Raw genomic sequence first — 121,896 nt, 5'->3', positions numbered from 1 at the left:
TATGCAGGAGACACATGTCTGTGGCAGGAGACAACACACACAGTTCTTAAAAATTGCTAAAGACAGCATGAGATTCTATTTTTTTTTTTGGTAAAGAGATGGAAATTGTGATTTATGATACTCTTGTATGTATTAAGTGCTAAGAAAGCATTATCTTGTTATAAACAAAAGAATCACATTAATTTGCACTGCAACAAAGGAAAACAGTTCATATGCATTTATTTGAGATAAAGAAGTATGAATGTCATAAGCATTATTCATATTGTACACTATTACATAAATGGCTATTGTTAAACAAAAGCAGATATTAGATATGCATTATATTTTTTCCTGTGTTTGTATTTAGGAGGTACACTGGAAATTGAAAAAAGGAAAATTGGAAAAATGATGTCAGGACATCACACACATTGACTGATTCTGTAGTTGATCGCCTATAGGGACAACAGTTCATTCATACTGCATACTGTCAACTGCAGGATCTGACACTATCAGCATTAGTCCACATCTCTGAATATTTTTTTTGTCAGTAGTGAGATGAGAACGCACTAGAGACATTATGAACATTTGCCATGGGAATGCTGACCAGAATAGAATATTTTTGAAGTTTTCTAACCAGCATTTTCTTATAATGTTTGCCAAAATACTGGTAAATCAGAAGAAAATATTCTAATTAGCACTGTTCTTTTTTTTTTTTTCACTGAAATTCTCAAGATGGGATTTCTCAAACAACATGCTTTTTATTCAATTGATTTTAGATGGAGAAACACTGTACAGTAAATTAAGCAGTTCTGGACTCAACAGTTGAACAACATAGAAGCTCTACATATCCCTTTCTAGCCCCTCATTTCGTGATGCAATGTGGTATTTCAAAAGAAAAATAACCCCTGCTTTTAATTATTTCTGTGACCGCATTGAAACATAAAAAAATACTGTTTTGTTTCTACTAATTTGTCTGGGTTTGAAGCGCACCACTTAGCCAAACATTATTCCCTGTGACTGATAACGATGTTAATGGACTAATATTAGGAAACCCCTACAGAGAATATATTGTAACCTGTATCTAGCAAAGCTCCCTCTGCTACTGTTCTGCTTTCATGCAGAGATTGTTCCTACTGATTAGTTTTACATTCAAACATTCTCAAGAGTGATGTTACATCGAGCATGTCAGCATGTTAGTTTTGAGGTTAACTGTAAAAACAGTGAAGATATTTTAAAATATTATTGCTTTATTCTGATGCAAAAATAATTTAGAGGGGATAAAAATAACAAATAGAATTGTGCGCTTCATTGGTCACTACTCATTTACGGTCTTGTTCAACTAAAAATCATCTTACACAACATTGACATCTACAGATAGAAGGTTATGGAGACTTGCAGCTTCCAAAGCCTTATATAATCCTAAATTATTTGTTATCTATTTCTAAAATTGAATTTCATTACTGTCCCAAAGTATTGAGGTATTTACATTTGTTATTGTAACATTTTGCAATTGGCTGTTGCTTTGTGCTACTGCATGCACTCCTTGTTCTGTGGTTTAAAAATAATATCCGGATGGAATTTAAATTTTTTTCAGGTGCTGCATGCTAGCAAGCCAAATAGCAACATTTTCTACCCAATGCCATGCCTACTTTACATAAAAGTGCGCTGTTAATAAGAAATATATAAATTCATAATCTGAAATAAAGATATCCTTCAACCTGTAGGGACAACAGAAATAAAATCTACCCTGTTCATTATATAGCACTGTATTACCTAACAAGATAATGTTACTATTTTGCCATTTTTTTATTATAGTATACATAAGACATCACAAAATCAGTAGACTATTACATGAAATCAGTAAGACTGACAGCATTTGGCCATTATAGACCCACATAGTACCTCTCATGTAAAACTATAATTCACATTATACTGTGTCACAGATGCTATTGATAATTTTATTATTTTTAAATGACAGTTTTGTTGGCTCATAAGGACTTACACTTCTACACTCAGCATGTAATTGTTGTGCTACACAAAGCATATTTTCATCTCTGATTTAAACATAAGCTTCATTCAATACTCATTATCTGAAAGCAAATTCATATCGTAGCACAAAGAATTTCCCTCCCACTATATTTTGCTTCATTTTAAATAAAACACTTATCTTAAAATAAATATAAACATAAATATATTTAAAAATACATTATTAAAATGCACTTTTATAGGCAGATGACAGTGTAGGTCATCCCTTAAATAAAATAAACTGTGGAAAAGTGGCTGGAAATACACTTATAGCTAGGTTAGCAAATCAAGTGAAAAAGCCTATATTGGCTAATGCAGGTAAAAGATACAAGATCTACCTATGTGAAGGTGCTTTTCATTCAAGGTATATAGAGAAAGAATAGCTTTAGTTAGATGTTGCAGTTTTTCTTTCTGCTTTTTTATCTCAGCATATCTCGACTCCGAAATTGTTTCCGTAGCTCTCTGAGATGTTTGCTTGTAACAGTCATCACACAAGCATAGTAATCCTTCAAACCATATTTTGGGGGTCCCTGTTAAGAGTGAACAACCAAACGATTAGAAATGATACTGTGCACTAAATTCCTTACCACTAGATTCAATTTTACAGGCATTCATACAAACCAGGTACGCTTCTCATTACTATATAACACTGAAGAATCAACTCTTCCCACAACATAGAGAAGAGCTATGAATTTAGGTGGACAGAAATAGGGAGTTTCCAGAACTATGTCACTTCTCTTTCCTCAATCCCCACCTCCACCCAACTATATTTATTCAGACACAGCTTAGTTTACATTCATAGTTACAGAAAAAAGAATATCCTCTGTGTTCAGGAATCTCCTCTTTTTAAGATACATGTCACTATTATTTCTTCATTTTTATAATTATATCATAAATACATATTTTAACACAGTACAATAAAAACACCAATAATTATTGGTATTTATGGGATCATATTTGGTGTCAACCAATACCATTAATGTAGACAACTGACATACAGTCTTCTTTATACTGTGTTACCTCAATCCTGAACAGTCAGTGCTACAGTTCTGTAATGTTGGCTAGTACCTATGAATGGGAAGGAAGGATAACCCAGTGCTCGGTCAGCAGCCCATCCTGGAACTAAAGAGGGTAGGGTTCAGTTTCTTACTCTGTGCAACAGTGAGCTTAGGGCTCCTGTTACTTTAAAAGAGTGAAACCGCAGCAGATGGAGCCCAGGCAGCTGAGCAAGGGTCACTCTTGTGGGTGGCTGGGGAAGGGCAGGGATTGGGGAGCATACAAGCCCAGGGCCTGAGACAGGGAAGCCATTCTGGCTTTGCAAACTGAAGGGGAAAGAGCTCCAGGAAAGGAAGGCTGAAGAAGAATTCCTGGCTGATACCTGGGCTACCCTGGGGAAACAGCAAGGAGGATTCTGCTGGCTTGCAAGGGGATACGACTCAGGGTAGAGTGGAGTTTGTGGTACAGCTAAGGAACTAATGTTTTGGTGCAGACTCAGCGTGGAATTGTGTTTTGACCAGAGGACTTTTTCCTTTGTTATAGTTTAAACTGGTGGTTTGGGTGGGGAGTATCAGGGGTGTAGGAAGTCCAGCAGTGCCCAGAACAGGGTGGGACAGGGCCAGAGAGTGCCCGAGAAAGCATGGATACCAGGGCCAAGAGGCCCAGAGCCAAAGTAGATGGGATAAAGGCAGAAGCCTTGAAGCAAGGTCCAGTGCACTGGGCCTGGGCTAGAAAGCCCAAAGAAAGGAAAGGGGTGAAGGTCAGGAAGACTGATGCCCAGCAAGAAAGAGTGATTGAATGGCACCATCTGTGAGGCATGGCTGTGGCTACACGGGAGGTCAGAGGCCACAAAATTAGCCCTTAAGGTGATTAGTGCCCTGGGGACACAAACGAGCCAAGAGAGCCCACTTAATGCTTAAGGGGCAGGATTGGGACCAGTGGGGTCTGAACGGGACCTGCTGGTCAGAGACAGACAAGGGCTCAATTTGGAAACTGAGGGCAGCCTTCCCATTCACCCTTCAACTCATTATAATCAAGGTCTGGCAGGAAAGGGAAAAGGAAGGGGACCCAGGGAGCTGGATCAGAGCAGGAGTCACAAGGCTATCAGGGGGTATCACCAGTGCCCCTGGGACCTGGCACTATAGACTTCCTGTGTAATACTGACAAAACATGGACAGTATTACACAGGAATACCTATTCCTTTGTTCCTTATTTCACTAGAATAAATAATGAGGGCTAAAATTGTTTTAACACAAATTAATAGCATAAATAAATTATCAGGGCTAAAATTGTTTTAATTTACATCTGATATCCAGGAAAGGAAGGCTGCAGAAGAATTCCTGGCTGATACCTGGGCTACCCTGGGGAAAAAGCAAGGAGGATTTGTCTTGAGACAAATGATTGGAATGTCAAGGGGACAGACTACCTTACAGGTCACTTTGGTTAAAACAACTATGGAAATTTAAAAAAAATATTGTGGCATCTCAGATATAACAATCTTGGAGTTTATGCAGGTTTCACTATGCCATTTATAAAACTGAAGCATTAGATAGTAAAGCCTGAATTCCACTTGGCCTTATTTATTTTCTATTGTATACATAGAAAAGCTTGGAATATTACACAAATATACTAAAATGTTTTCTCCCTCTTAGTAGTTATCTGTTTTTTTTTAAAGAACAATTAAAATGCAAAGGACAACCACAGTAACATAACATAGCCTGTAAATGAAATAGCAGAAACAACACTTGGGTGAATGCATTATCACCTTGCGAGAGATTTATGGTTACTGTTTAAAAGTGAAAAGAATACATGCATTTCCAAGGAAGTTTGTTGTACTATTTAAAGAAAGTAGACAAATAGATTGCAAACATGCAATGAAAAACACATTAACTGATTTCCTTATTAATGTTTTAATTTTTTTTTAAATTTAACAAATAGGTCCATCATTTATTGTTGGATAAAAATACGTATTTTAAAAAATGCACTAAGCTACACCATCCATGAACTTTTAAAGTATCCATTGCTGCTATATCTATCTAGTCAGTATATTAAATTAAGAGAAAGCACATTTTCCCTTCACAAACACTTTCCAATATTTCCACCCTTTTTTAAATCAGTGTTTCATTTTAGTTCTTGCTTTTTCAGACCGTTTACTTTAAATAGACTCATATTATATAATGACATGCTCCTAGGTCAAATGCCTGATTAAAAAATGGGTCTTACAATGTGTCCTTGAGTGGCAATCCAATGAGAAGTGCCAGGATGAAAAACTACCTTGTCTTATCAGGTAGCCTGCAAATCTAGCACATGTAGATGAAGACAATTTCTTGATAGTGTCTGAAGGTTCCTGATACGGACTTCCCCAGACTGCTTCAATGAAGCCCCCTGCAACTTAGGGGATGTTTTCATAAGAAAAAAGTCAGCATAATTGTATCATCTAATGTGGAGGCATGCACTACCTTTATATTAGCTACCATACATAACTATAGTAGTGAAGATGTAGTTATACATGCTTCAGTTGGCGCCAGCAACCTCAGTACATACCCAGAACACTTGTTTGGGTTGCTAGCTCATTCTACAACGACTTCACCATTCACTATTATTTTAACTCCTGCTAGATGGATTAAAGTGACTTGTGCTATGCCTAAGTATCTCACACTTACAAGTCTTCTTGATCTAGAGACATCCTAGGAGAGGAGTTTGACAGGTGGTACACCTTTCAAAGTATTATTCCTAACCATTCACTAACATACAACTTACAACATAGAACACATTCAGCACTGATATCCACACATTCTCTGAAATCTTAGGAGTTCATTAGGGCAGTGGTTCTCAACCTTTTTTGTACCAGGATCCATTTGTAAACATCCATGGCCAGTCTCGACTCAGCGCCCCTTATTGTTGACCGACTGCCTGGAACTCTGCCAGCCTGCAAGTGGAAAGCCACAGCCTTTAATGGAGAATCCATTTTTAAAGTTTGTCTGTGACCCTTTCATATATTCTTGAGACCCACTTTTGGGCTGCAACCCACGGGTTGAGAAATGCTGCATTAGGGATTGTAGGGAATATATAATCTGCTAGGGATTCCTTATTTTTAATCAATAGGATATAACTGTCAAAAAACTTCTATACCATTTCAACCCAATATCAGAGCTATGGCACCACTGTTAAGCTAGCCATAAACTCTTGAAACAGCTTAATTAGTAGATAAAATGAACTGACAGACAGATGGAGAAGTAGAGGCTGGTTTCTCAGTTTCCATGCATTTTCATTCTCTGAAACAAACTGAATCTGCAGAAAGTATTAGAGAATGACTCCATTTCTTCTGTTACTGGTTTCAGGGACAAAAGTATACATGAAGCAGCAATTAGAGCTAAGAGAACTACAATTGGATATCATTCTGAATCTCTCTTTTCTATTTTTTCAGTATTAAACTACTCCAAATGTTAGTAGCACTTATTCTGTACCAAAAATTCTGGATCCAAGCTTCAGCTTTTGTAAGTCAGCATAGCTCCACTTAATTCAGTAGAATTATGTTCATTTTTACCTGAGGACTTGGCATATTGTAAGCTTGTTAACATCCCTACCATGGCAGGTTCTGGAACTAAGGGGCCTAAAAGCATGTCCTACCCACATATGCCTCTGATGCACTCAACACCTGGAAGTATGCCTGTAGGGCTGCTCCAAGGGGCCCTCTCCTAGGCATGCTGGAGACAGAGGGCTAAAGAACAGAACCTGGAGCAGCCTCACTAATGAACTTCTTGGTTTGGAACATGCCTGAAGGCACAGATGGCTAGGGTATGCTCAGGCCCCTCAGTGCCTGGACCTGCTGGCACAGCAGTATAGACAAACCCTTTGTTAAACCTTCAATAGTGAACCCTAATTTTAACAGGCTTTCTAATAGGAACAAGATATGCTTGTCCCTCTCTTGCCTGGCTGAGTCCATAGCCAGTAATCAAAAGATAAATATATCTGTAACCTCCTTTAATGCTTATTTTATTTCATTCCAATTTCATTTTCATTTAAAATTAGATGTTCTTCAGCTATGCAATCCACAAATATAATTTTTCACCCAAAATTCTGACAGAAAAGCAATTAAAAGAACTAAGCAATAAACTAACACACAACTGTGTGATGACTACTTTATTTAATTCCAACCCCACAATATTTGCTGTCTATCTTTTTCCCCAGTACCTGAGTTATGACAACATTAAAACAGGACCTGAAATGCCATTTTCTAGGGAGTGGTAAATGAAATTCACCTTTACTTTGCCTGTCTTAGCGAAGACTGAGCAACTGTGGCATCAGCCAGATATCTAACATTAACTATTATGAGTCAAGCATAGTTGTAAAATGTTAACTCTTTTATTGTAAGGAACACCGAGTATTAGGAAAACAGAAATGGTTAAGTGTTGAAAATATTAATTACAATATGTAAATCTCTGCAATCTTGACTGACTATGAAATATGTATAGTAAATAACAAATAAAGTAAGAAAATATAACCAGAAATTAGTAGAGTTCATGCTTATAATCTAAGCTTTCTCAAAATTAAGTGTCCTGGTCTCCTTCTTCCCCAGCCAAATTTCTATGACCCAACCTTTTAATTCTCATCATTATTTCTTGCCTACCGTGATTTGAAGTTCACTCTGTAGAAAATATTTCAGGAAATTCATGGATTGTTCATCTTAATTTCCTGATTTACAATTTGAATACATGAGTTCTGCTCTATTGATGAAATCAACAGAACTCCTTGCTGAAATTATCGGGAGTATTGGTTATAGCTGTGTTGGTCTATTTTTCTAACTATTTAGTTGGTCTAATAAAGATATCTCATTTACCTGAAGAACCTTGTCTTGCTGAAATGATAGCCTTATTATGCACTGGAAGCACACTACAGCAAGTACTATACGATGAACTATAAAGAGGACTAAATCAGTATCAGACTTGGCTTCTATTACACTTTTTTCTGAAATTATGCACTCATGGGACTTGGTTAGGGATTTGCACACTAACCCTTTCATAAAATATTCAAAGCAAAATTCTTAAGCCCATGTGTCAGATATCTACTAAAGCATTCTTTCTGTGCTCCCCACAGAAAAGAACTGCTGATGCCAATTCAAGTTCTATGCCTTGCAGGAAGGCAATGTAGAGAAACAAGCTCCGAAGGAATGCTGTCATCACTTTGGACCACACAGATTTTGAATGCTGTTCCCCAAGGACAGATTTGTATTATTTATTTTAAGGGTAGAACTCTTCAGGCTCTGAAGCAAGTGTATTAGTGCAATTTAGAGATATGTAATGTGCAGCAGAACCTGCTGCTCTTTTTTGGGTACAAAGTGTGGTATAATCAGTGATAAGCATGCCAAATATTTTAATCTCTTTCATCTTAGATCCAAGTTTACTACACAAATCATATCAAAGCACAGATCATGATCTTTAAGTTTATATTTGGAACACAGTAAAATTAAGAGTTATCATATTGCAGCTAACTGTGGGATACATTTGTGGCAGATATTTATGTTACACATACATTATGCATTTCTTTGTACATAAGGCTGAAGTTTAACTGATTGAAATAAGTTCAGTTTCACAGTTCACTTTATTCTCTTTTCAATTATTTAGTTCAGTTTTGTAGGTGAAATCACTTTCACTCTGTAATATGGGCAGAGACAACAGTGCAGATTCTGTTCTCCCCAAAAGTATCAAGCTCAGAATTACATTTCTCATTAATAATAAAAGATGCCATTTCACAGTTCACTACTCTTCATAACAATACATATTTAGTCATTTTAAATTTATATACTCTTCTAAAAATAATTTTGAATGCCTAACAGCTATATACAAGTAGATACATTTATCAGAACTGCTATGTAGCTGCCACTAGAGTGGAGGGTAGTAGCTAACTGGTATGCAACTGGGGAAGAGGGAATTTTGATGCATGTATCTTGCACTGTAGTGTAGCCCTGGCACTGGAAGCAGCCTAGCTATGGCTTCTTGGAATTCTGCATGGGCTAAGCAGAGTAAATTAATCTTAGCGCAGCTCTATGCTAACGCAAATATACCGTTTCTGGTAACAGGCTACAGATATACGTTCATTTGTAGAACTACAAAAAACAAGTGCTACAGTACTGCAGCCTCAGCATTTTATAGTGCCCCAAAAATAAAGCACTGTGGGGGCATGTGCACGTGCACAGCCCCCAGCTGGCATGCTACAAAGACACCTCAAAGACCTGCCCTCCAACTGGGGGCCCCTGCTCTTTTGCCTCTCACCCCACTCATGGGAGCCTGTAAGTAAGGCAACCACAGGAGAAAGGTTGTCTGTAGTTGATACATAACTGTGGCATCAGCCAGAGGTAACCCTCTCTGCTGCCACTGCTGCAGTGAATATAACTGCTCTTGTCACTGCCCTGGTAGTGGCAGTGGTACTGGCAGCAGCAGCTGTTCCCATGATAAGGACACCAGCTGTTGCCAGTGCTCCTGTGGGGCTCGCTGTGGCTGAACTTGTTGTCAGGGAGCTAACTGCTCTCCCCGCTTGCTTTTGCAGGTGGGGGATGGAGAGTGGAGGACTGTGGGATGCTGGGGGTCTCAGAGACCCTTTGCAGCACTACTTGTAACTGTCTGTGTTACATATGGCGCAAAAAAATGTAGTGCTACATAAAGTTTACTCCTTGAAAGCCAGATCTGTCATTTTTGTGGTGCTATAAGGAACGTGTAGAGGTAGATGCTCACTTTTTTTAGTATTACAAGGGTGTTTGTAGCTCTACAAAAGGAATGCATATCCACAGCTTTAGCTACCTTAGGCATTACTACACTGCTCCAGTATGTGACATAAAGACATAGCCTTAGTCAATATTTCCCATTTTTTTATTATGCACCAGTCAATTATTACTCTTCACTCCCACATCAGCAGGATGCTGGTGTTAGTAAAGGATCTCTCTCAGATGTAGCTGCTAGGCACTTTGTGTTCATTTTAGGTAAAAGCTGTTACATAAACATAGAGTAGTAGTATGTATTGTTAGTGAGGTTAGTAAGCAGAAACTGAAGATGGCTGAATTATTACTTTTAAAAGTAGTTGCCTGGAAACAGCGATATCAAGCAGACCATTTTAAATCTTAGTTAAAAGCCTAAAGTGAAAAGTCTACTTACATTGAAATGCTGTGTACTCTATTTATCTCAGGAAGAAAAATGATTGTACTAATTTTGCCTGAATTTAAACCTGTATTTTCATGGAATATGGCTACTTAAAGTTAATGTTCAGAACACAAAGACTCCATCTAACCAAGCGCATGGTAATATATTTAATATTAATATGCTTTGATTCTTTTTGAGTGATTACAATTTTTTAAATTACAAAATAATTCTCTTTACCTCATACAACTAACAAGTTAGTTTACTAAAACTGAAAGAATTTTAAGAGTTACTTTGTTGTTGTTTGACTCGTCACATGCATTTAACTTGACTTTGGTAGAAAGACTGGACCAGGAGTCAAACTATTTCAGTATATACCTAGTAGATGGTCCCTACACCATCATTTGAAATACTTGGGAGATACTGAAGAACAATTTAGGGCAGCCACCCTAGATATACTAGGCAGGAAATGCAGAATATTAAGCTCCTCTACATGGAGATTTAGAAAGCCCAGAGATATCAGTATTTTAACGTCAGCTTCTCTTAGGAGCTATCCAGTAGGCATCTCTGTTCATTTGTGATACACAGTGCCTACACCCATTTCTGAGTATAGCCATGTAGTAGGTTTGGAAGAGAAGCAATTCAGAATTTCTAATCTCACTTTTCTAGTGCTGCCAACCTCCTCCTGCTACTTTGCCACTTGCCCAAGAAGTGGGAAACCTTATAGGCCCAAATCTAGTACTCTCCCTGTCCCAGGAAAGTGCCCTAACCACTAGGCAACATAAGATTTGCTCTTGCTTATTTTCTTTTTGGCTGTTCTTGACTGCCCCGTTACCTAGCTTCAACAGACAAGGGTGAAAAGTGCCCTCACTCAGCCTATTCTATAGCCTGATAGTTAGGAAAATGGAAATTGTAGGTTCAAATCTTTTTAGGATGAAGGACACTGAATTTGACATATGATAAAATGGGATGTATTCAAGCCAGACTGTGAACTCTACCTTGTTTAATGAAAAAAATACTGGACACCAGGATTGCAAAAGTCTGGATCTGCCTGAAGAGATTCTTTGTGCTGCATTCTATCAGGCAGTTGGCTGCTCAGGAAAGGTTTGACACCTTGCTGAAGGACTGACACAAAAATAAGAGACTTCTAAATGATAATCTAATACCAATGACTGGTTGCTCATGGTAGCTGGGCCAATAGTTAACAGACAATGGTATTTGCATTTTTAAACTCATAAAGGTCTCTGCAAGGGAAAGGAGAGGGGATGGACGTGCATGATTGGTAAGACCTGTAGCTTATCAGTTTGAACACACCGCTCAAAGACAAGGGCCGAATGAAGAATCAGGTTCTATTCTGTGCATTGCTACATACGGGGAAATGAAAGGGGATGAAACTTAGACCAAGAGGTCCATCTCAAAGTTTTGTTGATTTTTCAAATACCAGTAAACCTCATGTACCTTAACATTTAAGTAACTGTGGTTAAGAAAATTCAGCGATTACCGTATATTCGCGCATATATCTCACAGTGTATACACGATTTTACAAAAAAAATGGATGGGTGTGGGCTATCGGGGGGACTTTTTTTCCCTGCAGGGGGCTGGGGCCAGGGTGGGTTGTGCCGCCTCCCCGCTGGACCCGGGCAGGCCGGGCTGTGACGCCGCCTCTGTGGGGGGCAGCTGCACCGCCGCAGGGGGCCGGCGCCAGGGCGGGCCGGGCTGCGCTGCCACGGGGGCGGGGGCAGGCTGCACCACCACCCTGCTGGGCCCGGCCAGGCCGGGCTGTGCCGCTGCTGCCGCAGGGGCCAGGGCCAGGGCCGGGGCCGGCTGTGCCGCCGCTGCCACAGGGGCCCGGGCAGGCTGCGCCCCCTCCCCGCTGGGCCAGGGCAGGCCGGGCTGTGCCGCTGCTGCTGCGGGGGCTGGGGCCAGGGCGGGCCGGGCTGCGTAGCCTCACTCCTGGGCCCAGGCAGGCCGGGCTGCGCCACCTCTCCATCTATATGCCGCCACGGGGAAAACGTGGGTGCACGGACTTATTTACAAAAATACGATTTTCTGTGGGTTATACGTGGGTGCGGCTTATACCCGTGAGCGAGGTATATGCTTGAAAATGCGGTAATATGATTTTCTGCCATGTTGCTCCTAAGTAGGGTGAGACAGTTTACCTGCGAAGCCCAGAGTACCGACAGAGATAGTGGAGCTCTGATAAGGCATATTTAAGGAGCTGGCAGTGGTCTGACTGTATCATGCACTGATTCTAAGGTCTAGGATGGTTGGATGCCAGCATCCTATGTCTCAATGGAGGGCATGAAACAAGAAATCTATGCCTGGGAATGTGTCCTAGAGAATTAGAGCTAAGAAAAGTGACTAGATTCTGGTCAGACCAATTAGCTTAAAAATACATGGGACCCAGTATTTGAACCAGCATGCAGACTGATACTCCCACAGGTATGGGATTGGGCCATAACATCACACATCTCTTCCTCCCTCCAACTCAGAAGCTAAAATTTGGAACCTAATCCAGATTTAAAGAATATTATGAGTAGCTACCATACGATACAAAATTATGGGCAGAAAAGGAAACATTAGTACTGAAATCAATTACAAAATGTCTACAATTACATTACTCAGAAAGACAGCTTTGGCAATAGGGCTAGAAATACACTGTGCTTTTAAAAATGTGTGCAATTATAAACTGAAGTGGGTTTAAACTACTTAACCAGTTTTTTGTGGAAAATCGACCTTCACAAGTCTTTATTTGTACCTTCATTACTATATCATACATAATTACAGGACATAGAGAAAATAGAAACAGAAACTCACAAATGTATGTTGTCAAGTAGGGAGATAGATTTCCTTGAATGTGGCATAATAAGCCAACAGGCCAACAAAATATTGACAGTCTCAGATAGTCTTTTGTAAGTCTAAAAATGGAAATCTTATGACCATTTTAGTAAAAAATACAATATGATATGTTAGATATTGTGAGGGTTACATTCTCATAATCTATCCCAGAATTCTGTAATGGAAAACAAAACACTGACACTTTAACATTCAGCCATTCCCATCAGCATGCTAGCACATTTAGACTGCGCAGCTAACACATACCGTAACTTATCTGCTATAGAGTTCCTTCTTCACGCAGGATTTGAAAGTGGTATACCTCTGTACAGTTTTGTAGCCCTGTGGAGCAGAAGATGGAGAAGTGCGCAGATGCAGACAACATGTGAAGGCAGCCATAGGTAAGCGTGAGACAACAGTTTCATGAAAATACAAAAGAATGTGATTAAATGACAAATAGATAGAAGTTATAGTGTACCTAGCCAGAGGTAAAAAAAAAATAAAAAATTATTATTTGGTGTTTATATTACAAATTATTATTTGAAAATAGAATTTTTACATAAGAGGGAAAGGGTTTCCATCATCGTTTTAAAAATAAAATAAAGAAACAGCCATCTTAAATCAAACAAAGAGCTAAGAAAATATATTTCCTGTTAGAATATTTGCATATGCTTTAATAAACCAATGGCAATGTTCTGATTGGCCACTAGGTGGCAGCTAAATACCCCAGTTCATCTAAATAAACTCTCTCTTTCTTATTTTTCAAGTTAACAATTATCCTTTAATTTCAAATACTATATTGGTGAAAGAGAAAAATTTTATGTGGTAAAATCTATTGTTAGACATTACATTCTTATATATATATATATATATATATATATATATATATATATATTTTACATGTTAGTTTCCTGGATATTCTACTTACAAAAGCAGGAACTGGAATTTTAGTTTCCTAAAGTTTTAATGGTTATAATACTATAATTTATAATATTGAAGTATAGCAATAGACAAATAGACAGTTTAAGACAATGGATGACAAAACAATGATATTACTTCATATGAAGAATAGGGTCTGGTCTTCTTTTTCATCCTTTTATTGACTTTTTTTAAATAGAAGAGCTCCAGCCCTGAAAGTACCTTAACGTACCTTGGCAAAAGTCTATGGGTTGGATTCACCTTGTGGGTCATATGTTTGACACCCGTGGCTAGAGAAAATTTTTATTTGGGCTCAGGAGGATTTCACAACACTGTTATTATTGTTATATGTAAAATAACTGCAAGCTTTTTATAAGCACGCTTACTCAGTAATATCAATTAGTAGGAAATATTGTTTTAATAGTCAATCAAAGCCAGTTTAATATTTTTGCCTTCAAAGCTGCACTCAAGGTTAAGAATATTTTTATTAACTGTAATTACTATGTTTCAACTACTACCTAACATTTAAATTCAAGAGTAAATCCCAACTGTAGAAAACTGAAGTTGTCTTAGCCAAAATGAGAAACTATATTAAAATGAGATGCTAATAATACACTATTGTCATTGCTTAGTTCATGTTTTATGAAAAAGAAATGTTAGCTACAAAAGTAAAAAACACTGCTATTATTTACTTTCTTACTAAATATTTTAGCTAATCAACAGCTGATGTGATTTTGGTGAGTGTGTATCTATTTAATATTAACACTTTGCACCTGTAGTTTGTAAACTGGTTAAAGCTAGGCCAGGTAAATATGTCCGTGCAGATATTATACTGGAAGAAGCAATTATATATTATTAGAAATATTATACTAGAAGAAGCAATTAGTCTCCTTTTGTTTATATGATGGAATCTGAACTTGCATTCAATACATATTTATGAAGAAAGAAAGAGCCTTATCAGTAATTTGTTTCAATTAAGTAAGAAATAATTGCTTCAGCACATTGTAAGTGTGATGATACTAGTGGCTAAATGGTGACATTGCTCTTGTTATGGCTATACTGACTAATTTTTTAAGGACAAATTAGATGAAAAGAAAATTATTTTGGCTACTGAAGCCATTTTTGCAACTGTCTTCATCTTGAAAGATCAGTGATATTTGCTGCCAAAATGAGCACTTAACAAAAGGCAGGAAAGACATAACATGATTTTCTCTTTTCATTCTAAATCTCGGGAATGTTTTTGAGTGCTATTAAAATGCAAAGGAAAAAAACTGTAAGAGCTCTGACTACTGCTCATGGTAGTTGCACAAACGTTTGCATCAATTCAAGAAACTTGCTGGAAATTAATATTGAGTTCCTTGACTTCTGCTCTTCCATGGAACGAGCATATATATATTTAATCAATAATACAATTAGGCAGTGAGAAGAAAATAAAATGAGTGATGTGGTCACTTTGGTAGTAGATTGAATTATGAACTCTTTGTACATACTGAGTTGCACTTAATTTCTACAGTATACCCAGTAAATTAGTGGGATCTCTTGTAGAACTATCACATCCTGGCTTAGGATCTCTATTTACTGAATTAAAAGATATTGAAATGAGCTATAGAGAAGTGTGCTGCATGCAGAAAGCAAAATAGTGCAGGATGAAAAAGACACCTAAGGGTTATACTTGATTTTTGTCTTGATTTTTGTAACATTTAAGACAAACATAAAATACTATGCATTTGCAAAAATGATTTATTAAGCAGACCATGTTCCAGTTACCTTGCTACATACTACCCATTTGCCATTAGTAAATATAGTTAAAACTTACAGCCAAACATCTTCTAATGGTTGTGAAACTATTAGCACCATATCATAAATGGTTTTTATGGTTTGAGCCCCAGCAAGGAATAAGTTCTTGTCACATATCCATTAGTTGGTTTTTTTTTTAACTCCCACTGAATTAAAATCCAAATCATGCAGTAGATTCAACATCACCTTATATATAAACCCTAACATTATTAATATTCATCAATTACAGATCTAGAAATCTAATTAAAATGACTAATACAGGGAGTAAAATCATATTATGATAAAACAGAATTAAATGTCAATTGAATGATTATAAACTCCACAGTGAAAGCTTTTTAAACTTATATCTAAACTTACACTTTAAAATTCAATTGCAAATCAAACAATGTTGACAACGGTATACATATGTAAAGAAACAATAATAGAAAAAGTGTACAACTTCACATGGTCATTATTTTCTAAAAAGATGTGAATTTTTCTCAGTGCTTTTATTAAAAACTAAGATTATTTCTAAACTTGAAAACAAATCACACAGGTGTAGGAAAGCAGCTGTAAAATTGCATAATACCACTATCTAACAAGGTTCACACTTGCTTATTTCTCAGTCCCAACTGTTATTTCAAAATTATTTGAAGTTTCTACCACAATAAAGTCTTCTTTTCTGGTGCCAGTGAACTGGGGGAAATCCATAGAGGACAAGGAGGTTTACACATGTACTCAAATGGCAGAGCTCTGAAGCCAATTTGCAGGCTCGGTTGCCTAAACTTTAGGCAACCAATTTTTCTACCCCCCTGCCATCCATAATACTGACATTAACCTCCTAGATCAGTCTGCTTCAGTAGTCCTTAAAAACATACATGATGAAAGAGCTGTTGATGTGCTACCTGTAGTTCTTTGATGATTCTAAAATTAAGTTAATTAAAATAAATATAGAATTAAAATTCTTACCCTGGATCCTCGATGCAGTCTGTCTTTCATGACGCCAATAAATTCTTTATAACTCAACTGGTCATCTCTGTCCACATCAAAAATCTTGAAGACTGTGTTCACCAAATGTGGTGAAAGCTTCAGGCCTGTAGCTACATACACAGCACGCTTGAATTCATCTACATAACCAAAACAGCAATAAAAAGTGAAACACAGACATCACTATGTCCTTTAACTTCTGAGTATACTGTATAAAAAATGTGCATGTTGTGATATACAGCACTTCAGTATAAACATTTCTAGTGGACAACGTGTAATAAAATGCAAGATATAATACTATTTTAACTTAAATTTGCCCATTTTAGTATTCAATAAATAAGAAAATGTGAAAGGGTTAAATTTCACAGATGTAAACATGGCTTTAGTTATACAATCACTAATTATTTTAGTTACACATATAAGTCAAAGGTTGTATAGGAAAAAATGTGGCCAAATTCTCTGCTGGAGAGACAGATGCAACCTCACTGAAATCAATGAACTTATCAGAAAAAATGGTTCACAGGTTACAATATACAAACTTTACTGTATGTAGTGACAGAATTAGAAATCTGTGTCATAATCAAAGTCTGAGTCCTCCACACTTACCTTGTCACACAATCTTATACTTAAGCAACATTCCCCCTCCAAATTCTTTTCTTGATCCATTACTTAAGAGAGACAGTGGGACCAAAGAGCCCCATTTCTACATATTTGTTGGCTATGTCTGAGCTAAAGGGGACACTACTGAGTGTCTGAAATTATTTTTCAGTCATTATCCAGTTTTTCAATTTTAGGAAGCAGAATTTCCTCCTCAAAGTCTTACATGTAATAATGCACACTTTGGAACACACAATGGAAAACTGCATTCCATAGCGATTTTACCATAGAACTGAAAAATCTATGGTAACACCTTGAAAATATTAAGTATTCCAAATATAATGTTCAATTATGAATCCATGTATACTTTTCCTTTTATTTAAACAAACAAACTTCAAGTTTATCATGAAGATGATTTGACAACACTGTTCATGGGAGGAGGAGGGAGCTGTGTATGAGACCTTTTCTGAATAAAGCAATAGGTAAAAATAATTAATTTTAACAGTAAAAAAATGAAATTAATAAATTCTGATACATAGCTATTTTTCTAGTTTTAAAAGAGCAGGAATATTCACATGAATTTGTATTGGCTACATCTACTTAAGAGACAATGTCTACTTCAAGAAAATTTCTTAACAGATAGTGGTATAAAAGGCAACATTCTTCTGATAAACTGCAGAAGTATCTTTATTTCCAAGTATCAAGAAAAGATCTCATTGATACTAGAATAGTAGTATAACTGTAATAGCTAGTTATGATGAAATTTTGCCTGGAAAAGTGAAGATCTGCAAATAAAAAACGAAGTTGCTTCTAACTAAAAAAAGAAATAGTTCTATGAAATTATAAATACTCACCTTGTCCTATGGAACGATTTGCAAAATTATACATTTGCATTGCAATAGCAAAATCTTCTAGATTGTTCAAAAACTGGAAAAATGATCTGAACTCATCAAATGTGATACCCTATTAAATAAAAGAAGCCAATGTGAATTAGTACTGTTAGAATACTCAGTAGAAATGACAAGTGAACATCAGTTAGATCATTTATTTGGTAACAATATTATCTCATCTCTTCCCATCCATCTGCTGTTTGTTGTCACTTTTTTTCTATAGATTGTAAGCTTTGGAAAAGGAATTATCTTTTTATTCTGTGTCTGTACAGCACTTAACTCAGTGGGGCCCTACTCCATCACTAGGTAGCCTATGTATTATTAGATATAATAATAATAATTTGAATTTGCTTGTGGGTAAGACTAGAATAGATTATGTAAGCCAGGGAACTTCTTTGCTTTGGCTTATTTCATGTCAACATACTTATCTACTACAGAATCTGTTGGGACTCAAATTTTGAAACAGCAGAAGTTCATTCTGCAGACTGCAGCAGATCTATCAAATACAAGAGATGCTTGCTAATTTAGTGATGTGAGAGAAAAACTTTTGATTCATTCTTGCACCTTTTTCCTGGTTTTCCTCTTATTTTCTCTACAGAAGATGAGGTAATCTATAATCGAAGCACATCTCATTTGCATTCCATAATGCCCCTTCCTAAGAATAAAGTCCCTGACTTTGCCTCACCATGAGAATTGATGCTAAATTATTACATTAGACATAGGTAGGACATTCACATGGTAGAGACTTGCAAATGTAGGCAGTCTCTGTAAAACTTGTCATGTAGTCAGAAACCTAAGTTCTAATTTTGGCTAAGTTTTCCTGTGTACATCTTGCACAAATCACATAAATTCTTAGTGTATTTGTTTCCAGCAAGGATGTGGTCTGGCCCAATTCTTTAAAAATATGATGCATTTCGTATTCTAATTGCTCCTTCCGCTTAGATCCTTAGCAGAATGTTGATAATAAGACAGATATCAAGTGCCTTTCCTGGCTCCCATTAAAAGTAAACTAGTGAACAAAAAAACACCTAAGGAAAAAAACACAATAAAAAGCATAAGGTTCATCCAGAGATTAAAATGGAGTGTTTACTTACTTCCTAATTTACTCCTCCACTAAGAGGAGCCAAAGCTAGCAAATATAAAAGCAAATCCCAAAACAATGGAGGCTGAGTTGCCAAGTTGAAAGCTTTTCTCCAGTCATATTAGCATGCAGTCATTATATAAACTAAATTATTATCACTTCAGTTATTTGAGCAACCATAGAATTGCTCAAAGCTGCAAAAATGTATGCCCCCTATAAATTTCAGCCTTTGTGACAAGAGGGATGCATTTTGCTTTTTTATTTTGTTCTAAAACTTTCTTATGAAAATGTTCTACTGAGTGGATCAGTCTCCTAAAGAGAGATAATCTAAGTCGTTAAGGGCACTGATACTTCAGATGGATCAAGCACCAATGGCAAAACTCAATAAAATTAGTCTGGCTATTGGGCATGTTCCCCAATGGTATATTTTTTAGGGTTTCTTTAAGTCTGTGTTTTTACTTGACAAATACAATATATTTTTCTATCATTTTAAAATCAAATTAAAATAATACATCTATGACACAATATGCTGCTGAATTACTAGTAATAAGATTTCATTACAAATGTGTACCATTATCCTTAACCTCATCATCACTATTACTACATCTGTAAGCATTTTTAGTTAACAAATACTATGAAGGTTTTGTTGATTTTTAAATCTCAGCATTTCTAATGAAGTTCTAGCTAGTTATACAGTCTGAATAACCTGTCTAAAATGGTCTCAATGTGGAGAGTGAATGAATGTCAAGGTATCCCAATTACTTTGCCTTTTATGTATTGTTAGCTGGGAGGGAGTTTCATCTAGATGGGGGCTTGCCAGGTACAGCAAAGGTTCAGACACACTGGCCTGTACATAATATATTTTGAGCTTCAGCTTTCTGAAATGCTATGAAAATTAATGGCTTCTTTGAGTTGATATTAGAGGTAAGGTGTTTTTGTTAAGTAGACAAAAGCAACTGTATGTAGAATCTAAGTATAAACTACATGTACTTTACAACCTTTGACTTAGTGACAAATAACACAAATAAAAGGCCTGATTCCTTTGCCACACAAATCTAACTGAAATCAACTGCATTCCTAGATGTTTAGTACCTCCCAAGTTCAGACCTGTAACTTTAGACAGAGAGAGAGAGAGAGAGAGATGCACAATTAAAAAAACTAGAAGGCAGAGGCACAGCAGGGCAGCTCTGCAGCCCTGGGTAGCCATGCCACACAGGGCAGTGCCAGCAGCCACAGTGCCGATGGTGGCAGCCGCTATTTTTGCAACCCCTTCCCCTCCCCACAAGTGGTGCCCAGGACTGTTAACAGGAGATGGGCATGCAGAGTTGGATGACAATTTCCCATCTCTAGAATAACTTTTGTAAAACCAAACAATTCTAACAGAATACTCAACCTTATATTGCGTATGTTTTGATACGTTAAAGGATGTAAATGCATTTCCCAGATTCCTAGTGGAAACCATATATTTTCCAGGTAAAAGTGAAGGAAAACTTCTAGTTCATTGGGCAGATTATATTTTTAGCAAAACAAAGTGAACTGTGACATGAATACAGCAGTGCTGTTGAAAAAGATGATCTTACTGTAGGAGCCGATATTTGTAGTAATTCAAGCTGCCAGTCTAAATGAATCACTACTTGGCACCTAGCAAAAGGAGGAGAACATCTTGTAAGCAGGCAGCATGCCAGCTAAACACTTCAACATGAATATAGTCAGCCAAATGATCAGCACATTTTTATGGGCCTCTGCATAAAGAAAGCCACAAAAAGAGTAACAGTGCCAACTGTGAGAATAGCAGCTTACTACTGTGCATTCTAGAGCAACATCTTTGAAAGTTATCAGTCATGTCTTTGTATTGGAGAATATAAGAATTAAATGTTTTGCAACAATAAGGATGTAGTATCATGCTAATTATATTATTAGTCAGAAGGGGTCAAATCAAGTGTGCTTAAACGAACTGGATAAGCCACTGTTTTAGGAGCATTAGTCCCCTTTTCAAAAGCTGATGAAGGTCTGAGAGTTCTGTTTCTAAGGGGTTACTTTCTCTAGGGGCCTTATTGACCATATCAGTAGTGTATGGCTGTAGAAATGGACAGCTTTAATTTAATTTAATGCCTAGAATAAAGGACGACATACCAAGGGATATGTGGGCAAGTTCCTATTTAGATGAGAGATCACCAACCAAAGAAAATGTTTAGGGGCCACATGTAGTCTGGGAAGAGAATGTCCTTGGTTGATGATTTTGTTACACCAGCAAAGTTCCCCAAACTGTGAAGCAAACACTTTTGGCAGGGCTTTTAGAAATACTTAATATAAAGTCCCTAGGAGCACAGCATCATGTGTAAACTGCGTAAATGCTACACTGAACATGGTGGCTGAAACAGAGGGGTGTGAGGATGGTCAACTTTACTGCAGCTGAGCATAAAAAACCCAGGCAAAGAAAGGAGTGAAGCTTACATGTTAAAGATTTTTCCCACTCATTACAGTAGTGTTACAGGATTAAGACACAGAACTTGAAGAAGCACTTCATGTATTTAAGATATTGAATTAAAATAAACTAACTTCACCTTAGCTAGTCAAATACATGCATCTTTACACTTCTTACTATATACCTTTTTTAACTTGTGTGCCATGTATATAGTATTGAAGTAATTAAATAAACTTTTGTTTTCCTAAGGAACCTTTTTCCAAGCATATAAGACTTGATTTCAGAAACAGCAAAACATATCTGGCTCCATACAGTAAGAAAACTAGACAATACTAAAGTAAAATCAATTTCTATGGAATTCAATATAGATTCCATATGAATATTTCTGGCTTCTATTCAAAACTGTGCCTATTGACAGCTAGTTCGTATCTTGAAAAAAGGTTAGTGAGTAGCACCACTCTCCCAGAAACAGAACAAAGAACAACCTGTCTCAGTCACAATTCCTTCTCTGTTTTCCCTGGCTCTGAGGAGCGAAAGGTTTACTTCAGTCTGTACAGGGAACCCATCAGCTTCTCTGTCCAGAAAGCACGTAAATGGATTAAGTTCAGGAATTTCCTACTTATGCAGACTAAGGGAAAGAGAGGAAGTAGGAGCATCAGGTGAGTAACCTTATTACCTATGCACCTGGGTAAGAATTGTGACCCTTCAAGTCCAGAGCAATTGCAATTTTAAATTCAATTCAATAACAGTCATTTGTTAAATGCCTTCTTAGGTCATTTGTTGTCTTTGTAACTCCAGCTTTCCATTCAGGTATTTTGTTTTAAACCAAAGTCTGCTATTTTATAGTATTGCAGTGGTTCTTATTTATGTGTAATTTTTCAGTCTAACAGTTTAAGGTAATTGCTAGGCAGAATATTTACCTGTGGAACTGTTTTCACGTCCACAAGTTAAACTGTCAACACTGTCAAAATACATGACCATTTTAAACAAGGTCAAACTGTTTGCAAGTATTTCTAGAGCAGATTAACCTGATCCTTCTATAAACACAAATAGAAAAAATATATCCAAAACATCCAATGGTTGAAGACCGACTTGTAACAACATCCCTATTGATTTGCATCCATGCATTCAATTACCACTAGAGTCTTCTGTTGCTTAGATACACTACTGACAACACATTTGTTGCTAAACAAATGGAGGATTAGCTACTTAATGTTCTTTGCCATTCTTTACTACCCAGATTCTGAAAATATCTCTTTAACCATTGATAAGAACCATTCACTCATCAAAGACTAGCTATAAATGATCCACTATTAAGGTGTCAGGCTAGTTTTTAAAGAGATATTATTTAGGTGGTAGTGAAGAGGTAAAGGTAGAAGGTGTTTTCATTAGAGTTGAAAAGCCTAGAATGATTTAATTTCTTTAGAGCATTTACATTTTTTGTTGTTTAGTATAAAAGTTTAACCTAGTATAAAGCCATAGCCATTGCAATCTGAAAAATTATTCGAGAATTCAACATGTTCCTTGTTATTTAACCCAATATACATGTTATTTAGTATGGATTTTGTAAAACAGAAAATGCAAAGTAAATGATCTAAGATACTTTGTCTGTAATCCAGATACCACTGATATCAATGGGAAACTGACTTACAGGACACCAGGGCCGTGTCCAGATGAGCGCGGATGTTTAATGCCCTGTAAACAAGTAGGAGTGGCGCACCTTGCGCAGCAGCTACTTGTCCCCAGGGAACGCCCATATCACGTGCACTTTGGTGCGTGGCAAGTTACCCTGGGGCAGTAGGGGAGGCTGGAGCCTAGCAGCCTTATCTGGGGTCCTGGGGGCTGCTGTGTGTCCCAGCTCCGCTTTTTAGTGGCACATGTTGCCCGTGCATGACCCGCAGAAAAAAAAAAGCAGTACAGCGCATTCATGGGCACTGTTCACTTGCAGCCTAGAGAATACCTGACTGTGTGGCATGTGGTGCTCCACATGTGTTTGCAGTGCCACATACCACACAGCCGTGCTCATCTAGACGCGCCCCAGCGTTTCACTTCTGGGACTTTTGGGTTTTATGCAGCTGTAGTGACCAAGTAACTACCTTTTCTTCAGGGATCCTGCAGCACACATTTTCCAAGTAGCTTGATGTATTTTCCACATTTGTATATCTCAAAAGAATACGAGCAAAGTCTTCCTCACTGATAGTGTTCATCCCATTTGAGTAGGTAAGGAATTCTATTTCTAGAACTTCAGTTTGTAGGTTATCCATAAACCTAAAGTACAAACAAATATTGAACAGGAAATAATACTTTACACTTCTACCATTCCTTTCACCCAAAGATTTACACAAAGCCAGGAAGGACCACAGTTCAATTTCCTTTAAAAAAATAGACAACTGAGTTCCCTGAATTTTCTTCTTCTGAGCTATATCATATCTTTTAGAAAAGCATCAAGTTTTGATTTAAAGAATAAAAGTGATGACAAATACATCACAACTCTTGACAAGGGATTTCAATGTTTAATCCTTTTACTGTCAAAAAACTGTCCTTTATTTTGAATGTTGTCCGGTTTGAATGTTGATTAGTTTCAACATCCAGCCTAGAACTTATCCAGCCAAATACTGTTTTTCGTTTATCTGCTAGTCCAAAGAGCAGATTATAACAGCTTTATTCCCAATGTAAGTACTTACAAACTGTGATCAGATCATCTCTTTGATAATTTAAATAGGTTGAACTGTAGTCTCTACAAGGCATGCTTCCCAATCCTTCAGTCATTCTTATGGCTCTTCTCTAAACTCTCATCAAATTGTCAACATTCTTCATGAATTGCAGACAACAGAAGTGGATACACTGGACAGACTGGGGCTAGAAGCAATTGCATCAATACCAAATACAGAAGTAACAGAAACCTCCCTAGTCCTATTTGATGGGTCCCTGATCATGCATCCAAAAATTGCAATAGCCTCTGTGGCCAGGATTTAGGCACAGACAGTAAAAAAGCCTGAGGTTGAATCGGTCCAAGTGACAGTTTTCTGTAAGCGTCATAAGTTAGATTCGTGGTGAACAGAACACGTTTGCCTTTTGGGGGGGGAGGGAGGGAGATGGAGGGGCACAAAGGCTGCCTGCTTTGGCTGAGGCCAGCAGGTTGGGGGCACTCCTACATACCTCCCAGCATGCCCCATGGGCTCCCCCAGCTGATGGAGACTGTTGAGAGCAGCCAAGCACCCAGACCACCCTTGACTCGCTGCTGAGCACAGGTGATCATGCCCCCAATCCCCTGCTGTGTCATCTCATGTCAGCCACAGGCAACCAGTGGCAGTGGGGAAGGGAGGCATCTGTTTTCCCATGCATGAGCCCTGGCACTTGGGCACCTACGTCCCTGGGCTGTGCCTTCCTGTGTGGGAAGAGGCATACTCATCCATACCTGGCAGTCTGGTTGGGTTCCATGGGGCTGCACCTGAGCACAGGGGTTCTCCTGAGCTCTGTGTCAGGTCTGTGGCTGCTCGGCTGGAGCAGTTGAGTGTACAGCGAGTGCTAGCATGCCTCCGGGCAAGGGGGGACTAGTGGGAGACTGCAAAGGAGCCTGGGATGCCAGTGGACACCGACCTAACTTGAACCACTAGAGTGTTACGCTTGGAGTTGATTTCCCCATGATCCAAAAGTCCTTTTCAGGGTCACTGTTTCCCAGGATAGAGTCTACATACTGGGAGTATGACCTACACTCTTAAGGCAGAATCCTATTTAGGTACATACACACATGGCACTCAACCAGGTGCATAACTACCATTTTTTAAATTTATGTATAATTTGCAATCTTATTCCATGTACAATGCAAATGTACAAGTATCCACATAACTACTGAGCATTCCCAGTGAGCTACACTCAGGCCAGGCAGGTATGCATGTATTTGGGCAAGCATAAGTTGTAGCAAGGCAAACACCTGTGATAAACACTGGAGGAACACACCCCTCCTATCTTTTAGCCAGCTAGCTAGTGATAGGGCACTCATACAGGAAGGCCCAGGTTCTAGGCCTCTCTCACCAGAAAAGGTTTGAATTTATCATCTGCTTCATCCCAGCACAGGTTAGGCTGGGCTCCTGGGCAGCCAAGAAAGGGAGATATGTGCAACCATAAGAGAACTAGCTAAAGGTTACGTGATCAATAAGGTGGCTGCTATCTGAAATAGAGTGGGTTCTGGGTCTAGCCTACAGTCTTGCTCCCAAAGGAACAGAAACTTCCTCACTATCTATTTCATCCAGTGAATGCAAGGTGCAGTAGCTCAGCTTCAAGAAGAGAGATGCAGAGGAGACTGCGTACTTTTGGTCACATCAAAATTCGTTAGTAGGTAAGGGATAACTAGAGAAAAAGTAAATACTGGTGGTACAAGTGAAGAAGCAGAAGACAAATTTTTAATTTTTTATTCAAGAAGAAACATGACTGTTTTTGGTTTTATGAATGGTTCACTTTCCAATGTCACAACTATATTCCTTCAACTGCCATAGTTAGAAAGTTAGCATTTGCTAATGGCTGCCACTGAGTTTTTATCTGTATTCATAATAGCCAATACTATGCGTAACATTTTTTGGCAAGGTTTTACTTTTAAATAGAAATAACTAAAAAATCTTAGCAACATAGGCATATATGAAGACACTGCCTCTCCCCAAAGTGCTCACAGTCAGAAATGGTGGTAGTATCAAGAATGCACCATCACATCCAGGAAATAGGACAACCAAAAAGAGGATGAACAAGCACAGCACCTCCTGCAGCACAGTACACCCTTTCAGTAGCATAGCATGCCATGACTTCATGGTAGGACATTAGCTTAGTTCCAATGTAAGGCAAGAATACTACCTGTTGAGTTTGTGTTTACACATTCTTCACAGGGTTCAGTTCCTAACCCCATGGTGAACGTTTAATCAGGGGCATACAGAGCAGCAGGAAGCAGTCCTATGAGTCTGCTGCAGTGCTTTGGATGTTTGCTATGGTTTCTATTTCAAAGGGTGTTGCTTCTCTGATGAGTTGCCTGGGACCACTAACAAACCCCAGCTTAGTAGGCAAGCAGCATCCTTTGAAGTAAGATCCCCAGCCAACAGTCTAGTAGCTTGTCCCTATTCAGCAAATTAAGTGGGTTGTGAACCACCCAAATACAAATGATCTGATCCTACTGTAATGAGCACTAAATTACCTTGCACATCTGATAAAATTATAGTGAAATGTCTTTTTGCCTCTGTTACAAAGAACACAAAAACACAATGCAAATTTTGAATAGTGTATATTTTAATGGAAGTTTCCTTCACCTTGTTTTCAAGTTTTTCAGCAGAAAAGAGAAAGCCCCTTTTCTCCACAAAAGAGTCTGTGATGAACTGAAAAGCAGATGCATTTAAAGAGAAAGTAAAAAAAATGTATATGCTATATGTAGTTAAAGGATCTAACTGGACCAGATAAAGAGGTTGGGAAGGCAAGCCATTGGATGAAACGTTAAGAGAAACTAGGTGCATTTAGTTTGCAGAAAAGGCAATTAAAGGAGAGAGATGATAGCAGTCTTGAAATATCTGAAAGGCTGCATAAAGAAGAAAGAATAACCTTTTTTCCTTGCTGTAGAGGGTAGGACACAGGGCCAGGTTCAGAATCTCCCAAAGCAGGTTGCGGGAGCAGCAACAAACACTGCAGGAGTGGATGGCACCCCCTGCTCCCAGCCTCTTCTGTTCCACCTGTGCAGGAAAACCACACTGTAGGAGCCTCTGGGGAGTTTAAAAAGTCCTAAAGCAGATGAAAATACCCCTTTCCTTCCCCTTCCTGCTCAGAGGCAGCCTGTTCCTGTCTTCACCCGCCCCCTTCATTCTCTGGAGCTGGGGGCAGGGAAGTTGCAGAGACAGCAGGGCTGAGTTGGGGCTGGGCTCAGCTGAAGAGGGGACAGTTGCAACACGGTGACTGGGGAGTTCCCCCCACCCTACCTAGTCAGAGCATAGGGAAGGGGAACTCTCATCCACCCCTGCTGCCCTTGTCGCCATTCCCAGCTGAGCGCAGCCCCTGAGCAACAGGCAGGAAAGGCTCTGGTACTTCTCTGCCCTCAGGACAGCAGGGAAAGGCAGATGGTGGTGGAGGAGGAGGGGTGGGCACAGGAGGCAGGGGTAGGGATTTTTTGAGCAGGAAGGGGAAGGGAGAGAGTATTTTCATCTGATGTAGGAACTTTAAAAAGTCCCTGGAGGCTCCCACGGTGTGGTCCAATCCAAAAGAGGATGTGACCAAGCCACTGCACGCCCCTTGAATCTGCCCCGGTAGGACCTGAAGTAATGGCTTTAAATAGTAGCAAAGCAGATATCAGGATATTGGATATCAGGAAAAAACTTCTTACTTTTGGAAAAATACGATGATGAAATAACTGCCCAGGAAAGTTGTATAATCTCCTTTATTGGAAGCTTTCAAGAAGAGGTTGGAAGGGGATGATTTAGGAATAGAATTCCTGCATTTATGTAGGAGGTAGAATAAGATGATCCTTGAGATCCTTTTTAACCCTATGATTCTATGTTAGGGGATAACTGTAATGACCATTTTATACAGAAATTATAAAATTGAAGCTCACCTATAAAAATCTTCAAAGTTTAGTTCAGCTTTTCCTTTCTTGCCAAAAAAGTGTACAAGCAACGTAGTATCGGACAGTAAACTTGTGATGTCATCTGCACGCTTAAATGTTAGAAAAGGAAAATTATTAATTAAGACTAACTGTATCAATTATAAACACATAATCCAAGAAAGCATTTTACAGATATCTTTCTTTTTTTCTAAATGCTATCACACAATAGATACTATGAAATGAATTTATCTATTCAATGTTTATCAAGTTATAAACGTAAGTTTAGTATTGAAACAGTACATTTTAGTTTTCATACACGTTCCATAAAACAACATTCACTTAACTACATTAAGTATAAAACATTTAACCCTTCCCCCACAAAAAAACCCCATGACATGTTAATGGAATATATAACATGGAAAAGTGTGAAAAGACATAAAGTGTGAAAGGAAAAACATATTAGAAATTAAGGTTGGATCATGAGAAAACTGCATATACATGCATACACATCCAAGAATTACATGCAGTTTTGGAATTACATGTAAATAAAACAGATATTGTACATATTTTCAAACCATTTCTAATGTTAGACTTGGCTTATTTCTATAAGTATTTGGAACAACCAAGTATATTTTCTTTTGCTGTTTTTGCTTTTAGCAAAATAGGCTTTTTGCAATAGGTGACTGAATGTTTGATCTTACTTTTTCTGAATATATTTAGAAAGTCATATGATTATAAAGAATTGCCATGAATATAACTATGTTATTTAGTCTCAAACTTCTGCTCCTAATGACCATAAATGAAGTACATTCTTACAAGTTGTCCCGTAGTCTGTGGTCTCAGTAGCAGATAGAGACCTTATAATATACGAAGGACATATTTGATAAAAGGTACCTCATGAAACAGATGTGTCACCTTGTGAATCCTATGAATGAGAAAGCAGCATACATAACTAGTTCTGGCAACTCAAGCCATGAAATGAAAAGACATGAATTAACCACAGATAATCACTATATTCTAATGACGGTTATGTATCATTGCACATTTTTACTGAATTATTATTTGTTGCAGTTTACCTATGAACATGGGTATACTCATTTTATCTTGTTTATGAAGACACTTTAGTTTTAACAAAAAGAGTTTTAAAAGCTATAAAAATGGGTAAATAAATAAGGCCACATAACTTCACGGTGTTACACATGGTTGCAGTCCTTTTAACATTAGTGGTACTTCACACAGGAGTTTATTGTGGGTACACAACTGGCTGAATAACTGCACCAAAGAATTATTGCCAGTGGCTCAATGTCGGAAGCACTAATATGTGGGATTTCCCATGGGTTTGTTCTGGGCCAAGTACTGTTCAAAATCTTCATTAAATTATGTAGAGTATGGGATTGACTCTTAGTATCTTTCTAGATGATGGGGTAGCACATATTTTAGATGACAAGTTTAGGGTTCAAAATAACCTTATGCAAAGGACCTGGGGGTTAGGTCCAAACAGTATACTGGGATGTACTAACAGAAAGGGTTGCATGCAAGCCATGCCAAGTGTTTTTTCCACTTCCTTTAGCCTTTGAGAGCCCTCACCTTGCATTATGGTGAAATTACTTCAAGAAAGATGTGGAAAATGGAAATAATCTGGAGGAGAGCAACAAAAATGATTAAAAGCCTTGAAAAAATATGGCATATAAAGGAGAAGGCTTAAAGGAGCGAGGTTATTTATTCTGGAGAAGAGAAGACTGAGTGATAATTCGAGAACAGTCTTCTAATACTATAAGGCTGTTATCGAAAAGGATGATAATCAAAACAATTGCTCTCTGCTTCCACAGGGGACAGGACAAGAGAATTGCCTTAAACTGCTACAAAGAAGATTTAGGTTAGCTATTTAGAAGAATATTCTATCTATGAGAGTAGTTAAGTATTGCAATAGTTTACATAGGCTAGGGATAGACATTCAAAAAGTGTGAGCCTGAATTGTTTACATCTTTGCAGGTTAGTCTAATCTGGCTTGGCTAAATCAGTTTGTAACCCAGACATCCAGAAATGCAGGCACATGCCTGCAGTGGCTCAGGCTAGAAGCTGGGGGGTGCTAGAACAGCCTTTTCTGCTTCCAAAGGGAAGAGCAGAGCAGGGCATGGCCAGACCCTGGCAGGACACACTGATTATTCCACCCACCCCTTCTAAGCAGCCCAGCAGGGAATGTTTATCTGTCCTAACTCAGTGTTTATCAACTCATTAAGAAACCAAAGCCTCTCTCCATTAACTAATGGAGCTCTTCTTAGACAGCTCTTCCAAGGAAGGACATTAAGCGACCTGTTGATTAGCTCCAAAAAGCCTGTCTGCCTCTGTCCTCTCCCACAGCACGGATTGTAGTCAGCGTGTGGTCTGCTAGTTAATGCGGAGGTGTCTGTGTAAGGCAGAAGGGAGGGGAGAATAATCCCTGCATAGCATGGAGCAGCCAGGCAGATGCTCTGTGCCTGCAAGTCTGTGCTGAGCTCCAGCCAGGGAGCAGAGGATAGGGGCCAGCCCTGCTGTGGAGCAGAGAGCCCCACCCAGTTCAGAGAGCATGCTGGGATGCTGGGGGTATCTGGTTTATCTTAAACCAGAAAGGGGTCAAACTATGCTCAAACTAAAGATTTATGAATCCAGATACTTTTGACTATCTACTATACTCATAGTCAATCAGATTTGTTAGAGGAAAAAAAGGAAGACAAGGTTGTGAAATTCAAGAGTAGGTTTACAAAATCTTCTGCAGCAGGGATTTAGATATCTTCCTCAGCTTGTGTAAATATATAGAGCTCTACTGAAGCTGGGGACCTGGCCTTAGAGGACTTAACCTATGAAACTATTAGTGAGGCTACCAAGGTATCTAAATCTTGGCTTATTAAGAAACAAGGTGCAACAGAAAAATAATGTTTCTTCAGCATATATTATGCTATTAGCATTCTGTACTTCTACAGTGAAGAAATAAAACCTGTAAATGTTAAGCCTCAAGCCTTCAGTGAAAACTATGCAGATGAACCACTGTACTACTGAAGACAAATCCTACTGAAGCCAGTGCAGTATGTTATTTTAATCTACCTGGCTTAGATTTAAGGTCCACACTGTCCAAAACTCTTCCTGATAGACTACAGCCATGCCTTTTCACATTTACAAGTTTGATTGTGAAAATGAATGTTTTCAGTATGTATCAAAAGTTACACATCAACAACTGAATAGAAAATACTGAAGAATAAACCAAGAAAGTAGAAGAGCCAACAACATAAGTCTTTCTTTTCATTATCTAAGAGCAAATGAAATAGAAGAGAGACTTCTCTGCAGTTTAATAAAATTCTTCCAGGACTTCAAGATTACATCTCATGTACTCTGTCCTCCTCTTTATTCTTGCATTCTTCTCCAGGAAAAAAAAAAGGTGACATGATGTATACATAGAAGGATAGCTTATTTTCTTCAACTAAAATAACTCTACCTGAAATGAACCTGAAATGACTTCAGATACAATAATCTCTGACGGTCTTTGAATTCTGTGTTGTCCTCCACAGTAAGGCATAATACACAGAAATAAAGATAACTTGATTTTCTGTATGTTTCAAACAATGAAATCTACAAAGCACATTCAAGTAATTTCTCCTCAAATACACTGTATAGCTAACAGATGTTAAGCTACAACTTTTCATCTTGTAAAAACATTTTGCAACCTTGTTAGATTTAGGTTGCATTTATATAAATCTAAAGAACTATGAGAACCAGAAGATGAGTTAAAAAAAAAACAAAAACCAATGTTTTTTCCCCATCATTTACATTTGGTCAGCCTGGCTATTTATTAAAAAAAATTTGAAATCTGCTTCTGTACAGAATTCTGAGCAACTGAAAACTATACCAATGTGCCCTATGACTTAACAGCATTATATAACTTAAATCTTACAAAGGGTGAGAGTAAAATAAAGACTTTATCCCTTTGATTCTATTGTTCATTGTTCAAAGTAAAATTATTTTTTATGAAAGAAAGCAACAAAAGAACACAATTCATGTTCATGTACTAGGATATCAAACACTATTTCAATCTAATTTATTTAAAAATCTTTTCATAAGAATGAAAGTTAGGCTCATTCATCTCTGTATTAAAAGATATTTTATACTACTGCTAAGATCTCTTATATAAATACAAGTATAAAAGCAGACAACATGTAATTGAAGCACTAGTCCTACAGAGGAAACAGAAGCTGTATTACCAGCTCTGCCTTTGTGTGCCCTTGGATAGTCTTTTCATCACTCTGCCTCAGTTTCCCCAACCTAAGGGAGGATAATTTTACCTATTCATCTTTGTAAATCGGTGTCAAGTCCTTGCACAAACAGTACTGGCTTGATGCAAAGCCATTGAAGTTAATGGGAATCTTTCTATTGACTCCAGAGAGCTTAGATCTGGCACTAAATTATCATAAAATATAAAGCATTATATTCTGAACGATAAAAGTTCTCGTCAGTGTTCTAGCAACTTCAGTAACTCCCAGCATCCATCAATATTTCATAATTTATCCTCTACCCAGACTCAAAAGCATTCAGATCCACTGACCAGAGGGCACTGTGACCAACTGGGTATGGAAGAAGAGTACTGCAAAATATTTCAAAGCTTACTCATTCTTCTGTGAAAGATACCAACTTCTTTTCTTCCTGAAAAGACCTACTATGTGGGGTCTCTGAAGGCTGAATCTCATTTACTCCCCTTTTCAACCTAAATAAGACCTTCTGAAAAGGCTGCAAGATTACACAAACTATAATGTCACCTAGCTTTATGTCCAAATGCCCTTCGCATTATTCAGATGTTCAAGTGTCTGAGAGAGATAAGGATAAGCTTAAAATTAGAAAAATGTTATTAAACCCACAAATAAGAAATACTGAGGAGCGACAAAGAAATCTGATTTGTCCTCCTAAAGCGAGTGGAAAAAATGATTTACATGTTAGCAGAGATTTATACACATTTTAATGGAAGAATTAAATGACAAAGGACCGCTTCAGTTTAGATATTAGGAAAAACTTCTTTATGGTTTGTGTGTCCAGAGTCTGGAATAGACTCCCCCCAGAGGTGGTACAGTCACCTTCCCTGGGGATCTTCAAAAGACAACTGGACACACACCTCGCTGGTCATATAACCTCAGCAGTTTTTCCTGCCTTGAGCAAGGGGGCTGGACCTGATGATCCCTGAGGTCCCTTCCAGTCCCTAACTTCTATGAAACTATGAACGTTGAACTTAGCTACTGATAAACTAATTTCTGCAGGCTATTATATATCTCCATACAATACACATCCAATAATGTATCCAGTTGCTGCTTCTTTGGAAGAGTTTATATTAAATACATCTATAGAATACTAATCTTAAATCCTTGTTGGCACATCTACATGAGATGCTACATTGCCGTAGCATCACTGGGCACAACCTGTGATGCCACAGCTACATCACCGAAGCAATTCACTCCCTCTCTATAATGTGTTACTATGGCAACATAGCGACTAAAAATAACCATGCGCCACTGGCATGGTGCAGTACAGGCGGTTACTGTGCCACCATTTAGTACTTCCAAAAGGAAGTATTTAATGACGGCACAGTAACAATGGCACCGTAGGGGCATGTGTAGACAAGCCCTGTTACATTCAGGGGCTAATGCTAAGAATTTAGCCAGGAATTTGTCAATTGGAAATAACAGAGAGAGAGAGGAATCTGGGTGTACTAGCTGAACACACAAACATTATAAACTACTCATTAGGACTAGGATGTTTCAGATGGAATATATTTTTTTAACAGAGATAGAGAAGTATTATGCTCATCTGGAGCACTGTATGAAATTGTGGTCATCTGTACTCATGAAATATAAACTCAAACAAATAGATGCTGAGAAAGGCAACTAGGATGACTTGACAGAATCAAGGTTTATGTGATGAGAGGAAACTAAGAGTATGCCTATACAGGGTCTACATTACTCCTGATGTTGCACTTGAAAATAAGACCCACACCTGCTCTGACTCTGGACACTCCGCATCTGGTGGTATGACTGTAAGGCTACTCTTCAGACACCCCTGCCCAACTTTTGACAGCATGAGAGAGACGGAGAGCAGTGGTGGTGGGCATTGCTAGAGTGTCCTTACCACCCCAATTCCTGATTTGGAGTGTGTAGAGAGGATGGAGTTGTGTTTTTCTCTGTGGTCATAGGGGACAGGACTAGAAGCAATGGCTTCAAGGTGCAACAAAGGGGTGGTTTAGTTTGGGATGATCCTACCTTGAGCAGGGGCTAGACTAGATGATCTTGTGAGGTCCCTTCTAGCCCTACTTTCCTATGACCCTATGACACAGTTGCATATATCAGGGAAACAGACTTGATGCCTCAATGAGTCCCTTCCAGTCTTACGTTTTTCTCTCATAGTCTACAGAACTACCTACATTACCGTCTTAAAAGATGATTTGTTTTAAAATGGTAAGTAGACAAGTTTAAGGGCTGGAATTGGATAAGAATTAAGTGCCCTCAGTTCTTATTATTCACTTCACAGGATCAAGCCCCAAATGACCAAAGAGTTCCTAACTGTCTGATGTACTGTGAAAGAATGTATTTATTAATAATATAAAAATATCTTAGAGGAAGGGTGTAGCACACAGGACTTGATCTTCTAATGCTGACTAAAGGAAAAGCTACCTAATTAGAAATATTACAACTTTGAATAAGCACAATGAATGGAGCAATACTAATTTAGATGACAACTTTTAATAAATGCTGGTTAAAAAAATACTACTAAAAGAAGTAAAGGAAAGAAATAAGATCCATAAAACTGGAGGAAACATAACAAAGGGAAATAAAATGGCAATTATTCATGGACCAGATAGAGGCAATAATATACCTCTGCAAGGTCCGAAAAGAGTGCTTGGCTTGTGCTACGTCTCAGTGTATCCCAATAGCTTCTGGGGGCATGTTCCTCTCCTTCTGTTTTAAGTACCTGTAGAAGTTTCAAGAAGTACAACTGTTTGAAAACCAAGAAGCAATCATAAAAAACAACAGCTTACACACTTTAAAATCTTTTCTAACTAATCTTCAAAAGCAGGAGTTTATCCTTGTGTTTTTTTCCTGTACAAAGAAGAGTATTATATCACACTGCTTATAAACCAAAGGCGTTTCAAATGCGTAATGGTATTGATAGCTATTTCCTTATGACACAATGTGGCTTTGCAAGAAGGATCACCAGACATTGTTTTGATAGAGTAATGCTGAGGAAAGTGAGGATATATTGATGAAAATACAGTTAGAATTTTTTAAGCTATTTTTGGAACTGTATTAGTACCTAAACTGTTGCTTGTGACATTAGGCTTGTTTTCTTATTTTTCAAATATAAACATCAAAGGCACTATATAATAGTTACATACAACTTAACAGATCAATTATACCTTGTGGCGTTAAAAAATATCAGTCAAGCCCATTAAGTCCTATGTTTAATTCTAGGTTATACACTTGATTATGGCTGTCCAGGGATGCAATTTATTATGTGCTCTACTTGAAAGACAGAGCTGTTAATTTTTCCCAAAGAATACATCCGTATCTTTTTGTCATTTAAGTGCTCAAAATGATTTCTGGAAGCCTGAGAAACTCTAACATTTTGTTCCCCACTTTGCCACCACCTATAAATGCCCCATACAAATACATTTTATCCTTTTTAACCAAGTACAAGTAACCTTAAAGACCTTAAAGAACCACAATGGTTCTAAGTTGGTTAGAGCTGCTATTATTTCAGGGCTCTCTGGTCTTGTCAGAATAGATATGAGAGACAAAGATTGGGAATAAATTCAGTCTTCCAAATACAAGTAGGAAAAATCCTTATTTTTGTTATTTTTGGTCATCATATATTGTCAAACATTAAATAATTTATACTGCCATAAATTACAAATACCGTGTCTCTGAAAACATATGTTTTCTCTTAATTATAAAGAATCAATAACAATGTTTGAATACCAACCCAATGTGTTGCTCTATTGAAAAAACACAGAAAAGAATATAGAAAATCTTTTGGTTGAAGCATTTCTGGGCATTATAGTGCCCAGAACTTTTGCCTGAACAAAATAATCTTCAATTATATGCTTCAAAAAATAGTAATTTTTTTCATGTAATGACATACAGGACAATCTTTAAGTTAGTTTAGATCCCAACCTTGTATAGTGTATATTATCTCTGAGAAGTACAATTTTAGAAATATACATACGACAAAAAGAACAAGAATAAATCATGTTGTTTTCTATAAAAAAAACAAAACTGTGAGTCTAAACTTATATATTTAGCAAATTATGTCTAACCTCCTATTTTTATGCAAGTTTTTAAAATATTCCACACACATTTTGTACAAGAAAACAAATTTCTGGAATCATGCTATGTGGCATAAGATTTTTAGCTAACAAAAGACCCAAAATATACAGCATTACGCATTTTGTTGATCTATGCTAGTGGGGGCCAACCTTTTTGGCGCACACACCACAAATAATCCCCACACCCTCCTCAGGTGCCATTCCGATTCCCTTCCCCAGCCCTATCTGCTATTCTGCTTTCTGCTTCCTGCCCTATCTGCCACTGTGCTGCTTATTCCTTCCCTGATCTTCCATGTGGCATGTGCAGATTCTGCTCATGCCACTTGTGACATGTGCGCAACAGGTTGGCCACCCTGACTTATGCTATCAAAATCTAAATCTATTATACACAAACCATACAATCTCTGTAATAAGCAAAGTCATTTTTACATGGGTCATCCAGCACATAACACTGAGAAAAGCATGGAAAGTACAGTATAACTTTATAAATTTGGCATGCTTGGGACTGAGCACCTGCCAGAAATGTGAAAATTCTGGATTTTTTAAACTGGAGAGGCAGTGCAGGGTGGTGGATGGTGGCGGCAGCTGCTGCATGCAAGCTCCCCACCCTGCTGCTCCGGGACTGGCCACAGCTACTTCCAGAGCTAGTGTATTTTTAAGAAGTGCAGGATTTTTGAGGATTGCGGATTTATGAGGTTATACTGTATCCAGAAAATATCCATAATAGATTCACTCACTACTAAATGGAAGCAGCAGATTAGTTCGATGGGTAGATTACTTCATTAGGTTAAAGTATTTAAGGCCTTTGGGGCTGGACACAGGATACATTTACACCAGTGTAATTTTTATATTTTTTTAATACACTGATGTGGATTACATACCTCAAGATCTGGTGGAGTCAAATGAGCAATTATTCCAGGGTAGCTCTACCCAGTAGGCTCCAATTCTTGCACCTCACCATTATGTTGCAGGAAGGAAGCATTTGCCTTTTTGCCTTAAACAGTTACCCCAGTATAAACCGATTCATACATAATGCCTATCCTGGTATTGTTTGACTCCTCAATTTTCCTCAGGTGATTCAACACTGCATTTAAACAAGTTGCACTGGTGAAGAATTCTGGTGTGTACCTGCTTCTTTCTTATACATATGTAAAAGCTGATTACACTGGCACGTTCAAACCCTTTGTTTAACTTTTACATGCATCTATCCATAAAAACCATATTCTACAATTTTGTATATATGAACAGTTTGTACATTTTCTTGCTATTACTATATGAGTCAAACACATGTACAATTTTAATGTATGTCAAAATTATTAGTTGAATTGCATCTTACTAGAAATGGCACCTGAGGGTATTTATAGATGTGCTCGGGGGGGGGCACTTTAATTAGTGCAGCTCTGAGAGCCACGCTAATTACAAGAGCTTAGAGCATCACATGTATCAGCATCCCTGTGCTGAAAAATGTCAGTGGGGAGCTTTGAACTAAAGCTCATCGAATGGGCTTTAGCTTAAAGCGCCCTGCTGCCATTTTTCAGTGCAGGAATACTGACATACGTGATGCTGATATCTGCTGGAGCACAGTAATTACCATTTTCCTGCAGATTAATCAAACCTACTGTCACGTACTGTAATTACAGTGTGTTGGAGCAGCATCGCTGCACTTGTATAGGAGCCCTTACAGAATAACTGGTACAGGCAACAGCCTACTTTGTCAGATGTTATAATGATGTTATCTACGAAAGTACCTGCCTCTCTGAACCAGTTAGGCGCCACCCTTACTACCTCCTGCCTTACTAATATGCCTAACTACCTCTCTTCCTATCAGAGGTGCATTTATTTTAGCTGACAATATTGATCAATCACTGCAAAAGTTAGTATACCTTAAAAGTGTGCATTTTATTTTTTGTGAGGCAAGGATTTTTTAGGGATAACTTTTATTGGACCAACTATGTAGTTGCAATAAAGTTAGACAAGCTTCTGAAAGTAAGACATTCTTCCTTGTCTTACATTCAAAAGCTTGTCTAACTTTATCCCAACTACATAGTTGGTCCAATAAAAGCTATACCCTAAGAAATCCTTGCCTCTTGCATAATTCTGGACCACCATGGCTACAACATCACTCTTACACTACCATTTCATTTTCTGACATCTTACTTTCATCAAACATACCAATTATAAGTTTGCATTCAACTAGTCAAAAGACATATGCAGTGCATGCTGTACTAGTTTTGTTATACCATCACAGTATGGACCATGGCTCCAAATAACAACCATGCAATAAAAAGAAAGAAATATTCAAATTACTTAAAGTCATCTATAACTGTGTTAAAGGGTCTTGAATACCATCAAATTTCCCAGATGTCATGAAAATGCTTAATACCATCTTTGAATTTGGGTTTCAGTGGTAGAAATTTAAAACCATTCACTGCTTACATTTCAGGTCCATGTTCACTAGTAGTTAAATTTATTTCATTATTTGTCCCACAAATGTTTTTTTTTTAATATTTCTAAAATCTCTACTGAAATGACTCTTTCTAAAAGCAAATATATAAATAGATTATTTACTAGAAATAGAAATGATAGAAGTTTAAAAATAATGTTCTTACAATTAAAAAGAGGAATAAATCTAGAATATGAAGATAGGGTAACAGCTCTATGGTTTTCTTCATTTGGACATAGGCCATAATCTGAAGCCTAGTAAGGTCAATGGAAATACATCACAGGACTTTAGATCATTAATAGTGTTTCAACTATTAGAGAAGTCTCAGAATATCATCTGATACAGGAGGGATCTATTTAACGTAAGTTCTGTATGTGGGAAAGACAGATATATACAGAAATTGTAAGAATAGAATGATATAAAAAGGCCATTGCACCAAAGGCTGGATAGGCATCTGGCTGGGGTCATTTGACCACTCTTTCTTGCCTAGGCAGGTGGTTGGACTTGACAATCTGTTGAGGTCCCTTTCGACCATAGCATCTACGAATCTTCTTACTCACATCCTTCTCATATCTATTCATCGTTTCCCATACTTACCCAAATCCAAAATTACCCTGACTTTAAGGTGATCCCCCATAGTTAGATTCCATGTATAGGAAATGTATAAATTTATTTTAATTTTCCATGTACAGAATCTAATTATTGGAGGATCATCTTAAATTCATACCATCTACTAATGCAGGTGTGTGTGTGTGTGTGTGTGTGTGGGGGGGGGGGGGAACATGATGAAGAGAGGCCAAAAATAGGGCAGACAGAAGGGGACAGACAGCGCACATAGAAGGGCAGATGATGGGGGAGCAATAATGGGCAGGAAGTGGGGGGATGGTGGCAGGGGAGGCAGTGGGGGACAGGCAGTAGGGGGATAGGTAGTAAGGAAGCAGACAGTGTGGATGTAGGGTAGGTAGTGAGAAAGGCAGGCAGGCAGGGGAGCAATTGGGGCAGGCATTAGCTGTGGCTCTGCCCCTGACCCATCTCATACTCAATTCCGAGATGAGGTGCTTCACCCCCATTTAAAGGGGGAAAACCCCCCTCACCTTGAAATTGAGTAAATACGGTATGTTTTCAGTTCCCTGAAAAAAGTTCTTGACATTTATTTTTGTTAATATTGCACAGCTAACAAAAGGCAATGGTAAACTAAACTAGGTGGCTAGCTTTAAATCTTTGCTTCATGTTTACAAATTCAACCTCTCCTTTTATCCAGTCCAATTAACATAGTAAACAGGCTCATTAAGAACAAAGCCCCCATATTTACCATTAAGAATTAGGGTTTGGTTCTTCCCTGGCTTTTTTAATGTCAGCCAGTGAAGGAAGATCTTTTAAACAAGTCAGACTCTTTTGTGCTCTGGGAAGGTATTCATCCAAAGTGAAAAAGATGTCCAAAGTAAGCTGAATATTTCTTGCATGACGAAGGGTGATCAAGAATAAAACAACTTGAACTCTATCTGGATCAGAGACTTCCTCCCAAAAGCCCCAGTCTTCATCCTACAATGAAGGGTTACTTGTTTGTTACTTTATAAACAAAGAATAAAGCAGTAATAACTGTGATTTTTTCTTCTCTGTTGAATGGAAAATTAACTTAATGCTGGTAATATAGATATTATTAAAGACTCATGTTTTAAGGGAAGGAAAGGACCTAGTTTAAGAACTGATGTGGAAAGTTAATTTATATGCATTTGTCTCCCTACCCAAAGCTTACTGATGCAAAACTGTTCCTTTTCTTTATTACCTATATAGAGGGAGCCACCTTACCTTTGAACAGGCTAGCCTGTTACTTGATGATTGTACCAAACCCATGAAACTTTCTATAGCCTTGAACATCACTTCTGTTTTAAGTGAGTAGGATTCTACAACTGTAAACGTCATTTACTTGCTAAAGACACAACTGTTACAGAAAATGATTCCATCTCACTTATGAAGACTATATACATAGAAAATATTTAGAGTACATACACTGCTAGTAGAAGTGTGATATCCATACAGTTGAAGACGCTGACATACAGCAAAAAGGGCATCATATTTCAGAATGAAGCCGAAAAGAGAAAGAGAGAAAGACAACAGAATAGGTTAAAACAAGTAAATCTTAATCTGTGCTGAGAAATCTTCACCTTTTTATTTTAAAGTGTGAAGAGGAAACTGTTGTCTTTTAATTCACATTTAAGATTCTCTAAATAGAAAATATATGGAGCCAAGCATAATAAACTTAAATTACAAGGAGCAGTTTACAGGAAACCATCATTATTTGCGGGTTCAGCATTCGTGGTTTTAATTATTCGCAAATGCCGAACCCTCATTTTAAATACACTTTAAACACTTACCAGAGTTCCTTGGGAGCTTTGTGCTTGCTGCTGCCAGGCTCCTGCTGATGTGCCACAAAACCACTGCTGGGAGCACTGCACTCATTAACACAGACTGTGTTCATGAACGCAGTGCCTTATTTGTGGATTTTGCCATTTGTGGGGATATGAGAACGTTTCAATTTTAAAATTTGAAAATGATGTGCATCTGGTAGGAAGGCAGAATGCATTTTTTATGCTAAGGTGAATGGTGTGCAACATTGTTGCCTTACTGGCTGGATGGGCAGAACCCAGTACATCTGTGGGCCAGATGCATCTGGTGGGCCAGATCCGGCATGCAGTGTGGGCACGGTGGGGCTTGATTCAGCCATATGAAGGGGGCCAGGGGGCAGCCTGGCCTTCATTCAGCCACACAAGGGAAGGGGTTTTGGTTCAGCTGCGACCTGGTCCCATGGGGGAGAGAGGGGACAAGGCTCAGCCTCATGTGGGTGGGGGAGAAGGCATGGCCTGCTGTGATCTGCCTGTGCAGGGAGAAGGATGTGGGGCCTGTATCCAGTCTGTCCATGTAGAGGGAAGGGTGGGTAGTCCAGCATTGACCTCAGCATGTGAGGTTTAGGAATCTGGTAGCCAGGGAGAAGTGGTAACGTTAAGTACCACTGCTCTCCCACCACCAAATTGCCCCACCTGTGGGGAGTCCTGTTGGCTATATGCCATAGCACCGTGAGCCATATTTGGCCTGTGCACCATGGCTTGAGCACCTCTGGTTTAGATCATTAAAAATATGCAACAGTTTCTAAGATTTAAGATTTCCATTGTTTTAAGGCCAAATCCCAGGAAGCAAAGTCCCAGCATGGACAGACAGACATGCCTTTAACATTAAAAATTAATAAAAAAGGTTTAAAAAACTAGAATCTATAATCCCAAATGGTCAGATTAAGAGCAGCCATAAAAAGGTACCCTCAACATTGTGGGATTTTTTACCATGGGTTTGTAAGTGATAGTTTTGCACCCATTTTCCATATTGGGATTGGTATAAGACTGCCACTTGAATTTTATCCAAGGTACACAGAGATGCAAAACCCCTGATGCTGCTGTCCTCATACTTCATAAAACCAAACCACAAATTTTACATTTCTTGTTGGCCTTCCACATACACAGAACAAATCCCAGGCTAAGGGTTGTAGTCAACAGTAGCCTGCAAAAAGATGTTATGTTTGAAGAAAACTGATTTACATGTGCTAAGGACTTGAAAACAACCTGTATTGGTGAAGCACAGTACTTAATTTTTGTAGCTTTTTACCTCAAATAGGCTACACTTTTTTAGAGCTACATATACATGCTTAACAGCAGGTCTTTCTGGAGAGCCACATACAGTTTTTGTAAGCAACCCCTGTTCATAACAACAAAAATAACATACTTGGAAATATAGGTTTCGATTTGACTATAACTTCTTAGTTGATTTCTTAAATTAAGAATTGTTTTTTGAATGCATTGAAAGCATTGGTGTTGAGACTAAGCATGAAAAAGAGGAGATGTATACAAACTTTTTAAAGAAACTTATGAGGGACTGAAAAATATAAATGTTAGAGTGAAGCTGGTCTTTCAAAACTTTTATGTTGGCAGTAAAATCATACGCTCTCACTCTCACAGAATGTTACAATGATATGTGTATTCACACTTTGTTAACTACAAGGGTTTTTTTTAAATCCAATTCTATCTTAATTATGTATTAAAGTAACAGTTACATATATTCCACATATTTTCCCTACAACAACCTCAGGAGCACCTTAAACTCCAGGATCAAAATTACACCAAAATTCCCTCTATATAAACAGTGTGTTACAAGGTACACGATCCAACATAGTATTTGGTACTGTAAAAGTAAAAGCCTAAAAAATTATCACTAACAGTAAATAAAACATTATTATAATTAAATATAACTAAATATTGGGCCTATGCTTAAAAAATCCAGCAACCACAGCAACTCTTTTACACATGCTTACCAGCATTGCACGTTTTTCTTCATCTCCTTTTCTTTCTCGCTTTTCGTTTTTCTTTCTGAATATCTCCTGTAGCTGTAAAATAGATCTATTTTATTTTCAGGTCAGGATAGAGACAGTGTGTACACAACAATCCATAACTGGATCATGTACCGTACACGATAAGTAGTTTATGAAACAGGCTAAACGTTCTAAGAATTAGAAACTTTTACTTAGAACTAGAAACAGTTCTAAATAAAAATATAATTTCTATACACTCAGGGGCAGACAGATGTTCCATAAACATATTATTTTATACTCAGATTTCCACCTTCTAAGCTCCTGCTTTCCTCATTTCCTTCTCTCCCATACAGAAGTGGCAACTAGAAGAATGTTTTCAAATAAAATAGCAGCCATATTTGAGAATGTAGATTTGAACACAGGCAGCAAGGGACCCAGAGTTTTACATCCTATTTATTTATCTCATTGCAAGTAAATCTGCTACTTGTAAATACAAATAGCAAATATACTCTCTATTACTTACTGTACAGTAGTGTACATGTAGACGCCTGACTGGAAGCACATTTGCTCCTGGTCAACCAGGCAGCAGGGAGTGGGAGATTGCTCCTTGCCCCTTGGAGCTGCCTGCTGCCAGGGCAGGTTCTGCCACGGGAGCCCAGGCAGGGACAATGTCCCTCTGCTCTGGCAGCAGGGAGCACACAGCCCCTACTCCATGTTCACAAGGCCTGGGCTGGGAAATTCTTATTTCCTATCCTGAGCTCTGCAATCACAGGGCCTGGAGCTCCCTGATGCCAAGGCAGGGGGACATTGTAAAGCCCACCCTGGCAGCAGGCAGCTCTTAGGGGCAGGGTGCAATATCCCAGCCCCCACCAGGAGACAGCTGTCTCCTGGCCCCATGCTCCCTGCCAGTTCCTGGGCTAGCACCCAGGGGCAGCCTAGAGCTCCCCTTGGCTGCTGCAGGGGACTGGTGCAGGACCCCCATGCAGCAGTCCCCCATGCAAATCTGCTCCCAAATCTCTGCACGTGTAACTGTGTGCCTGGTTCAGTTTACTCCTGAATAATTTACTCTAGAGTAAACTGATCCAGCATTACTTGCTGTTGCAGGGCACAAAGGTGTGCCTGCTCCTTCAAGAGCAGAGGCAGCTTAGCTAGGGAGCCCTGAGAGCTAGGCAGGACTGCACAGGGGCAGGTTGCCTTGGCAGTAGGCTAGTGAGGGTATTAGATGGCACCTGCACCTGGTCAGCTGACAGGAAACAGTGCACTGGGCACATATAAGGCCCAGGGCTGGGGCTGGCAGGGGGTTAGTTCTCTGTTAGCAGTTGGGGGAAAGAAATGCTACTCAAAGATGCTTGGTTACCTATTCTGCTGCTGGTAAGACTAATGGGTTGTAGGAGCTCCTGAAGTATCTGGGGCTAGGAAGCTCACACTGCTGAGAGAGAAGCTTGCCTCCTTAAAGGGGAAGAGTGTGTCTTCCAATGTTATTGTTGTTATGTTATAGCCCAGGGGCAAGTATTTATGTTGTCATTTGAACTGGTGGACTGGGATGAGGCTAACTGGGGAGAAGGAAGCCTCATTGGGGCACACTACCATGTAGAGCTCCAGCATCAGAGGGTGCCGCTACAGGGGGTGAAGAGACCCCAGCACCAGAGGGTGCAGCTACTGGGGCCTGTATGACAGGAGGCTGAGCTAGACTGCAGCCTCATCAAGAGACAACATTTAAATACAATCTGTGAGGCAAGGGGCATGGTAAAGGGGTGGCTTTGGAGCCACACATCGAGCCCATAAGGCTTAGGGTGTCTCAGGAGGCACTCACTTTGAGTGAGACCCAGCAAGGGATCCAAGATCAGCCAAGTCTAGTGGGGTTCATTAGGACCATGACTACACAAACTCGTGGGCAGCCTCCTAGCTTATTATTTCAACCAACAAGACATGGTAGGTGAGACTAGAAGGTGCCCACAGGACAGAGCAGGCACTGTCACAGAGCCCTAGGGTCATTACCCCCATCCCTGAGGACCCAATGCCGTGGCACTTGCACATGTAGACACACCCCCTTTTCCTGTAATGGAACAAGCACTTGCAACTTCCCATTAAAGATCATGGTAGTTGCGGGGGTGCATTCACTTTCACGATGACGCCTGGGAATGTTTGTCAGACCATAGGTTTCTTGGCAACAAGCCTCTTATGTCATAAAAAAACAAACAAAAATCCAACTCCTATACCTTTAAAATTGTTATAAATGTTATTAAATAAATCGTATCAAAGACTGATAGGGAGAACACATAATGAACTCTGTAATTGGAAAAAAGAAAAAAATTATATACTGTCTGCCAAATATCTCTGAATATCAGGGGTCCTGGTTTTCACTGATTTTTAAAAAATCCCCAATTTTCAGTTAAAAAAAGTAAGCCCAAATCCATATTTTTTGGTGATTTAAAATGAAACACCACTATATATATTGTGGTAAACACCATCTATTTATCTAGTGGTGTTTCATTTAAATCTTGGAAAAATATGGATTTGGGCATTGGCAATGCACCCCCTGAGACTAGCAGTGCACCCCCTCAAAGAAGAACTGCTGATGCTGCCGGCGGAAGGGACCAGACTACCATGCGTAGACCCTGAGATAGTGCAGAGTCAATTGGAGGAACTGGATGCCTTTAAGTCGGCAGGCCCGGATGAGCTCCATCCGAGGGTGCTGAAGGCACAGGCTGACGTCACTGCACAGCCACTGGCGGGAATATTTGAACGCTCGTGGCGCACGGGCCAAGTCCCGGAGGACTGGAAAAGGGCCAATGTGGTCCCCATTTTCAAGAAGGGGAGGAAGGAGGACCCGGGCAACTATAGGCCAGTCAGTCTCACCTCCATCCTTGGCAAAGTCTTTGAAAAATGATCAAGGCTCACATTTGCGAGAGCCCGGCAGGACAAATTATGCTGAGGGGAAACCAGCACGGGTCTGTAGCAGGCAGATCGTGCCTGACTAATCTAGTCTCTTTTTATGACCAGGTAACAAAACGCCTGGACGCAGTAGGGGTGGATGTCGTATACTTAGACTTCAGAAAGGCCTTCGATACGGTATCCCACCCCATACTGGTGAACAAGTTAAGAGGCTGTGACTTGGACGACTACACAGTCCGGTGGGTGGCGAATTGGCTAGAGGGTCACACCCAGAGAGTCATAGTGGATGGGTCGGTTTCAACCTGGAAGGGTGTGGGCAGTGGGGTCCCGCAGGGCTCGGTCCTTGGACCGATACTCTTCAATGTCTTCATCAGCGACTTGGACGAGGGAGTGAAGTGTACTCTGTCCAAGTTTGCGGATGACACAAAACTGTGGGGAGAAGTGGACACGCTGGAGGGCAGGGAACAGCTACAAGCAGACCTGGATAGGTTGGACAAATGGGAAGAAAACAACAGAATGCAATTCAACAAGGAGAAATCAAAGTGCTGCACCTAGGGAGGAAAAATGTCCAGCATACCTACTGCCTAGGAAATGACCTGCTGGGTGGCACAGAAGCGGAAAGGGATCTTGGAGTGCTAGTGGACTCCAAGATGAACATGAGTTGGCAGTGTGACGAAGCCATCAGAAAAGCTAATGGCACTTTATCGTGCATCAGCAGATGCATGACGAACAGATCCAAGGAGGTGATACTTCCCCTCTATCGGGTGCCGGTCAGACCGCAGTTGGAATACTGCGTGCAATTCTGGGCATCGCACTTCAAGAGGGATGCAGATAACCTGGAGAGGGTCCAGAGAAGGGCCACTCGTATGGTTAAGGGCTTGCAGGCCAAGCCCTACGAGGATAGACTAGAGAACCTGGACCTTTTTAGCCTCCGCATGAGAAGGTTGAGAGACAACCTTGTGGCTGCCTATAAGTTCATCATGGGGGCACAGAAGGGAATTGGTGAGGTTTTATTCACCAAGGCACCCCCGGGGGTTACAAGAAATAATGGCCACAAGCTAGCAGAGAGCAGATTTAGACTGGACATTAGGAAGAACTTCTTCTCAGTTCGAGTGGCCAAGGTCTGGAATGGGCTCCCAAGGGAGATGGTGCTCTCCCCTACCCTGGGGGTCTTCAAAAGGAGGTTAGATAGGCATCTAGCTGGGGTCATCTAAACCCAATACTCTTTCCTGCCTATGCAGGGGGTTGGACTCGATGATCTACTCAGGTCCTTTCTGACCCTAACATCTATGAATCTTTGGCTGGCCAGGCTCTGGTTTTGGGTGGCACGTACTGTCCCCACATGCGCTGCCCCACTTTGTGTGTGTGTGTGTGTGTGTGTGTGTGTAAGAGAGTAGGCTTTTTTGACCCTGGGATCTCCTGGACTCAGCCCCCCCTGCTATCCTGCAGTGCAGAAAACATCTGAATGTGTAGTATGTGGTGCTGCTGACATGTCTGGATGCAGCCAATGATGCCTAACATCTCCATAAAATGTAATTCAGTCTCATAAAAAAAAATGTTCTACATATATTACTTTAGCAATCACATACATTCACTTTTTAGCTTCTAAACTGAGACCGACACAAAAGATGCCAGTTATTTGGTGGTTATTTCAGAGATTAGGATTTTTGGCTATTAGAAATTAGACAGGGCCAATTTAAGCCTGATATTGCAATTTAGTGGGTGTTTCTACATGAGATGTTCACCACGCTCCGCCCTGTGGGCACCTTCTAGTATAGTAATTAGCTGCACAGTCAGCATCTTGGCATGTACAGGTGCGCCCCTATTAGCCTGTGGTAAACTAATTTACTCTGCAGCAGGATAAGTACTATCAATTACTATTATTATATTATTATATGATTATTATAAATAAGTACTATCTTGCTGCAGAGTAAAAATCTCTGCAGCAGTGTCTGTGTAGACATTGCCCTGGCTGGCTGGGACACGAAGGTGCTTCAGTGTCGTGGCTGCCTGCTGGCTAGCCCTAAACTGAAGTATCCTTGTGCACCAGCCAGCCCCTCCGCAGTATGTTGAGTTGGGGGAGAAGCCCCAGGATGGCAGACTGAACAGGCTCCCTGCCAGCTGGGGCTGCTCCACCCTCGTTCAATATGCTGCGCTCCTGGGTACACATTCAAACAGCAATAAACCCCAGAGTTTATTGTTCTGGAGTTTATTGCTCCCAGACACACGTTCAAATGGTGCAATAAGCTCCAGAGTTGCAGTGAAGCAATACACTCTAGAGTTTATAGCTTCATATTAATTGCATGTGTAGATATGTCCAGCTCATACAAATGCACTGCACAGGCACAACAGTAAGTACTGTGAACTACAGAATCAAGGGCATTGCAATTTTACTCAAAATGCTGAACTGCATTCAAAACAGCAACCTAGAAATGAACAACATTAATGTAATATAGTATAGTCCAGGCATGATTTAAATTCAATTACTAGAGTAAGTGTAGGTATTATTTATTATTTTTAATTTTATATTCCATATTTCAATATTTAATGGTGACCTGAGGAAAAGCACTTTGTGCCTGAAAGCTTGTCTAATATCTTTCCCAACCATACAGCTGGACCAAAAAAAGATCCTTGCCTCATATTTCCTGGACAGGGACAGCTCAAATAATACTCCAAATTTGCTAAAACATGAAGGATATTGAAATTCACTCTTTACCACGGAAAATAGCTATTTTCTTAATTTTGAAGAGAAGAGAAGCCAGACTATTCAGTGACATCTACTTCCTAAGCATATGCAGAGGCCTGAGGAAGGGCACTTTGTGTCCAAAAGTTTGTATAACATCTCTCCAACTATATAGTTAAAGGTATCACCAAAAAATCCTTGCTACACCTATAGAAAACAGATAAATAACAGAAAATTATTTTTAAAAATGTGTAAGTTGTACTGCTAAGATGTAGACAGAATTAGATAAATAATTATAATAGAATTTAAATAAAGAACTAATGACTTGAGGAATATTACCATAAAATTCCCGAAGCACCTCTCATGTGGTAGGTTTCAGAGATAGCTGAGACAGATGTAGACAGTAATATTTTCCATGTCCTCTCTTTATTTTTGAAGGTAGAAATTATTTCCCTATCCTGGCTTTCTACAACTTAAATGGGACAAATTACAATGTCCTCTGCATAACATCTCTTGAGACAAAATAGAAGAACCCTTGCCTAAGTTTACTGGCCTAGATTTTATACAAGGAGTGCGTTGAATTGCACCCTAAAACTGTGGAAAGGAAGATTAAGTTAAATATAGAGGCAGGGGTGGAAAGGAAATACTTTGTGAAAAGTGTAGTGACAAGCCATCAAGTAGGAGAGAAGAGTGGTGATAACTGAAAAACCAAATGAGATCTGAAAAACATGTAATGCATCCTGGGATGGATTTTCCCTACCTCACATACAGAGGGAGCAGGATCCTGTTGCATTCATCACTAAAGCTCTTGCTGAACTTCTGGAAACAGACCTTTTGTGCAGCAAATGTGCTACAGGATACCAATGAGTAGAACAGTGAATGTGAATAAATCTGGGAGTACTTTCATAGGAACATTGTCTGAAATGGAATAATGGGATTGACTGTTGAAAGGAGCAAAACAAGGTCTCCTGTATCAAGGGAACAAAATCCTTCTGTTCCCGGACCTCACCCCTATGACATAAGCAAAGAGAAAAAGCTAACACGCCTGAGGAATTAGTTTACAAAAATATTGAAGCTTTGGTGCTGTATCCAGAAAAATTAAGCAAGCTGTAATTCCTTTCTTGACATATGCTCTTTCTGCAACTGAATGTAATGAAGTGTTAATTTGTCTTGCATTACAGATTAGAAAGTCACAATTTTTTAAACTTATACTGTAACCATTTGCTATTATCTTTTGTACTTTTAAGATAATTGATATTGTTTATTGAAAACTACTTTGCAAAGGTTTAAAATGGACCAAGAAGCCGTCTATCTGATGTAGGTACAGCAACAATCAAGTTTTATTTGCTTATACTCAAGCACATTTTTGACTTTGACTTTTTTTTTTTTTGCACCATACTTTAAAAGACTAGTTTTAGTTTGGAATTCTGAAGGGGTCAAAAACAGCAGTTACAGTCAGCTTTGCCCTAAATAAATTTAATTAGTATTCTTTAACAGCAGATGACAAATATATCCACTGTCTGAAAAAGCCCCTTCCAACAGATTCAATAGGATGGGGAGATTGGAAAGGGATTTTGAGTGCATGACAAAGACCATAAACAGAGCCCACAGGTGTCAGTGAGAGAAGGACAGGACTGTGAAAGCACATGTGTGACGAATAAGGGATATGACCTCTTCATTCTTATTTCCATTGGCTTGGGGAAGGAGGTGCAGGATCACCTCTTGTGTAATGCCATCAGAGCCAGCCTTAGAGGTGGGGGACGTGGGTGACTTCTCAGGGTGTCATCATCAGGAGGTACGGGTCCATTGCAGGTAAGATCCTGGCCCACATCCTCCTGAACCACCTTCGTCCTGTTGCCGAGATCTTTCTGGAAACCCAGTGTGGCTTCCGACCATCCTGGGGCTCTGCAGACATGGTTTTCGTTGCCAGGCAGATCCAAGAAAAATGTCGGAAGCAAAATCAAGAACTGTTCGCCTTCATTGACCTGACCAAGGCATTCAGTTATTTAAATCATGAAGCTCTGTGGACCATCCTCCAATGCCTTGCCTGCCCGCTGAAGTTTGTCACCATGCTGAGACTCCTGCATGACAATATGACTGCCACCGTCCTGAGTGAAAGATCTGAAATCAACACCTTCCGCCTCCGGACCAGAGTCAAACAAGGTTGCGTTATTGCCCCCACCCTGTTCACCATCTATCTGACTGTCATCGTCCACCTTATTCAAAATGATCTACCATCTGGTGTCAGTATCCAGTATCGACCAGATGGGAAGCTTTTCAATTTTGGGTGCTTCCAGGCAAAAATGGCACTCACCACTAAGAACATCCATGACCTTCAGTTTGTGGACAATTGTTGTGTGATGGCTTACTCTGCACAGGATGTGCAAATTACCCTAGATCTCTTCAGTGCTTTGTATAAGAGACTTGGCCTGTCCTTGAACATCACCAAGATGAAGATCCTCCACCAACCCTCCCCAGGCCAACTGAACTTCACTCGTGCTATCTATGTAGATGGTGAGACTTTGGAGTACGGGAAGGACTTTCCATATCTTGGCAGCCACCTCTCTCAATGGGCTACCACTAATGAATAAGTCTAGCACTGGGTCAACTGTGCCAGCGCCGCCGCCTTCAAGCTGCGACAATGTGTTTTTGAAAACAGAGATCTTCGGAAGTCGACGACGGTCCTGGTTTATAAGGCTGTCATGCTGACAACCCTCTTCTACTGCAGCGAAGCCTGGGCCATCTACTGATGCCACATCAAGACCCTCAAGAGCTTTCATCAGTGGTGCTTGTGGTGCAGCGGTGCTTGCGTCGAATCCTGGGGATTGAGGAATCCTCCTCAAATGGGAGGACCATCAGACCAGCGCTAGCATCCTCCACGAAGCTGCATCCACCAGTATCCAAGCCTTGCTCTTGAGAAATCAACTCCAATGGACAGGCCACTGCATCCAGATGTCCAAGAACTGCCTCCCTCACCAGATTCTCTTCTCCCAGCTCTCTGTTGGCCAACGCTCAAAGGGTGGCCAAAGGAAACGGTACAAAGACATGCTCAAGGTCACCCTCAAGCACAGAGGCACCGAAACCAATGGTTGGGAGGAGCAAAATGCTAAATGTTTGGTGTGGTGCCACCTGGTTCACCAAGGCACACGCCACTTTGAGGCCCAACAACTCAATACTGAGGCGAAACGGTGGCAGAGGAAGAAGAAGGAGACCAATGCAGGGCTGCAAATCCTACTCCCCCGCACAACAATATGCCCCTATTGCCAAAGAATGTGTGCATTCAGAATTGGGCTCCTCAGTCCCCTGAAGACCCATCAAGCCTGATGGACATCCTCTACTCTGAGGGACCGCTGCTGCCACCCACACATATGCGCATGCACATACTCCATCCATACACAGGCACAGCAGGGTCCCGCCTTGACTCGGGTGGGGCTGGAGGACATGATGAGCTTGGCGGGAAATCTGGACAGGGGCACAGCATGCATGGCTCTCCAATGCAGGACCAGGCTGAGTGTTCCCCTCCTGGGGCAGCTGTGCAACCAAGCCTGGTCCCAACCTGCCCTGTGGGTAGCCACCTTCCCAGTCCTGCCATCATCCCCTGACCTCAGAGGGAGGGCCTGGGGCACAGAAGCAGGGCCAGAGTGGGGTGGGGACTCCTGCCCCCTACCTGCCTCTGCCTGCAGAGGTGGATGTCAGGGGTGGGGGGTGCAAAATGCAGGTTTGCCCAGTGTACCATTTTCCATAAGGCCAGCTCTAATTGCCATTCCCCAGTTTGACCATGTTTTCCAATTCTCTTGCTCTAGCTACCCACTCCTACCCTTCCCCCACAAGGTATATCAAGACAGATAGATATATCTATATCAAGATTGTGTCATTTTTATTGCTCTGAGTGTGACTGAATCTGTTTTTGGGTATCAGGAAGAAACCTTCCTCATAGGGCCAAACTGGTGCATGGTCTGGGGTTTTGTTTTGCTGTTCTTGCAGACTCAGGAAGGTGCACTTGGATTAGAGAGGAAAAGGACTTAAAAGGAAGGTAAAAGTGAGACCACGTTGCAACTTGCACTTGATGTTCAGGAGGATAAAGGCTGAAAAAGCCAGCTCCCAAAGGTAAATGATACATACCTGTGATTTCACTCGGGAACTCTGTTCTTAAGCAGCACAAGTGGGAAAGACAAGGAGTGAACTGAGAAGGAATAACCCTAACTTACTACTTTTGGTTTGGTTAAATACAAGTTGTATTCCACCACTTAAATTTGTCACTCACCTGCATGATCTGTTCTTTTCTCTAGAACAGCGATTCCCAATGAGGGTGATGGTGCACCCTCAGGTGTCTAGGGATCCTTTAAAGGGTACTGAAGGGTGACACACAATATTAGTACCCTTAAGTGTGCAAACATGAGTCCAGGGGTAGTACCTGTGCTGGCCCTAGCAGTATAAAAACCTGCCCTGTGCTGGCCCCAGCAGTATAAAAACCTGCCCTGGCAAGTAGCTCAGGGCTACATGCTCTCAGGAGCTTCTGGTGGTCAACTGCCATCTGGGACACCACCCCTTGTCCCAGATGGACTGCTGAAGCAGCCCTGAGAGTTCCCTGGACCTTCTACACACTGCACCAGTCTGGCAGTAGGGGCCGCTGCCTGTGACCTGCGACAGCATGTGGCCCCAAGGCTGCACGCCTGCCAGACCTAGCTGGGGACTGCATGGCCAGTAGAGGCATCTGCATCTCGGCGGGCTGCCAGTGGGCTGTGGCTACAGTTGGCCTTTTGTGCAGCACTACTGCCATGTGGGCCACCACCCAGCCATACGGGCAGCTATTGCCTGGAAGATGTTTTGTGTGGTGGCCTGCTTTGAACTGCCAAGTGGCCAGGAGGTCAGCCACCTCCAGCTGGGTCCTGGGTGCCAGCTGAGTAGGCTCATCTCTCTGGGTCCTGCCACTTGGCTCACTAGCAGGAATTCTAGTATTCCCTATTTAAAAACTGCAAAATCCCAGACAGAAAAATCCCAAAGCCCCATTGGGGCTACTTGGGGCCTCGAGGCACAGGCCCCCTGTGCAGCGTGGGGCAGCAGGGCTCGGCTCTGGCTGCCTGGGACGCACGCTGCTGCTTCTGCTGCATCACATGGGTGTGGCTCAGCTTGGCAGGGTGCCCCATGGCACCATGCACTGTCGGGCAGCTCGGGGCTGCTCGGGCTGAGTGGCACTGGCCCTGGGTGACATCCCTAGTTGCCCTGAGCTGCCCAAAAATGCCCAGCACAGCCGGCGCCCTGCTGAGCCAGGCCGTACCCATACGATGTGGCAGCAGCAGTGTGGGTGCCAGGTGGCTGGGGCTGAGCCCTGCTGCATGGGGGGCTGTGGCCGCTGCTGCTGCTGGTGAGTGCAGGCCATGTGGGGGGGCTGGGTGGAGGACCCACCCCTCCCAAGCACCCCTCCATAGTCCCTTTCCCCCCTCCTCCGGCTTCCCCCCCACCCTCTACTTACTTGGCACAGAGCCTGGGTCCAGCTCCCTGCAGCCTGCCCAACTGCTTGCCCTACACGGGCATGCAGCATGTTTCAGCACTGGGGCAAGGGCAAGCCACAGAGATGTTCTGTCTGACTACCAGAGTGTCTCTGTGGAGGACCTGAGCCTCTGGTTGCCCCACTTTTTTCCCCCAGGGTATTTTTTTTAACACCTGGATCTCCAGGTATCAAATTATGACCCCATGCTGCGAATATGCAGCACAGGGAACATTTTTTTGTTCCCAGCGTGCCTCTTGCAGCATCTCAAACTGGTTTAGGATGCCACAAGAGGCACGTGTGTGTTCATATGGACGTACCCAGAGACTTCAAATAGGATTCCATGTTATTAAGAACATTCTGACTTGTTCTGATCTTTCTGAGTTCTTCGCAAGAGAAGAATTACTGTATTATTTTCCATAGTCTAAAATGAGTGAAAACTAAGAGCTGGCCTTTTTTAAGTGTAACATGGAGCCTCTAATCCCCTTTGAGGAAGAAAAAGAGAGCTGACAGAGGGCCAGCACAGTGAGCAAAAGGCAGCTGAAAGGGAAAAGGAACAGCCCCAAAGCCACAGGCCACTTACCTGGAGTAAGATGGAAAAGAAGACAGGCTAAGAGGGCTGGGATCCAGGCCATGGATTAAAGAGCCGTGGCAGCAGAACTGAACAGACAACTGATAATTAGGTAACTGAGTAACCTCAGCCACAGACTATACAGCCAAGCAGCAGAACTAATTAGCTGCCAGACACTGTAGATGGCAGCATACAAAGAAGCTGGGGTGGCTGCAAGGCAGTATAAAGGGTGCTTGATTGTGAGAAGATGGACACCAAACTTTAAGTCTGCTCACAGGGAGGCAGGCTGAGGAGGGGCAAACCTGCAGATTGGTTAATGGGAAATCCCTGTACCTGGCCCTGGGAAACAAGGATCAGGTGACAGGAAGGGAGTGGAGTTAGTAAGTATATAGGCTTGGCTCCAGGGTCAGAGAGCTCCTCTGGTCCTTACAGTGATGGGAAAAAGGTCCTTGGAGAGAAGGATGAGCTGAGAATACACAGAGAGACCAGGTACTCCAGGAAGATCGTGGGAATCAATTGGTAGGAATAGGAAGGGTCCTCTTTGTGGAGAGGGTTCTCAGATAGGTTAGTTGTTTAATTTAAGTATTTACACTTACAGTTTTACATCTGCTAGGCTTGGGAGTGACTAAAGGGAGGCAGGAGGCCAAAGGGTACTAGGGACAGATGCAATTTGCAGGGACTGGTATTCCTGTAAAGCCACGGTGGATGCTGGTGGGACACAGAGTGTTCTAGTTAATTAGCCAGATCAATTGGACACGGGTTCGTGAGAGAGAGCCCACAAAATACTGGTGGAGACTGGCCATGGTGGATGTCAGGGAAGGCACCCTGCATCCAGAGCTGTGGACTTAGGGGTCCGGTGGCATGAGATAGGACTGGGGATCCAGTGCTGCAAGGACCAGAGGCCTGGGGGTATGTAGAAGAGACACACACATGCCATTAGCTGAGGTGAGTTTGAGGGAGAGACACCTGGCTCAGTGTAAAGAGTTTAGAAGATCAGGCCCAACCGAGGCTACCGCATGATGATCAGTGTGTAATCAGGCACCTAAGGACTCACAGTCTCTGAGGACAGCCTCCTTCATTTATATTAATATTCCAACAGGGAATGGCAGGTGTTATTCTGGTAAAACTGGGTGGTACTCTAGTGAGATTGGGCAGGACTAGTATGGCTGCCAGAGGGTACCACCCTCTAAGGTGGGTCCCGTCACACTGACGGGTAACTTGAATCTAATGAGGTATACCCTGATAATAATGAGGGGTGCCTTAAGTCTAAAAACCTTGAATTGAGAACCAATGTTTAATACAGTACTGGAGGCTTGACAGAGTCCTCCTCAAATCTGTATGGATCCCTAATTTCTAAAGTTCACACAAACCTTTATTTTTTTTACTTTTGTTTGAAAAAAATATCCAAATCATATGTATTCAGTACAGCTGGGATTCCAGTATAAAGCACTTATAAAGCAATGCACACAATGAATTGCCCTTCACAGTCATTATTTAAAACTCTACTTTGTATTATTTTAATCCATATCATTGCTTGCCTCACGATATCAAATTGCATAAAGCAAAACACAAAGGGACAGATCTAAAGACGAGCAGAAATCTTCAACTCTATTTCCCAGTTTCTAAGCACTTTGTTTCTCTTTTTAAAAGAGTTCAAGATAACTATAAGCTTGAAAGTATATTGGTGCCCATCAGTCGCAACATGTTGGGGTGTAAGTGTTACAACGCTCGTAAGTGGCAGTTGTTATATTGAATGTCTTCTATAACCATCAGCAGCCTTTTTTCTGATATGTACAACAGCTACTCAAGAAGCTGCATTGATTGAGTCTGTTATGAAAAAATTAAGTTTTATTTTTGGCTCAAAGAACAACAGAACAATATTACCAACATAATCTCAATTAACTAAAAGCACAAACAAATTAGTTAGACTCCAATCAAGCTTGCCACAACTTCAAGTTGTGTTTAGCCATGTCTTTATTTGATATCAATGTGACTTAAACAAATATGTGCACCCAGCTGAATGAAATGGACTGCAATCAAGCTACAGAAGAAATGTACTCAGGTACACTCAGATATCTTCTTTCCAGTTATATGCAAGCAAATATATATCATACCCAAGGGACTTCAGGTGACTAATTCACTCTGTTCTACATATCACACAGCCTATTCTGAAGGGCTGTGCTTGCCTCTCCCATTCTGATCAGTGTTCTATACACCAAATAGGAACAGATCAGCACCAGATTTCCAGAACTGAAAAACAGAATCCCAAACCACCCAAATACAACAGACATTTACCAAGATTCAGCCACGAAGCCTATCAGAATCACCTTCATGCCTTAAAGATGATGAAGAAAGCAAAACTCTCCCAAAATTTATGGGCTCCAACAACAAGCCTACAATCCATGGTAATGTCAGCAACCTACCCAATATCCTTCCATTAAGTCTCTTAGTGTGACTAGCACAAGTAAGTTTACTGACTGAAGTTGTGATAATATTAGCTCAAAAGGAATTCTGAGAAGTGTATTAGCAGATTAAAGAAATAATAGAAATTGAAATGCAACTTCAAAAGTATAGTGCACAGTACCCCTATGCTTCATAACAAATAGATAATATTTACGAATTTATACACTCTCATATGGATGTAATATTCTGACAATAAAGTGGACAGCAAGATTATATCAAAATACTCTGAAAGTGATGAAAGGGCATTATATAATATACATACCACTAAGAATTCCTTTTTGTCCACCATCTCATTGCCATCAGTATCAAACATGTTGAAAGCTATTCTAAAACCTGCGTGAGGCTCTGTCAGAAAAAGCATATAGTTGTCAATCTTCTGAGGAAAAAAGATAAAATTTTAAACTTTGTGAACATACACTGATAGCATAAGTCAGGCCCTCTCCTAGTGTAAAGCAGTTTATTTGTGTATATAACCAGAATGCATCATTTGTTTTACTATGAACATTTTGGAAAAAGAGCTCATGACCCAAAGTTCATGTGGCAGGAAGCAAAAGCAAAAATGGAAAATATCCTGGAACAGTGGCAGGTGTGGTATTCAGGAGAGGACTGTCAGATTCTGGTGGACAGAAATACCCATCCACATATTGAATTTGTCCTGGAAAACCTTCCCAGGACAAAAGTTGTTTTATTGTTATTTTTTCTGCCTGGATCCACAATTTTTGAGTCAGATTGACCATTTTCTTTAGCAGGACAAAAAACCTAAACATGTGGCTGCAGGCACTTTGTCCTGCTAAAGCAATGGATAAAGTGAGGCAAAAATAACATCTACTAAAGCCCAGAAAGACATGCATCTGATTCTGCATTTCTGACCTGCACATTTTGTTCTTGGCACATTATATGAACAAAGACAATTATACTGCTATCAGTATGCACCTTAATTTATAGCTGTTTAAATGATCAGAAAATACATATACCAATACACAAATAATTTGATTGGTGTATCTTTTGCTGGAAAAAGAGTGACTTTTTAAAATTAGCTAATAAACCATCACAAAGATTTTTTACATGAAAAGTATCATCCAAACGTTAATTAACAACGTTTTCTCCCAATTAATAAAAGGAAAATGGCTTCTCCTATTCTAAGGAATAAGAACTTCCTAAGCACTATAAGAGAAACAATAGACTGACCAAGGTGAAATCCCTGAACAACTTTAGGTGAGAAGTGACAATCCTAAAGACAACTTTATCTTTGTAGAACAGAGTAAATAGGGTGACATTTAAAATAGTCTAAAATTCACTCACTCCTGTCTTTAAAAGCTTTGGCAGCAGCCAAAAGAAATGATACCTTAAGTGATAACAGATAATGATCAGTAAAGGCTAAAAAGCCAGGCTTTATTAGAAGAAGCATTTGTAATAAACTCCTTAAAGTCTAACAGTATTAAAATAAGCAAGCAATTTTGTGTCTTGTGAACTACAACAAAAGGTGATATAGGTAACAAATGAAATTTGAGTTGTCACTCACAAGTCAGACCTAATAAAGAAATATTTACAAGATATGATGACAAGGGAAATAAGGACAGGGCAAGTAACAGGATCTCAAGACCAGGGAAGAACAAAAAGTAGTAAAACCCTGTTCTATTTAGTAGTGAATACCATGTCAAGAGGCAAATAAAGCATTTCCTGTCCCATCTTTCTCCGCCCCCCCAAGTTCTTGGAACTTCAAAAGCCAGGTTACTGAAATACCTGGGCACACATTCATTTTGTGTGTAACTGACTTTTATTAAAAATTAATATCATATGAGGCTAGAAAGTATCACGTGACTTGTAATGAATAATAAGATGTTCATACCCAAGTGCCAATACAACCATTAGTCTAATGAAGGTTTTGACAATTATGAATATTGTTTCCTCCAGCTTCTAAATTCAAATATGACATTAGCAGTGTGTGTGTGTTCGTGCGTGTGTGTATGTGTGTACGCATGAGTGCACACATGAGACAGATGTTGACTAAAACCTTCAGAGAATTTCCCAGTAGGGCTTTCTTTGAAAAAAAATCAAAAAATCAGGTAATATATATTTTTTAAATGGACTAGCAAAAGTTATGTAGCAAAAAGATCTTTTGATTAAAGAGATTCTAGACTTTTTGTCATTGTGCTATTTATGAAGGTCTTAGGGGTGACAACTAAAACAATCCACACTCACGCTACTTGAAATTAGCAGCAACTAACAATGTGATTTTACGATTTAAATCTTTGTCCCAGTAGTGGATCCAGGAATGGGGTACAAGAGCTGTGCTGTATATGTCCAATGAGTGCTGAGCTCACTACCCAGTCAGGGAGGGCGCCTGCTGGAGCTCCACATGAACAGTGAGCTCGCCAGTTGATCATAGTGTGGTCTGGCTGGAGCCCCTGCTTTCATATGGCTCCAGAGCCCAGAGAATACTGCCACTGTCTGCCCTTTTCCTCCCTTGTGAATTCAGCGGCACAGAAAAGGAAGAGTGTAGTGATGGCAGGTTCCAGAGCTATGGAAAAGCAGGGACTCCAGGCACTGAGAGCTCAAGTGCACCACACCCAAAAGGGGTAGGAAGTGCAACTGCATCACCACACCCTTTGTAGATCCGCCCCTGCTTGATTCTACAGCCATATTTCCACATGCATAAGAGTTATGAAGTAAAAACAAACAATAGGACCATGTATAACATTCCTGTGTTGTCTCTTTGAGCACTGGAAGATTCAAAAACTGGAAGAAAAACTTGAGTTGTCTAGAACTCCAAAGATCATTACATTATTCAGTTTAGTAACAACTTATTTTCTTTATGGGACTAAAAGCCCTCTTCTAACTCTGTCATAGTTACAGATAATGATTTTGGCCCATAGCCTTTGCTGTTTAGATTTTACTTCTATCAAGTCATTCATACAACTAAACTATCCTGAGTTCAAACAAAATGTGGATAAAACATTTTCCATTCAATTTTTTTAACCTACAGTAAAGAATATTTGTTTAGTCAAAGACATTAATATTTTCATGAAAAATGCCCATCCAACATTTTAGTGGCCATGCAACATATTCAAGATTCTGAAAAGATCTACAGAGGCAAATGGGGGATATCACGAAGAAAACGATATTCAATTAAGTTATGAAGAATAGTACAAGGAAGATAGAGTCATACAATTTAGGAGCCACCATGGTCTTTTGTCAGAATACTTTGCTTTGTTTCTACTTGAACCACCTGCAAGCTTAATTCTATATACAGGTTTCCAGACTTGCAGTTAGGAATTTTTCTTTTAAATATTCCAATAAAAAATTAGTGTTGGCTTTGATTTTCAAATTATTGCACATGTTGTCAAATGTCCTATAATACCAAAACCAAAATATTCTGCATTGTTCTAGAAATCCAAAAACTTATTATACATAATTTACTTTTGTATAGTTAAAAATTTTGCTTGTTGAAAGACAAAGCAAGATTTTTTTCTTTTAAAATAAAAGTTTATGTTAGCCTGACAGATTTTCTAAAATAGCAGCATGGCAGGCATCAAATATGTACTGGGGAGTCCAGTTATTCAATAACAGATGGAACAGTACTGTATTTATAATGTATGTACTGCTCTCCATCTTCAATATCCTTAAAAACATTAATAAATTAACTTAATGATTATGCAGTAATTTTAGAGGATACGCATGTAGTGCACTAACTGGTATTCAATCCACAGGTCATTTGACTGTATGAACATTTTAAACTCTTTTTCAGTTGAAACATTACAGCGGGATTCCATTAAGACTACAGGGTAAACCAGTTAAATTAAAAGAGATGACTAATGTACATTTATCTCCTAAATATCCTTGTGAATGTAGAATACTCTAATATATAGAAATAAATTCAAAATCTTAAAAATTCGTAAGGATTATTGTTTTCAAAGTACTTACTTGTTAAGATACATAAGAGAAAAAGATACTCCGTATAAGAAATGACACCTAAAGACAAAAAGAAATATGGTCATGTCATATCAGATCCCATTTGCTGAATTTGAAATTTATGTTTAGTATATGTATGTATGCATTTAGCTCAGTCAGCCTATCTTTATCAAACTTTTTATACTTATGTAGGGATCTGTATGCTTTAAAGAAACAATAGGCTAACTGGAATGAACATAGACAAAGGAGAGTGGCTTCTTTAAATACAGCTTAGTCACATCATTAAGAGTAATGCATATGATGCACTAGACTAAGTTTTTCCCCCTAAAAAGCTCAACTATAAAAGTATTGTGCAGTAGTATGAAAATATTTAGTATTACAACTAAAGCAGTGTTTCCTAATGTGTTCTGCTTAATTATGTTTCAGGCTTTTATCTTACTTTTAGCAGACGTTAGTATACATCATGTCTTGTTAGGAATTTTGTTTTTCACAGTTTAACAGAGCACAGATCTAGGTTTCTAGTGGACTTTTGTGTACATATATATAGCAATTCTCATGTGAAGTCTGTATCAATCTCATATTAGGCAAGCTCATACATTTTTGTTAAATGCAGATTTTTAAAGCCTTGTTAAAAATGGTGGGTACCATTTACAAAATTTAGCGATATAGATTTTCAGTATCCATAAAGTATTTAGTCTAGGCTCTTAGTACTTCTACCATAAATTACAACATAATTCCAAAAATACTGAATTAGTACCTCCTCCTCACCCCAGAAATCTATTAAGGAAGTGTAGCATTCAATATCCAGACTCATTACCCAAATAGTGCAACAAACTTCCTACCCCCAAAACCAGCGTAAATAGATAGCAACATGCCATACAGTTCAGTGATGTAGGGCAATCTGTACTCTAGTTTAGAGTGGTTTGTCAGGGAAACAATGACTTCCTTTTTAGGTCTACTGGGAAGTCTTCAGTGGATTATCTTCAAAGACTAACCATCAAAACTGGCTCCTAGTCTCCAAAAGGATAGCTAGGACACTGCCTCAGTATAAGAGATCTCAGCCTATGATGTTGGCCTAATTTCTAAAGGAAAAGATATTTATAGATATTTAAATGCCTGAAGATGCAGACAGATATCCAACAGAATTTTCAACCCTTGTTGATTTAAATAAGAGTTAAGTTCACAGGTACTTTTAAAAATTCAACTGCATTTTTGGTGCCTAAATATCTTAAAAACTTTACACATAGATACTTGACATCTGATCTCAGAATAAACAAGGATTTTGATTAGCTGTGGAAATTAAACCCATAACTCTCTAGAATTTTTTTTCCATGATCATCATAGTGCCTATAAAATCCAAAGCTGATATCAACAATGTCATTCACGTGGGTATTAAAATCACTGAACACTTTTAGTTTTGGTACCTCTGATACCGCCAAACCAAGGCACTTCAGGAGCTCATGCAAACATTTAACAGCCCAACAGTTGGTACTCCAGGACTTTTCCCAACTTAACTGCTTCCTGGAAATCTCACAGAAATAAACTTAGTGCAGTTAATTCAGTTTTGCTGAACATTTTCTGCTTTTCATAGTACAGTCCTTTGGATGATTTTGGTATCTCTCACCTGTCCTCTTTAGGCTAAATGCAATACCAAATAGCTGTTTGAATCAACTGCACTAAAACAGGTGCAACAATAACAACCATCCAGGCTTTAGTGATGTTTACAAGCCTGGGGGGGCTCAATACCAGTTAAAGTAATGGAAAAAGATAGGGCAGGGAAGCGCCATAGAGACTGACACTAAATTAAATCATGGATAATTGAAAAATTCAGCCACTGTTCTTCACCAGAACAGCATGTAACTAAGATTGGTATTTTTTCCATCAGCACCCCAGCCTCTTAAATATTAACTACAGGAAAAACGTATGCATTAGGTATCCCAAGTTATTTTCTTGCTTTGTCCTCTCCTACCTACTAGTACAGGAATTACAAGAACCAAGCCATCATCACTGATTTTCCACACACACCTAAAGCATGGCTTCCATAATCTTTACACATCAATGTTTTTAAATCCTGATGGACACCCAAAAGTATCCATTGCATAGTTATAATCCACATAAAACTATGCTTCATATTCATTAAGGGTTTTCAAGGCAGGTTCCAAAGTTAATCTTGTCAGTTTCTTCGCTATCCTAAAACACTTATGTCACAGGGCACCTCGGTGCTCTGCTCCTAGAGAGTGGAAACTGCCAGGGAGAGAGAGCCCTGGCAGAACATAACAAGCACAGCTGTGGGTTGCCGGGGCAACTAATGTGAGTCAGCTGGCCAGAAGGGGGCAGGGCCTGGCCCTCATAAAGCCCAGGGCTGAGGCCAGGCTGGCAGTTTTCTGCCAGCGGCCTGGGAGCTAGGAGCTCCTGGAGCTAGAATGCGAGCATTGCAAGAACTGCTCTAGCTGAGTGGAGGATGGCAGCTCTGAGAGGTTTGAGCACCATGGTTTAGCCAGATGGCTTTGAGTTGAGTTATAGCCAGGAGGCTCGAGTTTATGTTTGCTTCTGATATTACACCGGTGGTTTGGGTGAGGCTATAGGGGTTGGAGGAGGCCTCATAAAGGGCCCCACAGTGGTGTGGGGGCCCTAGTGCCAGTCAGGGTGCAGTATCCTCATAAAGGGGGGAACCCCAGTGGTATGGGAATCCTGGCGCCAGTGAGGGTGCAACTTGCGGGGTATGTAGACCCCAGCCCCAGAGAGGGGCAGCTTTGAGAAGCCCCAGCGCGGGCATGATGAGCCCCAGAGAGGGGGCCATATTATTAGGAAGCCCAGTAGTGGCACAGCAAGCCCCAGAGAGGGGGCCATATTATCAGGAAGCCCAGTGCGGGCGCGGTGAGCCTCTGAAACAGGGCTAGTGCTGCGGAAAACCCCGGAGCAGGGTGGAGTGCTGCGGTGGCCCCCAGTGAGAGGAGGTAGTGGTGCGGTGAGCCCTGGGAGAAGGGGGGTAGCAGCGCGGTGGGCCCGAGAGTCAGGGGACGTTGCCGAGAAGTCCCCAGAGTGGGTGCAGAGAGCCCCAGATGGGGGGGGGGGGGGCTGTATTTTAGAAGCCCAAGTTTGGGCGACATTACAGGGAAAGCCCCAGGAGGGGGCACTATGGCAAAGGCCCCAGACAGGGGGGCCACACTACAGAGAAGACCCCAGAGAGGGGCAACTTTACAGGGAGGCCCCGAGTGGGCTCGGAGAGCCCAAGAGAGGGTAGCACAGAAGAGGAGGCCCCAGAGAGCGGGGCGAGAGTACACAGAGGAGGCCCGAGAGACGGGCCGCATACATATAAAGAGACATACCAGCGTCTATCCCATCAGCGAGGCTTGGGGTGTGGTATTAGGGGTTGGTAGGAGCCACGCGTAGCCCATAAGGCTAGGGTGCCTGGGGAGCACCCATCATACCGGGAGACCCCCAGGGGGTCCGGGAACACACTGGGGCAGAGGTCCCAGCTAACCGTGCCCAGGGAGTCGTAAGGCAGCCTCCCAACTTTATCTAACCATCAAAGACGTGGCGGGCGAGAATTTGAGGGTGCCCTTGGGCCGACTTGGCATGGTGAGGGGGCCGTAAGGAGATCATGGCCCTCCTGAAAGACCCCGCCGTGACAACTTATCTAAGAACAGTCCAAACCTCAGCTTGGCTGTCCTCAGGCATCACCCCCTAAATCTTTCCCAATACAATGTCATCCAATAGTTCTCCCCAAGGGTCATTTCTACCAAAAAAGGCAGTGCTTCTATGATGGGCATGTGATCCACTGCAAACAAAAGAAGAAAAAGATGTCCAACTTATTCTGCCCCCACCACAGAGTTTGGAGCACAGAGCTGAGGTAAATAAAAGGCTTGATTGAACAATCATTTCTTTGGAGCAAGCCACACAACCAAAACCCTCAAAATCCTTAATTATAAACACCTCTCTTCTTCCAGCTTAACCCCATCCTCAATTTCCAAAATAAAAAAAAATTGTATTTTTTTTTTTTTATTCCTTAACATCCTCCAGACCAAATGTGAGACTTTGGGCCTAACCCTCCACTGTCATTGACAGTGCCATTTTGGGGTAAAATTTGAAAAACTATCTGCAAACAAAATTTAATTATTTTTCCTAGTACTTGCAATTTAACTTGCAGCTAGTTTATAATTTCATAGATGTTAGGGGCTGAAAGGGACCTTACAGATCATCCGGTCCAGCCCCAATTTAGGCATGATTTAGACAATCATGCCTCCTGCCTTATGCCATTTCTATTTCAAATATCAAATTCACTGAAATATGTGCCAAAGGAGTCTAAACATTCCAATTATTAATTTGGTTTGTGTCTACTTGAAAGATCAGCTATGGCTGGAGTGCTGCTGAAGAGAGAGATCCTTGAGTGATGAGTCAATAAATGTAAAAAAAAATATTTTAAGAGTTTGTCTGATGCCACCACAACCTCTGTTATAAAATCAAGGAAGGCAGAATAACTGTCAGGTAGTATGTCAGGAGAAATGAAAAGAGCTATCTAGGAGGCCTTGAAAGCATTCCCTCCTTTTGTTTATACTTGTATATTGTAACCCATGCACAGATAGTTCTGGTTGACTGCCCTGAGTGTTATGGGAGAAAGATTCTTAAATGGTAATTGGATAGAAAGAAGGGCTAACACTAAAATGATATAGAAGTTACAGAGGTCATTTGAGGGTAAAAGAGTTTTAAAAAGAAAGAGAGACCTGGGGGCCAGATCCTCAGCTGGTGTAGGCTTACTTGGTTTAACTGATTTTGGTGATGCCATAACAAATTAAACCAGCTGAGACTCTGTCCAGCTACACATTTAATATCACAATACTTATGCTGGAGTGATAGAAACCATTATGATGTAAGTAATGCAGGTATGTGGGATAAAGTACTGCACTGGGACTCAGGAGCCCTGTATTTTACTCCCAACTTTGCCACTGGCCTATAGCTTACTCATCTGGAAAACAGAAATAATGAAATTTACCTTCTTTTTTAAAACATTTTCAGATACATTAATTTGCTAACATGTTGCTTTGATTTTCTATCATCCTAATTCCATTAACTTTAGTTGACTATCGCTGGCAGAATACGAGATTTAGATGACAGCAAATCGAGTCCACTAATTTTAGATGAATTTGATTACATAATTCTCACAAGTCACAAATGTAACTATTGGATTTACCTTTTTGAGCACCATATTTCTTCAAATGCACATTTAAAAATAAAATTCTAAAAATTGCTTGTATCTTAAACTTCATTTGAAAAAAAAAAAAAGGAAAGTAAGATTTTATATGCACTACAGAAGTGTGTTTAGTTGATGTCTTATTTGGTTCTTAAATATAAGTGTCACAAATTTGGTTAGGTTTTAAATCAAGGACATCTTCTATTCAAATAATAAAACAGATTTTGAAATAATTACATAAAGAATTTAAATATTTAGAGAGAGATACTTTATCTGGGTAGAATTTAGGATTCAATTAGTTGCAAGAAACAGTACACAAGCAGATTGTAGATTTGCATCTTCACCTGAGTTGAGTTTACTATTATTCTATGCATGTCTCTAATAGCCTGAAATTCTTAGCTACTTTTCCAATTCTGTTAGTCAGTTCAGTCTAAAGGTCAAGATTCCTGCTGATCATAGAACCCAAGTAGCAAAAACTGTCAACGACACCAAGAGATTAATCTTCCAGAGTAATGTGAGGTATTGCTTCTTTCACCCCTTGGTACATGATCATAGTCTTTTTGAGACTAATTGCCATCCCAATGAATCAGAAACTTTGCCTAAGAGATTTTTACAGGGAAGATTCACTGTGGGCAACCAAGGCCACATCATCTGCAAACAGAAAATCTCTCAGAACCAGTTCTTTCATCTTGCTTTTTGCTCTAAACCTTGAGATGCTGAACAAGCCTCCACCTAGTCTAGTTTTAATATAAATGCCATCACTGCTGTCCTTGAATGCATGAAGAACGTTAAGAAGTTAAAAAGCATGTGGGCTAAAACAACCCCCTGTTTTAAATCATTGTTAATGTTAAAGGTGTTTCATTCTTTGTTTCCATACACTACAGTTGCCTTGATGTAATGAGTGAATGATGTTCAACGGTTTGGGGGCACAACCCAGTTTCTTCAGAGCAGTAAAAAGGTCCTGTCTGTTGACTGTATCGAAGGCCTTTGCCAAATTGATGAAAGCTATGTACAGTGGTATTTGTTTTTCTCTACACTTTCGCAGTTGCTTGACTAAAAATATCATATCAATGCTGAGTGTCCTGAGTGAAAACCTCAGACAGTAGTATAGATTCTTTCACCTGCAGACTGCAGCTTAGGGAGCATGATACAAGTGAATTTTTTTCCAACAATGTTCAACAGGGAGATACCTCTATAGTCATCACAGTTGCTTTTATCCCCTTTGTTTTTGTATAATTGTATAAACTGAGCATCTTTGACATTTTGCAGTACTTTCTTTTCAACAGTGCAGTATAACTCCATACAGCTTTCAAAGTAATTTATTGTTGTTGGCACATTTATGGATTTTAGCAAGCATGCAGCTGTTGCCGGATGCCTTGTTCCCAGGAATTGATGTAATGGCTTTCTGCAACTCTTATGTAGGCTTGTTATCCAAATCCATCATAACTTTGAACTGTTGTAATCCTTCGAGTTCATTGTGTTTGACTTCAGTCTCACTGAAGTATAGAATTCCATAGTAGCCAATCTGATGCTCGAGTTGTTTTTGTTTATCAGTAATGACACTTCTATTTAAGTCTTTCAGCAGAGCTGGGGGGGGGGGGGGTGTTTGACTGGACCAACAGCTCATTTGATGCCTTTGTACATTCCACAGCTATCACCTGCATCAGCTGCTTTCTGCATACCATAGATTTTCAGCCAAAAGTCTTGCGTACACCTCTTAGCCTGCTTTTGCATTTCTATTTGAGCCTTTCTCAGATTTTCCAAGGTAATGGTGTTGGGAAATTTCTTACAGTTTTAGCTCTGTCATTTAATTCTCAACCAGTGGTAGAAGGGTGTCAGAGTGCTTTTCACACCAGTCTTAATTTTTCTTGCATTTTTTTTGCCAAACACTGTTATAGCAGCATTGTACATGTTTGTTTTTAAGCTTTCCCAGGATGACTGGTTGTTTTGCTATGGTGGGGCTTTCTGACATTGATCATGCCTTAGTCTGCTGCAAAGTCAGAATCAATGTCACAGTCAGCACTGTGATAAGACCTCATATTTAGTATTGTAAAGGAACATGAAAAACTGCATATCTTCAAAGATATCAATGACTCCATCAGGAGTAAACTGCCATCATAAAGAAATTAATCACATTAATGCTGTAAAAATGATGCTTATTCTCTTTTAATTAAAGGTATTCAAATCTATATTTTTTTTCTGTTGACCATTTTCTGTTAAACAGACTAAGTTAAACATGAAACACTAATACAACGTGCTTCAAAAATATTGCTTTATGAGATCTGATTGTATATTGCTATATTATAGCATCTGTAATCGTTATCAAACACTGCTAAGAGTAAAGGAAACTATTTTATTCTCTAAAATGCAGAAACAACCATATCCACCCCTTCCTTATTTTTTGGATCAAATAACGTTTCAGTCTAAAAGTACCAAGGTGTATTTTAGTGAAACTTATTAAATCAGGACCCAATATACAGGTAAATCCTCATCCCCACCTTTGTCCCTGAGATTACGGAAAAGTTTTGATGATCCTTTCCAAACCGGTGGTGTCTCCATAAGTATCTGATTCAATTCCTGTAAAATAAAAAATTTAAAAATATATATATAGTTGGTGAAGTCATTATCAGATTAATAGGAAAACTAAGAAATCAAATAATCATACACAAACAACCTAGTCAATGTAACTCAAGTAAGCAGTAGTTGCAAATGGAAAATTTGTATAAGCAAATCCTGCAAATACTTAAAAGCACTTATAAACTTGCGCACAAGTAGTCCTGGAATTCTCACATTAACAAATCTGCCTATGCAATTAAGTGTTGATAAGACTTTGGGGCATTACCCTAGAAATAGCTGAACATTTCAATTTGTTACAGAATTCATTTACCAAAGCGCATAGCCTAGTGAAAGAAAAGACCTCAATTTACTTTGGTTCACACTATGATCTGTACTAATTTTACACATTCAACTTTGACAAAAGAAAAAACAAATCATATCAACTCTGAAAGAAGAATTTCTACAACTAAGTACTGGAAGAAGCAATATTTTTGCTAGACCTATCTTTGGCCAGATGCATACACAGGAATATGAATATGGCTTATGTGAACCTTCAAAGTACTTAAACACTGCAACACCTAATTCTTAGATGCCTTGATATCTAATGGGACCTTCAGCTCCGAGATGGGGACCCAAGCTCTCCTTATCATGCAGAGAGACAGCTGGTTACCCAAGGAATGAATCCACAGAAAAATGATGAACATAAGTTGGCCAAGAATGAAATGTGGAGGGAAGGCTGCCAGCTTGGGGACCTGTAACAGGTATCCGCTCTGGGCCAACCTTAATGTGGCCCACACACCTGTTCCTGGGGCAACTGCCCGCCTACTCATCTGCCATGCTTTGTTGATAATTGATTAATCGGTGTTAATTACTGGGAGGCTGCCCTTGTACTGCGCCGCTGCTGGGAGGTGCTATCTGCAGCTCCGTTTCCTCCCTTACACTGCAGTCCACACCTCGCCGATGGAATAGCCATTGTCTCAGCTCTATCACTATCTGGCCCTTCCTGTTCTCTCTGGGCCTGCCTTCCTTAGAAGAACGCTCCCTCCGGTGCTAGGGATCTCCCCGGCCCTATCTCACTGTGTGCCCTCTTCTCCGGGGCCTTATCTACAATGCTGCCCCCTCTCTGGGGCCTTCTCAGTGATGCTGTGCCCCCTCTGGGGCTCACCGTGCCCAACTTGGGCTTCCCAGTAAGGCTGCCCCCTATCTGGGGCTCTCCGTGCCCACACTGGGGTTCCTCAATAATGCTGCCCTCTCCTGGGGCTCTCTGTGCCCACACTGGGGCTTCTCAATAATGCTGCCCTCTCCTGGGGCTTTCCGTGCCCACAATGGGGCTTCTCAGTAAGGCTGCCCCCTCTCTGGGGCTCACTGTGCCCACACTGGGGCTTCTCAGTAAGGCTGCCCCCTATCTGGGACTCACCGTGCCTACACTGGGGCTACTCAGTAAGGCTGCCCCCTCTCTGGGGCTCACTGCACCCACACTGGGGCTTCTCAGTAAGGCTGCCCCCTCTCAGGGGCTCTCCAGAAACTGCCCCCTCTCTGGGGCTCCTCAACTGCCCCTCTCTGGGGCTGGGGTCTATGCACCCTGAATGCTGCGCCCTCACTGGCGCTGGGGTCCTCACACTCTGCTGTGAGTCCCCTATGAGGCCTCCTCCAACCCCTAATAGCCTCACCCAAACCACTGGTCTTGTAACAACAACAAAACACAAGCCCCTGGGCTGTAACATAAATTAAAGCCGCCCGGCTAAAACATCAGTCTGGCCTACCGGGGAACACTCAGATTCATAGATGTTAGGGTCGGAAGGGACCTCAATAGATCATCGAGTCCGACCCCCTGCATAGGCAGGAAAGAGAGCTGGGTTCAGATGAACCACAGCTAGATGCCTATCTAACCTCCTCTTGAAGACCCCCAGGGTAGGGGAGAGCACCACCTCCCTTGGGAGCCCGTTCCAGACCTTGGCCACTCGAACTGTGAAGAAGTTCTTCCTAATGTCCAGTCTAAATCTGCTCTCTGCTAGCTTGTGGCCATTATTTCTTGTAACCCCCGGGGGCGCCTTGGTAAATAAAACCTCACCAATTCCCTTCTGTGCCCCCGTGATGAACTTATAGGCAGGCACAAGGTCGCCTCTCAACCTTCTCTTGCGGAGGCTGAAAAGGTCCAGGTTCTCTAGTCTCTCCTCATAGGGCTTGGCCTGCAAGCCCTTAACCATATGAGTGGCCCTTCTCTGGACCCTCTCCAGGTTATCTGCATCCCTCTTGAAGTGCGGTGCCCAGAATTGCACGCAGTACTCCAACTGCGGTCTGACCAGTGCCCGATAGAGGGGAAGTATCACCTTCCCTCAGCTGTGTTAAAATGCTGCTCCTGTAGTCAGGCCTCACCCTTCTTCCCTGAGAGAGTTCCTTCCCCTTGGGCCACTGGCAGAGAACTGTCTCTGGCCCCAGCCCCTAGGGTTTATAAGGGAGCCAGGCCCTGCCCCCTCTGGTCAGCTGACCTTCTTTGGTTGCCCTGGCAACCCACAGCTGGGCTCCTTAGTCACTGCTAGGGCTCCCTCCCTAGCAGTTTCCCCTCTTCAGGGCACCTCAGTGCTCTGTGACAGGACCTAACCTGACACACGTGGCCAAAGTTAAGACCTATAAGAAAGGCTCCTCCTCCCACTCATTATCCTGAGCTGGGAACCCCCTCTTGCAATTAAACATAAACCCAGTTTATCCCCACATGTGTAAAAATGAAGGATAGAAAACTCTCACCCCAGAGTGGTCAGAGCTACCTTCTTCAATGTGAAAGGCCTAAGTTCAAATTCTTATGGTGTCTGATCTGGGGCACAGTTGTAAATCCCCAACTCTCATTCTAGGGGACTGTCTGAATAAAAAAAAAAAGCCTATTGGTTATTCTTGAATAATCTCTCAGTCCCTCCTACCAAAGCTATCACACACTGTATAAATATTTTGATATGCTGTAGATCAGTGATAGATGCCAACTGATTCTACAGTCTTCTGGTTAAAAAACTCAAGAGAAATATAGGTTTGAGGCCCAGCTCCAATACAAATAGATTTATGAAAAGCAGAACAAGTCCAACGAGAGGGAGAAGGACGCACCACGCAACACCCAACAGTCTGGTATTGAAGCCACTCCTCTGGGATAAAGGACATGAAAGCTCAGGTCTGCCATATCTCAGGCAAGTGCCCAAATCACTGAGACACACACATGTACACACAACTGTGCAGCCTGCAATTTTTGTCTTAGGTTTGCTCTTCTCATAGCTAAAGCATTGGACTCCTACTAATGAGACAGGTTGGGGAATACCTAAATAAGAACAATTCAGGGCCTCTGCTGCAGGTTGACATAAGGCTCTCACCAACTCAATAGATGTGGGGCAGCACCAGTAGTTACGGAGAGTTTTGCAAGATCATGGTCAGAAAAGTGGATGTTTATGGGTTAGGCCGAAGCTTAACACCATTTTAAGGACATCAGTGGTTCCTAAAATATGGTAAAGGTGGTTGAAGAGACAGATAGGCACCTAAGTATCTTTGAGGTTCTGGGCCCAATCAATTATGATATTCCAAGAATTGAAAGTACCAGCTTTTTGGAAAAAATGGGACTTACATAGTTCTTTTAAAAAAAGAAATAAAAAGGATCTAATCTTTCCTCCTTAATATTACAAGTTTATCAGAATAAAGAACAGAATTCCAATAAATTACAGAGAAATCTAAGGCTGCAAGATTCAGCAGGCCTTTTTAGTTACCTGTTTTGAAAGGGACCTCCATTTTTTACCGCCTGAAATGAGAGAGGAAAATGTTATTAATATATAGCATTTAATGACATATCTTTCTATAGGGTAGTGTCACAGACTGAGTCCAGGATTTATTATGTTTTGCAATCAAAGAATTGTAGTTAACTTGGGAGACAGATTTTTATTTTTGATTGACTCTTTCCGATTCAAAAGTATTTACTTTTTGCCATTTATTAAATTTTTCAAAAATAATTTCATTAATATATTCAGAAACTTCAGAAAAATCTATGTAAAGATTTTTCCTTACTAAATTCCACATCCTTGAAAGATGATATTTACACACAATAAATTCTACAACAGGGGTCAACCAGGAATAGAAGCCACATCTCCTGGTTCTCAGTCCAGTGTTCCCTAGATTGCACTGCCTCTTTCAGGAGAGTTATTGGTAACTGTCCCTTTCTCTCTGAAGATTTTTTTTTCCTGCAGGTCCCCAAAGTATGCAACTAGCAGACAACAATACTCTTCAAGGGGAGGGTTATGAGGAGTAGTACTGATTTATAAAACTTGGAACAATGCCTTGCCTCCCAAAGCAGGCTTTTTGAAGGAGCTCTTCACTGAGATAACAATGCTTTGTGAAACTTTAAATTCCAGTAATAGTATTGCAATTCATAGAAACAACTGCACAGTGTGTGGTCTTACTAAACATATTGGTTGGTACTGCCAAACTCTGGGACCTGTGAGACAACAGAAAACACAGGTACTCTGTACTATGCACCCTAGGGTAGACTTTTTCTATTTGGGATTTAGAAAGCTTGCCAAGTTACTACAACCTTGGGTGTTTACATACATGGAGCAAAGTTAGTACACCAGAGGGCAGGGAGCAGATTCAGGCTGACCTGGACAGGTTGGATCAATGGACAGAGAGAAATAGGATGCAATTTAATAAAGATAAATGTAGGGTACTCCACCTGGGAAGGAGGAACCCCCAGCACACCTATAGGTTGGGGAGTGTCCTTCTCAGCAGCTCAGCGGCAGAGAGGGATCTTGGAGCCATAACTGACTCCAAGATGAACATGAGCCGACAGTGTAACGAGGCCATCAACAAGGCCAATCGCACCTTGTTGTGCATTAGCAGGTGCATGACTAATAGAACAAAGGAGATGATGCTCCCCCTCTATGTCATAGATGTCATAGATTTCATAGACATTAGGGCTGGAAGGGACCTCGGAAGATCATCGAGTCCAGCCCCCCGCCCAAAGGGCAGGACGTCAGCTGGGGTCATAGGATCCCAGCAAGATAAGCATCCAGTTTCATCTTGAAGGTGTTCAATGAAGGCGCTTGAACAACCTCCGGTGGCAGGCTGTTCCAGACCTTGGGGGATCGGACAGTAAAGAAATTCTTCCTTATGTCCAGCCTGAAACGATCTTGTAGTAGTTTGTGACCATTCGTCCTCGTCATCCCTTGGGGCGCTCTGGTGAACAAACGTTCCCCTAGATACTGGTGGTCACCCCTGATAAACTTGTAGGTGGCCATCAGATCACCCCTGAGCCTGAGCTTTTCCAGGCTAAAGAGCCCCAGGGCTCTCAGCCTGTCATCGTAGGGTCTGCTTCCCTGACCTCTGATCATGCGCGTGGCTCTTCTCTGGACTCTCTCAAGCTTCTCCACATCCTTTTTGAATTGTGGAGCCCAAAACTGGACGCAGTACTCCAGCTGCGGCCTCACCAAGGCCGAGTACAGGGGGAGAATGACGTCCCGGGATTTGCTTGAGAAGCATCTATGGATGCAAGCCAGCGTTTTGGTCGCTTTACTAGCCGCAGCATCGCATTGCAGGCTCATGTTCATCTTGTGGTCAATGATGACCCCCAAGTCTCTTTCTTCCATAGTGCTAACCAACATAGCACTGCCGAGCCTATAAGGATGCTGCGGGTTTTTTTTCCCCAAGGTGGAGAACCTTGCATTTATCGGCGTTGAACACCATCAGATTCTCATCCGCCCACTTGCTGAGCCTGTCCAGGTCAGCCTGGATCATCCGCCTGTCTTCTGGTGTGGATGCTTTGCCCCAAAGTTTGGTGTCATCGGCGAACTTGGCCAGTCCGCTTCTGACTCCAGTGTCCACATCATTAATGAAGATGTTGAACAGTATGGGTCCAAGGACAGAGCCCTGGGGGACCCCACTGGTCACAGGACACCACGATGAGTGACTTCCATCAATTACTACCCTTTGGGTCCGACCCCGGAGCCAATTTTCCAGCCAGTGGATCGTGGGGGACCCAAGGCGACAAGTGGCCAGTTTCTCCAAGAGGCGATCATGGGACACCAGATCGAAGGCTTTTTTGAAGTCAAGATATATGACATCAATCTCATCTCCCTTGTCCAGGTGATAGGTCACCTGGTCGTAGAAGGAAATGAGATTGGTCAAGCAAGACCTACCCACAACAAACCTGTGCTGGCTATCCCTTAAGATGTTGGCGTCGGCCAGTCCATTAAGGATGGCCTCCTTAATAAACTTTTCTAAGATCTTCCCCGGGATAGAAGTCAGGCTGATGGGCCTATAGTTAGCCGGATCCACTTTCCTCCCTTTCTTGAAGATAGGCACCACGTTGGCCTTCTTCCAGTCTTCGGGCACTACACCAGAGCGCCAAGAGTTTTCAAAGATCCGCGCTAGAGGCTGGGCTATGATGCTCGCCAGCTCCTTGAGTACCCTGGGGTGAAGATTGTCAGGGCCGGCTGACTTGAAGGTATCCAGCTTCTCAAGATGTTCCTTCACAAAGTCAGCATTAATGGAGGGCAGGGGATCACCCTCACCCGGACTTCCCGGCCCTGTAGCGGGCACAGGCGTCCCATGGGGCTGATGAAAGACCGACGCAAAGTACCTATTTAATAGGTTGGCTTTTTCCTGGGCTTCAGTTGTCAGTTGCCCCATCTGGTTCAGCAGGGGTCCAACGTTGCCCCTGCTTTTTCTCCAGCTCCCCACATATCTGAAAAAGGACTTTTTATTGTCCTTGATGCTCAAAGCTAGCTGGAGTTCAGTTGCAGCCTTGGCTTTCCTGGTCTGCTCCCTACAGGACCGGACCAGTGCAGAATAATCCTCCTTGGAGGTGACTCCCATCCTCCATCCTTTGTAGGCCTTTCTTTTTAGCCTCAGGAGGTCTGCTAGGTCCCTGGAGAGCCAGGGGGGCTGCTGTGTCCTCTTGCTGCCTTTCCTCCGAGACGGAATAGACTTAGTTTGTGCATTGAGGATCGCTCCCTTGAGGAGCAACCACTCTTCTTGAACTCCCCTCTCCCTGCGGTCACAGTCCTGTAGGGCCTCACTGACAAGCCTCCTGAGCTTGTCAAAGTCGGCTTTCCTGAAGTCAAGGACTTGCGTGTTGCTGACTGACTTGCCAGCTTTTCGGCAGATGGTGAAGGTGATCAGCTCGTGGTCGCTGTCACCCAGCTTCCCATCGATCACTAGGTCGCTGACTAGGTCCTCCCCAGTAGCCAGCACCAGGTCGAGCAGCGCTTTGCCTCTCGTTGGCCCATAGACTTCTTGAGTCAGGTAGAGGTCATCCACGCACGAGAGGAAGCTCTGCGACCGCTCAGATTTTGCTGAGCGATCCTCCCACGAGATGTCTGGGTAATTGAAGTCACCCATGACAACCATGGTCCTGGAGCAAGCTGCCTCAGCCAGTTCCTGGGCAAACTCCTGGTCTAGCTCAGGACTTTGGGTGGGAGGTCTGTAATAGACTCCCACCATTGTGTCCCCTGTGCCGTGTTCCCCACGGATTTTAACCCAGAGGGTCTCCAGCTGTCCACCCTGGTCGCCAATATCGGCTTGCAGGGACACGTAGCTTTCCTTAACATAGAGAGTTACACCCCCGCCCCTTTTCTCTACATGATCCCTCCTGTACAGGGTATAGCCATCTATCCCCGTGGTCCAGTCATGGGTGGAGTCCCACCAGGTCTCCGTGATCCCTATGACATTGTAATTGTTTGCACTGAGCAGGAGGATGAGCTCCTCCTGCTTATTCCCCAAGCTCCTGGCATTTGTGTACAGGCAGGCAAGTGCCCCCTGGTGGGCTCCTTCCTTGCCCACAGATTTTACCAGGGCTGGGGCTGGGGTGGGCTCCCTTGAGTGCCGTGATCCGCTGGCTTTGCAAGGATTGTTCAGCGGGCCAGCAGTGGCGGTAGTCCCCCCGTCCCCCAGCGGGCTTAGTTTAAAGCCCGGTGGAGCAGGTCAGCCAGTCTGGCTGAGAAGAGCCTCCTCCCTAGGGGAGAGAGGTGGAGACCATCTCTTTCCAGCAGCTCGCTGGTTGGAGTACTGTGTCCAGTTTTGGGCACTGCACTTCAAGAGGGATGCGGGGAATCTCAAGAGGGTCCAGAGGATGGCTACTTGCATGATTAGTGGCCTCTGTGATAGGGAGGCACTTTGCTCTGGGCTCAGCTGAGAGGAGGCGGCTTGGGTTCAGCTGCAGCCCATGTGTTCCCTCCTCCCTGGTGCTGCTGGGTGCAGGGAGGTGCATCCCTACAGGAGGCTTGGGCCCTGCTGGCTAGCACTGCATCAGCTTGGGTCTTGCCTTTGCTCAGCTGCTTTGGGAAAGCTGAAGAACCAACAGAGTGGGTTCATAACAGGCTGTTAGGGGAACAAGTTGCTATACATGGAACCTGCTTGCCTGCAAACCTTCCAGGTAACTGTGACTGCCTCAGGGCACTAGAGCAAAGCCAGCTCTGGGCTTGCCCATGCCACAGCTGTTTTAATCCTTACCCCCATGTTGGGACTTACATGAGGGCACTCCTCCCCCCTCCCTACGGGGGGAGGTTGAGAGAGCTGAATCTCTTCAGCCTTTACAAGAGACGGCTGAGGGGAGACCTTGTGGCCGCCTATACATTTATTAGGGGAGGTCAACGGGGAATAGGGGAAGCGCTGTTTACTAAGGCGCCCCAGGGAGTGACTAGGAATAATGGTTGTAAACTAGTTGAAAGTGGATTTAGGTTAGATATTAGGAAGACATTTTTCACAGTAAGGATGGCCAGGATCTGGAATGGGAGGTGGTGCTATCACCTAGCTTGGAGGTCTTCAAGAGTAGGCTAGATAGTCACCTGATCTCGGTTCTCTTTCCTGCCATGGGCAGGGGGTCGGACACGATGATCCATTGTGGTCCCTTCCTATTCTATAATTTATGAATCTATGCTCTGGGAGGGATGGAAGAGTAGCGCTTTAATTAAAGTGGCTCTGAGAGCTACTCTAATTAAAGCACCTGGAGCATCTCATGCATCAGCATCCCCATGCTTCAAAATGGCCACGGGGCACTTATCTAAAGCTCGGTCAACAAGTTTTAGATAAAAGTGCAAGCGCAGGGATACTAATACACAAAACACAAGATACCATCAATTGAGTCTGCTCTGATGCGCTGTAATTCCAATGCATTTGAGCAGCTTCTCTGCTCGTGTATAGGCACCTTTATATTTCAGTGTACAGCAATTAAAACACATAAATTACAGGTTAGAGGCCTATGGATTTGGCAATTATGTGGCCTGGAGGGCCACTTAGGAAGTTCTGGTGAGCTATTGTGGGCCGGCTCAGCAACGCCCCTCTCCCCCACCCTGCAACAGGTCACCAAAACTCCGTAAGTGGCTCTTCAAGTCAAATTATTGCCCGTCCCTGATTTAGAACAATCGAATGTTTGCTCCCCCTTTCTCCTTGTACATCCTTCCCCACCCCAAATCTCTGGGGCACGGCTTGGACAGGCTGGTGCCGCACTGTGTTCCTGTGCCCCGCCTCTGGCCACGTGGGTGTGCCTGACCCAGCCATGTGCTGGGGACTTGGGGGGTGGGGGGAGGAATGCAGGGAGGAGGAGGCAAGTACAGTATGGCACCGGACCAGCCAGGCCCAGAAAACCTGTGGCTCCTGGCCCCCTTCTTCCTGCACCCCTTTCCCTACCCTGACATGCAGCCGGTTCGGGCAGGTGCCATGCCAGCTGTGCCCATGTGGTCCAAGGTGGTGTGCAGGAACATAGTGTGACACTGGTCTGGCCCAGCTGTGTGCCGGGGACTCAGGGTTTGGGAGGGGGTGAGGGGAGAAGGCGGTTCGGCACCACAGGTTGTCTGGGCATGTCCGGGCCAGTGCCACACTGTGTTCCCTGCTTCTCCCTGCATCCCCTCTACCACCCTGAGCCCCAACATGTAGCCGAGCCAGCACCACATTGTGTTCTCATGCGTTATCTTGGATCACGTGGGCACAGCTGGCACAGCTCCTACCCAGCCTGGGGATTTGTGCCAGGGACTCAGGGTTGGGCAGGAGTCATGCCAGCTGCACCCATGTGGCACAGCCTGAAGCAGCATGCAGGAACACAGCGTGGCATCAGGTTACCGGAGCCCATACCCCTAACAGGCCCCGGCCCAACAGAGCATTGATAACCCCTGGCTCCTGGCCTTCTTCACCCTGCACCCCATCCCCTGCCACTGGAGAGAACCTTACTTGAGCTTCAACTTACTGGGGGCTGGGCTGTCTGGGCTGCAAATGGCTGCAGGGTTGGAGCTGCACGTAGACAGCCTTGCTAGGCAGAAGCCTGGCTAGAACCCAGTGTTCCCTAACTTGAAGCATACACTGGGGGTTGTGGGGTGGGACAGGGGAGGCTAGACTGGGAAGGGGAGTGGCTGCTGCTACTGCAGCCAGCTATGGCTCACAGAAGGGAGAAGAGCAAGAGGTGCTGAAAGCCAGGGCAGCCGCAGACCAGATACAATTCTCCTTCAGAGGAGTGGCTGCAGGCTGGATAGAATCATTTGGAGGGCTGGATTTGGGCCGTGGGCCATATTTTGCCCACCCATGGTGTAGCCCATTTCCCGTATTGATGAGGACTAGGACAGTACCCTTCACCACACTGAGGTTTCAATTTAAGAACCTGATTATGTTTATAATTCAGAAAGTCTGTGAACCCTCATCTGCTCAGACATGATAATATCATGCCACAACATATAGCTAAAGTTTTTTTATATAACCTTGTACTTAAAATCTTAAATCTGAATTTAAGCCATGTGTCAATCATAGACTAAATAAAACAAAAGCCAAAACTCATTTTGATTTTAGTTTGATTTGTTTTTAATTCTGATAAAAAGATGTCAAAACAATAAATATACCAAATCTACTATTCTGGATAGAAAAATATTTGTCAATTATTAGATCTTAGATTACATGTATGCTTTAGATTGTACACAAAGAAAAGATGTGTGTGTACAGATGCCTCTTAAATCTCACCACTGGGTTGTCTATAACTTATGTTTAGCCAAATCATAAGTTAAAGAGAACAACAAATATTTTTCTCTTTTTTTCCCAAATGATTTTGTCAAGGAGCAATCATGTATCCAGGCAATAAAAACAGCAGAATTCTAAGTTCAGCTTCCCAGAAACAGTTACAAGTAGTACAGTAAGAGTCATTTCAAAAGCCATATCCTGCACTAGATATATAGAAAAAGTATCTTATTTTTAGTTATAGCTGCTATTATTTTGACTGTCTAAAGTTAAAAGTTAAAAAAATACTTCACATTTTAACCATACTACTATTATGCAATGTTCAGTCAGTGTTTAATCAAAAAGGAAGAGAACACACACTTAACTTTTGAAGAGTTTACAAGATTTCCCGGGTAAATCAATCACAATAGATGTATTCATACCACCAGAAATCTCATCCAGGTCTAGTATTATTTACTTCTGCTATACAAAAAAGCTAAGAGCTACTACTATTTCTCTTCAAAGGACATTTCTGCTTTCTGGCAAAACTCAAAACTTTTTTTAGTTCATCCATAAAAAGTCTAATTATGAGTGAATTCTACTCTCTTATTTTCTCTGCAAGATGCTGTATCTTTGACTGTATGTTTGAACTGCCTTTATAGACCCAAATCAATTACAATGTTAAATAAAAACAAAAAATAAGAACACGATACCATCTAACACTTAGTATTTGATTCAGGAGTTTGTTTCTCCAAGTACTGCTATGCTCAACAGAACAGGGTTAAAGTTGAGCAATCTCCTTACAACAGGGCTAATGAAAATAATAAGAGTTACAATTAAATATTTTATTACTTTACGCTCAGATACTAGAAACCTTTTAATTAGTCCTGTGAGGCTTTAGGCCAGTTCCCTAGAAGGGGAAACAGATCCAGAGACATTAAGTAATAAATACCTAAACAGAACTTAGACAGAATTAAGGCAGAATTTAGGCAGAGTTTAAGTTCCCAAAAGAGATCCAGATAAGCCCTGCTCTAAAAGCAACAAAACTCAGTCAATTCTTAAGTTCAGGAAGTACCTCCATGTGTGTTGGACTGCAAAGTTCCCCTGGCTCCTAAACTGGGGCCTACATACATACCTAGAAACAATCCAGTTTAATCACCTATGGAGTTTGAATATGTGACAAAAATGGACCATTTTTGTGCATCACACTGTACTTGAGTAGGGTTTTTTTTACGATTTAAATGAGTTTAAGTTGCAAACTAAACCACATCTGCATGTAACTTAGTTTGCAGCGTAACTATTTGAAACGCTGCAGCCTTTTGACAGCTTGCTTCCTCCTGCCACAGAAGAGAGGAGCTGAAGGCAGAAGCAGTGAGGGGCCAATCCTTTTCTTCACCCCCGGCCCTTGCGAAGCCTGCCCATGTCCCCTACAGTGCTGGGGGGGGAGGGGGGAAGCTGCCAGTGGCTGTGTGGCCCCTGAATGGCAGGGGGCTCTGGTACTTCCTTCTGCAGTGGAGGCGCCCCCCTGGGCTCACCTAGTAGTTGCCTGCCTGGGCAGCCCCAGGGGGGTGCAACTGGCCAAGGCTAGGACTAGGGCCCCTCACAGCTCCGGGCCCGCCAGCAGCTTGCCCCCCAGCCATGGGAGAGGAAGGCAAGCTCCATGGGAGTTAAAAAAAACAAACAAAAAATGGGCCCCTCACCACTTTTTTTTTCCAGCAGAGCCTACCTGTGCGAGCTGCTGCTGGGTGGGGTGCTAGCTGCACGGATGCTACCCCAGCTCACAGGCAGCACCCACTGGATCCAACTATTCTCTGAGCCTGCATAGGAAGCAACACCTGGCAAGCTTCCAGTGCATGGGCTTGGGGAAGAGCTGGACCTGGTGGGTGCTGCCTATTAGCACCCTGCCCAGGCAGCCTCACTGTGGAGGGAAGGACCAGCCCCCCCCCGCTGTTTTGCTTGCTCAATCCGGCAGCAGCTCATGTGAGCAGGCTCCGCTGGGGAAAAAAAAAAAGTGGTGAGGGGCCCAATCTCCCCCACCAGCCCCAGAGCCTGCCTGTCTCTCCCATGGCTGGGGAGCATGCTGCTGGCAGGCCCTGAGCTGCAGGAGGCCCCAGTCCTTCCCTCCTCTGTGGCAGCGCCCCCAGACCTGCCTGGGTAGGCAGCTACTGCGTGGGTGCTGCCCAAGCTGGGGCAGCAGCCACCTGCTAACAGCCCACCCTGTCAGCCCCAGGGGGGCACCACCGCTGCAGAAAGAAGGACTGGGGTCTCCTGCAGCTCAGGGCCTGCTGGCAGCTCACCCCCTCCCCCGCCACGAGAGATGCGGGCAGGCTCTGCAGGGTGGGGTGAGGGGAGAAAAGGATCAGGCCCCTTGTAACAGTGACAGAAGCCCTCAAATTGAAACAGTGGGTTTTTAATCATCACAACTGAAAACCCACCATTTCAATTTAGGGGATTAAACCACTGTCACGTGTACAAGCACCCCTATATTCTTACTTCCACAGAAGTTCAATTGCTACTGCATGCAAGGAACCCAACTACATGCATGGATTCTGCCTGTTGGTATGGTCTGAGCAGGTCTAATTCACCTCAACAACAAATTAGTTCAGAAATGGTGGTTATGGTGCAGACATTTTGCTCGATAGCCTAGTGGCTGCAACACTTGTCAAGGGAGTGGTAGACTTGGGTTACGGGTCTATTCTGAAGGCATTCAAATCTCCATTGCCACTTTCCAGGAGAGTACTCTAACCACATACCTGATGAGGTGAAGGCATTCCCCAACCGTTTTGTTGACTATAAGCCCTGACACAAGAGTCACAAGGCCAGAAGGATAATAAAGAAGAAACATGGTATGGCAACTGCTCCATACCATTTTGGTTGTCCTTCTCTATGTTGGCAACTGATCAATCCTCTTGGCATAGAGGCCAATTAATAATAACAGATGACATACTATTGCCAACAGTTCTGCAATTTTACCTTTGAGCTCCTTTAGAACTTTTGGGTGAATGCCATCTGGTCCTGGTGTCTTACTAATATTCAATTTATCAATTTGTTCTAAAACATCTTCTATCGTCACTTCAATATGGTCCAACTCTTCAGACCTATCTACTAAGAACTGCTCCAGCATGGGAATTTTCCCAGTATCTTCTGTGATAAAAACTGATGCAAAGAATTCATTCAGATTTTTTGCTATGGCTTTATCATCCCTGAGTGCATTTTGGTTATATAGTAGTCCATTTATTCTCTTGCTAGCTTCCTGCTTCTGAATTATTTTTTATGATTAAACTTTCATCTTTTGCTAGATGCTCCTAAAATTCTTTTTTTGACCTGCCTTATTTTGCTATTACATTTGACCTGCCAACGTTTCTGTTTTCCTCATCTGGGCATACCTTCCATTTTTGAAGGATGCTGTAGGCACCTCATGGGTGTTGCTACAGAGTTCTCAAAGCTCATGATATCCACCACATTGTATGTTAGTGGTCCCAGATTGTACCCAGTCTTTATACTCTACCTGCTCATCTAAGCTTTACGCTTAGGGTGTTCCCAGCCACCCCTTTCAGTGGCCTCTGCCTCCCCTTCAGCCACAACCTGAATCTTTGAGGAACAAGATGAAAGGCCCCATAATACTAATGCTGTCCCCAGGCACAGCAGTGTCCTGCAGGGGTTCAGTTCACCCCTGTGTGGCAAGCTCCAAGTAGAAAGAAAACAAAACAGAAAAGTGTACAGGGTGCTTAGCTTGTTTCCTGCTTAGGTCTGCAGCCTATCTTTGCTTGGGCTTCTTTCCAAGACCCCTTTGCCATATTCCAGGGGCAGGCAATTATTTTGGCTCAAGAGCTGCTTAATGAGTTTTGGTAAGCTGTCAAATGCCACAAGGATACCTCTGCCCCTTGACAGGTGTTCTGCCCCCTGGTCGCCATCTTAGGACCAGAAGTTCTGCCCCTATCCCCCTGACCTTTGCCACTGGAAGTCCCTCCCTTTGCCCTGAGAGCACTCCTTCAGGGGAGTGGGGGCATGGTATCTTCAAAATGGAAAAAAAGAACAAATCATATACTAAAAAAAATCAAACATCTATTATAACTTATTTTAATTTTATTAAAAATATATATTTTTATTTGATTTAGGTGCGTTTGCATAGTGCACCTAGAGGCGATTGCATAATAGCTCCAAATACAGTCTTAATCTTGTATACTGGGGTGGGGGGGGGGTGTAGACTTACCTGTATCCAGCTGCTGGGCCTGCTCCCCCTACCCTGCCTGGCTGTATTGCCAGTCACGTGTGTATGCGTGTGCAAACACACATGGTGCTCCCTGCCTGCAATCCTCATCCCCCTCCCCTGAGCCCCAAGTAGCTCCCTGTAGGCTGGAACACTTCCAGCCTGTAAGGGGAAACCTGCAGTTTCCTGCTTCAAAGGAGTAAACTTGTGTTTTTCCGCAGGAAATGGAAAACTCACAGAGTTATTGTTAAATATGAATTCATGAAATTTTCAAATTTCCTTTTGGATTTTTAGCTATTTCTTTTCACATAAAGAAAAACAATAACACGTTGAAAAATAATAGATGTTATCGACATTTGGTCTAGCAGCTTTATCAATACAAAGATCCTACTTACATTCAGGTTCATCACTTGTAACAGACTTAATAAAGTCATATGGAGTCATGTATAATTGGCCCTCAAATTCTAAGCTGGCAAATATACGAAAGCGTTGCTCTCGAGAAGTTGCGTAAAGGTCCAAATTTTCAAACTCCGATCTGTTTTCTGTAACCTTAAAAGACAGGGGAACAATAGCATGAAAAATTAGTGCCTTACAAGAAGTGCTACATTCAAGAATCATTATAAGGCAACTTATAAATGTAAAAGTGATAATATATAGCATTTAGGATAAGAGTCTAAGGCCAATCCCTCTATTCTTACCGTCTAATTTTACCAATACACTTCTGATGTGAAAACTGATCAGCTTATTCTTAGACACCAGAAGAACTATCACTACAAGGAAGTCTCACAAAAGTTTTGTTTATAGAAATTAAACCTTTGACAGTTTCTCTCTACATATAGAAATAACACAAAAAAGTAAATATTTCCTCTTGTTGCTGCACATTTGCAAAAAATCAGATTCTAGACATGGAAAACTATAACAAATTTATACATTTTCCAAGTTTAGAATCAAATTATTGGGCAGTCGTCTTACAGTCAGAGACATCTTGGATTCAAGTAAATATGGTAAGCGAGTTTTGTTTATGGCTATCAAGCTTAACTTGACAACTTTACCAAAACTCACTTAAATCTAGAACACAAGGGAGCATGAAAACAAATATGCAGAAACAAAATCTTTTTATTATTTACTTCAATAATATTTATTTATTATTTCTATATGTAGAGAGCAACTGTCATGACACCCACCCACACCCATATATACACACACACACACACACACACACACACACACACACACACACACACACACACACACGTATATATGACTGACCAACTTCAGACACTTCCTCAGTCTGATGAAGGGTGTTTGTACCTGAAAGCTTGCAAAGAAGAATTTTTTAAGAGGTGCACCAATATATCTGTCCAATATTGGATCAGCACTGCTATAAAGTAAATTGACTATATTGGAAATCGGCCCGATGTGGCTGAAAATTTGGCCGATAAATGCCCGTGCGTGCGTGCAGCTGCAGCACAGTACATGCGGGGGGGGGGGGGGGGGGGAGAGATGTGCCCCCAGATCTGCACGAGGCAGGCTGCATCTGGGGGCCTGGGCCGTGCTCCGCTCAGGGTGGGCAGCAGCAGCACTGGAAGGGGGCTACGGGGGGGCGGGGGGAGAGCTGCAGCCACCCTAAATTTGTCCATAGCCCCCAACCCTCCCCGCCAGTGACACCACTGCCCACCCTGAGAGCAGTGCAGCCCAGCCTCCCCTCCCCCATCAGGAAGAGCCTGGTGCGACCATCAGCCCACAGCTGCAGCCCATCCCACCCCACCCCGATCCAGGACACATGCCCCAGCCATGGTGCACTCAGTGGTGGGAGCCGCTCAACTGGATGAGCCATGGTTCCACCCCATGCCCCGCCCTGCCCCAGCTGGGCAGCACCTACCCCAGACCCAACTCCACACAGTGGAGTGCTGCCATGACAGCAGAGACTGAGGGGCTAGGGGTCAGCTCCCCCTGCCCCATGCCCTCAGCCCTGCTTCTTGGAGGCAGAAAGGGATGGAAGGGATAGACAGGCATAGTGGAACGCCACCATGACAGCAGGGATGCAAGGGATAGTGCAAAGGAGCAAGGCCAGCGGTGCTGGCCTTGCCACCCCACATCCCAAGCCCTGCTCATTGGAGGTGGCAGAAGTGAGGGGTGCTGGTGGCGCACCGCTGGCCTCACCCACTCTGCTCCAGCCTCATCACCATGTCCAAGGGGTGGCCTCATTCCCCTGCCCCCCGCAGCCCTGCTCCTTGGAGGCAGTGGCAGCACTGGCCAGCTTTTTTCCCACCATCATGGTGGCACTCCTTCCCCAGCCAAGGGGGACATAGGGGATGGACTGGCACAGCGGAGCACTACCATGATGGAAGGGATGGAGTTGGGGGGAGGCCAGTGCTGCACAACCAGCACCTTGTGCCACCACTACCGAGGAGTAGGGCTGGGGCAGGGGCCCAGGCCACTCCTTGGATGTAGTGGTGGTGCGGGGTGCTGATGGCAGGGCAAGCTTTCCCCTCCTCCCCCTCTCCTGAACATGCATGTATGTGTGTGGACAGTTGCTCTATCTAGAAATAGTAATAAGTAAACATTAAATATTATTAAAGTAAACAATAAAGTAAATATTTCCTTCCTTTCATTGCTGCACATTTGCTTTCATGGTCCTTTGTGTTCTATATATAGATATATGTATATATACTTATATATGTATATGTGTGAACACACACACACATAATATATATTAGGGGTGGGCAAAATGCGGCCCACAGACTGGTTGCCGCTTGCCAGGCCATTCTATCCAGCCCACGGGGCCCCTAAAAAATTCAGAAAAAGAATATTTATCTGCCCTGGGCTGCCTGTCACGCGGCCCTCGATGGCTTGCTAAAACTCAGTAAGCGGCCCTCCACCCAAAATGATTGCCCGCCCCTGATATATATGAATAAAACAAAGCTTTTGCAACACTTTTTCTCACAGTTATAGTTCCCCTTCTGTCTAAGTATAAGCTGATCAGTTTTCACACCTAAAGGTTTATTGCTAAAATTAGATGGATTGGCCTTAGACCTTTATCCTTAATGCTATACATATCCACCCTTACACTTTCACTTCAGTAGTGAAAAGTTTTTATGGACAGCATTGACTTAGTAGCTAATACCATCAATGTTGCCATGCTCTCAGGAAAAGTTCCCTTTCAAAGTTATTAAAAGCCTAAGTGGAACAACTTCATATGGCATTTTGTGAAGGTTATAAATATCTGCAGTTCTTGAACTTCTGAGTTATTGCCAAAGCACTTTCATCTCATCTTGCGGCTGCAGGTAGACATTCCTCTAACCCACACACACTCAAATGATATTATTTTATATAACACACAGTGTTAGCACCAACTCTGCTAAAATACCATCTACATTTAAAACTACTAGAATCAAATCACAAAGGATATCCATTCTAATGCTTCCCTCTTCCTTTTTCGCACTGCCATATATCATATCATAATACTCTACCATACCGTACCATATTGTACCACATCAGGTTTGAGAGGTATGTAACATATGCAACTGGCTTCTTAAATGTTCTTTGGCCCTGTAGTTAGGAAAGTGCCTCTACAGAAGCAATATCATGAGAAAAGTGTGAACTGATCATTTTTCCATCAGAATTGTACAGAAAAAGCACTACATCAAACATGAAGTTAGTTAACCTACCAAAATGTAAAATTACTAAGCAATAACTAAGTAACAAAGTTTGCTTTGCCACCTAAAGAATTTTAAAGCTATTAAGGCAAAGGCAACAATTAACAGATCTTTTAACTACAGTCTATATTTTTTTAACCAACCCAGAAACTGGTCAAATAAAGTTTGTTTTTAAAGAGGAGTCCAAACAGTTCTAACAAAGAACAAACTTAAGAGATGTTTGCAGTTAGTGTCCACCAAGAGATAATAGTCTTAAACTACAAATGGAAGTCAGTTTTTCAAAAAGCTTTGTAACAGTAAGGTTTAGATTTCAGTGATTAAAAGGAAAAGATACATTTATACTGGGTGGTCGAAAATGTAGGCTTTTCTGCTTTTTGTTTTCCAAACAGTAATTGTTTAGTTATCTGAAAAAAGTAAAACATTGTAAGACTACAGAGGTGAAGAGAGAGCAAGCTTCTTCCATCTTGTAGCCCTTACCAATGACTGAAAATTTAAACCAAGCTTGTTGGACAGATGTTGAACTCATAAATAGTTTAAAATGTCTATAACTGGTTGAATATTTCCTTTAGGAAAACAATGACAACAGTTTTCTTGGACCATAGATAAGAAATAGAGTAAAAGGCGACAAAATGAATCTCACTAGGCCAATCTAGCTATATTTGCTGTCAAGTTTTTCAGTTGCTACCAAATGCTGTGCAGCCTCCTCAGTTCTTAGTGGAAGTTAAAATAGTTAATCATGTAAAATTATTAGCTGGGAAATTTTTCAAAAACTGAAAAAATAGCCCATAACTAAGAGTTTAAATTTAGATTTTATAACATTTATGATTTTTTTCTATACATTTTAGTTATTTACACTGATAAACATACGTGGCAAGCACATAAATAAAGGCATCACTAAGCCTTTAATGGAGTATTTTTCTTCCTTGATTTGGCTCTTCGTGTGTACCAGGAAAATCTTACAATCTCAGGATGGCCAGACTTGTTTCTAGTAATCAGTTAAACATCTTTTTAAAGTACACTGCAAACACTTGCTGTTTTCTATGTAAAGAAGTCTAATGGGAAGCTTCAGACATATATTAAGGAAACAGTCAAGGAGGAAGGAGGAGGGGCTGCCTCCCATTTATTAAATACAAAAAGTACATCAAATATTAACTTCTGCTAGCATACTTTTAATGAGACACTTTCCAAGAAAATGAACGTGTTACAATTCAGTTCTTTCCTTGCCTCTTAACCAAGTCACAGATTGTGAACTAAGGAAGAGAGGCAAGGCTTTTCTAGAGACATCTTTTAATGGACCAAGGTGAAAGAGCAGACCAAGTTGGTATAGTTGGACAACTTTTGGGCATCAGGTACCCTTCTCAAGTCTGAAAACGAAGCAGATGCAGGCTGAGCTAAACATCAAAGACTCCATGCAAATTCAAACAGTCTGCTTGGAGAGATGGAGGAGTGCTGTGAACTACAAATGAAGAGGTGTAAACAGGTATAACCTCTTAATTCCTAGTTCACAGCTCTCCATCCCTCCAAGGAGACTATCTGCATTTGCATAGAGTCCTGCAAGATCTTAGACACAGATGACATTTTATTCCATTAAAGAATTTTGCTGTTGATTGCAATGAGGCCAAGATTTCATTGTGTATGTGTTTATAATGCAATTAATTTTGAGGATTAAGAGCACCAGCATTACTTTGACTCTAGCTGCTGTCATCTGTTATTCAGATCCAAATTAAGTGTTGTGCCTGCTAACGATCCACCACGAATCCAAATAAACCTGTAACACAGCCACACAGACTGTATTAGAATATCAGGTTTGTATATTATGTAGATGTCTGCTGTTCCTTTATATATGTGATTAGCAGGGATCCTGTTTTTTTCCCTGATTAAAAATAAATAAATTAAAAAATCGCAAATTCTTTGATAAAAAAGATTGCAAATTATCTAATAAAAAACCAAAATCTGTTACAGGTTTCCCTTGATTTATGCGTTCCCACAGAATGGCGCATACATTAAATTTGCATGAAGTGAGCCCACTTTATAATGTAACAAATAGGTTCCCATGGCGGTGAGGGAGGGAGGGAGTGAGGCTGGGACTAGGGAAGGGGTGGGGAGATGGGTGCTGCTCCTAGGGCTACACAAGGGAGCAAAGCATAGGAAACAGAGAGGTGCTCACCCCAGACCCTGCTACAGCGGCCCTGGGAGTGGCTGGTGCCAGCTCCCTGCAGCCACTGGGCTGCACCGTGCTCCGCCTGTCCCCCTGCGCCTGGGCTCCAACTGTCCCCACTCACCCAAGCTCCTGGGCTGCACCATGCCCTGGTGCAGGCAGCTGGTGTCAGCTGCTGCTGGGGCCACTGCAGCAGAGGCTGGGGTGAGTGGAAAAAAGCAGAGCCCCGGGCAGCAAGGGGAACAGCGCAGCTTGTCCGCACTCACCCTAGCCCTTGCTGCAGCAACCCTGGGAGCAGCCGGCACCAGCTGTGGAGGAAATTGTCAGTAGGTGCAGGGGGCGGGGTGCGCTTCTTGCTGCTCTGATCCTACTACTCGGCACAGCCCACCCCGAGTGCCAGGAAGAGGCCGGTGCTGCTGCTGGCCCCAGCCGGCAAGAGCCTGACAAAGCCCTGCAGCCCCACTGGCAGGGTGCAAAGCAGCAAGACTCCCCCTGCCCCAGTTCTTTCTACAGCTGGCGCCAGCTGCTCCTGGGGCTGGCACAGCAAGGACTAGGGGCAAATTGCAAAATTCATGGGCTTCTCTGGTAAAACGAGAGAAATCTGCTAGAAGGTAAAATCCGCGGTTTACTCTGCTTTTCCATGGGAAATGGAAAACCTGGATCCCTGGTGATTAGTGAATAGGCAGGATATGACTTGGGAAGATTTCACATACTTTTCAGTGAATGGGGCAACAAAGTATCCCTGGGAAGAATACTGTTTTACTTTACAGAGTTCTCTATTCAACGTTAGGGCTGCTTTCCAATACAAGAAAATGTTTATTACACCTATGAGCCTTCTTCTATGAAACCTTTAAATACTAAAAATGAGTGAAGCGGTTTTTTTTGTACAAAAAAAATACATGCAGGTCCTCAACAAAGGCATATGTCAGAACTTCTGTGCCCTGGGCCAGTGACAGTTGTTGCACTGTCATCAACAGCCAGGCTGACAGTACAGTAGCTGCTATTTTTGCACCCTTCTCTTCCCAACTCAGCCCCTAGGGCTGGTGCCCTGGTTCTGCCCCCAGCTATGCTACTGGTTCTCAAATACAGCCTCTACACAAACTTCTTCAAAAATTAATTTAAGGGAACCTTTTCCCAATATTCCCTATAACTCAAATATTCCTCAGCCTCTTTAGAAGATCACGACACAGTTGACCAGGAAAGATAATTACATTATAATTTACTCCTGATTTCACTCACACACATTTTGACCTTTGATATTTTAAATTCAGGAATGAATTAAGTTTTACTGAATCATCATTAGTAACAAATCAGATGGACCCATCTAACAAGATCCATAAACCTAACCAATTACTGAAGTCTGAACTGTTAGGGACACTAGTGCTGGAGTTGCAGGGAGTAAGGTTCAGAAAGATTCCAATTTCTACTTGAAGTCCTTAGAGCTTATCCAAACCAAATCTCTTAGTAATTATCACCAATCTTCAAAAACTTTCTTGAAAATACATCTCTTTGACAAACAAAAGAAAAGAGATTTTTTTAGACTTCTGTTTACTAATCCTCTTGGCAATCTTGTCTACTAATTACAATGATCTTGTATCACTCTATGGCTCTGTGCCTTTTAAAATCTGGACACAGCCATTTCCTTCAAGCACACAGTCACGAATCTCCAATTAGCAGTATTATCTTAATTTTATGAACAGCAGGTTAAGTCTGGTTTACCTGTATAAGCACATCTGCTGACCTACTTTGCTTAATATGATTTTCCAAAACAGAACCAAACAAAATCTAGCTGCTAACCACAACAATTCTCTTTCAACTTAAAAACCCCACAACTAAACACCTCTATTTACAAATAAGAAACTGTTTAAATGGGGGCTAAGGTTAAAATATGTTTCAGTGGGTACATCTACAAGTATAATTAATGCACACAAACTCTGTAGCATATTGTTCTGGAGTTTTTTGTTCCCAGGACACCATTTGAACATGTGCCCAGGAACAAAAAGCTCTGGAACATATTGCTCTGGAGTTTATTTCTGTGCAGCATGTGGAGCCTAGTTGGAGTAGCCCAGGCTGTCAGGGAACCCGGGGATTCAACCTGCCAGCCAGGGCTGCTCTGACCGGGCTCCACAAGCTGCAGAGGGGCTGGCTGAGGCATCAGGATGCTTTACTGCAGGGGATCCCTGCTTGTTAGCCCTACACAAAAGCACCTTCATGCCTCATCCAGCCCCTCCACACCATGTGTTGCCCGGCTGGAGCAGCCCTGGGTTAGCAGGCTAAAGCCCTAGGTTCCCTGTCAGCCAGAGCAGCATCTACATATGAGGTGCTACGCATGAAAAAGCTCTGCAACAGGGCAGTACTTGTATTTTACAAGTACTACCCTGCTGCGGAGTTTATTAGTTTTGTGTGCCCTAATTGGGGCACAAATGTAGATGCTGAGACGTATACTGTGCAGTAAATTAGTCAACTGTACAATAAACATCTCATATAGACACATCAGTGGAACCTCAATAATATCCCCAATTCTTTTCCCATACTTATAAAAATTCAAATCCTAAAAATCTGGTAATGAATGGTTAAAGGATCTAGCCAGTTGGGGTTTCTCCGATCTCTTCTATTTTAAAAAGTATGCAACTTTTGAGAGAGATGCATCTTTAGTACTTTTTAGAGCAGTAGATGGATAACACTGAAATACATTTTCAAACGGAACTATTTCTAAAGAAGTTTTGTATTTCTAAATTTCCATTTTTAAGACTTCTAAAGAATTAAATAGTTTTGGTGTATAAGGACAGCAAGGGAGCCCTTCTTTGACAGACTACATCAAAACAGGACTCTCTCCTTAAATCTGTAGCAAGTCCATAAGAGACTTACGCTAGTTTGGGGGTCTGAGAAAGGGAAGAGTTATACTAAGATGGAAAATAAAATAGTAGATGTGGGAGGGGAAGAATTTTAATCACATTCAAAACTTCAAAGTATCTATAGGTATTAAGCAGATTCAAAAAACTTTAAAGTATCTATAGCTTTCTATCCAGAAAATTAAGCATTTTCAATTTTCCTGTGGTCGCCTGTGCCACAAGCCATATATACCAGCAGAGTGTAAACTATTCTCTTCATACAGCCTCTATATCCTGCCAATAGTCTCTTATCTCTTTAAAAACATGCTTATTCTAAACTTCACCCCCCAGTTTTAAGACCCAAGGGCTCCATGTACCACTTGCCAAATCCTCAAGGTCCAGTTCATTACCTTTCTGGTGTTGTCACTCCAATTACCCACTCCCCACGCCCCAAACCTTCTATATCAGTCCTTCCCTGGATCAGCAGAGAAAGAATGCAGCAGCTTAACATTTTAAAATACATATTAACTTTTTATATATATGGAAACAGATTTATAAAGGTAAAATTTTGACCACAACCAAAGGTAGCAGAAAAAAAAAAAGGTAGGTGAAAAAGCATCACTTCATGATGCACTCTCCTGAGCATTTCCCCATCCTGATGCAGTATACAATTTAACATAATGTTTTATCTTGGATTTCTTCAGCCTGATTCAAAAACAAATAAGAAAAGATGGTAAATAAAACCAAAGCTTGGTTTGTTTCAGCTGAGAACACCTGGAGTCCTCCAATTACAAAATGTCTTGTAAGCAAGAACGCAAATGGGAGGTTCTCTAACTGTTCTATACAGCCTACATTGATTCTGAACTCCTGAACCTTTTTCAGACTGGGGAAGATTAGAGAGGAACAGAAAGTAATCTTAACTGTAACCCCTCTTTTTATCCCTGCTTTAGGCAAGTCATTGTCTGACTACCTAAGGCTAGAAATAGATGTTGCCAAATGAAGCAGATCAGCTGTGTGCTAGGATGTGTCCTGGCACAGCTGATCCACTTCACTGTTGAAACACATTGCCCACTGCCCTGCTTGTTGATTTGAATGAGTGATGTGTTCCCCACTTACAGAGACACAACATGGGAATCTCTGGTGCTCATGTCTGTAAGCAAGGAAACCCCAGCTGAAATGACCTGGAGATTGCAGGGCCATGTCACTTTAGGTGGGGAAACCCTAGCTTTTCCTGCTTACGAAGATATGCTCCAGAAACTGCACCTGGGGCAAACAGGGCTGCAACACAGTCTTGAGGGGCACCTGGAAAACCCTAATAGGGGAACCCAGACAGGTGCTCCTAGGGCTTGAGGGTCCAGTACTGCCTACCCCAGGAATGGGAATTCCCAGGGCAAGCAGGACTGAGCCCCTGAAGCACTGGGAGTGCCTGCCTGGGGTGGCTAGAGCACAGGCAGCTCCAGGCTGACCACACTCTCCCACCATAAATCTAACCGATGTCTGTTGCAATAAAGTAGCACAAATTGATACTACTTACATCACAAATTAATACTACTTATGCCACATACGTTAGGCATTTGTGGTGCAACAAAAGGTAGAGCTATAACTTTTATAAGTTATAGGTACTTTGCCTTTGTGCCACAAGTGCCACATTTTTATAGCAGCACAAAGGTGTCATCTGTTTCCACCTTACAAAAGTCATACAGATTCTACAAGATGATCTTGCTATTATAGAGCCTGGCAATTCTCCCAAGAGTCTCCCCAAATTCTAAACTATATTTATTCATAATGAAGGTGATAGCTCTTGAGCAACCAACAGAAGGAAAGATCAAGATTGAAGGCACAAATATTTTTCAGACAAAATGAAGCAAAGAGAAAACAGAAAACATTTCGAAAAAATCAGTAACAAAAATTTTCTGAACTTTAGAGTGTTTTCTCATATTCTTCCAAAGTTTAAAGAAATATCCCATCCTGGCATGAAATGTGATATATAAATTTTCCGAGCAATTCCTTTTGTGAAAGTTTGTTTTGGGACCCAAAAATTAGTTTTATAAAGTTTCAGCCATAGCTACAAAGGATATTGCTACTTCATAATAAAGTAAGATATTTCCAAGAAGCAAGAATATATAACATTTAAAAACTTTTAACCATATAAAATGAACATTTTTAATTTATAAATATTAATGAAAATGTGCATATTTCAAAGGATGCAAAAGAAAGAATTTTTAAAAAATGTGTATGGTACACAGGAATTTTAACAAGAACAGATATCCCTCATATTCTCATGACAACCTTGAAATGTTAAATATGATCCCTTCTGTTTTTTGCATAAAAAGATTCATTAAAATGACTTTTAAAGTGGATTATTTATTTTCAGCACCTGTAAGAAAACCAAGAGTATCAAACGATCCCCCAGAGAGAATTAATTCAAGATCGTTTCAGGCTGGACATAAGGAAGAATTTCTTTACTGTCCGAGCCCCCAAGGTCTGGAACAGCCTGCCACCGGTGGTTCAAGCGCCTTCATTGAACACCTTCAAGATGAAACTGGATGCTTATCTTGCTGGGATCCTATGACCCCAGCTGACTTCCTGCCCTTTGGGCAGGGGCTGGACTCGATGATCTTCCGAGGTCCCTTCCAGCCCTAATGTCTATGAATTCTAGTGTCTAGTTAACAATAACAGGGATTTAAAAAAACCCTCAATAGTATAGTGGCAACATCTTTTTAAAGGAACACTATCTTGCCTTAGATATGTTTGCCTCCTAATTAAGCATACCTTACAAACATATCCTGAACACCAAAAAAGACTGAAACATTAGCAGCTTTCTGGAATAAGTCTTACAAAAGTCTCAAGATCAAGTTATTTTTATGCAAACTAAAATATGTCCATAATGATTATGATGTTCCTTACTAAACAGGTATGTTAGGAGCTGAAGAACACTCCAGGTTCCTGAAAACTGTTTCCAGAAATATAGCATTTGATGTCTCTGCTTTAAAAATAGTGGTTTTAACATTATTGCTGGTCTCATCATCTACTGGCATCTTAGATCAACAGATATCTTTGTTCAGGACACCTGTCATTGTTATCTTATTTAACATCAACCAATCCTGAAAGCACCCCTTTTAGTATTATTTTTAGATAGACAATTTTATTGTGTAATATTGCTGCATTTGCTGTTAAGCAGCTAGTGTCTTTTTGACCTACAGATATCTGCATTTCAGGAGTAAGAGAACTGATTCTTGTATATAAACTATCTGCATGTTGGGATATGGACAAGGGTTTAGAACTTACCATAGAACAGCTGAAATGCAATAACTGTTCCCGTGCCTGCCATTATCCCATGGTAATGAAATGGTAACAAATGAAACAGGGGTAAGTTGCCCTGGTTTAGTTTTTACAGTAACTGTTGTGCAGCTGCAATTATCCCATAGTAAATGAAACTCATTACAGGCAACCCTCTCTTAGCGCTTTTAATTGGTTCCTGAAAAACCAAGCATTAAGCAAAATGCAAGTTAAGCAAAACTTGCAAGCATCTGATGACCCAAGATGGCGACTGCAATTGTTTTTAATGACCCAAGATAGCAACTGCAAGTGTGTGAGGAAAGAGAAGAGCCCCAGAGAAGTAAATTGGTCCCACTGAATTGCAAAGAACATCGCAGGGCTCCTTCCTCACCCGGTGTTTCAGGAAGCAGGGGGAGTCAGCCGGAATTCCAGGATAGAAGGAGACCCAGGGCAGGCAAAAAGGGAACACCAGAAACCGGAAGTGGCTGATTCAAGCAGAGTGATGGCGAGGATAGCCAAAGGCACTGAGAATGCAATGGAAATTGGGTTTAAGAGAAGCAGAAGTGGAGGGAGCTGCTAGGGGAATGAACCCTGAAGGAAATGCCCAGAGAGAAACTGAAACTGCCCGGGTGGCAGTTAGAAGGTACCGTAAAGACCCTAATGGCAGGGCTGAAGAAAAAGGGTACCATAAAGTTGGGAATATTAGGGCAGGAGAAGTGCCAGCTTGTTTTCGTTCTCCTTTTCGTTAGAGTGAGAGGGAAGTCAACCCAGATAGATACTGCGTTTGCATCTATCAGGACAACAGGCCAGTAAAAGAACTGGCTAGGATTAATGGCAGGTCTGTGCAAGGCTCCAAGCCAAGTGAAGTACAACCGAGCCTATCGGGGCTATTGATTAGCCAGACCTAGAGACCCACAGAGCATTTGTACTGCTCGGAGGCAGATTGTTGAGACTAATGAATTAACAACCAGTGGAATGGGCGAGGGCGTAGGGGTTGGTGGAGCCCTTACTACACTAAGACAGATTTCAAGAGTGAAAGTGTTAAAACCCACACGCCCCAGCATTCTATTTTCTCCCGTAACAACAAGTCATGGCAGGCGAGATCATGGACGTGTGGGAGAGTCCAGCAAGACATTGCGGTGGACTTCGGCCCGCTAGCCAAGGTGCTACAACTGTCTTGGTGCAGAAGATAGAGTAAGAAAGAAAAAAAGAGAAAACCACTCAGACAAGGCAATGAGCACCAGAGATTGACAAAAAACATAGAACGATAGAGACAAGCCTCTACCCCAGATAGGGGCGGGGTTTTGGGGTGAAAGCCCGCCATTGGACACAGCATTATAATGAAACTTGCTGTGTGCTAAGTGAAATCAGTTATCAATTTAAAATGAGCATTATAGTGAAATAGCACTAAGCAAAACACTGTTAAGTGGGGTTGCCTGTATCTCTCACTTGAATTGTATCCGGTACTCTTATCCGAAGCTGAGCAAATTTGTAAATGCTTTGGGAGTGTGATGACAGTTATTTTATGTAGACCGTTCACATCTCTTTGTTCCTAAATCCCAGTAAAAATGCCAAAATTTTAGAGGCCATATTCACATTCTGTTCTCCCCTACAAAACCCTTGTTTCATCCAAAACTCATTCCTTTCCTGGAGTTTATCGTCTTCTTTGGTGATAATCAGACTAGACATGTCTCAGAACCTTGAACAAAACTGTTCTCATGAAAAAATTTCTATATAATTTTACCCAAGCTGGTTTAACTTGAGGCTTCTCTCTTTAGGGCTCTTATCTGTCCCTCTGAGTAAAGAGGGATGCTCAGCCCTTTATATCACTGAGCTTGTTATAATGAGAACTATTTGGTTTCAGTAAACAGGTGGGTCAATAAAACAACTCTGTACCATCTTTAAAATATTGTAAACCAGGATACCATTTTATACTCTGACATTAAAAAAATAACTTCTCCTGTATTTGTAAATCTTCAATACATTTGCAAGTAGCACTTAAATAATACAGCTCAAATTGAATGGAAATAGATTGTTCAGGTAATAAATTACATCATTATCCTTCCTATATGCAACACAAAGGAAAGGTTCAATGCCAAGTGTTAGTTTCATGTTACATTAGATCAGTAATTCAAAAGTTTCACTCTGTGGCAAAAGGTCTAGTTTTCCCATGGAGACAAGGTTAAATGCCAGATAAAGGATTTGCTATTTGAAAATTAGGAAAACTGATGCCTACAAGCTGATAAAGCTCTAGAGAGGTAACCTGAAACAATCAATTATCTAAACCCAGAACAATACTTTAACTTTCAGCACCCTAAAAACATCTACAGGGATAACATGAAATGGATTACATTCTATTTATATAAGGCAAGAAAAAAAATACACTATCATATGCCATTTCCACATGGGGTATGGAACTGCTATGCTGCTCTATATCACGTCAGTATACCTTTTACTTTTTCAACTGACATAAAGAAAGAGGAGACTAGTATGTGCTTTCAGCTAAAGAGGCTACTATTTTGCTACTAAGAAGTATCCTTTGCTTGCAGTCAAATATGCATTATGTTATAATAAATTAATCTTTTAACAATATAGTTTTAAAATGTAGGTTTCTTTGAAATTCTTCTTGAAAAGTAATCTGTCTACAATCAATGAGATTTTGTGAAAATTATTAAAATGAAAAGGGTTTCAAAGCAGTGCTGTACTTAGCTTCCTTGGTTTATATTTGGCTTCAGGCTTATTTAATACGCTTCCACGTAGATAAAAGTAGTATAATTTTGTCTTCATGCTGGGTGGCCAAAAGGTTAAACATCAAATTCTTAGTTGTGGGAAAATCCCAAAGTAGACAAAACTATTTTGATGCTTGGAAAAGTTATATTTCTAGCAAAGACTACTAAGATGTTGTGCAGCCAAAAGCCATTACTTGCTCCCTCTTAACTGTGAGTGAAGGACACTGTTCTATAAAAAATATTTATAAGCATAACAAGCTGTAATGTACTTAAAATATTGTGAAAAAGGTCTTGTTCACAGCAGACTCTTATATGGGACATCCTCGTGAAATCAGTGTTTAGCTTTAACAATATCTATTCTAAAAAAATAAAAATAAAAACATTAGCATTAAATAATTTATTTAGTACTCGTATAGAAGAGCTATTTACCCTACAGTAGTACAAGAGGTAGTCTATATCCATCCTATTACGTGTGTATATGCACCTTGTGCATGAGATCAATATTTGTTTTAATAGCAATGTCCATAGGAGCCTTGAATGCTTACCCATCTTCGTCTTTCTCTTTGAAGACTCTGAGGGCAGAGTAGTCTCAATCTTCCTGGAGGCCTTTTGTACTTCAAGGCCTGTATCGTTGAGGATTCTTAAAAAGGAAACAGAAATCGAATCATGAGAGCTACACTGACAACATCTTGAAGAAGATCACTTACTGAAGAATAAATAATCACTCTTTTTTCTTCAAATACATCAGCACAGATCCCTTTTGTGCTGACTGTCAAGCAGTATCCTATTGGACAAGGAGGGAAGAGTTTCAGTGACTGCTGTACTGCTTTTCCAAATTTGACATCTGACCCAACTGTCACATCAACTGTATAATGTTTGAAAAAAAGAATTAGTGAGTTGCTCTATATAGCTGATTCCTGAAGAAGGCAGCTGAACCAGCAGCTTATTGAAGAAGGCAGATACTGCATTTGCCCTGAAAGAGTTTCCCTTGGTATTTGAAGGAAACACAGACATTTTGCACAGCGGAAATATGCCATGTGATCTACTTGGAAATTCACTGCAATGAAATAATATTGCCTCTGATGCCAGACTGAGTCATCAAGATGCAGTTTGAAAATACTTTTTTCTGTTAAGGAAATGATGGTCTTCCTAAGAAAAAGCTCCACAACATTCAAAGTATGCAGCTTCTTATTCTGGCACTGAATGACGCTTCACAAACAATATTAGTAATCAAAGTAGCTCAGGTTGAATTCCTAGACCCTGAATTCAGCCATTAGGCTGAATTCCTAGAATCTGTCCCTTGTCCTTTGAAGAACTGATAAAGTGGTACGAAGCTTGCAGTTCACTGACATTTTGTAATAAGGTAACAGCCACAAGAACGACCATTTTGATAGAAATGTGGTATGTAAAGTAAGCACTCAGATACTGATTCCAACAAAGGCTCCAAAATTTTAGGATTATGTCAGAGTCATGTCTCTGATGGAGGACAAACAGGAAAGAGGCATCTTGAAGAGTTATCCTACATGGCATTATAAGATGAAGTCAGACAGTACCTGAATGTGACATGGGGTATCACAGATACATGTACAAATGAGGTGAAAATTATGGAAGTCAAATGTTCACCAGAGTGTTTCAGGAGCAGCATGGCATCCAGAATCTTCTATGGTATAAATCTAAAGGGTCAATATTGTTCTACATTGCTTAAATAAGCAAGCTGTCCCATATCAGAGAAGTCGGTCTTTCTAGGGCAAAGTTTCTCATACGATGCAAAAAACTCATGAACTTGTAGAGAGCTGTCAATAGTAATTAATCACCCAACAGTCAAACTGTTGGGTGCAAACAACTGCAGGTCTGAACGCATTATTTCACCTTGATTCTGAAATATTGTGGGAAAAATAGGCTGGAGAAGATGGGGGGAAGGCGGGCTCAACAGATATCTGTAACAAATTCAACAGAAAAACTTTATGACTTCATATGATGACAGAAAGAGGCATTAATTTTCAAAGGACTGACACATACTCTATTGACACAGTGACACATACTCTAAGAATATTTAAGTTTGTATTGATATTAAAAAAGTAGTTGTAAGAACCTTTACTATTAATAAAGTCATAGGCAGCCAGACCCAGTGGTTAGGCCATTGGGGAAAGGAAGAATCCAGAAGTGGAGCCCCAGGTACCCAAAGAAAGAGGTAATTCCAGGAACAGCCAAAGGTACGGGCCAAGTCAGAGCTCTAGAATCAAGTTACCAAAGCCAAGAGGAAATTCCAAACAGCCACAGTCCAGAAAAACAGATAAGCAAGGTCAGAAGTCAGACCCTGACTGTTGTCTGTAAAAGCCAGCACAACATAGTCAATAGCATAAGCATAAGGTTTTGTTGCTCAGACTTGATGAAGCTCATCAAATTCTATTCCAACTATACAGTTGGTCCAATAAGATATCACACTAAGAAATCTTTGCCTCTTGCATAATTCCTGGACCATTGGAGCCATAACATTGCTAACATAGGGGTTCCCAAATTGTGGTACATAAGACATCTCTGGGAGTATGTGGGAGAAACTGTGTATGGCAGACTTAATTTTCAGTATAATAATTGGAATGCAAGGGGTTAAAATATAAAATGTATGTTTTTAGGGGTACATGGGCAACTGGTAAATCTGGAAGGTGGTATGCAATAAGAAAAAGTTTGAGCAACTCCACTCTAACGCTACCATAATTATAGAGTAATAGAAAAATGAGGTGAGGGGGGAAGTCAGGAGGTCATCTCATCTAATCACCTGCTCAAGGCAGAATGATCCCTGTCTAAACCACAGGGATATGAAGCAGTAAATTTTCCAGAAAATTTCTCCATGGGAAATTTTCCATTTCTAAAAATTCATTGTTTCATAAAATTCATTAGTAACAATGACTGGATGCCAGTACAATATTAGGCAAGCTTGGCAGTTTCAAAGTTGTAATCAATGTTTTTCAGGTGATTATGCCTAGGAAGCGTGTGAGAGAGTACATATATGTTTTATTGACTTCTAAACAGGAGGGTAAATACACTCACATAATAATCCAAACCAAAAATCAAATTATGAATTCATCTAATTGGCGAATACAACGCAGACAATATTGGCAAACTACAAAGTGATTGTGAAAGTATTCCACAATCATCATGTTGCTAATCAGATTTTGAAGAAATTACAGAAAGAGAAGCAGGGGAAGGAAAGGGCACCTTTATTGCCAGGAGAAACTAGATGGGGCTCCGCTACAAAGCGTTTATATAGTTTGTTGCACACAAAGAACTGTTTGCAGTGTGCTTCAATACAAACACAGTAGCCCAGATTATTCCCGTGAGCATTCAGAAGCAGATTCTCGACAACAACGTGTGTTCTGGATTCGAGTTCAAGGAGCACTCAATTTGCTACTACCAGTTTCAGTGCCTATCAAGGAACTTGAAGGAGATACACCAAGCCTTTCAAATATTCCAGAGATATTCAGACAACAGAATGAAAATCTAATTGATCTTTTGCCTTCTTCACCTCTATCCAAAAAAAGTCGTAGTAGTAAAATAAATGTTTACTAAGAGATCTGAGTTTTGCTTTCATCCAGTTCATCTGGCAGCAAATCTTTTGGATCCTCAACACAGAGGACAGCATTTATCAGAAGATGAATTATCTACTGCTCTCCATACAATTATGGAAGTAGCTAAGAGTGTCCCCAACATCGACAAAAGAGCCATGATGACAGACATTGCTGAGTACCGTGCAAAAGAAAACTTTGGAGCAAAGACATCATTTGGCAGGCAGCAGAGACTATGTCAACTCTCACATGGTGGGAGGGCTACTGTAACATCTGACTGTTGTCCAGGATTACTCTAAGGATCTTACGAATTCCACCAACAGCAGCTTCTTGTGAACGGAACTGGAAGGCTTTCAGCAAAATCAAGACAAAAAAGAGGAACAGACTAACAAATGAATGCACCACTAAGCTTGTTTCCATTTCTCAAAATCTCTTGCTTCTGAAGAATCAGGCAGAGGCACAATTAAAGAAGAAGATGCACTGTGATGAAAAGTTGCCCTTCCCCATAGACTCATTGGTAAAACTGTCCTTTAGCGAAAGAGAATGTGGTTCAAGTATTTCTGAATCAGATTTGCCTCAATTTGATTCTGAAATGGAACTAATAAGTAGTGCGAATGATTCTATAGATAGTGACAGTGAAAGTGGCGGTGCTGCAATGACCCCAGTAGAAGAGAGTTAAACTCTGTTGAAGTAAATGAGTGAACAACCATGGCATATAATGCACAATTCTTTGGGTGTGCTAAAATTAGCATGTCAACAATTTTCAGTGCCTTCATTTTTTTTTTTAATTTAAACAAACATTGTAAGGGTAGTACATGCTATTGTGTATTGTCTTTACATTTTTGCAAGTATTCCAACTAAAATAATTTCTTTCTACATAAAGCTTTGAATTTTTAACATTTAAACCACATTAAGTGTGCTGTATTTAATTTTTTTCCTAATCAAATATTTCAGTTCAAATACTTGTAGCTATTAGGACATAAAATTAACATGGGGGTACTCTTTGTTTTGTTTACTAAATATAAGTCAAATAAACATGCTAAATCAGATCACACTCTACTTAGGGCACTGGAAAATTTTCCAATTCAAAAATTTCTGGAAAACCCACATCTCTGCTACATCATCCTACGCAAGTGTTTGTCTAACCCAGGGATGGGAAAATACAGTCCATGGGCCATATCTGGTCCACCAGTTGATCCTATCCAACCCCTCCCTCTTATCCGGGAGCCAGAGGAGAGAGGGCTGCCCCCTGTGCTGCTCTGCTGCAGCCAGGGCCAGGCCAGGCCACACAACACACAGACTCTTTCACCCCCCTGCATCCACGCCCCCACCCCCCTGCCTGGTTTCCTATTGATGCTGCAGCTGTGAAGTCCTAGCACTGTGGCTACTGGCAGCCAGGCCTGCACAGGATGGGACGTGATGCAGTGCGCTGCGTAGCTGTCCTGCCCATCCGCCCACCATTATGAGCTGCTGCTCCCACAGCACCACTAGTCTGTGCTGGCCATGGGGTGGAGCTTGGCCTGGGGCAGCTGCCCCTGACTTTCCCAGTGGGGCATGGTGACAGCAGTGGCTCTTTGCGGCGGGTGGGTGGGATAGCTACTTGTTGGGCTGAATTGCACCCTATCCCACGTGAAGGCTGCCAGAGGCCACAGTGCCAGGATTGCACAGCAGCAGCATGAACAGGAAGCTGGGCAGGAGGGGGTGGATGCAGGTGGTGGAGGAGTGGAGAAGTCTGCATGTTGTGCAGCCCAGCTTGGCTTCAGCTGCAGCACAGTGGAGCAGCACGGGAAACAATCCTCCTTCCTCTGGCTCCCAGCCGTGGCTGGTAGGCTGGATAGGAAACAGGTTCAACAGGCATTTCCCTGCCTCTACCTGCACCCCTCCCTCCTCAGCCCTCAATGGCTCACCCAGCCCTCCAACCCAAATAATTGCCCACCCCTGGTCTAACCTTTTCCTAAAAACTTTCCAGGGGGGAAGATTCCATCACCTCAATCTTTAATCTTTAGCTCTTCCTAATATCCAACCTAAATATCTACTCCTGCTCCATGTCCCATCACCCAGACAAACAGTTCACTTTCCTAACTTGAAAAGTAACTGAAGAGCAAATTTTCCTTTAAAATAAAGTTTCTTTGGATCCTTATCTTTTGAGAGAGATTTTGCAGGTCCAGGTCCAGGCTATGTCAACTATTCAAGAAGAACAATAACAAGGAACACAGGGCAAGACAATTATAAAAATATTTTAATTATTCTGGAAGAACCTGATATCTATACATTGCTAGTTTGGTTCAGATGTTGCCAACAGGGAGGCAGGAGCAGCCCAAAGATTGTATATTTCCATGACTTTGTAATACTAGATGCAGAAATTCATCTAATTTATATGACTGTTCTTAAAGGTCTTTCCAAGGTCTCTGCCACCCTCTTAAGAAGATTTTGAAAAAACTTATAAATCAACTACTGTTATACAGACTGCTGAGAGCATTGCTTCATCTGCTAGAGTATGAAAAGCCAAAAAGAACACAAGGATATTTTGTTGTTCTAACATATTTTCATTTTTATTTGGTAGTTTCTGATCTCCTCTTCTGACATCCTGATAATCAAATTCAGGGACCTGTGATAGTTGACATGTAGAAGATACTTGTTGTTTCCCAACCTAGCATGAGAAACGTGCTAGTGTTCAAGTATTTGGACCATAAAAATTATGAGGCCATGAACTGAATGCCAAATGACCACAGCACATATAATCATAGACTTTATATATAGAATCATATGATGCAAAAGAGACAGTATGCAAGATACATTCAAAATGTAAGGTCTGTATTGAGAAAGAGGTGTACTTCTAGTCATGGTTCTTTGTAGGATCAAGAGAACTGCGAGAACCTAGGAAAGGGATTCCAACTGCAAGCAAGAGACAAAGTCTGAGATTAAGAAATTCCGTACAGGGTACTAATCCTCATAACGTAACTGAAATCCAAGAAGTATCTATTATGCGCAAGTGGTGTTCTACAGCTGGGGGGCCAGAGATTCCACTATACCTTTTGGGCCCAAGTCTCCAGAGGTTCTTCAGGGCTGCTGAGCATAAGAGAGTCCATGAGCTGTCTCCCCCCACAGATGCACACACCCTGTATTGGATGTTTGCTGCACCTGATGCCTGGTCAGTTTCACCCGGGAAAAGCTCCTCAGTTACAAGAGCAGCACTGCCACTTCAGGGTGTCTGGAAAGGATGCCTAACATCTTCTTGCCCTGCAGTCCTTGGCTGAACAGTGCCAGAAGATGCGGTTCCTCCTATGCTGATCAAGGCACAGCCATGGTCTAATCTTGGCATGCTTCTTCCAGCTCATGTACCAGCCCCACCATTCCCAACAGCATAGTGCACCATAATTGAAGCCCTAGGAAGAAACCTCCTCAAGATGTGCTACCTGCTCTGCACTCCTTTGTGGCCTTCTGTGGGACTCCCTGCAAACCATATACTAATGCTTCTGAGTCAGGAAGATGAGCAGCAACATTTAGGAGTGTGTAATCTGGGCGACACAGGACAGTAAGCAGTGGAAACAGAACTTTTGGGTAAGCTGTGCCACCTTCGTGGAGATTTGTGCCAACTGACCCTATCACTTGAGCAGCAAGCCACCAGCATAAGGGTACAGTGCACCAAGGAGAACTAAACACCCATTGCCATCTGGAAACTGGCAACCCTCAATCGCCTTTGACCACTAGCCAACCATCTCAGCAGGGGGAAGTCCACATCCAGCACAACATGGAGCACCATCCAGAAGGTCCTGGCACTATGGTGCCTCAACCTCACCAACCCATAGAAGGTTATTGCTGACTGTTTTGACATGGGCTTTCTGAACGGTCAGGACCATCATCATTGTTGGCACGTACATCACCATTCCGTGCCCTGCCTGCTGCAACTTGGATTATGTAAACTGCAAAATCTTCTTTTCCATCATGCTGCAGGATGTTGTAAACCACGAGAGATGGCTTACAGGTCACCACCAGCTGAGCAAGGTTCACAATGCCAGTCTTTAGAAACTCTGGCCTGGTACTCCAAGTGACACAGGAGGAGTTTGTCCACAGGCATACTAGCATCAAGGTATAGGAGATACCTGTGCCTCCCCTGTCTCATGAAGTTTTATATGGAGCATCTGGATGCAAGAAAGGAAATGTCAACTACCAGCTGGGCAACTATCACATGTTTGTTGAATGTGCTTCTGGGCACCTCAAGCCATAGTAGATAGCACTGGTGATGTGTCTGGAGGCCACTGAATACTACCTGCCCTAAATGGTTATCTCGCCCTACATTGTGCACAACAGCTTTAGGGAGAAGAGGGATGACTTTCTGGAGGCCTGTGCAGCAAAAATTCTGTGTTTAGGGAGCCAAGCCCCTAGGACTCAATAACCATCATGGTGCTCTTGTTAGGGATGAGCTGGCAAATTACTTTCAGTAGTACCTGGCCATAGACCACGAAGAAATCAGCAGGTCCAGATGTTCTCCACCCCAGGGTGTTGAGGGAGCTAGCAGGGGTTATTGCAGGGCCCTTGGCACGGCTTTACAAGCGCTTGTGGTGCTCAGGCCAGGTGCCAGATGATTGGAAGATAGCCAATGTGGTCCCCATCTTTAAAAAAGGGAGGAGGGAGGACCCGGGCAACTATAGGCCCGTCAGTCTTACCTCAATCCTGGGGAAACTCTTTGAGAAGATCATCAAGGAGCACATCTGTGATGGGCCGGCATCAGGGATGATGCTCAAGGGCAACCAGGACGGTTTCATTAGGGGCAGGTCATGTCAGACCTACCTGATTGCCTTTTATGATCAGGTCATTTTATGATCAGGTGTCGCCGTGGATGTAGTCTTTCTGGACTTCAGCAAGGCTTTGGACACTGTCTCTCACCCCATCCTCATTAAAAAACTAGGCGACTGTGGCATTGATGCCTACACAGTCAGATGGATTGCAAATTGGCTGAAGGGTCCTACTCAGAGGGTGGTGGTGGACGGGTCATATTCAACCTGGGGGGAAGTGGGCAGCGGAGTCCCCCAGGGCTCGGTCCTTGGGCCCGCACTGTTCAATTTCTTTATCAGCAATTTGGACGATGGGGTGAAAAGCAACCTATTTAAATTTGCTGATGATACCAAAATTTGGGGTGAGGTGGGCACGCTAGTAGGGAGGGAAAGACTGCAGCAAGACATGGATAGGTTGCAGGGGTGGGCTAACAAAAACAGGATGCGTTTCAATACGGACAAGTGCAGGGTGCTGTACTTGGGCAGTAGGAACCAGCAGCACATTTATAAGAAGGAAGGCCTTCGATACGGTATCCCACCCCATACTGGTGAACAAGTTAAGAGGCTGTGATGTGGATGACTACACAGTCCGGTGGGTGGCGAATTGGTTAGAGGGTCGCACCCAAAGAGTCGTGGTGGATGGGTCGGTCTCGACCTGGAAGGGTGTGGGCAGTGGGGTCCCGCAGGGCTTGGTCCTTGGACCGATACTCTTTAATGTCTTCATCAGTGACTTGGACGAGGGAGTCAAATGTACTCTGTCCAAGTTTGCAGATGACACAAAGCTATGGGGAGAAGTGGATACGCCGGAGGGCAGGGAACAGCTGCAGGCAGACCTGGACAGGTTGGACAAGTGGGCAGAAAACAACAGGATGCAGTTCAACAAGGAGAAATGCAAGGTGCTGCACCTAGGGAGGAAAAATGTCCAGCACACCTACAGCCTAGGGAACGACCTGCTGGGTGGCACAGAGGTGGAAAGGGATCTTGGAGTCCTAGTGGACTCCAAGATGAACATTAGCTGGCAGTGTGACGAAGCCATCAGAAAAGCCAATGGCACTTTATCGTGCATCAGCAGATGCATGACAAATAGGTCCAGGGAGGTGACACTTCCCTTCTATAGGGCGCTGGTCAGACCGCAGTTGGAGTACTGCGTGCAATTCTGGGCGCCACACTTCAAGAAGGATGCGGAAAACCTGGAGAGAGTCCAGAGAAGGGCAACTCGTATGGTCAAGGGCCTGCAGACCAAGCCCTACGAGGAGAGACTAGAGAAACTGGACCTTTTCAGCCTCCGCAAGAGAAGGTTGAGAGGCGACCTTGTGGCTGCCTTTAAGTTCATCACGGGGGCACAGAAGGGAATTGGTGAGTATTTATTCACTAAGGCACCCCCGGGGGTTATAAGAAACAATGGCCACAAGCTAGCAGAGAGCAGATTTAGATTGGACATTAGGAAGAACTTCTTCACAGTTCGAGTGGCCAAGATCTGGAATGGGCTCCCAAGGGAGGTGGTGCTCTCCCCTACCCTGGGGGTCTTCAAGAGGAGGTTAGATGAGTATCTAGCTGGGGTCATCTAGACCCAGCACTCTTTCCTGCTTATGCAGGGGGTCGAACTCGATGATCTATTGAGGTCCCTTCCGACCCTAACATCTATGAATCTATAAGATGGGAAACTCCCTTCTTGAGAGCATGGAGGCAGAAAGGGATCTTGGAGTCATTACTGACTCCAAGATGAACATGGGCCGACAATGTGAGGTCACGGTCGGCCGGGCTAACCAGACCTTATCGTGCATCCACAGGTGCATCTCAAGGAGGGCCAAGGAGGTGATCCTCCCCCTCTATGTGACAGTGGTCAGGCCACAGCTGGAGTACTGTGTCCAGTTCTGGGCACCCCACTTCAAGAGGGATGTGGACAACATTGAGAGGGTCCAGAGGAGGGCCACCCGCATGATCCGGGGACAGCAGGGCAGACCCTACCATGAGAGGCTACGGGACCTGAACCTGTTCAACCTTCACAAGAGAAGGCTGAGGGGGGACCTTGTGACCGTCTATAAACTCACTAGCGGGGACCAGAAGGGTTTGGGGGAGACCTTGTTTCCCGTAGCACCCCCCGGGATAACAAGGAATAACGGCCACAAGTTGTTGGAGAGTAGGTTTAGATTAGACATCCGTAAAAACTTCACAGTTAGGGCGGCTAGAATCTGGAACCAACTTCCAAGGGAAGTGGTGCTGGCTCCTACCCTGGGGGTCTTTAAGAAGAGGCTTGATGCCTATCTGGCTGGGGTCATTTGAGCCCAGTTTCCCTCCTGCCCAGGCAGGGGGTCGGACTTGAAGATCTACAAGGTCCCTTCCGACCCTACTTCTATGATTCTATGATAAGAAGGCATGACCAAGATTAAGCCATGCATAGGACACCTCATAACTGTAGAATGGATTTATCATAAACAGTTGTTGGGGCATACTCATCAGTAGTAGCAGGAAGGCAGTCAGCTGGAATGGAGGGAGATGGTTGTCAGGAATATGGAGTTGGCTGTGAGAATCAGGGAATGGTAGGGCATGATGCCAATGGGTTCATCTGGTATGAAGTTAAGAGGATGGTCAATCAAGATGGGCCAGGCTGCTTGATGTCAGTGGCATCAGAGTTCTGATGTCCAGATGGTGGGGCTCCTGAACAGAAGGACTCTTCCAACTTGTCTGGCTCTCAAAAATTGTATCATACAACAACTGTAACAGTCAGGCAGGAACAGAAGGTTTTTCCACAGTTTCTACTAATTTATACTCCTGTGGTAGGTGACATCGAACTACTGACACATTAAATGCTTAGTTATCTGCAAAGAAACAACGGTCACTATATGAAATCAGCTCAACCAGTTCAGATATGAAAATAAGTCAACATAATCTTGGTGAAGCTGGTAACGATGTCCCTAATGAATGTTTCCCAATATTTCTATTAAAAGACCCAGTATACAGTTACTTATAAATTTACTGATCGTGACCATTTTTGCTGAAATTTTACATTCCAGGTACACGTCCCAGATCAGGTTTTTAAGTTTCAGCAAAAAAATGGCTCAGCTACGTCCAACAAAAATACTAGTGAAAAATAATTTTAGCAGGGGCAAACATGTATCTTTAGAAGTTTTAGCAATTTCATGCTTTGGACTAGGGACTTAAACTTTGGAAGATAAGTCACCCTAACATGAGGGATTTTATTTTTTCTATTGTTGTGAATAAAATTATGAAGTCATAAAATATAGAACACAGGATCACAGGAAAGTAGGGCTAGGAGGTACCTCATGAGGTCATCTAGTCCAGCCTCGGCTCAAGGCAGGATCATCTCCAACTAACCCATCCCAGCCAAGTGTCTGTCCAACCTGCTTCTGAACATTTTCAAGGATGGAGATTCCACAGTTTCTCTAGGTAGCCAGTTCCAATGCCTGACCACCCTCATAGTCAAAAAGTTCCTCCTTATCTCCAACCTAAATGTCCTTACCTGCAATTTGTGCCATTGCTCCTAGATCTGTCCCCTACTGCCACTGAGAAAAGTCCATCTCTATCCTCTCTATAATCATCCTTGAGTATTTGAAGACTGTTATCAAATTTTCCAGTTCAAATTTTCCAAATCAGTCTTCTCTTCTCCAAACTAAATAACCCTAGCCTTTCCTTCTAAGTCTTGTTTCCCAGGCCCTTAATAATTTTTGTCATTCAGTGCTGGACTCTTTCCAATCTACCCACATTCTTCATGAAGTGTGGGGCCCAAAACTGGACACAGAACTCCAAATGAAACCTCACCAGTGTTGAATAGAGTTGACTGCTTTCGATTTACAAGTGACCCTCCTATTAATACAACAAAGCATGCTGCTGGCCTTTTTACAACAAGAGCTCATGATTGGATCTACTATAACCCCCAGATCCTTCTCTGTAGTACTGAAATCTAGCCACTCACTCCCTAATCTGTATTTGTACATGTAATTATCCCATCCCAAGTGCAAGACTTTGCATCTTTTCTCTTTGAATCTCATCTAACTGATTGCAGACCATTTTTCCAGTCTATCCAGGTCATTCTGGATCCTAGCCCTACCCTCCATAGCAGGGCGGGCAATTATTTTGGGCAGAGGGCTGCTTACCCAGTTTTGGCAGGCTGTCAAGGGCAGCATGGGTAGCCCCGCCCCTTGCCAGGTGTCCCGCCCCTTGCCAGGTGCCCTGCCTCCTGGTCACCATCTTGGGACCAATGCCCCAATGTTTTGGGACCAGTGTCCCAGGGCCAGCACTGGTGGGGCCCAAAGCGGGGCCCAGGCTGGCAGGGGTCTGTGAAGCCAAGCTGGGCTGCACCAGCAGGGAGAGGGGGGAGCTGGCCCGGCTCCACAGAGTCCCTCCTTACTGGGTCCCCACGCTCCTGCCATTCTGCTCTGGGCCCTGCTGGCACTGGGACACCGGTGTGGGCCCTGTGATCCTGCTGGCTCACGCACCTGCTCACTCCCAGTGCCCCCCAGCCCCGTGATACAGGCGGGGGACAGCACACAGCCTTGACCTCCCACTTGCCGGCAGGGAAGAAGCTGGTGCTGAGCGTGGAGAAAAGTGGCCCCTTGCCCGGACTGTGGCCAGCACTCCCTGCTGCAGGCGCTCACAGCCCATGCAGGGCTGCCTGGCACAGGCAGCCCCACGTGGACTACAAGCGGCTGCAGCGCGGGGCACTGGGCAGGCAAGGAGCTGCTTTTTCCTACACTCAGCACCAGCTTATAACCCAGCCCTGCTGCCAGCCTGGGCCTCACGCCGGCTCCAGGCTCACCTATCAGGGTTACGCATGGCAACAGCAGCTGCAGCGCCAGGCACTGTTGGCTGCTGCTGCCCACCCAGAGCTCGCGTGCTGGGCAGCCCACAGGTGGTGGTGGCAAACACTGCCCGGTGTGGCAAGTGCGGGGGCTGCAGCTGCTGCTTTGGCACAGCCCCGATGGGCAAGACCAGAGCCGGCATGGGGCCCAGGTTGGCAGTGGGGCGGATTACAAGCTGGTGCTGAGCTCAGGGAGGGAAAAGCAGCCCCTCGCCCACCCCATGTCCAACGCTCACGCTGCAGCCACTCACAGCCCACTTGGGGCTGCCTGTGCCTGCTCAGGACAGCACCACACAGGCTGCAAGTGGCTGCAGCAAGGAGTGCCAGCCACGAGGCGGGGCAGGGGCTGAGTTCCTCTGCACTGGGAAGGAGCCCAGGGAAAAGCTGAGCGGGGGAGGGGGGGAGGAATGGCCCCTCCCCCGCCCCACGCCTGACGCCCTGTGCTGCAGCCGCTCGCAGCCCACAGGGCTGTCCGGAGCAGGCACAGGCAGCTCCAGGCAGGCTGCGAGCAGCTGCACATTGGGCATGGCGTGGGGGAGGGGCTGCTTTTCCCCCCTGCGCTCAGCTTTTCCCCGGGCTCCTTCCCTGCCTGGGGTCATCCCCTGCACTTCCCTCACCTTCCCCCTTTACCTGTGGTTCTGGCACCGGGGCAGCCATGTGGTCCCAGGCCAGAAGCCCCGCTTGGGCTTCTGGCTGTGGGCACGGGGCAAGGTGGCCCCTGGTGTTGTGGGAGCCTGCCGGACTTCCCCTGGGTCCTGCTGCCCTTGGTTCCTGTCATTTTTTACAGGAACCAAGGGCAGATAAATATTAATTTTCTAAATTTTTTAGGGGCCCCATGGACCGGATAGAATGGTCTCGTGGGCCGAATCTGGCCCGCAGGCCATATTTTGTCCATCCCTGCTACAGAGTGTCTACAACTCCACACAACTTGGTGTCATCAAAAAAATTCCTAAGTGTGCACTGATCCCATCATCCAAATCATTAATGAAGATACTAAACAATACTGAACCCAGGAGAGACACCTATAGAATGCAACTTGATACCTCCTCCCCACTAAATATTGAGCCATTGATGATTACTCATTGAGTATGATGATCCAAGCACTTATGTAGCTATCTAACCTTAGTACTTCTGCCTAGTCTGTATTTCCTTAGTTTGCTAATGGGAATGTCATAGCAGACAGTGTCAGAAGCCTTGCTAAAGTCAAGATATATCATATCCACTGCTCTCCTTCCATCCACAGAGTCTGTTACCTTATCACGGAAGGAAATCACTTGCTCTTGATGAATCCCCCAACATCCACACCACCACTGGATGCTTCACAGTAGATTCCTTCAGGACCTGCTCCATGTTCTTTCCAGGTATTGAGGTTAAGCTACCTGGTCACTAATTCACCAGGTCCCCCTTGTTCCGTTTCTTAAAGATGGGCATTATATTTGCCCGTTTTCAATCATCCTGGACCTCACCTAACCTCCATAAGTTCTCAAAGAGGATAGCTTATGGCTCTAAAATTACCTCAGGCAATTCCTTCCATATCCTAGGGTGCATTCTGTATCCGGTCCTGCTGATTTAAAAGCATCTATCTTCTCTGATCCCTAATTTGTTCTTTTACTACTCTAGGCTGTTTGTCTCCTTCTGTATCTTTACTGTCAACTGCACTTGTCATCTGATAGCAGCCCCTATTTGTGAAGACTGAGGTAAGAGGCATTCAGTACCTAAGCCTTCTCTGCATCATTTGGAACTAGGTTCCCTTCTGCATTCTGTAGGGAATCCATGGTTTCTTTGGTCTTCCCCTTACTTTTGACATATTTGTAGAATCCCTTTAATTACCTTTTATGTCCCTTGCCAGTTGCATCTCAAATTGTGCCTTGGCTTTCCTTTTTACCTGCATGCCCGTGAGATACTCCTATGCTCTTTCCTAGTACTATGACCAACTTTCTACTTTTCCTAGGATTCCTTTGTGAGTTTCAACTCATTGAAAAGATTTCTGTCTAGCCAGGTTGGCCTCCTGTTACGCTCCTGTTACGCCTCTAGTTCTGTTGCATCTGGATAGCTTGTTCCTACACTCTTAAAAGGGCCTCCTTAAAGTACAGCGAGCTCTCCTGGACTCTTTCCATCTTCCCTCAGGCTTGCTTCCCAGGGGATTCTGCTCACGATTCCCCGAGTTTGTTATAGTCTGCCTTTCTGAAGTCTAGTGTCCTTATTCTGCTGCTCTTTCCTTCCTCCCATTAGGATCTTGAACTCTGTCACGTCACGGTCACTGTCACCCAAGCTACCTTCCACTTTCACATTCTCAACCAATTCTTCCCTGTTTGTGAGCAGCAAGTTGAGTAGACCTTTCTTCCTAGTTGACCATCTGTATAAAAAAATTATACCCAGCAGACTCAAAGAATTTGCTGGACTGCTTGTGCACGGCTGTGTTTCTCTCCCAGCAGATGTCCTGATAATTAAAGTCCTCCATCAGAACCAGGTGTCCTTTACCTCTACCTCCTGCTTAGAGTTTGGCAGCTAAATTCTATATAAATTCTCTCTGTTCCACCCCAGCTGAGGAGCCGAACAAGACTCAATTGCCACCCTTAATGTTCTTTTAATATAGTATCTTTGTGTATAAGAAATATTATTAGTCTGAGTTATACCTCATTAAATCTGGTGGGTACAACAACTGCCTATTAGTCAAAATAATATGAAAAAGCAAATCAATTCTTTTATAAAATACATAACTGAATAAATAGTGGGCCTTTGTGCAAAATAATCAGGCCACTTGCACCACTGATTTTCATGAGGTCTTGGTGTATAACATAGTTTGTTGCTTAATCATGTTTACTGATTAAGTTTTGTATTTTAAAATCACAGTATAATGTCTTTATACAGCATTATGTCTTTATGTCATTACTAGCCAATTGCTGGAGGGCAGAAGGGGAGCACTGCTACCTCCCACCCAGTATTGCTGCCACCTCCCAGAAGCTGGAGAGGGGGGGGGGGGGGGGGGGGGGGGGGGGGGGGGGCTTACCCCACCATCCCCCTCAGCCAGCACCCCACGCTGCTGCCGCTTCCAGGGAACAGGGCCGGAGGCAGGGGGCGAGGCCAGCTCCCCCACTTTGTCCCCTCCATTCCTGCCATCCTGGCGGCACTCTGCCACACCGCCTCTTGTCTGGAATGCTCTTGGAGCACTCTGATTGGTTGTTTCAGTAACCAATCAGAGTGCTCCAAGATCATTACAGCCAGACAGCCCTTCATTATATTAGATACAGCAAACATATTGCTGTGTAGCATTTTTTCCATATCATAGGACATTATGCTTCAGGATTCAACTATAGTGTACTCCATTTAAGTGCGTAGCCTGAGGACTGCAAATAACCTGTGCACTTACCTAGAGAATGACTTTATCTTAATTTAATATAAACAATCAAAACCCATTAAGTATGCAGGGATGTCAGCACATTATTAGCCCTGAAAATGACTAGCGTTTTCTTCACTTTCAAGGCTTCCAACGGTCAAGGACAGGTACCGGAGTCCTTGAAAATGAGGGTACTGGTACGTGGCAGGGCTGCTAATACTGCAACTCTGACTACTGTCTACTTAAGGAGCACCCTGTACAGCAAGAGATGCCGACTTCTGGCACAGGTGCCACAAATGGCATGGGAAGCCTCTGTGTGTGGCATGTGGCAGACTAGGGAAGGGACAGGCAGTGTGGTGTCAGATTGGACAGGAAACAGAAAGCAGAGCATAAGATCAGGCAGCGAGCACAAGGCAGGGAGGAGAAAACAGAGCAGCAGCTGGGCAGAGAGAACAAGGAAGGGAGCAGAAAGCCGAACAACAGATTAGATTTTGAGAAGGGATAGGAGTGGCACTCAGGAAAGGTGCAGGGCTAATTTGTGGCATGCTTGTTAAGAAAGTTGGCCCCCACTGGTTTATAGGAGTGTCAGTGCTGTGGTATTATCAGCCCCAAAACTGTCAAGCTCCTAACTCCTGGCATTTTCAGGGTTTCTAGCAGTCACTGTCTGGGCTGATATTAGAAAAACATTGAAAATGAGGGCAGACAGCAGCTGTGAGACTGACAGTCCTTTGACAGCAGCTTTCCCTTCACTGTTTCTGAAGCGGTTAAAGGGAGGACCTGAAAGTTAAGAGTTGAGAGTTAGCATACAGTTAGAAACGAGAGGGTGAGGCTGAAAGATGCTACATGCTGATGCAGTTTATGAACTTAACAGCATGAAATCCATTGCAAATGAAGCAATAACAAATACTGTGATACACAGTGTGATGCAGTTAAGAGATTTATCAGGGCAGGAAGCAGAGAGCAGAGCAGCAGATTGGGTGGGGGAAAGGGATAGGAGTGGTCTTTGGGGAGCGCACACAGCTGATTTGTGGCATACCTGCCAAAACAGTACTGCCATGGTATTATGCACACAAGTCAAGTATGCTGCACTTGACATTACCGTACACTTAGCCATTAAACGTATGGGTAGAACATCACCAAGGGCCTGCTCAATGCAGGCGCAATACACCAGTGCCTTCTTATGCACCGTATTACAATCTCCAGCACAAGAAACCTTTCAGTCAAAACAGTGCCTGGGTGGAAGAAAAGTGTGGGCACTTGCCTCAGACCTTTGAGGATCCACTTGGATCAAAACTGACCCGTCAGCCAGTGGGCCGAGTTAGGCTCTCGCAGCAGGGAAAATGAGGCTAAAAACACGCAGCCGGCTTCACATGGCCACGACTGGGCTGGGATTGGCTGAGCATGTTTGCCCACTGGGCATGAATTACCCCTGGCCGTTACCAGGCAGGGCAAGGCGCTCCCCAGGGCTCGGGGCGCTATGGTCCACGCGGTGCTAGTGAAACCGGCTGTGGCTTGAGCCCCACAGGCCTCGCCGCAGGGGCCAGGCCGAGGCTCCCCTGGCAGGTGGGTGCCTGCCAGGCGGAGGCCGGCTGCAGATGCACCTGTGCAGAAGCGGGGCAACGCAGGCCCCCGGGAGCGCGGCTCCCCCCGCCCGGGGCGGCGCATGCACCTACCGTGTGCCCGGCCGCGGCCGCCACGGGCCGGGGCAGCAGCCCCCCGGGCCGGGCCGCGCCTGCGGGACGCTGAGGGACGCGGCGGGGAGGCGCGGGCTCCTGCCGCCGCTCGTACAGCCGGTAGCCCAGGTAGCAGGCGAGCGCGCTACCCGCCGCCGCCGCGCCCAGCTCCCCGCGCCAGCGCCCCGGGCCCGGGCCCGGCCCCGGCCCCGGCCCCTCGCCCGCACACAGGGGCCGGGCGCGCTCCGCGGCGCCCCAGCGGCGCCAGCGCAGGAGGCTCCGCAAAGCGGCCATGGCCCCGGCGCGGCCGCTGTGACAGGCGCCGCCGCCCCCAAACCTCGCGAGAGGCGGGAGGGGAGGGCGGGGGCGAGAAGCGAAGCTGCCTCCGGCCCCCGGGGTGGGCGCCCTGGGCCGGGTGGCGAGGAGGGGCCGGGGCTCGGGCCGCTGCGCAGGGCAGCTGCCTGTCTCCAGCTGCTGGGGGCACGCGCTGTTCATGGTCGACTGGTTTAATCTGGGGCCAATTGTCCCCAGTTTTGACCTGCATCAAACTAGGCCGGGAGAGTCGTTGGGGCTGGAATGATAATTCCCTTGGACTGGCCCCAGTTGTCCCAGGGGCAAAATGCTCAGCTACATGCAAGCGATGGTTTACTCTGGGACAAAGGATTTTATCCTGGGATCTTATAGATGGACGTGTGCTTTGTCCCACTGACATGGCAGTCTTGTGTAGAGTTAACTTTATATGATGGACCCATCTGGGATGATTTGGGTTGGGATGATCCTGTGGAGCTCCGTTCTAGCCCGACTTCGCTACGATTCTGATTCAATCAACACGGGTACAGGGTTCTTCCAGAGGTGTCTTCTTGCCTCTTCATGCTGGGCTGTTCTGCCCTTGGAAGCCTTAATTCCCTGCTTAATAGACTCTCCAGGCACTTCCATTATCAGCAGTCATCGCCCAGTCCGTAGGCTCCAGGTTCATCACCTCCCTATCTTGCAAAACTTCTTTGAAATGGAGGTCCTGCTAAGTACCTCTCCCTGTCCCCCAACTGGGCCTTGAGTGCAGCTCATGCAAATTGTGCTGCCAAACACAACCTTTTGGTTTCCCCAGGTAAAGTTCTGACCCACTAGGTTTTGAAGGGGCTTTTTTGGGCCCCTCGGTGCTTCACTGCTGAGGATGTAGGAACATTGTTCCTGTCTTCGTGCAGGGGGCTCTCAGGGTCCCTGCCAAACCTGTGATTCTAAGATTAAGCAAAAACATCCAACTAATAAAGATCAGTGGTGCAAGTGGCCTGATTATTTTGGGCAAATGCCCAGTTTATTTAGCTATATATGTTATAAAGGAATTGATTTGATTTCTCATATTTCTGTTGACTAATAGGCAGCTGTTGTACCCACCAGATTTAATGAGGTATAACTCAAACTAATAATATTTCTTATACATGAACATACTACATGAAAAGAACATTAAGGCTGGCAATCGAGTCTTGTTTGTCTCCTCAACTGGGGTGGAACAGGGAGAATAACATCTGTTATTCCAGACTACTTCCTATGTCTCCCTAGGTCCAAAAAACCCCAATTATATATTAACTGGTACCAAAACCTCCCACTACCTCCTCAACAATTTCTATAATCCATATGTTTTAGGTACAAAAATCAATAGCCTGAAAATGTGGGGTTGATATTAAATAAACTGAATTTAATATCAGAATAAATTATGCAGGGCCTATAATACAGATTATGCCTATTTCATCCAGAGGTGTCAAACATATGGCCCACAGAACCCCAAAATCTGGCCCCCTGTGTTGCCCCGTTGACCCACATGCTAGATTGGTCTTGTGTGCAGTACCTGGGATGTGTGTTAGCTGCAGCACCCACTGGGGCCAGTCCTGGACTGTGCCTCCTACTGGAGCTGACCCTGGTGAGTATCACTTGCACTGGATCAAGCTTGCAGAAGGGAAGGGAAAGGTCTGTGTACCTGATCTGACTCTTGGACCGGCTCCATACCACTCATCTGGCCAGCTGGGTCAGATGAATTTGACACCCTTGATTTAGTCAAATTTCACAGTTTAACAAAATCCTTAACTTTTCAAATGTATTTGAAAACTCACAGAAGTTCTACCAGGTTCAGAATTTGGGGTCTCTACTGTAGAATGGGAGTCTAAGATACAAGTGAAGTACAGAAAGAGCCTTGCCAATGCCCTGACATTGTGAGAGAGGGCAATTTGCTATAGGAGGAAAAAGTTATTCCTGATTAAATGTAAAATAGCAGTCTTTAAAACTACAGTAAAGATTATTTTCATTATTTAAGATCCTGTCTCAGATCTGGTCATGTTCCTTCTATCTGAACACTCACCAGACTGAAGTGTTAAATACCTATAGACTCATGCTCTAAGTTTCCATAGATCTCAGGGCTTTTTTTCTACCTTGGCCCATCTGACATAATTCCTGGGCTCAGATGCTGTCACTTACCTTTTCACAAAAACGGAGCCCCACAGTTCACCTACCTTATACCTTCAAAAACCAATGCTGATTCCCAAAATAATTCAGTATGTCAAACATGCTCTCTCCCAAAACTTCATTCACAGTAGTAATCTGTAAGGATTTCATAGATTTCATAGACATTAGGGGCTGGAAGGGACCCCATGAGATCATTGAGTCCAGCCTCCCCTGCCAGATCAAATGATCCCAGCAAGATAAGCATCTAAGCACTTTTTGAATGAGTCCAGTGTAGGTGCTTGTACCACCTCTGGGGGGAGTCTGTTCCAGACCTTGAACACTTGGACTGTAAAGAAGTTTTTCCTTATATCAAGTCTGAATTGGCCTTCTAGAAGTTTGTGGCTGTTAGACCTAGTTATCCCTTGGGGAGCCCTGGTGAACAACTATTCTCCCAGATCCTGATGCACCCCCCTTATATACTTATAGGCTGCCACCAAGTCCCTCCTGAGCCTTCTCTTCTCCAGGATGAAGAATTCTATGTCACTCTGCCTCTCCTCATAAGGCTTGCTCTCTTGGCCTTTGATCCTACGAGTGGCTCTCCTCTGGACTCTCTTGACCTTATCCACATCCCTTCTGAAGTGGGGGGCCCCAAAACTGGATGTAATATACCAGCTGTGGCCTCACTAAGGCAGAATAAAGAGGGAGGATGACATTCCTGGTTTTGCTTGTGATGCATCGGTGGATGCATGCCAGTTTGGTTTGCTTTGCTGGCCATGGTATTGCATTGGTGGCTCATGTTCATCTTGTGGTCAATCAAGACCCCCAAATCTCTTTCAGTCGTGGTAGTTGCAAGTGTAGCATCACTGAGCCTATAAATATGATGGTGGTTCTTTCTCCCAAGGTGGAGGACCCTACATTTCTCTATGTTAAATGCCATCAGGTTTTGGTCTGCCCACTTTGCAAGCATATACAGGTTGGCCTGTATCCCCAGCCTATCCTCCAGTATGACCACCTTCCCCCATAATTTAGTGCCATCCGTGAATCTTGCCAGTCCACATCTGATGGCCAAATCCAGATCATTAATGAAGATATTGAAGAGTACTGGCCTGAGCACTGAGCCCTGGGGGACTGCACTGGTAACCTTGCACCACATTGATTTGTTCCCATCAACTAGTACTCTTTGGGCCCAACCCTGGGGCCAGTTTGCCAGGCATTGAACTGTGAGATGGTCAAGGCCACAGTTCCCTAGCTTGGTCATGAGGACATCATGGGAGACCAAGTTAAAGGCCTTCTTGAAATCTAGATAAATGACATCAACCTCATCTCCCTTGTCCAGGCAATGCGTCACCTGGTCATAGAAGGAGATGAGTTTGGTCAGGCAAGACCTTCCAGTCATAAAACTATGTTGGCTGGCATTCAGTAGCTTGCCTTTCATTAGCCTGCTGCAGATGGATCCCTTGATAATTTTCTCCAAGATCTTTCCAGGGATGGATGTCAAACTGATAGGTCTGTAATTCCATGAATCTTCCTTCCTCCCTTTGTTGAGATTGGGACCATGTTGGCTCTTTTCCAGTCTTCTAGTATATCACCCAAGTGCCATGAGCTTTCATATATCTTGGCCCTAGGGCATGCTGTGATATCCACCAGCTCTTTTAAGGCTCTTGGGTGCAGTTCATCTGGGCCCACAGACTTATGCAATATTAAGTGCACAGCCCCTCTGGGCTCACTGTATAATACACACACACACACACACACACACACACACACCCCCATATAAACAGATGTCATACTTGGCATTTAATGTACAAAATTATCTTCGTACTAGAACAACAAATGGGTAATAAACAATAAATTGAAAACTCACAAATAAACATTGAAAATCACTATACACACACACACACACACACACACACACACACATTATACTGCTCCTCTCTGGTGAATAAACTGCAGACCACCTTCACTGTCCCTGATCACTTCTCATATTTTGAGTCCTTAAAAGGGAAATAGAAAAGAAAGAAAGAAAGAAAGAAAGAAAGAGAGAAAGAAAGAAAGAAAGAAAGAAAGAAAGACTTTGACTTTTAAGAGACCTTTATTCCCCGGAGGGTGATGACTCGGAGCCAGTCAAAAGCATGTACAAAGACGCCCGAAGCTCTGGGCCTCATGTACAAGGCCTGGGCTCGTGGCCTGCAAGGCCTGCCCGTACACTCTAGACAAAAAAAAAAACAACCAACACAACGAAACATAAGGACTATTTACAGTATTTACAGTTCTGCCAGCAGGGACACCCATGGAGGCCTCCGGGGTCGACCCGCATGAGCAAAAGTCCAGGGCCTCGGCCCGCTTGACGCGTCTCTGCGGCTTGAGCAGCCGGTGGCATCACAGAAGGAGGATCAG

The 121,896-nt window shown here is 42.5% G+C and overlaps 1 protein-coding gene across 6 annotated transcripts; it reads right to left on the bottom strand.

Moving 5' to 3' along the window:
- Nucleotides 1-202: 202 nt before the first annotated feature.
- MICU3 (mitochondrial calcium uptake family member 3) lies at nt 203-117,362 on the bottom strand. Of its 6 annotated transcripts, XM_059721785.1 has the most exons (15): nt 117,067-117,362; nt 84,639-84,792; nt 72,839-72,870; nt 69,041-69,119; nt 61,364-61,411; nt 57,702-57,784; nt 43,343-43,414; nt 40,996-41,034; nt 35,093-35,188; nt 28,217-28,317; nt 23,736-23,907; nt 18,098-18,206; nt 16,629-16,786; nt 13,233-13,307; nt 2,445-2,534 (listed from the first exon to the last, which is right to left on the bottom strand). In XM_059721785.1, exons 1-14 carry the CDS (start codon nt 117,358-117,360, stop codon nt 13,239-13,241), a joined length of 1,506 nt encoding a protein of 501 aa, XP_059577768.1. In that variant the 5' UTR covers nt 117,361-117,362; the 3' UTR covers nt 2,445-2,534; nt 13,233-13,238. The 6 variants fall into 6 exon arrangements, with proteins under 6 accessions (XP_059577767.1, XP_059577769.1, XP_059577770.1 ...); XM_059721784.1 differs by lacking the exon at nt 13,233-13,307 and having other exon boundaries at nt 203-2,534; XM_059721788.1 differs by lacking the exon at nt 35,093-35,188.
- Between the last annotated feature and the right edge of the window lie 4,534 nt (nt 117,363-121,896).

The sequence above is a fragment of the Alligator mississippiensis genome, chromosome 2, assembly GCF_030867095.1.
Source record: "Alligator mississippiensis isolate rAllMis1 chromosome 2, rAllMis1, whole genome shotgun sequence".
Taxonomy (NCBI): Eukaryota; Metazoa; Chordata; order Crocodylia; family Alligatoridae; genus Alligator; species Alligator mississippiensis.
Note: the sequence above shows the minus strand (reverse complement) of the source record. Positions and strands in the feature narration are given on the sequence as shown.

Coding starts and splice junctions, on each gene's coding strand:
- MICU3 (XM_059721784.1), bottom strand. CDS start 117,360: ATGGCCGCTTTGCGGAGCCTCCTGCGCTGGCGCCGCTGGGGCGCCGCG. Junction 41,035..43,342: donor AAGAAAAACGTGCAATGCTG/GTAAGCATGTGT, acceptor GCTGTATGTCAG/CGTCTTCAACTGTATGGATA. Junction 28,318..35,092: donor TCTTTTCGGACCTTGCAGAG/GTATATTATTGC, acceptor CTAACATTTAAG/CGTGCAGATGACATCACAAG.